General features: G+C 56.1%; 6 protein-coding genes, 1 long non-coding RNA gene and 1 pseudogene across 8 annotated transcripts; 4 read left to right on the top strand and 4 right to left on the bottom strand.

Annotated features, from left to right (window-relative positions):
- Window positions 1-17703: 17703 nt before the first annotated feature.
- On the bottom strand, window positions 17704-38860 carry Ypel (Yippee-like). Its single transcript, XM_037236399.1, has 5 exons — window positions 38702-38860; window positions 21267-21465; window positions 20756-20799; window positions 19163-19271; window positions 17704-18714 (listed from the first exon to the last, which is right to left on the bottom strand). The coding sequence occupies exons 2-5, from the start codon at window positions 21372-21374 to the stop codon at window positions 18625-18627; spliced, it is 351 nt and encodes a 116-aa protein (XP_037092294.1). The 5' UTR covers window positions 21375-21465; window positions 38702-38860; the 3' UTR covers window positions 17704-18624.
- Window positions 38861-38990: 130 nt separating this feature from the next.
- LOC119112288 (uncharacterized) lies at window positions 38991-41913 on the top strand. The gene is made up of 4 exons (XR_005095704.1): window positions 38991-39184; window positions 40004-40132; window positions 40569-40725; window positions 41404-41913. It is a non-coding gene; the product is annotated as an uncharacterized LOC119112288 (long non-coding RNA).
- A 335-nt stretch (window positions 41914-42248) lies between these two features.
- LOC119112286 (ubiquitin carboxyl-terminal hydrolase 11) lies at window positions 42249-45026 on the top strand. The gene has a single exon (XM_037236398.1). It carries the CDS (start codon window positions 42501-42503, stop codon window positions 43752-43754), a length of 1254 nt encoding a protein of 417 aa, XP_037092293.1. The 5' UTR covers window positions 42249-42500; the 3' UTR covers window positions 43755-45026.
- A 4902-nt stretch (window positions 45027-49928) lies between these two features.
- On the bottom strand, window positions 49929-57910 carry LOC119111622 (transcription initiation factor TFIID subunit 3). Its single transcript, XM_037235430.1, has 11 exons — window positions 57779-57910; window positions 57250-57439; window positions 56495-56737; window positions 55980-56073; window positions 54701-55580; window positions 54158-54319; window positions 53578-53730; window positions 52951-53033; window positions 52412-52637; window positions 51218-51318; window positions 49929-50304 (listed from the first exon to the last, which is right to left on the bottom strand). Exons 2-11 carry the CDS (start codon window positions 57428-57430, stop codon window positions 50184-50186), a joined length of 2244 nt encoding a protein of 747 aa, XP_037091325.1. The 5' UTR covers window positions 57431-57439; window positions 57779-57910; the 3' UTR covers window positions 49929-50183.
- On the bottom strand, window positions 57890-59608 carry LOC119112285 (uncharacterized; annotated as a pseudogene).
- Window positions 59609-69697: 10089 nt separating this feature from the next.
- Bap111 (Brahma associated protein 111kD) lies at window positions 69698-79680 on the top strand. Its single transcript, XM_037235429.1, has 13 exons — window positions 69698-69844; window positions 70794-70867; window positions 71922-71966; window positions 72338-72369; window positions 73029-73109; window positions 74853-74991; window positions 75790-75933; window positions 76264-76371; window positions 76713-76885; window positions 77301-77402; window positions 78122-78232; window positions 78443-78705; window positions 79656-79680. Exons 2-13 carry the CDS (start codon window positions 70804-70806, stop codon window positions 79678-79680), a joined length of 1287 nt encoding a protein of 428 aa, XP_037091324.1. The 5' UTR covers window positions 69698-69844; window positions 70794-70803.
- Window positions 79681-79827: 147 nt separating this feature from the next.
- On the bottom strand, window positions 79828-83687 carry LOC119112227 (proteasome subunit alpha type-1). Its single transcript, XM_037236320.1, has 6 exons — window positions 83651-83687; window positions 82257-82507; window positions 81769-81928; window positions 80868-81077; window positions 80213-80407; window positions 79828-79922 (listed from the first exon to the last, which is right to left on the bottom strand). Exons 1-6 carry the CDS (start codon window positions 83651-83653, stop codon window positions 79908-79910), a joined length of 834 nt encoding a protein of 277 aa, XP_037092215.1. The 5' UTR covers window positions 83654-83687; the 3' UTR covers window positions 79828-79907.
- Window positions 83688-84858: 1171 nt separating this feature from the next.
- fbl (pantothenate kinase 3 fbl) lies at window positions 84859-115667 on the top strand. 2 transcript variants are annotated; one of them, XM_037235794.1, is made up of 10 exons: window positions 84859-85127; window positions 86564-86877; window positions 99719-99897; window positions 101179-101352; window positions 101718-101885; window positions 103876-103952; window positions 108087-108263; window positions 108702-108837; window positions 114105-114218; window positions 114956-115667. In XM_037235794.1, the coding sequence occupies exons 1-10, from the start codon at window positions 85084-85086 to the stop codon at window positions 115010-115012; spliced, it is 1440 nt and encodes a 479-aa protein (XP_037091689.1). In that variant the 5' UTR covers window positions 84859-85083; the 3' UTR covers window positions 115013-115667. The 2 variants fall into 2 exon arrangements, with proteins under 2 accessions (XP_037091689.1, XP_037091690.1); XM_037235795.1 differs by lacking the exons at window positions 84859-85127; window positions 86564-86877 and adding an exon at window positions 89333-89469.
- The last annotated feature ends 8538 nt before the right edge of the window (window positions 115668-124205 follow it).

Here is a 124205-nt window from a genome sequence, read left to right as displayed (position 1 = left end):
CAGTTACTGGGACTGCCTTGGGCAACATACAGTATGGCAATTCCATTGTTTGATTGCCTAGTGCATGTCAAATCTTATCCACAGGTGTTCACATTTGGCACATAACATCTCAAGAATTTAATGTTCACTGCCTTCCATAATTCACCATTTAGGTTAAATCATGAGGGTAAAATATCATTCACACAATACTTAAATACAAGATGATGACACCTATGACATGTTTTAATTTGTTTACAATTCACCCACCTTATCAAATACAGCAGACAAAACCATGGCAGTAGTGAATATTTTTTGGCAAAGTATGCATATATAATGGCCACATTAAGAAGATTCAATGCAACTAAGACAAGGACAGGCCACAGCTTCATGTGTACAGAGCAAATTGCTCAAAATTATGCATACAACCTTTATCATCAATAAATATATTCAACTATGACAATTTTATGCTCCTGTCTTGTACTTCCACATACTTCAACATCACCAGCAATTAATCAGTGGAATTAACCTCGCATCTATGTTGCCTATTAATCAGGCATGCTGAAATACAACCAGTGCTTAATCTGTTAACATAAATTTTAGGTAATGCCAACATGATACTGCTGTTCAACATGGTTCCCAAACTACCTTCCCCATGTTGTTCATAATCTGCTAGGCATGAAGTGAAGGTACAGGTCAGTGAAGAAGTGACCTTGAAAATAAGTGCAACTAGATCAATAATATAATTTTCATGCTGCATAACAATGATGCTTGCAGACCACAGAACTGCAAGTTTGTTTGGTTAACCTCTACCAACCCATGCCTGTGCAGTCCAGTAATTCAAAATAATCAATCAAACCCATGAAACAAATCAACTTGCATTACAGGAGTACTTAACTGATATGATACAGTAGCACCTAGGCCAAGAAGTTAAGCAACAATGCATATAAGTGCGCATCTACGATCGAATCACCCAGCAGGCAATGACGGCTGACACATCAGTGTACCTTCTGCGCCTTGGCCAGGTATGTCGTGACCTGCAACCCCTGACGAACTATCATTAAGGGAAAGCAAACAAGTCTGACTAATCCATTTTTCAACCAATAGCAGTAAACTACTCCATGGCAATGGCTTAACTTATAAATGGCAGATCTAGGGGGCTAGAGGAAACCCTCCTCATCCACCATACCCCACCCGCAAACGCGTCGTGGGCGTTGCTATGCGTTTGCTATGTAAATAACCACGAGCTACCGCACTTACTTCGCCTCCCGGCCACGTAAGAAATGGGTTTGGGCCGTGACGTCATAGGTAGGTCGGTTATCTACGTATCCATCGACTGGGTTTACTCGAAGTAAGGAATGGGCTTCGTTTAGTCATGAAGAACGGGGCCCTGCTGGCCGTTTCGGCTTGCTGCTTCAATAAGTGATTAAGAAAGGTATTTTGGTGATGGAAGGACCTGTTCTGGTTGTCCAATTAAATTTGTCTCAAAGCGCGGCTTTACGGGTCAGAAGCGCTGGGTTTGCCCGCGAGTTGTTTTGAGGCGGCATGTGATATTCGAATATCAGCGGGATTTGTCCTTCCCGTCTTGACTTATCTTGAAGAGGTGGTATGAGTTTTTTTGTGCACAGGAGTAGCACCAAACAGGCAAGTTTGTTCGCAGGAGGAGACTTAAGTTGTCTAGAGCAGTAGTGATGTGAATGTGCCGGACCAAGGCTACTGGAGGGTGCCGCACGAGTGTAAGCATGATCGCTGTCAGCGCGCTTGAAAACGCCAGTGAATAGGGTTCGTAGCGTTTTATTTTGCACACGGGCATAACATCAAGTGTGGAACACACTTTGTTACATGTCTGTCCTGATAGGTAATGGCTAGATCATGCGTTGACTATGTAATACACTGATCAGCATAGGTGGTAATTACGGGAATTAATTCAATCAAAAAAGCTATGCATTAAATCTTAAAAAGACCCTGTACAATGAGTACCTCTAGAAATGCCATCGCATGTAAGTAGGCACTATTAAAAGTAATTGTACATATGTATTTATAGGAACATAATGTTCTGAATCAGGATGTTGCCCACATCTGACCAAGAGTATGTTGGTGCATGTGGTGGCATGTGACAGCAAATGTTGTATTGTAGCAAGCTGGTGCTGTTCAATGTTTTGAATACTGCATTTGCATTCTAAAGCACTTCATTCAGTGACTGATGCTTTGTTTGATATCTTGGAAAGCATATCTAAGCTGGAGACAATTTTATTTTACTCTGCAAAGAAAGGTGTATGCAGTGTCTTCAAGGAAACATGGCATCTACCAAGTGTTGCTGTCAAACATAAGGATCACTATTTAAACTTTGCTCTTAACATTTTAGGCTTTTCATGATATATGCTATATGAAGATATGTTGTACAGTGTGACTCTTGATTTTTATGCACTCTGCTTGTTATCATGCAAAAAATCTGTTGCATGCTGATATCAAGTGTGACCTTTTCAAGCATGACAAAGTGAACAGATATTTATCTGTAATGCCAGCTCCCTTGTATCTCATTCAGCCAGATTCCAATGCATACAGGGCAGCTGTAGGCCTCAGTTGGATTTCCTGCTTCACAAGGGTGGAAATGCTTATGATCCATGCGTATTGTTACCTATACGGTGCTATACCACAGCCAGCGAACATTTCTCCACATTGTATTTTAAATAATGATGCACTTGTTAGGTGTCAAATTTTGAGATTATCAGCACATTTTGCCAACACAACCTGTGACGGTTTGAATGAAGTTGTGATACCAAGCCATTCCTTCCAGTTCACTCTTCTAAGCCATGTTGCAATCAAGCACCATCATGCTTGTTAGCTAGAAGAATATACTTGTCATTTATCCACTGAGGTAGTGATGTTTTCTAAGATACAAAAATGTTTTTTTTGGTCTGGCATAGTCTTAGTTTGGTTTGAATTTAATAACATATTCACTGCAAGGGGATATTTGCAAAGCAAACTACAAGATCCAAAGACTTCTCTAGCCTATGAGCGTGAATGAATATATGTTAGTCTCTTGCCCATTTACATGATGCATGAGGAAACATGTTGTTGCTACACTGCTCAGCATCTGTGCTTTTCAGGCAACAGTGACAGACTACATGATGCATGAGCTACAGGGCTAGGGCAGTGGCTTGGCCAGGGGGCTTGGAGCTACCTATTGGTTGATGTTCACCTGTCTTGCTGAAAATGTGAGGATGCTTCCATATGGTTCAAAAGGCAGGGAATAGTTGAGCACTTAGCTGTGTTTCTGGGCTTTGGCCAGTATGCCCCCTGGGATGAATTTAAAGAATACTTGGTTCAGGTGTTTTGAAGTGGGCTAACCCGGAAAATACATGTACTGGTAATAATTTTGGCTTCTCTATCCCTCTTTTTTACATTGAGGCTTATTCTCTGTCATGCAGAGCAGACATGCCACATTACTCAGGAAAGTATTTATGAGGGAATTTTTTGTAAAAAACTTGGCATTGCTTTTCATTTTTTACTCACATTGGCATGACCTTAAGTTATAAGCCCCAGTCATCATCATCACTCACATCACCAGGCATGGAGATGTAGCCAGGTTTTGCTTCACAAAGTTACATTTTCATCTTTTCATTGGTTTTGGCTCAAGCCTTGAGCCATTTTCCTTAACTGGCTTCAGCTTTTGCTTTGTTTCAAGGAAAGGACTGAGCTCAGCTTCACCTTCTTCTCAGTACTTTTAAATCAGCTGGCTTTGATGGGCTTGTAAACTTTGGCACTGGCTCCAACTCCATATGATCTCAAACAGCTGATGTTGGTTTGTTGTCATATCAGTCAGTCATGCATCCCCTCTCTTTTAAACACCTTGGAATGAAGCAGAGGAGCTGGACCAAGTTACGTGAATGTTCAGAGGTGTTTTGCTGAAGTGCATCACCTGTGGACCTTTTGCTGAATAGCTGCACTATAAATCAAATAGGTGGAGTTTGGTTCTCCATTAATTGTTTTGAAATGGCATGGGTTACACAGACAGCAGCATGCTGAGAATACTCAGGTCAGCATGGGTCAGGACTTTGGTGAAAATGAATGATTAGGGCTTGGTCTGCAGGGTGTGTTGCAGACACCAACCGTGTCAAATTTTGTGCAATATAGCAAGTTCCAGCCATTCTGGCTCAACAGCCCACATGTGTTTTGTTTATGCTTTAAGCTGTAGTCACGCAGCAGAGATATAAGGAATGATACGTTTGAGCGAGCCATGGTCCACCTAACTACTACCATGTCAAACAAACATCATTATCTGGAGATGTGAGATGTGGCATTAAATGGCTTTGCATGCCCCCCCCCCCCCCCCCCCAGACTTAATGGCTAAAACCGCGCGAACATTTTCCAACAGGGTGTGAGCTTCAAACCGCGATAGCACGGCATTCTTCTTTCGAGACGCCGATAAGGGCCTGACCGGCGGGCACGGCATGTCGCCTTTGTGCCCGCCCAGTCGGCCGGTGCCCTGCGGTCGTGTGTGGGCGCGCGCTGTTGGGCTGGCCCAGTCGCGCCGGCAGCGCCACTCCTGTCACTCGGAGTGCAGGGCGGACAGCGACACCGTCTTCCTCAGGGCTGGCGCGGCACGGCGACGCTGGTGGTTGCGAATCGCTGGTGTGGACGCCTCTTCGTTGACGGCTGCTTCGGTGCGAGTTGGCGGCTGGTCGCTGCATGCATTGACCGAGTGTAGCGGAGTGCGTGGTTGCATGTGTGTCGGCTGTGAATGTCAGCGGTGGCTATTTGTGCCGTGTGCTTCCTGGCATAACTGTCCCTGCCGCGGGGATGAGTTGTTGGATGGCGGTTTGAATCATGTTCGTTATTTTGCAGATTCCCTGCCGTTCTGCAACATGGCACAGATTCCCGGTCTCACCTATGCACAGCCGAAGACAAAAACAAAGGTATGGGATCCATGGATACGACACAGATTTGTGTTTCAATGCGTACATAGCACACACGCGCGCGCGCGCGGGCGAGCGCTTATCGCTGTCGTGTGTTTTTGCATGGAAACGTCCAGATGAGAACATGTGCCAGAATTTGCGGGATGGGTGTGTGCCATGTTTGGGGGCAGTTTCCCAGATGCTGGCTGGTGCTGTTGCAGTGCTCCAGTCGGTTGCTATGTTGGTCGTTGGGTTGTGTTGCTGTTGAAACGTGCGCTCGCATGACTTCGTTTGTGCAGCACGGATGTTTGTTATTTGACGTAGGGCAAGAATACTGATAATTTTTGGATGGGTGTTGCTAGGGGCGTCAGTTTTCAAAAGTCTTTGGGGCTGGTCTGCAGCAGTAATTTTAACCCTTTTACTGAGGTGGCTCTATTTATTGCCCATGTGCGTCATGTTAAAAATCTGAGCGTGTTGGGAGGCCCAACCTGCCGCCCCGAACGTCGTACGCGCCGGTATCATGGACAGCTCTACTGTTCTGACAAAGCGGGTAGACCACAATCGTGGAAGCATCGCAGGCGGTCGTGTGAACCCACCCCCGAGTGAGCTGAGCATGGTGTGAGTGAGAGAGTAAGTGGTCTCTACCGATTCTTGTGTGATGAGGCAAAAAAGTACGTATATGTGCGAAATGGGTGATCAGAATGTTAATGAAAACGACAATTAGTCCCGGCGTTCGTCGTTGTCACAACTCATGGCATAGAGCTCATCACGTCCTGCTGTCGTTCCGCTGCCTCGTCCCGCATCACAGAGAACCCTTCCTGGGATCGCTGTTGCCCGGCGTGACGCGGTTTACGCGACGGCCAACGCTTGCGGCGTCTGCCTGTGGTCGGCCGTGTTGCCACGTCACGGGCTGCCCCGCTGGGCGGCGGGGGTGGGAGGGGGGGGGAGGGGGAGTGGCCCTGGGCGCCGTGCAACCGCGCACCAGTGCAGGCTCGCTGCCGCTGCGATGGCGCCGCGAGCCCGGCGCCGCGTCAGGCTCGTGCCGGCAGCCGTCTGCCGCCGTCTGGACACCGCCCCGCCCATCTTCGCCATGCACGACACCAGCTTGGTGGAACGCACACCAGCTGGGTAGACTGAGGCGCGCCTGGATGCCTCGGGCACCAGGATCGGCCACAGCTGTGTTTGCGCCGGGTGTTGTGTTGATATGTCAGTGGTAATTCGGGCAGAACGAGTAATGCTGCGAACACACGAGACCGGACCTTGGCCTTTGTCGAGTAGACGATAGGTTGGTCAACAGCCACGAGCGGTGACTCACTACGGGTCCAAACAAAGAGCGCTAGTTTTGTTAATTGAATGAGCAATATCGCCGGGATGTTCCGTTGGGATGTTGCAACCAGATGGTCAACGCGGTGGCTTTGTCTTCGCTGTCTTTCTCGCTATCTGGATAGGCCGCGTCCAAAGCTATCAGTGTGTGACCCTTCATGGCATCACAGTTGGACCCTCTTAGTACGCGCCCGGTACACTTGTACCAGGAAACTCACACCGTGTACTGCGGACCCGGCCGGCCGCCTCACACAGCGCGAAAAACACCTGGTCCCCGTGGACGTTTGCAAGGGCGCGTGCGTGACCCGGGCGGCGTGTCCGACACGCGCCACTCGCACCGGCGGCCCGGGCTGTGCCGTCCCGCCGCTGACGGTGCGTGTGTGGCCGGCAGGGCTCGCCCGCCGGCGGCCGCCAATGCCGGGTGGCTGAGCTCGACCGCGGCCGGTGCGTGGTAACGTTCTCGCTGAAGGGCGCGCCGCAGAGAGCCGTGCTGCCGTTCGACCGCCTGTACTCGGAGCACGGCGCCTGCGGCCATCTGCAGCCGCCCGCTGTCGATGAAAAGGTACGCACCCTGCCCACAGCCCAACGCCTTCCGACTACTGGCCACCGCCCACAGCTCCCAGCTCACAGCTCACAGCTCACAGCTCACAGCCCACAGCCCACAGGCCGCAGCCCACCGACCACAGCCCACAGCTCACAGCTCACAGCCCACAGCTCACAGGCCACAGCCCACCGACCACAGCCCAAAGCTCGCCTTTCACCGTCCACAGCTCACCACTCACCGTCCACAGCTCACCGCTCACCGACCACCGACCATCGACCACCGCCTAAAGCCTGCCGCTGTACTTCATTGCCCCCGGCAAGGGCAGGCCTGGAACGTCGCCGAGGGGTGGGGGAGAACGCTGCTTTGGTGGAGTTAGAGTAGAAGGAAAAAGGTGTCCTGCTTTTCAGAACCTCATCGGGTTTCGCTTCCTTTATCGCACGGGACGTTCTGAAGCAAGCTTTTATAAGAAAATATCATGCTTGTATTTCCTTATAAGTCCAGGAACATGTCCTGTTTTGCACAACTTTGGCTCTGTTGGGAGGGGAGGGGGAGACTGACCGCTTGCCCCCCCCCCCCCCTCGCCCTTGATCAACCTGGGCCAATGAGTACAGGGCAGGCATTATTTACGTATGGACTCCTGCTTTGATCGAAGTAAGACGTTTTTCTCTGCTTGCCTTTTTATGTCAAGACTAACGCCTCCTGTGGCATGTTCATACTGTGTCGTTCGTGGTGTTCACCTATATCACTGTACTTTATATCGTAATGCACGAAACACGCAACGACTTATTCATGTACGTCTCATTTGAGCGGACTTGATTGCGCGTGCTGGAACTCCTTGGCATAGCATGTGGCTCTCCGGTCACCGTTCGTCACGCTCTCCTTTCAGATTAACTGTGATATGACACCTGTAGACGACAGGAGCTTAAACGCGCAGTGGCTTGTCACCTTCGCGTGGCGAGGGAGGTTGGAGGCAACTTCGAGGTATGTGTGATTAGCTGTGCAAGCCGCCGCTGTGACATGACACGGTCAGCTGGTTGGTGGTGCGGACCGCCGCCGTGACCTGACACGGTCAGCTGTACAGTGGTGCGGACTGCCACTGTGACCTGACACGGTCAGCTGGTTGGCAGTGCGGACCGCCGCTGTGTCCGGACACGGTCAGCTGATCAGTGGTGCGGACCGCCGCTGTGACCTGACACGGTCAGCTGGTTAGTGGTGCGGACCGCCGCTGTGAGCTGACACGGTCAGCTGTACAGTGGTGCGGACCGCCACTGTGACCTGACACGGTCAGCTGGTTGGCAGTGCGGACCGCCGCCGTGACCTGACACGGTCAGCTGTACAGTGGTGCGGACCGCCGCTGTGACCTGACACGGTCAGCTGTACAGTGGTGCGGACCGCCACTGTGACCTGACACGGTCAGCTGGTTGGCAGTGCGGACCGCCGCTGTGTCTGGACACGGTCAGCTGTACAGTGATGCGAACCGCCGCTGTGACATGACACGGTCAGCTGGTCGGCGGTGCGGACCACCGCTATGTCCGGACACGGTCAGCTGGTCAGTGGTGCGGACCGCTACTGTGACCTGACACGGTCAGCTGTACAGTGGTGCGAACCGCCGCTGTGACATGACACGGTCAGCTGGTCAATGGTGCGGACCGCCGTTGGAACCTGACACTGTCAGCTGGTCGGCGGTGCGGACCGCCGCTATGTCCGGACACGGTCAGCTGGTCAGTGGTGCGGACCGCCACTGTGACCTGACACGGTCAGCTGTACAGTGGTGCGGACCACCGCTGTGACATGGCACGGTCAGCTGGTCAGTGGTGCGGACCGCCGCTGTGACCTGACACAGTCAGCTGATTAGTGGCGCGGACCGCCGCTGTGACCTGACACGGTCAGCTGTACAGCGGTGCGGCCTGCCACTGTGTCCGGACACGGTCAGGTGATATGCGGACACGGTCAGCTGGTCACTGGTACGGACTGCCAGTGTGACCTGACACAGTCAGCTGGTCAGTGACGCGGACCGCCACTGTGACCTGACACAGTCAGCTGATCAGTGACGCGGACCGCCACTGTGACCTGACACAGTCAGCTGATCAGTGACGCGGACCGCCACTGTGATCTGACACAGTCAGCTGGTCAGTGACGCGGACCGCCACTGTGATCTGACACAGTCAGCTGATCAGTGACGCGGACCGCCACTGTGATCTGACAGTCAGCTGGTCAGTGACGCGGACCGCCACTGTGATCTGACACGGTCAGCTGGTCAGCGACGCGGACCGCCACTGTGATCTGACACGGTCAGCTGGTCAGTGGTGCGGACCGCCACTGTGATCTGACACGGTCAGCTGGTCAGTGACGCGGACCGCCACTGTGACCTGACACAGTCAGCTGATCAGTGACGCGGACCGCCACTGTGATCTGACACGGTCAGCTGGTCAGTGGTGCGGACCGCCACTGTGATCTGACACAGTCAGCTGATCAGTGATGCGGACCGCCACTGTGATCTGACACAGTCAGCTGATCAGTGATGCGGACCGCCACTGTGATCTGACACAGTCAGCTGATCAGTGATGCGGACCGCCACTGTGATCTGACACAGTCAGCTGGTCAGTGGTGCGGACCGCCACTGTGATCTGACACAGTCAGCTGATCAGTGACGCGGACCGCCACTGTGATCTGACACAGTCAGCTGATCAGTGACGCGGACCGCCACTGTGATGTGACACAGTCAGTTGGTCAGTGGTGCGGACCGCCACTGTGATCTGACACAGTCAGCTGGTCAGTGGTGCGGACCGCCACTGGGATCTGACACAGTCAGCTGATCAGCGGGCGGCTCGGCCAGCCGCAGGGCGGCCGCCGGCCGACTGGGCGCGTAGACTCTGGACAGTGTCCGTGGTGAATTTGTCGTGCGGGTGCCATCCGGTTAAACTGGGGCAAATGTCACGCTGTCGGGTCACCTGCCCGCCGAGCGATGGCGTACAGGCGTTGGTCGGTTCGCAAGCTGTCATGTGTACCATGCGAGGTTGTGGGGTACACGAGACAGTGCAGATTTCCTGGTGCTCTACAATGCACGCTCACAGATGAAAGCTTGCAGCGCACTCTGCTACCGAGAGAATGGGCGTCATGTGGCCATTGTAGTCGGCGTGCCCTAAAACCCAAATCATTGTCATCATGTTGCGGAGAGAAGATCACAGCCAGTTACAGTGCATAACACACTCGGTTGTATTGGACAACGCGGTCGGTGATGGCGGAGAACACAGCCGATTGTAGCGGAGAACGCAGTTGTGGCGGAGAACTAGTCGGTCATAGCGGAGAGTGCAGAGGACGTGTGTTCTCGTTCTTGTTTGTGTTTGTGTTTGTGTTTGTGTTTGTGTGCGCGTGTGTATGTGATGGGTCCGTCTGCGCCAGGTCAGCGCCCATGTCGGCCGTGCAGGGCATGGTGGCCGAGGTGGCCGACCACTCCGGTGTGCTGCTGTTCGTGGCGGCCGGCGGCGGCGGCCGCGAACGGTGCGCCTTCGGCCGGGCGGCCGTGCAGCCGGCCGGCGCGCCGCTGCTGCCGGGCGAGCCGCTCTCGCGCCACCTGCAGCCCGGCGAGAGCGTCACCTTCGATTGCAGGACCACCACGACCGCCACCAACTGCCGCTGGCTCGCCGACAGGGTACGCCGGCCGCGCCGCCCCAACCCCTCCCCCTCCCCCTCCCCCTCCCCCCCGCCAGGCTGCTGTCTGCTGATGGGTGGTTGGGTGGTAGTGGTACCTTGGTGGTGTGCTGGAGGGAGGGAGACTTAAAAAGAGTGGGGCGAAGCAAGCGAACGGTATGGATCTAGCCAGAAAGTTTATTGTAAAAGGAACGGCAAGTGCTGTGACTGGCGCTACAGCACTTCAAATGCGACCGCCGCTGAAAGTGAGGTGGTCAGAAGCCGGTCACAAAATACGTTTGGACGACATGAACTGAATCGCCGCATGGCAGTGCGGTCTGGTTCTGATTCTAGTGATTGAGATTGCGGATTGTGGATTAGGACTTCGCCGTGCGTGGAATCCCAGCGTTTGTCTCCACTGGGTTAAAAATCCATCTGAAATTTAGGGTTTAAATGAAGATCCTGAGCCCTCGAGGAGACGTTCAAGAAGAATGAACTTCTCTGATTAGAACTCGTGTGCACCCGTATGTAGTGAGATTTCGACCTGAAAGATGGCACTCCCATGAGACTGTCAACATATGCATGTGAAGGATGGCGTTTCAACATCAATGAGGTCAACGCGGCAGTTCTGTCATTTTGATATCCGGTCAGTTTAGGGGTCCCCTGGACAATGCTGGGTCGTCAGAAGGTTGCTGCATAATTCTACGTGATTCCTAAACTGGTGCAGAATCCTTTGATCGGCTCTGGCTTTTCATCGCCAGCTGTTTTGATTGCTACTTTGGTAGCGTTTCTCTGCTTTCGCACCGACCGTTCTTATTAACGTATACAGTACGGTTTGCTAGTTCCATTAACGTACTCAACACACTTCGCACAACTTCGTAATCTGAGGGCCACGCCCGAATTCTGCGTTATTCACTTTGTCAGCGAAGGGCACCTCGCCGACCGCGCTGTCGGCTGAGGGCCTTCACAGGCCGCCTCTCCGTGAGTCGGATGTGCAGGCGCGGGGCCGCCGGCGCACTGACAGCGGGCCCGTACCGCCAGGTGTGGCTGCCAGCCGACTCGGAGGACTCGCTCGAGGACGAGGACGCGCCCGTCAGCGAGCGCGGCGGCTTCATCCAGCGGCCTGTGCTCAAGTCGTGCCTGGGGCGCGTCGACCATGTGCTTAACTACAAGGCCGTGCTGGCGTTCGAGCACGGCGGCCTGGCGCGCCGCGCGCTCCTGCTCACCGCCAAGTACTCATTCCCGGAGAGGTCGACGGCTGCCGAGCGGGCCGACCTGACGCGCGTCCTCAGCCGCGGCGACCGCGTGCGCTTCACCTGCCACGAGTACGACAAGCCCGACGGGCCGGACCGCTGCGGCTGGTTCGTCATGGAGGCGGTGCGCGACGACACGGAGCGGGCTGTCGGCCGTGAGGCAGGCTACTCACAGCGCGGCCGGCTGTACGAGAAGATCGGGTCTGTGTCCGACGTGTTCGCCACCGAGGGCCTGCTGGACTTCCTGCACGATAAACGCCGCCAGGTGGCCTGCTTCTCCAAGAGGGAGGTGTACATCGACGGGAAGCCGTGCATCGACAAGCTCACGTCGGTGCTGTCCATCGGCATGCGCGTGAACTTCAACGCGGAGCCGAGCGGCGTGGCCCCGCTGGGGGGCGCCGGCTGGCGCTGCACGTGCGTGTGGCGCGGCGAGGTGCCCACCGCCCAGGAGAGCCAGCAACCTACGTACACGGCCGTCGTCAAGAAGCGGAAGCCAACTAACGGCCGCTCGCGCATCGACGACCTGGACGACTTCGAGGTGCCGCAGCTGGCGGCGGCTGGCCAGCCCGGCGACGGCTGGCAGGTAGCTCCCGCGCCGTTCTGCGACGAGCATAGCGTGCAGGGCAGCGGCGACGCGGCGGCGCGCACTAAACCGGCCCGACCGCGCGCCCACGGCATCGGCCAGCTCGATGACTTCGACGTGGATAGCGGCGGCGGCGGTGGCGGTGAGCTGGGTTGGGCGACCGACGACGACTGGGACGGCCGGGCTGAGCCGGAGCCGCCAGTCGCCAACGAGAGCGGTGGCGCGACCGAGGCCGGCAGTGGCCGGTCGTCAGCGCAGTGGAGCGGCGTCGGCTCGCTGGACGCGGTGCTGACGGCGGCGCCGGCTCCGCTAGAGGCCGAGCCGGCTGCGGCGCCGGACCGGCGGACGCCGCCGCCGCCGCTCCTGACGCCACCCAACCGCAGCAGGGTCGGATCACCTCTGCTGCCTGCGCCGAATCGAAGCCAGTCGCCGCTCTTGCCCCTGCCAAAGCAGAGCCGGTCACCGCTGCTACCGACGCCGGCACCTAGTCAGAGTCCGGTGCTGACGCCCGGCCCGCGCCAGGGCCGTCCGGCGCTGCTACCGACGCCGGCACCTAGTCAGAGTCCGGTGCTGACGCCCGACCCGCGCCAGGGCCGTCCGGCGCTGCTACCGACGCCGGCACCGAGTCAGAGTCCGGTGCTGACGCCCGACCCGCGCCAGGGCCGTCCGGCGCTGCTACCGCTGTCGCTCGACAGGCCACTGTCGATGCAGAGCGAGACGGGCTGGCACGGTTTGCTCGGCGGGCTCGGCGAGCCCCGGGCCCCGGCGGCGCCGCCTCCGGCGCGGCCGCCGCCGGGGCTGGCCGCCCCATCGCGACCCGAGGCGGCGGCGGCTGGCGCGCCGCCGGGGTTGCGGCCGTCACCGCTGACACCGGCGGCGCTGGCCGCCGCCGCCGCCGCCAGCTACCGCAGCCAGGCACAGACGCCACTGGAGTCAGCGCCGGCGCCGCCCGGCCCGACGCCTAGCGTCCGGCCGGCAGTGCAGCACCAACAGCCGCTGCTGCTCATGGGCCAGCAGCTGTGGCCGGCTGTGACCTCGTCGGGCCAGACGGCGTGGATGCCTGGCCGGTACCCGCTGCAGCACCCGATGTACATGCCCGGGCCGCAGCTGGCGTCCCAGGGCCAGGCCGACGGGAATCGACCGATGGTGGCGCCGTTCATGTTCCACGGCCAGAACGTGGCTCCGCTGGTGACGATAGGTCAAACGCCGGTGATACCTTCAGGGTTGTTCAGCGGGCCGCCGCAGATGTCGACAGCGGCGCCCGCTGCGCCGCAGCAGACGAGGACGGAGCCAGCCGACTGGGGGGTGGCGACCGCCACGAGTCAGCCGGCGGTGTCCGCCGACGCTGGCTGGGGTCCCGGCTTCGGCACTGGCTTCAGCTCCGCCTTCAGCTCCGGCTCCGGCTCCGGCCCCGGCCCCGGCCCAGGCTCCGGCTCCGGCTCCGGCTCCGGCTCCGGCTCCGGCTCCGGCTCCGGCCCCGGCTCCGGCTCCGGCTCCGGCTCCCGTCCCAGGTCGTCGTCGAGCTCAGACAGCGTCGAGTGGCGCCCGACGCCCAGCTCCACGCCGGGCGTCGGCTGGCCGGCCGCCGAGGCGGCGCCGGGGCTGGCGGGGCAGAACAGCGGCGCCGAGACCGCCGAGAATGTCGAGCACCGAAGCCCGTCGCCGCCGCCACAGCCCGTCTCAGGTGAGGAGCGGTCACCACGGTTGTCCGCGCGCCCGCCCGGTCTGGTGTGGGTTTGGTGCCAAGTGCGAGCTGGGCTCTTCATGTTCAGAGTGGTGGACAGTGTGGTGTCAGCTTACGTGACTCATTTGAGTTTGGTATTGTGATTTAAGTGTGCTCTACATGTGACGGCGGTTTGGTCCGAACGCCTTCGGGTGGGAATTAGTTTGCTTGTGTGTGTGACCTGTGTGGCCATTCGGGTGCCTTTGTCTTCGGCGGGGCCGTTGGCGTGGATCACTTTTGGGAACCACGTAGATCAACGGCATTGGGAGCGCCACATCCGAGACTGGCTGGGCAACTTCCGCTGTGTGTGTGCGGTTGAGACCTGACCACAGCTGGTGACAATGGCTGTCACTGTGTTCGGACCTGCTACTGGTTCGGGGGCCGACCGACGCGCGAGATTGGCGCGCGCCGCGTGACCTGTGACCCACTCCCCGACGCCGTCACGGCGCCAGCTCGATCGGCGGCTGGTGACCGGCGGCGGCCGCCGCGTACGACCCGCACCGCCGTCTGACCCGCGCTCACCTGCGGCAGGGCGGGGCACGATCCTGGCGTTCGTGGACGACACGTGCGGCCTGGCCGAGTGGGAGCGGGCCGGCCGGCGCGAGCAGGTGATGTTCGAGCGCGGCGTGTGCCGCTGGCTCGGCGCCGACATGGACGCGCTCGACGTCAGCGCCTGCTACACGGCCGGTGAGTCTCCGAGGCCGTCACGGCAGAGGTCCGTCACCCAAACCACCCGCTGTCCGCGGGGCTGTACGCGTACCTACCCGCTACGTATCCGCTGTCAGTTGTACCCATGCGCTACTTACTCGTCTGCATTTTTTTTTTAAGCGCGCGTTCAAAATTGTTGAAGAGTTCAAGAACTTTCACTTGAGTTTTCAGGGAGTTGCATTTGAGAGCCCATGGGTTGACCCTGCCCGTGATATCCTCCAGCGGTGAGTGCGGCGCCGGCTCGACTGAGGCGGCCGACAGCCAGCCCGGAGCCGGCACCCCGGTGTGCCTGGCTGCAGTGAGGCTGCGTTCGGCACTGGTGGCGGGCGTCGCCGGCTTTCTCCGGCTTGGCGCCCGGTGCGCCAGCCCTGTGCTGACGCCTCCCCCCCGCCGCCCGCAGGCGCCGAGGTGACGTTCGAATGTGTGCCGGCGCCGCGGGAGCAACCCTACCAGTGGGTGGCCACCCGGTTCCAGCAGGTGGAGGACTGATGGGTGGTTGCGCCCTCTGACGGCACAGAGGCGGGTGGAACCGGCTGTGAAGGGACACACTGTGATGGACGGCTCCAACGTTGCGTATTGCAGCATCGTGCGCGCGGGCCACGCGCCCGCCGCTCCGGTGGCCAATACACGCCAAAACTGGCGCCAGTTTGTTTGTCCGTTTATTTCTCCGAGTGCCCGGTGAAAACACGCGTATACATTCATATACATAGGCATGTACAGTGCACGGACGTACACGTATGTGTATGCATGCGTACAGTGCGCCGAACCGCGAACAGACGGGCGCGGCGCCGACACAGAACATGCGCTCCCTGCGGCTACCACCGCCCCACGTATAAAACGCCTATGTACAGATGAGGATGAGGTGCACGGCGCGGCAGAAGACAGGCGGACGCGGTTGGAGAGGAGGGCAAGGGGCGACGCGGGGCCCCCAGCGCAGCCCGAATGCGGCGCTGGCGGTAGTGGCCCGGCCCGAGATTAGTGAAGAATGCTTTCATCGCGGTTGGGAACCGGGGAGCTGGCCGAGTACGGCGTGTGGTGCGTGCTTGTCAAGAGGGGCATACGTTAAGTTGTGATGAGCGCTGTGAAGATAACACATTCGCGGGTCCACTTTGAGGCACCTCAGTGCTGTGTGGTTTGACATTCGTCACGGCGCGCTATGGACCACTGCAATAAATGAGGCCTGAAGAGATGTTCCGTTGTCCATTCAACCAGATGGTAATCCAAACCCTCGATCGCTTAAATTTGGTGCACTGGTCGCGACGGTTGATGGCACCTAACCGCGCGCATATCGGGCGTCCGCTGGAAATCCTTAGCGACTCCTCGTTGACTCCTGTTACGCCCCAGGCTGGATTAACAACCCGCTTTCACTGGTAGACCAATCAGACCACTGTACATGGCTGGTTGTGAAATTATGGCTTGAATACCGTAACTAACCCGCACAGGACATCTCAACGCGAAGCGTCGGTACCCTCACCATTTGTAACCAGCTGCGCGAGCGCGAACCAAGGGAGACCACTTCTGATCAAAGCGCTCAGGGTATTTTGCTCGCGCCCCTCGAAAATGCTACCAAGAACAGCGCCCCTGTGGTGCCGAGGCCCTGGAGAGCGTTTTCAATTTGGCCGACGCGATCGCCGCGCGCCACGCACGTTCGGACCCCTGGACCTGTGTGTTACTCCCCTGCGCTTTTCAGCCGAAATTGACCTTCCACGAACTGTTTAGTGGCTGTTTTGAGCTGCTGGCTGATGCGTGAGCAATCTGTCTAAAGCATGGGCCTTCGCAAGGCCCCACCAGAAGCCTGCGGGGATGAGATGGGGGGGGGGGGGGGGGCCCGCACATGTCCCGCCTTCAGGGACACAATCCTCTGCCCGTAGTCGCTGGGTTGGATCCAACAGGCAGTCTCTGACGCGTTACACTCAGTCATGTTGCGGCGAAGCGAAACGCTCTCAGATATATCTTTAAAAACGATCGTCATGTTTCAAAGCTAATGGTCTACCCGTATGGGGTGTATCCTGGTGGAAACGGTCTGTTGGATCCAACCCGACGACCGAAAAGAGAGCTGTCTCGCTCAAGACTTAGCATGTGTGAACTGCACATTCCCCGTCGCCAGCTTCTCTTCTTCCCCACTTAAACTTCCACTAGTGGGGCCAAGGGAAAGAAACATTGCAGAAGACAAGGCATGGGCCGTGCAGAACCCAGCGCCTCAAGATAGCCACTAACGTGTTTGGAAGTCGGTCAGCTGGAGTGCCTTCGACACCGCGCAACATTTTGACGAACGGGTGAACCCGAGCTTCGTACGTCGCTGAGGTCATGAGGTCATTGCCACCGCCTTTTCGGGGCCTCGAGTTAACGGCACTGCAGCGAGGCTGTCCTTAGTCGTATCAATCCACGAGCAGCAAAAGCTGAATCGGCCAAGCGGTCCAATCATAACGTGGTCATAATTGGTTCAAGCCCGCAGCATCTGACAAAAATAGGCATTCTTTACAGCTTGCCAGTTCTCGTTCGATGAGGTTCATTGGTTCAACGCATTAAATAATAGGTTTGCATAGCGTCGATCAACACAACGCCCAGCATCGAGACTTGTTTTTTAATTTCCCGGTCGTTGCTTAGTTATTCGGAACTAGCCAAATACATCTGGCACCAATTCACGTGCGAACAGTTGCCTCAAAACTGTGTACCTGCATCGCATGTATCACTACAACACCCCCACGACAGGCGAAACCCTAATACACATATCCTCAACGAGCGCACGGAGTGTGCTCAAAATACAGAAATAAGCGTCCAAGTGCAAGCGTCCGAACAGGTGCTGCGCGCGCAAATCCAAACTGAAGCAAACCCATTAGAAATACGTGTTTCAGTTTTCACGATTCAATGGCAGTCAAGGGCGCCAGGGGGCTTTCGCTAAAGACGCGCCGTTTGCAAATGAATGACGGGTTTCCAACAATTGGCATACGAGTCGAGCGGCGGCCGCGTGCAGCGGGCCTACCGCGCGGCCGCCGCGGCCCGGACCAGCCCGGCCCGAGCAGCCGACGGCCGCGCCAGTCCTGTGGCCGGGGTGTCCAGCTGGCTATGGGGACTAAGCCCGGCCGGCGGGGGGAGGGGGAGGGGCTCGCGGGCCCGCGCGCCGGCACATCACCGTCACGATACCGCGCGCACACCCATGCACAGATATAGCCACAGCGGAATGTCAACGCTCCAATCTACAAAAATACTGCCACATTCTACAATCCGATGCGGTGGTGGCAAGCTAGAGCAGTGGGCTGCATGTGGGGTGGCAATCGTTGGACCACGAGCGCGGCCCGAAGCTGGCGTCGGTTAACACCGCACAAGGCGCGTGAAAGATAATGCGGATAGGACCCATTCCCAACCGACATGCTCGCTCGCAAACAGAGGCCTACGGAAGCGACTGAGCGCCGTGGCTGTCCTGGTGGGACAACGGCGACACGGCCGACACACTGACGCCAGGCTCGTATGCAGGGCCGTGCTTAAACCGTATGAAAGACTAGATCATGCACGAAAACATAACAGACCCCAGGTTAAACAAAACACTTATTGCCTGCCGGTACACAAGCAGTCGGATTGTCTTTGGTATACAGTTAAAGTGAAAGGATCGGGCGCAGGTTGTTGGTGGCGGACATCGCGCGAAAAAAAACAAACTTTGAAAGTGTCTACGACGTGCAGCACGCATGCGCTGCAAAAACCGGCCCGCGTCTATGCCTAGAAGCCAACACAAAACACCACCTCTCACGCCAAGTCCACGCGCCGGCAGAACGACCCTGGGATCACACTCCCATCTGTCCGTAAGTACGAGACGTGAAGCTTCGAGAGATCGCCGCAGACTGGCGCTTCTGTCGCTCGTCCGCGCGCCGGGCAGGGATTGTCGGGGCGATAAATTTGGATTAAAGCTGTGATACCGGCGCGGTCGTGCGAGCCGGCCGCGCCGGTTCAGCGCAGGCGGCTGAGATCGGTCCGGTGTCGCCTGTCCGTCGTCAATCCCAACCATTGTCCTTGATCATGTGCGCCAGCTCGATGATGAACTTGCCCTCCTTGTACTTCTGGCTCGTCTCGAAGGCTTGCTCCTGCAATAGAACGCGCCGACTCTCAGCTGGAACGCCGCCTGCGAGAGGCACGCTTTCGCCTGCTGCGTACGGCCCGCCGCTCGTGCACGTCTGCCGCTGGCCAGGCGCGCGTGCGCCGGCCCACACCCGGTGACACGCACTGTCCCGAAATAGCGAGGCCATTGCGAGGTTGCGGCCATGCGCCGCCGGGCCGGCGGTGGCACACCCGGGTCACACAGGCTAGGGGGAGGGATCACCGCGGGTCTGACCTGGTCCCCCCCCCCCGATCTAAGGGGCCGCTTGGCCACGCCGGCCACGTCAGAGACCGTGCCGGTATGTCGCAGGCACGACCCCGTCGTGAATCCCGAGCGGAAATCCCTGCCACACAGCCCGCCCCCACCGCACCCCGCGGCGCGTCGTCGCGGCCTGCCATACAGTCCCACCCGGCACGCGTCGCACACCCACTCACGTATTTCCAGCCGAGGTTGGTTTTGCAGCACTCGCAGAAGATGTCGGCCACGGCGTGCAGACCCGTGAGCAGAACACGCCGCTCCGCCTGGCCGCAGCTGACGTTCACCCTGCCGACGGCGCCACGCGGTCAGCCCGGGGTCGGGTCGGGTCGGGTCGGGTCGGGCAGGAAGGCAAGGCAAGGCAAGGCAAGGCAAGGCAAGGCAAGGCAAGGCAAGGCAGGGCAAGGCAAGGCAAGGCAAGGCAAGGCAAGGCAAGGCAAGGCAAGACAAGGCAGGGCAAGACAAGGCAAGACAAGGCAAGGCAGGGCACGGCAGGGCACGGCAGGGCATGGCAGGGCAGGGCAGGGCAGGGTAGGATACGGAATGGCAGGGCACGGCAGGGCAAGAAAGGGCAAGGCAGGGCAAGGCCCTCGCCACCCCGCAGCCGACCCAGACGGCCGGTCGACAGCGGCCCAAGTCGGCCAAGCGCCGGTCGGCCGGTCGCCCGATCAATACCGCCGCTGGTGGAGAGGCGAGTGGCGTCATTACCGCTCGCCGCATGTCGGCAGCGGTGGCGCGGCCCGTTCTCAGCCAGCGGCAGGTCACCCACCGCCGGTCACGCACGGCGTCCGCCGCCAGCTTGTCAACTCGCTCCGAGTTTGCGAGATCAATACGCGATGAGGACGCCAGGAGAGCGCCGCAGCGGCAGACCCGTCGGCAGTCCGACCCAGCTGACGGCCACATGACGGCAGCCGGGCTCAGCTGACGGCCTCCTGATGGTAGCCGGGCTCAGCTGACGGCCACATGACGGTGGCCGGCCCGTCAGCGACGCTACGCCGCGGATAGAGGGAACGACACTCCACATGGCGCCGCAGACAAAGGACTGAAGGCGTCGGCAAACAAAGCTGGAGAGAGCCTGGTGACGATTGAGAGCTGAATAAGCGTGGCGGCGTGGTTCCTAGTTCAGACGGGGTCTCGTGATGACAAAGATCCGATACAGCTGTTACGTAAACGCCTCGCCGAGGCACTCTTCTGCAAAAGGCTCAAGTCCGGAGATCGCAACGGTTCGGTCTGCCCGATCTGCTCCGTCGCCATTCCGGATGTGAACTCAGCATCCCCATCCAGCCTGGCATCCGTAGCCGCAGTGTTCCCATGCCCCAGCCCCCTCCCCCCCCCCCCCCACCACAAACGTGGCAGTGTCTCGCCCCGTTCCTTATCTCAGGTCAGCGCCATCTCGAACGCAGCTGCGGCTGACCGTTGCCCCCGGCTTTGTCACAAACGCGGGGCCTCGGCCACTCAGCCCCGCCCTGCCGTAAACACAGGGCCGCGTCCCTCCGCGAGCCGCCAGCAGGGGCGCACGTGCTCCAAGCGATGGGCCGGGCCGGCGGGCCTCCAAAAGCAACACGGCCCGCCGCGGAATTCCAAACAGCGGCCGGGCCAGCGACCCGGCCGCCGACCGCGGGCCGCGCCGCCCGGTCAGCTGGGGCTTTGGGTCGGTCCGGACCGCGGCGGCAGCTGTGTGACGGCCGGCCGACCAGCTGCGCGCTCTGAGTCACGACCAGCGGCCGGCGCGTGCCGGGGGCCGGCGCCGCCCGATCGGACGCGGTACTTACACGGAATTGAACAGGTACGCTCGGCCCTGGCTTCCCTGGAACGACTGCAACGGGAACAGACGCCGTCGGTGAGCAGGGGCAGTGACGGCGGTGACGACTGAGCGGCGGGGGGCGGGTGGGGGGGGGGGCAATGTCTCGGGACACCACACCGAGCGCGCCTCACAAAGGTTGGACACGACCTCCGAGCCACACGGCACGGAGGAATGACGACCGTTGCCAGGACGCGTGCGCCGGAGGCCGAGCAGTTTAAGACGCTGGCATGATGACCGAGGGTTCAACTCCCGCGGCAGGCAGTTATTCCCGGACCGCGGCTCCCACCCTGGGCGGGACAACGCTACCTCACCAGGCACACAAAATAGCCCAACGCAAACGTAAGCACACGCCCAACAATCCAGCGATGTCAACATTACTGGCGGTCGGGCCGGTCCGATCGAAATCGCCTCAACGTTGAGTCGCCCCGTGCCGGAATCGGCGCCGGTCCCCTCCGTGCCGGCCGCGCCCGGCTGCTCACCTTGGATATGAGCTCGTCGTGGTTGGCCAGGTGGGCGCGGCAGTGGATGCACGAATACGTGCGGTGGCAATTGGGCAGGTACGCCTGGAACGTCTTCATCCTCACCATGGTCCGGCGGGCGGCCGGCTCGCTGTGGTCAAGCGCGCACGACGACGGGCTGCCGCAGGCGCCGCTCACCCATTCACACGGATTGCACGTGCTGCAACGCAGTGGGAGGAACGTCAGCGGTGTCGCCGCTGCCGCCCGGCGGCCGGTGCGTGCGCGCGGTCGATGGGAGATGAACGCGCCGATGACGCCACCGATGCAGCCCCACTGTCAGCCCACCGGCGCACGCCTGTGCGCCGGCTTTCGGCGGTGCCCCGCGCGGGGCTCGCGCCGCGTGAGCGGCTGCCGCGGAGCGCCCGGTCGCGGCCGGAACTTCGGACCGGCTGACCTTGAGCCGTTGCAGCGCCGCGTCGCAAAAGACGGCGCCAGCTGACGCAACTGTCGCTGGCGACGCAGTAGGCCGGCCGACGGGCCAGTCGATGCGGCGGGCCGAGCGCCGCGCGTGGCGCCGCCCTGGCCGGGCCGGTCACGCCCGAGGGCCGGGCCGACACCGGACGGACGCGCGTTTCAGCCCGGTCACCGCTCGTGACCGGCTCACCGCCGCCGCCCCGCGCTCGCCCCCGCGCCGCCCGCTTACGGGCGACCTGCGCCCGCTTCCGCCGTCCGACGTCGCGCTGGTTCACCGCGGCCCATGACCGAAAAATCGGGTCGTCGACTTAGCAGCAGTCGATACGCGCTGAAGACATGGTTTCAAAATCCCGGCTAGGTCCGTCAGTTGGTTGTGCGCATGCTCGCGGCCCAGAATAAATACGAGCGGCAAACATACAACGCCATCCTCTTTCGGGTAGCACGCCTGACACGCCTGACAAAACACACCACGGCACATAAAGCTGCCGTTCCTTCCGTATCTGCCCTGCGATCGTGTCAACTAATGAGATGTAATGACCTCGTCGTCGACACGCGAGAGGGCGTGAGAACTGCCATCAGGAGCTTAATCTTGGTAGCTGGTCTCCCATACGAGCGTGCTTACAAGCCACGCCAGGAAAGCCGTTGGTGACGCGTGACCCCGCCGTCAATGGTGACGTCAACTGAATTGCGTCAGCAATCTCTTCCCACCAATGATATGCTTTAAACCAATATAAGTCACGCCGCAATTATTACAGCGTGACTTATGCTTCAGTGCGGGGTTCGGGCTCATCCTCCGTCGGCAATCACAAAAATTGCATCAGCTGGATCACTCACACAGATGCGTCAACATGACAGCGGCGTTCGTAATCCCCTGGCCTCCGCCCAGCTGTCGGCCGCAACAGCTGTGCGCGTGTTCACGTCACCATGCGTCACGCACGCTGACCTACTGCCGGCGCGGTCACAATAAACAAACGCTGGCGCCTAGGCGGCGTGGCGCCAGCGCCCGCTACCGTCGCGCCGCCGCGCCGCCGCCGCCGCCGCCGCCCACATGGCGCGTGCCCCCACTGCCATCGACCGCGCTGCAGCTCGCCGCCCCGACGGGCCGGGCCCTACCGCCGCCCACCTCTATATATATCCCGGCTGCGGCCACCGCCAGATAGTGCGTAGAAGCGGCACTGCGACCGGCCAAAGCGGCGCGGGCGGCGGCAGAGTAGGGCGGAGGGTGGGTAGCGGGCCTGATGCCCGGGTCACTGACACGCGACACGTGCCGGCGCGCCGACACGTGGTTGCGGGCGGGCACGTGGTGGCGGGCGGACCCTGTGCAGCTGGACAGAGTGTGGAGGGACATTGAGCTCAATGCAGGGCGGGCCTGCAGCAGGACCGGCGGGGCAGAATGGCCCCGTAACGGCACGGTGCGGAACAGTGGCGGGACGAAGCGGTCCTGCGCAGGGACAGAGCGGCTTCATTCCGGGAAAGGGCTGCCCGGTAGTGGGTCAGAGGCCTTACACTCGCACAGAGGCCCTACATAGCGCGAGCCGGACAGAGCGCCGCCAGGGAGAGGACCGGGCGCTCACCCGGCGCCGCCAGCGGTCGGGCGAGCGAGGCAGCCAACGACCGGCCCGGCCCGGCCGGCGCCCGGCCGCCCGTGGGAGCCGCTGACCTCAGGTGTGACGCCGCGATACCGTATCGGCCGCCGCCGCCGCCGCCGCCAGCGCGGACCGCAACAGGTCGCCCGCACCCGCCCCCAAGTCCCAGCACGGGCCAGTCGCCGGCAGCTCAGGCCCGCCCCTCGCCCGTGGCGGCGGATTCTGGAGGGGAGTGGAGCGTTTCCAGCCCGCCAGTTAGCAGCTGAAAGGTCGACGGACGGTTTGTCTTGCTGCCGCCAACAGTCGAAGTCAGGTGATCGATGGGACGGGCGGTCAAGTCAAGTGATCAAGTCAAGTCAAGTGATCAAGTGAACTATGACGGGCGACAGACTTCCGCCCCTCACTTTTCGTGCAGGTTCAGCATTAGCCCTCCAACGATTACATAAATAATTTATCCCCAACAGGGCGTCGGCTGCATGTCCGTTCGGAACTGCTGCCCATCCCAGTCACGTGTCTGTTGATCGTTACTGCCAAACACAATCTGGGTCTGGTGGGCATGCAAACTCGACCACGGGTGTGGTGCAGCACCGCTGCCGAACTCAGCCCCGATCGGTGCCGCAGCGGACGCCTCTGCCGGTCCAACCGCGGCGCGTCACCCACAGGCGGGGAAGGAAGCCCGCCGCCGAGCTTCGGGGAGCCTTTGACTCAGAGCTTCTCAGCACGCGCCGATTGGAATGCTGACGTCACCTGCTGCTCTCCAGGTGACGTCTGAGGGTGAACCGCAGGCGGCGAGAATGGAGCCAAAGCCAGAGCGAGACCCGGCGAATTCGTCCGGCTGAACGATGGTGTTCGGTAGCCGGTCTCCTGTATCCTCCTTGAAGAAAGCAACTCGCGATATTTCGAGGCCAATATTTTTCCACGCTTGTACCGCAATGCCTTGTTTGCGCCTAAACTGTCAAGCCCCACCTCAGACTCGCTGTGGACGGGCGAACGCCAATGCACTGCAGTGACAGTTGGGTGGGCAGACCCCCCCCCCCCCCCCCCCCCGGAGAGAGAATGAGCTGCCCGCGAAGAGGCCTTCACGAAGTTGGACGCTTCATCACACTCTTCACAACCATCTAAATCCGTCTGCACTCGACGGCCCTGCCAGCGTCCCGGCTGCCAGGAGCACCGGAGGGGCGTGACGTCACCGCCGAGGCGTCGACCGCGCCGCGGCGGCCGGGCCGGCCGCTCGGGCCAACCACCCCATCACTCGCGGCGCGCTGATGGCTCACGTCCGCGGCAGGACGGCACCAGCGGCCCGTCGCGCCGACCGCCGCCGCAGCCGGCAGACGCCGATCCGCGGAGGGGGACGAGACGGGGGCCGGGAAGGACACAGGTCGGGCTCTGACGTCCGCGGCAGGACGGCATCAGCGGCCCGTCGCGCCGACCGCCGCCGCAGCCGGCAGACGCCGGTCCGCGGCGAGGGACGAGACGGGGGCCGGGAAGGACACAGGTCGGGCTCTGACGTCCGCGCCAGGACGGCCCGGCGTCAGGGGGACGGGCCGCCGAGCCGGGGGCTCGCCGCTGGCCGGCCAACTTGGCAGGTCGGGACAGCGCGACCTTCACCTTCTGCCGGCCCGCCCGGCCGCCGAGCCGACTGGCGCCGACTGGCGACGGCCTCCCTGGCCGGGCCGTGACGACGGTGGCAGCCGCCAGCCGGGCGCTGCTGGTCACCCCAGACTGCCGACGGCTCGCTCCACCAACGGCACGCCCAGCGGCTGGTCGTGCCCCTTCGCACTACCAGCAAGCACAATGGAGAGCCCGGCTCAATACGCGAATGAAGACAACTCCCGTCCGACAAACAGGACAACTCAGTCACTCCCATTTCAGCCGCAAACAGCGTGCATCGTTGCGTCGATCTACGCACTGGCGTGGTGTCGCCAGCCGCCCCGGCCCGCAGCCAGCCCGTCCGGCGAGCACGTGGCGGCGCCCCCCCCCCCCCCCCCTCCCCCGCCTCTTCCCGGCTCCATCCCTAACCGGGCGCGAACAAAGCGGCGGGGCTGGGCGTCGGGGTTGGACGCCGGCGCCAGCGGCCGGCGGCCACGGAAGCGGCGCGTTTGCCGCGGCCGGACGCCGGCCGCACCAGCCGGTCAGCTGGCCGTCCCAGCGCCAGTGGCCCGGCCCTGAGTAGGCCCTGCTGCGCAGCGGCCCGCTCGAGCCGCGGACGGCGAGCGGCCGCCGCGCGACATCGATCGGAAACCCTGCCGCCGCGCCGCCGGCCCCTGAGGAATCCCCACGCTGACTGGCCATCTGACGCCCGCTTCCGGGCACGGGTGCCGCACTTTCCGCAGTGATGGGCCGCGCGCGGGCGGTGCATTTCGCGAAAGCTGCGGCAGGTGGCGGATTACGCTCTCCCGTTGCACGCGACTCTGGCGGTGGCAGGAAGCGTCGGAAATATCAGTCTGAAGGTGAAAACGACCGTTTTCCTCACTCGAAGGAGCACCCGACGGCTGCGGCACATTTGGTCATGCAGCTTTCACGTGAAATCGCGAACTACGCGGTGGCCTGGACCCCGCCTAGGCGACGACAACGGATCACCTGATTACCCAGCGCTGGCGCCCGCATCGCCGACAGCCGGCGACCAAACGGGGCACATCCGGGACGGACCGACCGGTGCCGACTGCGACGCAGTGCCGGCCAGCCAGCCAGCGCCCGCCCCGACCTGACCTCGGGTCGAGGCCGCGCGCCGGCGTAACTGAGCTCGGCCCGCAGCCGATCGGAGGTGCGTCGAGAACCGGCTGACCCGGCCGGCTCGGCCCGTGTTTACGCCCGCTGAGGCGGCCGGCCCCAGCGCGCCCGTCGACGCCTGCAGCTCAGGGTCAACCACCCCGGTGGCCGGCGGTTAACTGTCGCACACACTTCACGGCGCACCGCGACACCAAGAAGGCCCACATCAGGGGCGACAGGCGGGAAACTGCGCCGCTCGAAGGTGCTGCGCCGCTCGAAGGTGCTGCGCCGCCGGCGCCCGTCGTATCGGACGCGCAGTGTGCGGCCACGCAGTAGCTCCCGTGACATCGCAGGTCGTGCTACTGTGGCCGCAATCCTTGACTGATACAGCGTGGTTTGAGCACACAAAAAATCGTTTTGACGAATCCGTGTTTGTGGAGGCCACTTTCAGCACATTGTTCATCATTCATACCGGTCTGGACTCTAAAACCCATATCTGCGGGGTTACCCCACCCCCACCCCTTCAGACATAGCCGGCGCAATTTACCTGCCGGCGTGTGAATTGTCGCATGATGTGTCTCTGGTTGCTGATCAATGTCACTGTACGATTCCTTGATAAAAAGCGCGCCGTGACGCCGCACGCATGCGTTACGGCGCGTGATCACATCCCAGGAGTCGCGCGCATTCAGATGTGTGAAAATGTCAATCGGGCTTCGACGAGCCCAAAAATATTGTTTCAACGAGGCGGGTTCAGTAATCAATTTACAACAGAACTGAAAACAAGCGAATTTGATACCGCACTACGTGCTCCTGATGCAATGCTGAATAATACGCATTGGCTACGGGTATAAGTATCATCATTCACGCCGTCTGTGCCCAATATGACCACGAATATGGGTTAATATTTCAAGCGCGGGCCCAAAGATATCGGGAAACGCAACACCCGCCAGCTGCACCGCGTGTGTGCAGATATGTAATATACGAATACCAACGGTCTTCTACTAATACTGTTTTAATTCTGCACTGCAACGACTGACAATGTAAACGCGAAATGACTTAAACAAAACGAAACGTCTCGCTTTTGTTTCGTTGAAATGAACAGCCAACAATCAATGCTGACGCGGCCCCAGTGGGTCGAGCGCAGATGTTCCACAAACGACAAGGAATGTTGGCACTGGCAGTGCCTATGTACACAGCCTGTTCACAATGGTACAGTGCGGTTCGCCATCCGACCGGCCTGGGTGGGCCGCCGGCGTGGGCCGACAGCGACCCCTCATACTATCCCTCCGCCCCCTCCCCCTCCCCCCTACCCGGGGACAGACAGGCGGCGCTCTAAGACTGGCCGGTGGCGCCCGGCGGCTCCTCACACCGCTGCAGCCCCCCCCCCCCCCCCCCCCCCACATAAGGGGACTGACGGCGCTCAATGGCCGACCGGTGGCGCCCGGCGGCCGCTGCTGGGGAGGGCTGGAGCGTCCCCCGGGCTCGGCTCGGTTCCAGCAGGGACGGGGTGCTGGACTGGCGGCCCGACCCGCTCCCGCCAGCCGGCCCCATGGTCGCGGAGAGAGACGGTACAGCTGGACTCCGGCTGGCACGTCGGGCTGGGCCAAGCGGGGGTCACGGGGGCCGCACGGCGCCCACTCGGCTTCCAGAGCAAACGGGCTCACCAGGATGCACCACCAACGCAAAACCATGCCCCAAAAGGCTCGACAACAGCGTGAGCTCAGAGCTAAGGACGTCCCGCGTCCGAGATTCTGCACGCTGCTGAGTATTTTGCAGCCTCCACTAGAGCTGCACACGACGAATGTAATTAAAACCAGAACCCGCCCGACAGCAAACTGAAAGATTTTCCATAGAAGGATGAACTCGAGCAGTCAAGTTGAATTGCGTTGCAATTACGCGTATCAATACAAAGCTATGCTTTTAATGCCAACCGTCCAGCATAAAGTCGGTCAACGCACCCCACATCGACAACAGTCGAGGCAATCACACGGTTGGACCGGCGATGGGCCCCGGTCCATGTCTGGCCCCACCGACGCCAAACCGCCGTCAGCGTCGACCAGCCCGTGCTCTGCCTCACGCCGCGTTACTCCCCGCCGACCGGTGCGGCCTGACGCTCCGCACGGTCCCACTACGGCCTGGCGCTCGCTCCACAGAGGACTGCAACAGCTCACCGTCACGGGAATGTGACAGCTGACCGCCACAGGAATGTGACAGCTCACTGTCACGGGAATATGACAGCTCACCGTCACGGAAATGCGACAGCTCACCGTCACGGGAATGCGACAGCTCACTGTCACGGGAATGCAACAGCTCACCGTCACGGGAATGTGACAGCTCACCGTCACGGGAATGTGACAGCTGACCGCCACAGGAATGCGACAGCTCACTGTCACGGGAATGCGACAGCTCACCGTCACGGGAATGTGGCAGCTCACTGTCACGGGAATAGGACAGCTCACCGTCAAGGGAGTGTGACAGTTCACCGTCGCAGGAATGTGACAGCCCGCCGTCATGGTGGCCGCGGAGGAGGCCCGGATGCCCCAGCGCCACTGGAGGCGTCACGGGAGTCAAAATTCAAGATTTGGGAGTAGAAAATGATATATTCCTTGACGCTTTCAGGATCTCAAGTTTCCATTATTTGAATAAATTTCCTCTGGACAGTAATGGATAGAATGAACTTTCAGTCCCCTCAAGGGCTTTGACGAAGGCATTGTGGGTTCCCTGGCCCCCTTCACTTGGAGTGAATATGACGCACGGTGTCGGTCTGAGCTCCAAGCCAGCTGTCACTGTGTCGGTCAGAGCTCCAGGCCTGCTGTCACTGTGTCAGTCAGAGCTCCAGGCCTGCTGTCACTGTGTCGGTCAGAGCTCCAGGCCAGCTGTCACTGTGTCGGTCAGAGCTCCAGGCCTGCTGTCACTGGATCAGCCAGCGCCCCAGACCTGCTGTCACTGTGTCGGTCAGAGCTCCAGGCCAGCTGTCACTGGGTCAGTCAGAGCTCCACGCCTGCTGCCACTGTGTCGGTCAGCGCTCCAGGCCTGCTGTCACTGTGTCGGTCAGCGCTCCAGGCCTGCTGTCACTGTGTCGGTCAGCGCTCCAGGCCTGCTGTCACTGTGTCGGTCAGCGCTCCAGGCCTGCTGTCACTGTGTCGGTCAGCGCTCCAGGCCTGCTGTCACTGGATCGGTCACAGCTCCAGGCCTGCTGTCACTGGGTCAGTCAGAGCTCCAGGCCTGCTGCCACTGGGTCGGTCGGCGCTCCAGGCCTGCTACCACGGGATCGGTCACAGCTCCAGGCCTGCTGTCGGGGCCCAGCAGAGTGTTCAGTCTCCTGGCCCAGTCCGGCAGCCAGGCATCGTGCCGGTTCCAGTCCGGCTTGGAGTTGGAGTTGGAGTTTGAGCTGAAGTTGAAGTTGGAGTTGGAGTTGGAGTTGGAGTTGGAGCTGGAGCTGAATTTGAAGCTGAAGCTGAAGCTGGAGCTGGAGCTGGAGCTGGAGCTGGGGCTTGGCTGGAGCTAGAGCTGGAGCTGGGGCTTGAACTGGAGGTGAAACTGAAGCTGGAGCTGGAGCTGGAGCTGGAGCTGGAGCTGGGGCTTAAGCTGGAGCTAGGAGCTGCGACTGCACCTGGAGCTGGAGATGGAGCTGGAGCTGAGGTTGGAGCTGGAGCTGGAGAGCTGGAGCTGGAGCCTGCCTCTGGCCCACTCGTGTCGTGGCCGTGCCGGTGGCAGTTACTCGCCACGGCCGACTGGCCGGAGAACAGGAGCGAGCGCCAGTCACGAACGCTCCGACGATTAAGGTTCCACTCTGTTCCCACGGCCACGTGCTGTGTGACCAGGTTCAAGGTCAGTGGTCTGAATGATCACTGATGGCTCGCGGCGTGGTCCAAATGGCCGTCAGCCGGTCGGATGGTGATCATGAGGACCGACGACGAAAACTGCGTCAGAGGCGTGAAAGACCGCATTTAAGTTCAGAGTGGGTTGCTCATATATATTTGGGAAAAGTGCATTCTCCATCATTTGCAATATTATTTAAATGTCTCCCTAACTTTTTTAACCGATTTCTCGAAATCTAGATAAATTTCTAAGGCTGGCCAGGCCTTCAGAAATGTCTATGGCCTTGGGAAATTTCCTGAGCCCAGATGGTACAGCACGCTTAGAGTACTATTCTGGCCCTATCTCTCGCTTCTCAGCAAATCTCTCGAAATAATGACAAACGTAAATCATGACAAAATACTTTTTGCCCAAGACAACAACGGGTTCCCTTTCTTCTACTTTTCACTGTTTTGTTTTCACCAATCCCGGGATTTCCCCCTCCCCCTTCACGTCTAGCAACTTTCCGATAGGATCGATATGATTAATACTTTTGTTACGCGTTTTGATCACACAAATAATTCAGTGTGATTTAACATTATTGCACATACTACACAACTTATGTGCAACAAAGCGGTTGTAGGGAATCTGTGATTGTGGGCGAATGGTTGACGAATTGGGATAATCAGCCAAGGTGGCATCCAAAACCCACGGTTCAAATCCCTGCGCGTGCACCTTTCAGCATTTCTCCGTCCTCCCCACGGCCGGCTAGCTGGATTGGCTATCTGCCTTCCGTGGCCTACCGATCAACCGGCGGCTAGCTGGCAGGCCATTCAGCCGGAAGCCAACCTTGCACCTAGCCACTTCTGGCATGTTCAACCCCCTCCCCCCCCCTCGCACTGGGTACGCTGGGCGAAAGCCCCTGCCCTGGTCACGTTGTGTTAAGTGTAACGTCCTGAATCGCGGCCGTTCGGCCCCTACAATGAGCTATTGAACCCAGCTGAGAACCGAAACAAATAACAGGCGTCTCCTTTACCATGACAAAGAGCCAACGGCATCCACCCCAAAGGTACATTAAGTCATAGGTGGATACTATACGTACGTTTGTTAAGGTTTTAGTACGATTTACAACCGCACCCGAGTAACGTTACCGCGCCCGAAACCTTCACCACCTTGAAACCTTCCCTCGATAGGCTTTTTTTCACTAAAACATCTTTTCGTAGTCGGCCCACTCCAGGTCGGCGTTCCGGACCCGCTCTTAAGTGCAGGCCTCGGAAAATATTACCAGTTCTCAGAGCGCGTCAAATTACATGCTCGTGCCATCCCTCTTCGCGCGAAAAACAATGCAATCGCTTGGCTGTCAGCGCTAACAGGATTGTCCGTCCTGCGAAGACCACGTCGTGGCACTAGGGGCGAGATCCTTCCTGAGATACCCAAGGGCGGACACAGAACGCTGCCTGGGGCGAGGGGCATCGCCAGCTTCGGTAAGCGGGGGGGGGGGGGGAGGCTACGTCTTTTTTCAACACCTTTTTGGTGTCCTAATGAGAACATAAAATGTCGCTTTCCTCGCCTTAAGAAAAGTTATAAAACAAACACAAATCTTAAAAGAAGTTACGCATATCCCTTCTTCAACACACAAAAATGCGCATTTTTTTACTGACACTGACCATCTTGAGGGGGAATAGCCCGGCTGCCACCCACCCCTGGATCCGCCCCTGGAGAACCGCAACCACGTCAGCACTGAAGAACTCGGCCTCGATCTGCCTCAGCTTCTGCGAGCCTTCGCAAAAACGGACGATGACTGATGCTCTTTCCGACCGCGCCAGCACATCTCACATCCTTCTCAACAGCCATCTGTCAAGTGCGCAGTGACGCAGCGCCGACTGCAACGGCGCGCTGACAGTCGCAACAATGACTATACATGGTGACGTAATCAGGACCATGACCCGCAGCGGGGCCGCTGCCGAAAACGGTCCGTCACCTGGAGGCGGCGTCACAGTGGCAAAATGACATCGCCGTCACCCGAGTTGCTGTAATGTTGGTGTATCTTGCAGCGTTCGTAGTAACCACATAACGGGTTATCACCACGCAGCACGCTACACCACTCACCATTTTCATATCAAAAGCGATAGCCCTCGTTGCTTCCGCGATATCTCCCCACACACATTCAACGATCAGAACTAATCAGCGCCACGCGACAGCCAGCAGGCGTGCCGGTTGATTGTACGTCTAGCCACTGTATCTAAAGCCGGCGTCTGCCCGTCACCAGGCGTCGCGGGGGCCAGCTGGACGCTCAGCTGGGCCCGAGACACAGCAGGTCACGACCAGCACCTCCGCAGACGGGCCCAGCTGGCCGTCCAGCCGGCCCCTCGGTACAGCGGGGCACGACCAGCACCCCCACAAACGGGCCCAGCCGGCCACCCAACTGGCCTCTAGACACAGCGGGTCACGACATCCACATACGGGGCAGCCGAGGCTGTCTTAGCAGCGGCCGATCCCCAAGCCCACACCCGCCGCCGCCGTGCCGCACAGCTCCCGGGTCCGGTCGGCCGGGCGGGGCCGAGCCGCACGGGCGGTGCGTGACATGCGGCGTGAGACCGCGCTGTTGCGCGGACGGCCCGAAAGCGGCGCTCCCGGACACGCGCCGCGCGCGCCAACGAGGTCACACCGCCACGGGTCCGGCCGCGCGCACGCACAAGGACCGGCCTAGACCGAGAGGCCCGCGTAAGTGGCGCCAGCGCGCGGGGCCGGCCGGGTCGCAGCGGCTGACTCCCGTGTGGGGGGTTACACAGAACCACGCCGCCACCCGCGACAACACCTGATTCACAAGCGCCCCGTCACGCGACCGGGGCGCGCCGTAGGGACGCCCAGACCGCGGCGTCGTCTCAACCGGACCGACCGAGCGGACGGGCGGCCAGCACCGACGGCGGCCGTGTCAGCCGTCGCCCCGCCGACGCCGCCCGCCGCCCGCCGCCCGCCGCCCGCCGCGCCGCCGGTGAGGTCAGGAACACCGGCGGGCGGCAGGACCGCACGGCTGCAGCGCCGCCCCAGCCCGTAACGGAGCAGACGCGTCACGTGACTGGCCGGCGCGTCACGTGACCGGGCGGCGGCTGCAGCGGCGCGCCGTTGCCAGGCCGGCGCGCCGCCCGCCAGTGCCTTCAAGGCTGGCCGGTCCGCGCCGCCGCCGGCCGCCCTTTGTTCGCAGCTGCGGCGCTGAAGACGGCCCGGCCGGCACGCACGCGGTCGGCCGACGCGTGCGCCTCGGCCGTGCGGGTCCGGTGACCGGGCGCGGCGGCCAGCTGCCGGCGCCAGCTGACAGCCGCCGCCGGTGCGAGGTCAACGGCCGCCATCCGCCGGCTGACCTCGAGCGGGCCGGGCCAGCCACCCTCCCGCGGTGGCGGCGGCCGCGGCCGCAGCGCCGTGCGGGTGGAGACGGTCATCCGACGCTGGTCCAGCGAGGGACTCGAGCGGCGCGGTACAACCCAGCTGCCGGCGAACAACAGGGCGCCCGCTGGATGCCGTCTAGCTGGACCCGGAGTCACAGTACGGGCACATGTTTGGATGATGGCTGGATGTTTGGATAGCGTTTGGACCCGTCCAATCTTTTCAAGATAAGATAACTTTCAGCACGTCGCACCGTTCGCGAAGCGACGGTTTCGCAATATCCTCGTCCGACGCAGCGGCCAAAGTACAGCGCCTCGCCGGCCCGAGCCGACAAAGCCCATCGACCGATACTCCGTCGGAGCACGCAGACGCTGCTGGAGCGTTTATCGGTCCGATCGGGGAGCGTTGGTGCCGCATCTCTCCGCATCAGCTGACAGGCCGGGTGGGACGGGCGCCGGCCCCGCTGGCCCGGCAGCTGTTCCGTCTATTCTCACGCCGGAAATGAGGGCGCCCATGCCAAAGTGACGGCGAGGACCGCCGTCCGCAGCGCGGAAGCGAACCGGAAACCAGGCCACGCAGCAGCGTGCCAGCTTTGGTGCGCACGCTGCGGTGGAGATGGCTCCACGGCTCGGCCGATGCGCCGCGCCCTCACCTCCGCCCGGGAAATGCGCGGGCGCCTTGAAGGGATGTGTGCGTGCGCCCTGAAGGGATGTGTGCGTGCGCCTTGAAGGGATATGTGCGTGTATCTTGAAGGGATATGCGCGTGCACCTTCAAAGGATAAGTGCATGCGCTTTGAAGGGATATGCGCGTGCGCCTTGAATGGATATGTGCGTACGCCTTGAAGGGATATGCGCGTGCGCCTTGAATGAATAGCCGCGTGAGCCTTGAGGGGATAACCGCTTGAGCCTTGAAGGGATTACTGCGTGCGCCTTGAAGGGATATGTGCGTGCGCCTTGAAGGGGTGTGTGCGTGCACCTTGAAGGGATAAGTGCGTGTGCCTTGAAGGGATATGTGCGTGCGCTTTGAAGGGATATGTGTGTGCGCCTTGAAGGGATGTGTGCGCCCTGAAGGGATATGCGCGTGCGTCTTGAAGGGATAAGCGCGTGCACCTTGAAGGGATAAGCGCGTGCGCCTTAAGGGAAATGCGCGTGTGCCTTGAAGGGATATGTGTTTGCGCCTTGAAGGGATATGTGTATGCGCCTTGAAGGGATAAGTGCGTGCGCCTTGGAAGGATGTGTGTGCGCCTTGAAGGGATAAGCGCGTGCGCCTTGAAGGGATAAGCGCGTGCGCCTTGAAGGGAAATGCGCGTGCGCCTTGAAGGGATATGTGCGTGTGCCTTGAAGGGATAAGTGCGTGCGCCTTGGAAGGATGTGTGTGCGCCTTGAAGGGACAAGCGCGTGCGCCTTGAAAGGATAAGCGCGTGCGCCTTGAAGGGTTATGTGCGTGCGCCCTCATCTGTAGGGGCTGTGCCGAGCCAAACTGAGATGGAAGACGCGGCGCTACAGCTTTCACGTCTTGGCTGATACAGAAAATACAGGAAGCGCCTATGACAGCAAGTAAGGCAACCATGTCAGAGAGCGTTTGTTTTTAGAGATCGAGTGCACGCTACGATGGTCCACAGCAACCCGATGACTCGCAAAAGCGTCTGCATATAGCGCACGACAGCAAGACAAGCAGCGACTTTTCGGTTCCGGGTGGCACCACGCCGTTTTTGCCACCGTTCCTTTGGTCATAGACCTGCCTTAGCGTATACGCGCATGCGTGCGGTTGCATGCTGTACATAAAACGTCAATGATTTAGGAGACGCCTGGGTGTCTATGCGCACAGACTGACTTTGAAACACCACTGGTTGAAGGCAGAGGGTCCTTGTACTTTAGGTTGGAGAAAATGGTGACTTCAAGACGCTGCACCAACACTAGACATCCGTTTTTGAAATCGAGGGCCCTAAACATACGACCGGTAATTCTGCACTTAAATTTACCCCTGATTATACGAGTTTCAGCAATCTTCTCAAGAGTCTTACGGACCTGTCCATTCTGTCATCTCCGCGGATTTCTAAGTGCTGTAACGTGCGTTTACGAGTCAACTCGGGTACCTGAAGAGCACGCTGGCATTCGCCAAATGGTCTTCAAAACCCAGAACGTTGCGCCACATGGTGTCCAAGCACACGCAGCAAGACAATGCCTGCCAACAACGTTTAAGAAATTATTATTATATACTGTCGCTGTCACGGTGCTTTAGCCCAGGTGGCCACTGCACGAATGCAACGGAAGTCTTAACGTCCACAACGACCTTGCAATAAAGCAGCTGTTGCGGGCATGCTGAATGGCGAAAGCGCGAGAACACACTAAGCCTCAGCGGCAATGCCTAAACAGGGTCCTAAGAGCCTCCATTGACCTGGCACGGCCCAGTTCTACACAGCAGGGCGACAGCCGCAGTTGCCAGAGGCTGCCTTTGTCGCCGCGGGGATGTCAAATTCGATGTCGTTTCAGTGGAAGGCCGGTTGCGCCCTGCTGGCGAGCTCTTTGTGGTCGGCGGCGCGCAGCCGGCTGGCAAACAAGGCCTGGTAGCCATGACAACGCCACTGGCCAGGCGGCTTTGGTAGCCGAGCCAAGCTGGCAGCATTAGCGGGCCGGATGTCGGCCACGATCAGCTGGTGGCGTGCTGCTCGGGAGCGCGGCACCGCTGAGCCGGAGGAGGTGGAGCGAGCCGCCCGGCCGACAGATCGATGCGGCCACGCGCCAGGGGACAGCCGCGGGGCAGCCGGCTCTCGTCGGAGCCCCCCGCGGGACATGCCAGCAGCTCCGACACGATCGACGACGGCCGCTCCGCGCTCTCTGACGCCCGACAGGCAGCAGGCAGGTCCGCTTTGTCGCGGCTCATACGAGGCCAGGCTCCGAATCGCCCAGTGGGGAGAGCCGAACCGCGCGGCAAAACACCCCCACCGGCAGCACACATCCCCCCCCCCACCCCCACCCACACAGCACCGGCCCGAAGAGGCCCCTCGACCGCCCCTGTTCCTCCCCGCCCGGTGGTCAGAAAGCTGTCCTGACGAGCGCCGGCGCTTTGTGAGCGTTGAGTGGCGCAGGCGGCGCCCGCCGCCCAGGCGTCGACAGAGAGCCATCTGTTGCGGCCGGTGCGGCCTTCAACGGACAGCGGGCCTGACTGCAGGGCCGTCCGCACAAAAACGCCGTCGCAGTGCGTGCCCGCTCAAATCGATACGGGCGCCTTTGTCGACGGCCGGTACCTGGCCGGCCGTGGGCGGCCGTCCAGCGGATCGATCGGCGCGGCCGGCGGCGTCTCCCCACTGGAGCTCCTATCGATTCCCTATCGACTGGCTGGATCCCCACCAGAAAAAATCGAGGCCGCTCAATCGGCTGGCGGCCAGCTGGCCGGCCGGGCCGGCCGCGGCGCCAGCGGAGGGGCTAGCGCCGCCCCGGCCCTCTCGCAACGACGCAGATGCCCGGGCCCACCCGCCCAAACCGCCGGTGTCCGTCTCACGTGCATCCGACCCCGTCAGCTCCGACCTGGCGGCTGCAGCGGCTCGAGGACTCTTTGTTGCTGATCGCAGCGCAGACTGCGCAGGGTTCAAATGACGCACGTGGCGGGGCCGCCCCGAGCCGCTCCACGACACGGACGGCCACGCCGCGCACGCGCGCCCAGCACCCAAGCCTGGCCTGCCTCCAGCCTGGATAATTTGGATGATGAACAATGATGTGGTCGGCTTGAGTGGCCCGCTGCGTCGTCACAATGAAGGGACTACCATGATGAGACGTCAGTGTATCACTAACGTACGTCCGACCAAAACGCAGGGGCCAGGGGCGTACTTTCGTAAAGTGAATTGATGGGGGGGGGGGGGGCTTAAACCATGATAATTGATAAAACGTATTTCCCAACGTCCAACGAGTTTTCCTGAAATCGAACCTACTTTTGCCTCAAAGTTTGGGGACTGGAGCCCCCCCCCCCCCCTCATTCCCAACTGAAAATAAAACAACATCCCTGCATCAAGAATGCATGCACTCCACAACACGTTCCACCATTGATAGACAATCCAAATACAAATTCTGCCCTTTTTCTGCCCATTCTTTTCATGCATTATCTAAGACCCACAGCTAAAAGATGAAATCCCTGGGGTCCGGACATTCACGATTGTGCAAGGTGACACGTCTTCACGCATTGGTGGTAACCGTCATCTTGCCAAGCCGAATCACTGACCGGGCCATGACCCCGGGCCATCACGTACCGCCTTGGGGCAATCCTCAACTAAGACGCAGAATAAGGTCATGGCCCCTTCCTCACAAAACTATTCGTGCTCAACTGCATTTGAACGCTCTATCCCACACAAAAAAATGACCCAACTACCTGGCGTGTCATTGTCTTGACTGCCTTTATGACGCAAAAGCAATCATATTTCGTCGGTCCTTTCACCTGCCAGCCCACTTCCGACCGCCGTGAGCATAGCCTGTCGAGTCTGACGCTGTGCCCGGGCGGGATAGCAGGATTGTTCCAGACAGGGGTGGCCAGATGTGAAGCGGAGGAGGCGGTGAGGAGGCTGCACACGTAACTGTGACATGAGGATGCTTGAGGGTTTCACGAGCACATCCACAACTGAGGCATTTCGCACCAGTTACGCTACTTATTCCGCGGTTTCCTTCTCGTGAGGCATCTCACTTCGTGGCCGGTTGTTATCATAAATTTCGGTATCTGCCGAGTTCCCTTTTCCCGACATTTTCCCAGTTAATGGCGACAGTAGCAAGGAGCGACAAAAATGCTGCCTCTTTTCAGTTTGTATTGCTGGTGCTCCTCGCTCCACCTCACTTGCCTTTCATAACCATATGGTTATTCGCTTCGACACACATGTCACTCGCTGGGATTCGCAATACGTCGGCGGCGGGGAACGTGGTTGCTTTTGCGGCCTGATCTGCCGCCTCAATGCCAGCAATGTCAACATGGTTCGTGATTCACTTTCTCGCGGCACGGCAAGCTTCCTCGCGATCACCAGTAACGGATGGGTTTCAAAGAACACAGTAACCCAGGTCGGTGTATGCACTGAAGCGAGGTGAACAGGACGTTTTGCTTCCTTGCCCTCCGAGGTTCCATCACTTGTATCTACAAGCACTGGTCCTCTCATCTATTGTCAAAGCGCACAGATGAACACGAAAATAAAACAAACAAACAAAAACGGCACACAGGTAACTTACAACACTTCCTGTTTCTCCCAAAACTTTATTTCTAAAACAGCTGACGGTGTTCTTTATCTTGATTTACTCTACCGCCGCCCAAACCCCGCCGCGCAAGAACCTTCGACCAAAACAACAGCTCGTTCCAGGAGCGCGCCACAAACCATCATGGCCGCAGCCGACGCCAACGTCTGGTGGTCCAATCTCACTTCGGTCATCAGTGGCACATGTTGTTTAACCAGCCATGCTCAGTTAACAACTTCTGTTGACGAAAGCACAAGATCAGTGACAAAGAAACTGGGACAATCAATTGTCAGTACTCACCGAATGATTGAATTCCACACCTCCACGGTTCAAGCGTGGTCCGTTGTCAGCCCGAACTTATTTCTTCGCGTCGGGCAGTGACTGCCGATAGCCTAACTGCCCCCAGACGTACCTGAAGCGCAGCAGCCGCAGCTACACCCTCCAGCGGCCGCCCCCCACCATGCTCTGAAGCGAAATGCGCAGGCTGCGCGAGGTGGTTACTGCGCAATGTTTTCCTCGCAGGTCTTTGTTTTGATCAGCTGTTCAGGATAGTTGGAGCTACCAGAGACAGATCAACGTTGTGTGTTTGGAAACAGATCAACGGCACTGGTCTGACGGCGTTTCAAACGGGACCGAACTTTTAAGTGCCGGGATTCAGTGCATCCAGCGTTTAAGGGGCTCTGCATCTCATGTCATCAGATATGGTGTTTCCGAGGTGCACAGCTGAGATATTAACGTGGAACTTATCGTACCTATACTTACTGGACAAAGAAGATACGCAAGGTGAGGGAGCACGCACGTTGACGGTACTTCTTATCAGCAGGTTTTGTTCATGAAATGGAAAAAACAGTGTACTATTTGAAACAATAAAAACGAAACCAGAATATGTTTTTGACCCGTTTGGGACTTATTTCAAGTGATCCAGATCGATAGCGCTCGACGTATCAACCATTTAACAAGCGTGGTTATTCGTATTCGCATTCGAGTCTAACTACTAGTTCAAGCTATACAGACGACAGCTGCTTAAATACGATTTGTTATATCGCATACAACGTTTATCACCGCACTGCCACCCACCTGACGGAATTCCCAAGCACGACTGCTAAGAATGCAATGTCGCAGTGCGTTGTTGATGTGCCCACGACGCAATTGAACAGATGGCAGCACTAGTTGGCGCGTCTGTGCCACAGACCGACGAAATCGGGGAAAGATGGCGCTGCCAACCGGTATTTCTGAGTCAATGTATGCCCAGGAACGGCTTTTATGGGTAGGGTCTAGTGGGACGGCTAAAAGTGGTTTGATGGCGAGAATATTATGGAGATTGACTCCCAGACAAGCCGGGATTACCGGGCTTCATTCTCCCAAACTATGCCTGGGTTAGCCCGTGTTCAGCTTATGGCTGTGTTTCGAAGGAATTATTCGTCTCTCACACAAGTTTTCTCCATTACGACATCGTATTTCCTACTCCGATGTTGAGACTTGAAAGACTTGTGATGTACGAAACATCAGCCCCGCATCTCACAATCATATGAGATGAGATAAAGTGTTCGCTGCGCCATGCCGACAGCGCGCTGCTGAAGGTGCCATGTTCCTGTGCGACAGTCTGCTGACTGACAAGCGAGACTCTTGGAATCGCATGGAGCGGTTCAGCCTACGGCCGGCGAAGGGAGGAGACGGACCCCTGATGACCTCGGTGGCAGCGCGGACGCCTTCAACGCCCACTTCGCCGCCGTGAGACCCGCACAGCAGCGGAGGCCGCAGCGGCGCGACGATGCCGCCTAGCCCCCGGTTGGCCCACGACCGAACCGCGTCTGTACCTTCGACCTCGAGCTGCGCCCGGCAACCTTGCTCGAGCTGTCCGTAGCCATCGGCCGGCTGAGCGCGTCCAGGGCTGTCGGCGTCGATGGAATCCCTCAGCTGGCTGTCAGAAAGTGTCTTCCGGTCACTATTTCGCACCTACTCCACTACTTCACTGTTCCATCGTCTAATGTACTTTTCCCGGTGCCTGGAGAATTGCTCGTATCACTCCTGTGTTCAGGTCAGGTGACCATGGAGATTTGACCATTTTCGGTCAATCTACATACTCTTTGTGCCATCAAAAATTACCGAAAAAGTCGTCCGTGCTTAACTCACCTCATATCTGCTCAATTACCACTTACCTTCGCAGTCATAGTACGCGTACCAACCGTGTCACTCTGCGGAGAACGCCGTGCTCGACGCCGTCATACGGCTCTCAAGGGTCGTCGACAACGATCATGTCGCGTCGGCCACGACGATCGACCTCAGCAAAACCTTCGACAGAGTCGACTATGGCGTCCTCCTGAGTAAGCTGGAGTGGTGTGGTGTGGCCTCCGGATGGATTTGGAGCTATTTGCATGGTCGGAGGCAGCTGGTGGGCGACACCGAGCCGTTACCACTGTGACACGATGTGCCTCAGGGATCCCTAGCCGGGCCAATCCTGACCTCATCTGTATCAACGACTTCTCCAGCTTCCTCCCCCATGGCCGCTCTTTTCCTATGCCGATGACACCCAGATCCCTGATAGTTCCACACCCGACGTCATCGGCCCGTCCCACCCCAAATCCTGCATTGAGGAGTCCATGCAGGGCCTCCAAATTCGATTTCAATGAAACGATCTAAAAATGAACCCCGAGAACACCAACTTCACTCTGATCGGCGCAACATCTTGCATTCCAAAGACCGGCAACTTTCACAGCAACATTTCCGGCTCAACTACCGACCCCTCAACAACAGTGAAAGTACTGGGTGTAGTCCTCGACCAACACCTGATCTGAGAGACCCACATTGTCGCTGTCGTTCGACGTTGCAATGCCATACTCGTGTCGTTATTCAAGGTTCGACACCACCTCATCCGCGGTGTTTTTGGCTCTTCTTGTTTGTGCGCACGTTTTCCCAACGTGCAAATACTGTCTGTCCGTGTGGGGAGGTGCTGCCGACTGCCACCTGAGGTAGGTCCAAATGGTTATCCATTTTGCCGCCAGCCTGGTGACCGGTATCGCCACTGCGACCACATCACGTCTGCCTGAGAAACACTGGGATGGTTCAGCGTGGCGGAGATAACGCGCCGAAGCAACCGTGTAAACATGTACCGAACACATTGCATGTTAACAGGGCGCCCGCCGCTCTGCGCTCGCTGTTCTATACGTGCGCGGAGGACTCCCAGCGTACTACCCGGGCCGCGGACCGTGGGAGCGGTTCCTTGTACCTGGATCGCGTCAGAGTGACTGCCGCCACTCAGCGGCATTTTCCGTACCGGGCGGCTGCCGTAAGAAACTGTTTACCCCAGCGACTGCCTACGCTCTATCACGGCGCGCCTTCCTGTCTGTTTAAAGGCTCTGACCTCGTGACTGAGAAGTACGATCGTGTGTGCGTGTGTGCTTATGCCGAACTTAGAAATGCGTTTCTGGCATACTTTTGTGTTTTGGCGTTCTTGTATAAACCCGACTGGGTGCAGAATGGTCACCGCGTGGAAGCCCCCAATATAAACAAACTTTGAGCGATAAGCTATATTGTGTCCGCGTGTCAAGATGACCTCAGCAAAAATTATTAGGAGACTGCTATGTCTTAATGAAATGTTTTAGTAGACCAAATTCCTGAGAACCCGCTCTCCTCCGGACAATACACAAATCAAGCTCAGAACGGGTTTCCACGAGTCCGTTCTTTTCTGAATTCGCATAACCATGCTCACCAACGTACCTTGCTATATCTAGACCCTTAACGAGCATACCAACATTTTATACGGCGGTGTCAAAAGAGCTAAGCCCAGGAATGTCACGTGTAACAAATTCAGTAAAGCAATCATACTAAGTCGAACCCGCATATCATACCAATATCATAACAAGTCGCGCGTTCGTTCATCTCATTCATTCTCGTTATCTCCATTTAGTTCTGTTCCCTGAATCAAATTAATTGCTCGCATATGACGTGTGCATTTTATGTTAGTTCAATGGTCCAAGCTGTAACTTGACTCAAAGATATCCTGTCCTCGTTCTTCGGCCATGTGATCCGATTCTTAAAATCACACGTCCGTCGGTTGTGTGCCACGGATTCAGAGCGTGCCAACAATGCCCCTCCGGAAATGGCGCAGAGACGAGGCGACAGACCGCTGAGCCGCCACGCCCTGACCGGGCAGGACGGCGTGCAGTACTCCAGCTCCGAGAGTGAGACTTCCGCCCAGCGGTCCGCCTCCTCGGCGTCCTCCGTCGGCTCCGACTGCTCTGCCAGCGACGAGGACATCCAGCGCTGGGTGCGCTCGGCGGCGCGCTCGCACCAGTACCTGGCCTGCAAGTGCTCTGCGTCCCGGCCGCTGCCCGGCGTCACCGGTTTGGAGAACCTCGGCAACACCTGCTACATGAACGCTGTGCTGCAGGTGCTGGCGCACACGCAGAATCTCGTCAACTACGTCGTCAGCGGCCTCTTCCGTGAGGACCTGAACCGGCAGTCGGCCACGCGCGGAGAGGTCGCCGAGGAGGTGGCACAGCTGCTGACCATCATCTGGTCGGGCAAGTTCCGCTTCGTTTCGCCGCACCGGCTGCGCGCCGTCATCGGGGCGCAGCGCGGTGACTTCGGCGGCACACGTCCGCACGATGCCCACGAGTACATCCTGCTGCTGCTGGAATGGCTTCACGACGACCTGAACGTAGCGCCGGAGCCGTCGGGAGCGGCGCCGCTGCCGACGCCGGAGGGGCTGTCCAACTTTGAGGCGGCCGAGCGGACCTGGCGCCAATTCCGACGCGCCAACGACTCAATCGTAGTCAACCTGTTCCACGGCCAGCAGAAGTCGACGCTGCTCTGCACGGCCTGCGGCTTCGAGTCAGCCACGTTCGAGACGTTCTCCCTGCTCTCCCTTCCCCTGGCGGCGGGCGCTTCCACGTCGCGCAGCAGCCTCTACCACTGCTTGGAGCAGTACGTCCACGGCGACCTCATCAACGGCTGGACATGTCCCAAATGCCGGCGACGCCACGACGTTTACAAGAAGTTCGACATCTGGCGCATGCCGCCCGTCCTCATCCTGCATCTCAAGCGCTTCAGCTTCGGTGGCAGCACGATGCGCAAGGCGCACGGCCACGTGTCCTTTCCTCTGCGTGACCTGGACTTCAGCCAGCTGTCGATCGGACCCCATCCAGAGACGCACAGTCTCGTGTACGACCTGTACGCGGTGGTGGAACACCACGGCAGTCCGCACTCGGGACACTACACCGCGTTCTGTTTTAACCAGCCGGCGGCGCGATGGTTCTTCGTCGATGACGTCATGCTCAAGGAGACGGCCGCGGCCAAGGTCAAAGACGCGTCCGCCTACATGCTCTGTTATGCTGCTAGGGATGTGGCGTGATGCCCCCAGTCGCGTTCGTGTTGTGGGCGGTGTTGTTAAACAGGCATCTGTACGTCGATTTATATTTTCCGTTGGGCTCGTCAGTTTCCATTACGTTAATACTCTTGCTATCGCCATGCGCTGAATCGATACCTTCCCATCTTTTCTGAAATCGAAGAGCATCCACTCGTGGAACTATATCTGCCACCCGCTATCTGAGCCCCTCTCCTCCATGGCTTCGGTCAGAACTGGCAAACGAAGCATAATAACATACACGAAACTATGAAAATGCAGTTTTTGATCGCGCCGCTTGACTGCAGGTTTCACAAATGACAAAATTTCGCTTAGCGTTCTATGGAAAAAAGCTTTAAGATAACTTAAAAGTAAACTAAACCTTTTCTGGTCCCACCACACAAAAATCACCGATGAAAAGCATACGCATGCGAGAGTCAAGTCCTATTCTAAATGCCCATTGTTCATGTCTCCAGTTCAGCCGGGTCCGGCCTAGCCCTGCCCTGTCACTTCCCAGCTATATATCTGACCTGTCCTGTCCTGGCTTCTTGGTCTCCCGTCTGGCGCATCTCGGTTAGTTTGTCCTTATCTGGTCTGGTCTGGTCTGGCCTGGTTTGATCTGGTCTGGTCTAGTTTGGTCTGGTTTGGCTTGGTTTGGTTTGATTGGGTTATATTTGGTTTGGTTTATTCTGGTTTGTTTTAGCCCGATCTGGTCTGGTGGGGCCCTGGCTGTTTTCGCTTTGACTTGTCCAGACCAGACTTATCCAGTGCTGGAGATGTCCTTTTTGCTCCGCGCAGTACATCCAGTCTAGAGTGATAATGCCTTGGATATATCAGCTCTCCCCTGTCCTTTCATGTCCGATTTAGCTATTTTCGCTCCCGGGCCAGTTAGTTTGGAAATGCTCCTCCTCCTCTGCTCCGTGCTGTCCGGTCCAGTGGGATTAATTCCGTTCCGGCCATCTTTGCATCTAAGCCTTTTCCGTCCGGTCAGGCCCAATCAGATCTGGTCCAGTACAGTCCGTTTCCGGTTCAGGGACGTAGTCAAGGAGACGGCCACGGTGGCGGTAACCTCCTCCCCCCGAGCCAAGGTTTTTACGCGAGACACGGCGTAATTTCGCTGCAATTTGGTATAAATTTGCAGGACTTTGGAGAAAACTGACTTTGCCCCCCTCCCTGAAGAAAGTGTCCCCTACTTGCGTGCTTGTCCCGGTTCGGTTCGGTTGGTTCGGTTTACTTCAGTTCGATTCGGTTCGGTTCGGTTCGGTTCAGTTCGGTTCGGTTCGGCTCGGTTCAGTTCGGTTCGGTTCGGTTCGGTTCGGTGCTGTGCTTTGTGCTGCGGTGCGGTGCGGTGCGGTGCGGTGCGGTGCAGTGCTTGTCTGTTTCCGCCCCATTCTATTGTTTCTCTTCCTGTTACGGCGTCTGTACGCGGAGTGAGATGATTTGGTAAGGATAAAGCTTATAAAGACTTTGCAATATGGCTACATCAGTGATTCAGTCACTGGCATCGCATAGGAAAACCAAGGCCCTGTGGAACGCCGACGGAATACTATGCTGCAAACCAGCGTGCTTTTTATCACCAAAACCGATGGGAAACTAGGCGGAATGGGTGGACATGTCCCAGAGGTGATCGCACTTGTGCTCTGTTGAGTTCCGGGTGCAATCAAAACCCAAGTACGCCCCTACGTAACTTCGTAGATCTTTTAGTCTACCTTTGGCGACTTGTTGACGGCCAAGTCATGCGTGACCGCGGTTTGGGCACGTCCAAATCTTGATTCAAATATGAATATGTTCGCTACTGAATATTCATATATTATATCATTAAAAATATATTTCACATCTAAGTATAATATAAGATATATTGAATGGTGGAACGCCATGGAGTTTTAACACAAAAACGAATGCTTTGTTCCAGCCGCAAATTCCCAACCGGTGCCGACCTCCGACCAGGCATTCGTTCAGCTCGGTGCACCTGGTGGTGGGGGTGTCGAGGAGACGTATCGTTTGTCGGTCCGGCACTGGTCACGAGCTGTGCCTTCCTTAGCACGCCACCCAAGAAGCAAAGTTGACCGTGCGTTCTGTACTTTACGCAGTCTGTGTCTTATGAGAGCTTTCGCCATTTCGACGTTTATCCCGTACGATTTTCATCACGTGCGGTTTGTACTCCAAACGGCTTTTTCAGTTGTAACCGTTATCCTGCATGATATTTTCCCACATAATCTTCTGCCGTCGCGGTAATTATCTCACAGGAGAATTTTCCAGAAGTGTATGTCGCACGAACTTCGACCTTTTACCCGATTGTCAATGAATTATGTCAATTTGTGATTAGAAGCGCCCATGTCGTTTTCGTTTTTGTCTTTGCTGGTTATTGGTATTACAAACCTTGGGTTTTGCACCGTACACTACATCTGCGTAACCAACATAACTATGTCATGTTCTTGCGCAGGTCCCGCACAGGGGGATGCCGTGCTTGCCCATAAACCGAATGTTTACCCGGTCTGAACACGACAGTAACGTCACTAGTGCCGAGACCTAAACGAGGCCCGGACGCTAGCCTTGGGGCATAGCCCTGCGTGGCAACCAAAAATCGGAAATTTTTGTACAAATAGTCATAGTGTACAAAATGCTAATGGAGGCTGCATGTGACCAGCGAGCTGAATGCGTACAATTTGATGATGAGTATGATGATGTGCTTTGTAAGCCCATAAGGCAAGCCATTAAAATTCGATGACGTGATAAGTGAAAACGTGCACGCAATGATTATACGGGTGGGACGGCAAAAAGTTGGGCTCTCTTCGCATCCGTGGCGAGCAAGCTGTTAGCGACAGGTGCACGTGACGAGCGAGCCAACTGCGGAATGTTTAACGTCGAATGCAATAATATGCTTTGCAGGCTTATGTGGACAATCATTACAATGACGTTGGCGTGGAAATTAAAAACGCCAACGCAAGAATGGCTGCAGAGATGAGCGGCCGTGATAACGGACTGCTTTCGCACCGATAATCAACAGACTTTGGGACAGATGCACCTTAATAGGGAAATGAATGCGTAGAATTTTGTGGGGAGTGTAATGAAGTGTTGTTTGCAATTTCGTATGCTTAGCGGTTAAAAGCAAAGACGTTTACGCGCGGTCTTTTGCGCGTAAAACGCGCGCGCGCGGAGGTGTGTTGGAGGCTTACTGCTTATGGGGCAGCCTGAACATCGAGCTATCTTCTTACCGGCAACCAGCAGATGCTTACTGATAGTTGCATATATCCGCGAGCTTAGCAAGTAAAACTAAATGGCAACAATTATAATGTGTTTTGTAAGCCTATTACCAGCCAAACCGTTCAAACCTAATCGGCCTAGGAAGTGAATAGTGCTACGTAGAAGTACGGGTACGAGAGCGTGGGTGGATTGCGCCCGTACAATGTTCGATGCCACCCTAACGCGAATAAGCCTTGGGTGTACGTCTTCACTTTTCATGCCTTGGCATTGTAAAGCTTTCCGCATGAGCTTATAAAGCGCATTGCACATTTGCACATTGATCACGAGGTCGATGACCGGCTCGGTGGCCACACGCATCAGTCGCTGACGGCATTTTCATTAATTGTGTATTTGTATCTATTTTCACGTTCCGGGTGTGCCCCAGCATTACGTCTGTCGGTAGCGGACCGCCGCGCACAAGGGACAGCGCAGTGAAATTTTGGAACCAGTGACGTAATGCTGGCGTTAAGCGAAGATGAAGCCAAAATCACCGGACAGTTTTACCTTTCTAGTGCGACCTTGGGCTCATTGATGCGCTAATTGCGACGCAGTTTCAGGGTGTTGGTGTTATGAACGCTTAACGTGCGACTTGCGTATTGCATTTGCCTTCACCTAATACTGCGGGCATTCGTTACTTCGCGCAAAAATCTTAGCTGTGCGTGAGTCGCGCCGCCGTTGAAGGGGCGTGACATTCTCAGGCAGCTTAAACGGCATTGATAAGTATAAATCGCCATGTCTGAATACCAGTTTGTAGGCAAATCAGGCTTAAAGCTGAAAGGTGTCTCAGATCCTTCACTTAAAAAGTGAGTAATTGGGTGGGCCATGTATCTGCGTTTTGTCTGTCAGTTCAAATTGTTTGGACTTGTCATATCACATTTGCTGGTACTGCTTGCATGTCTAATTGTATAGGATGTAATGGCTAGGCTCTGTCATCTGATGAAAAATGAAGTAACTGCAAATATTTGCTCTGTCCCCCAGGTGCTCATGACATTCAAATAGTTTGGCAGTGGTCACTATGCCATCTCCTGTGTACTCATGTAGTGTCTGGGAGCATACAGCACTGTAATGGAGCTAGTTCTATCTGTATTGCCAGATCCAGGCATATGTTTTGTGTTGCAGGCAGAAGTCATTTTTGCAACCTTTGGTATGTGCACATGGCTCAATCAGCTTCTCATAGCCTTTGATAATCCTGATGTGTCACTGTGTTTGATGGAGGTTGCCGCATCCAGATAAATGTGGGAGTTGAGAAGCTGCTAAGCAAACCGTGGCTGTCATGCCATCATCAAGTAAACTGTGATAGTGGTATGTTTGTTATGGGGTCATCACTGGTATGGTTAGCACAGGATAGTGGGTGCCATGTTTGACTAAGGTGAATCATGTGCCAGGGCACAAATTGTAAAGTTGTGTTTTTGCTCCATTGTTTCAGGAAGAAAAAGAAGAAAGATAAGCAGAAGATTCTGGATTCCATTGTGAAATCAGGTGCAGATACCAGTGAACAGAGTGAATTTAAAAAGCCACAGAGAATAAAGACAAAGGCAGAACTGGCATTTGAGAAGCAGAGAGAGAAAAATGTAAGACCATCACAGGCTAAGTGTAACTTCCTCAAAATTTGTGATTGGGTTTTCCAGTAGGGGAAATGTGCTCTTGAAACAGATGTAGCCAATTAGGTATCACTGGTGCGAGTCTCACACACCGGGTGCTGCGCCATAGATTAAGCAAACTGACAGGTGTGAGATGAAATTTGTCATTGCCATTATATTGTGTTTGGAGCTAAATAAAGGGTAAGAGTTATTCAAACATGTATTGTGCATTGAATGATATCAATATTGCACCAGTTTCACACTAGATTCCATTATCTGAGACTATTCGAAAGTGTGATGCCTCTACTGGTGATGCAGGCAGTTATGCAGGTACAGGGACTATAAGGAGTTTTTGGAGGGGTATGGTGAGATCTTGTGTGCAAAGTTGACAAGTTTAGGGGGAGGTTAGTGTATGTGCAAGGGAAACATTGTTAAATATTTGTTTCAAGATCTGTTTGGTTATAGCCAGTGGTAAAGTTTCACATAGGTTGTTGTGGGGTGAAGTATGATAAATGGCATAACATGCCCCAAAGTACATAAAAATCTGGCATCTCCCAATTGTGGCCCCCATTCTTCTCAGTATGGTGGCAGAAGATCAGTGGTATGTGAGCACATGTACAGCATGTCCAGAAAATTTGATTTTAGGATCTAAAGTTGAACCAATGATTAAAAGATTTAACCCCCAGAATTCAAGTTACCACAATGGGATCATGGAATGCTCTCTCAGTGCACTCAGTGCACCCTCATCATTTTATCATTTTATCCAGATCAATGTCATCTTATCAGTGATCAAATAGGCTATGTCAGAGACCATAACCAGATTGGCTGAACCTTTCAGTAGAGTTTTCAGCTTTTCCCAAAGACTTGTTCTTACCAGTCCTTGACAATTTCAGGAGCTGAAGAGGATCATGGAAAAGGCTTCCAAGACCCATAAACAGAGAGTGGAGGACTTCAACAGGCATCTGGACAGTCTGACCGAGCACTTCGACATTCCCAAAGTCAGCTGGACCAAGTGAAAACAGCCGTGCTCCGCCGAGGGTGCCGGGCCACGTTGCTGTGGACACCTGCCTCAGCATGTCCTGGTGTGGTGAATGACAATGAACTGGTGTAAAATGCTCGTTTTGATCGCGTTTTCGTCGTAGGTTAGGTATAAGTAAGCCGGACGTCGATCATGACGGCGAGCGCGCCCGTACCGCCCTGATGAAGTGTCGCGAGTGGCTACATTTACTATCTGCGCGGTTATCGGCGAATGACATGCTTCGTTCTGTGCGCTGTGCTCTCCATTTTGAGTGGTCGATGCATCACAATAAACCGTGCTCACACGTTGGCCGTAATGGTACGCCAGACTTAAACGAGCTTCGCGGATCGAGAACATTTTAATGTTTCGAGTACACATTCGTCAACATAGCAGACCTTATTAAGGTCGAAGTACGGAACCAACGGGACATTTTCCACAATCAGTCGTACAACGGCTCGCCCACGCCTCCGCAGGCAAGTTGATGACTGTGCAGCCCGCCATATGTTGCGGTAATTCATCACCGAAACGACGTTCCATTACGAGAATGGTTGGAGTAATGCACGCTGCATGATGAAGGCCCCGCTGTTGCCATCCCGCTCACTTCTTTTTGCCCCTTCCCTTGCCCTTTTGTTTGACGCTATCCTGCTTCTTGGCTATGCAGCGTGGACAGAACCAGTCTTCGTTCTTATCTGGAGGCACTTGGATGCCAACGCACACCCTGCAAAGTCATTCGTAGTTAACAAAACTGTGATGAGATGGGTTAGGTCCTCTTCCCGTTTCATGTAATCCAAAAAGTTGTGGTCGGCCATGGTGGCGTTTTCAAACATCTCAGAATGATTTCGCGGATAAATTCAAGGTGGTACCATATGCAACGAGTTTCGTTGTCACAAGAACTTGACATTTAAACATTACCTCACGCTTAAAGATGCCGACTGCCACAATACGATGCGACTTTGGCAGCAAAAGTCGCCGATACACTCTGGATGCACAATGTATATGTACGAAAGGACAAGCACCCCATAGCGCATCCTTTTTTTGTTGAACTTATACGAGAACCCCGTGGTGTTTAGTGGAAACATGGCCAAATGGGCTGGCAGAAAAGCAAAAGAGGCTCCAGGGTCCAGTGACTGAGATGCTCCTGGATCTGAACGCGCCAACTTAAACCCAGCATGACCATTTCATGGATACTTCTTTGGAAATCTATACACAGCCTAACACCTGGGCGAAGTAAGACTGGTTTAAAAGTTCGAGATACAGAGTAAACGAGGCAAACCAAACCGAGCTGGAGACGCAGAAGGCGGCATGCCACATTTGTCTTGCATCGTTACAGTGAACTTCATCTTTTTGGGACTGGGGCGTCAACTATTAGCATGTTCGCACGTGTCTTGGGCTTCAACAATTTAATTACGTGGATTAATGGTTTGTGAGGCAAGATCATATGAAAGAAGTCAAAGCAAAAGTGCACATCCTGTCCAGAAACGATATCTCTCGGCGACAACATGCCAGGCAGCCATCATACAACCAGCTCAGTTCCTGGAACGCGCGGCGTACGACTGGGCCATATCGCCACACGCAGCAATGAGTAAAAGCAACGGTTCTTATTGGCCAGCACACGATGGACAAATACTGACCAATGATACCAGTCGTCGCAGCGGTCGCAGCCAATCATCGGCGAGCCGTCGTCCTGGCGACCGCACTCGGGGCATATCCAGATCCGATTGCCTTCGTTGTCCTGCGCGGCGACATCACACAATGCTGGTTATTTGTCAAACCATCACGTGCACGGCGGTCCTGGCGACGAGTGTGATAACGGCCAGATGATCGGAGCACTAGCACAGCGTATACTGAGGTCAAGCTAAACACAATGCGCACAGCTCACTCCGGTTCGTCCATAAAAACACTATTCTCACGAAGTAGCGTCGTTCTGTCACAAATATAGAGGTGTAAAAATCAGCCACATAACACAGTAATTATACTCTGCCTGAGGCAATCACTAATTTCAACATTTTCACACCGCATCCGAGAGTACTGAAAACTAACTCCACACGCATATCGATTGGCAATAGTCAGGCCCCTGCTATCCCTTCAAGGACCACAGGGTCACTTATTTCACTGACGTCATCAATTCTTGTCCAGCCAGACAATTCCTGCGCACCTCGTGGCGCACGTCGCGAACCAACATTACGAGCAACCGATGTCACGGCACCACGCGATTTAACTGTCGAATCGCAGGATGGTTGTACCTGGTATGTAGAACCCCGGAGCATGTTTGTCTGTTGTTGTGAACAGGACCTTAAGTTTTGCACTTGGCCAGCCTGTGCTTATGTACGCCTCCTCGACAGAGAGGTAACCACACTACCGGTTCTCTTTTAGAACGGATCCTAAATTTTGGAAATTGTGTGTACAACACTTTTACGCCAGTCTCGGGAGTTTCCAGTTTCTATTCCTATCATTTGAGGTCGCCGACTTATGCATTCTTTCTCACACCTAAGAGTGACTAAATCGTGAAACATATGCGCTTCACGAGACGTTGTTAGATGTGTGCTAGACCTTGCCCTGCGGCTCTGAAGCTGCAAAGAAACCTCGGATTATTCCTTAGAAGTAACTGGTAGCACGCTTTAGATCACAACAGTTTTACTCCGCGGACATAGCGCGAAGGCACGTAATTCCGCAAAGTCGCAGTCTGATCAAGCTTGGCGAGACATCAAGGACTAGTTCAGCCAGCGTGAAGCTGGACGCCAACAGTTCCCACACACGACCTCCGCACCAGAGGAGCCAGGAAGGCGCCCATCACGTCATAGGCCGCATCAGAGCGCCATCCTCACCAAGAACGAGCCGACGGTCTCAGCGATGACAGCCGCTGGCTGCGCCTTGGGAGGCGTCTTCTTGGGCTTCACGCTCGGCGACTTTTTCTTCTCTTTCTTGGGTGGCTTGAGCAGCGCAGGAGGCGGCTCATCCACCTTCTTCTTCTCCGGCTTGTCCTTCTTGCTCGGTTTCCCGACGGGCGCGGAGGCGGACGGCTCCGCCTGTTCCCGCATTGGCTTTATCACCCTGTAATATGGACGGAGCCAAATCACCGACTCCATTAGCTCGGAAGGCGGGTAGTGTATGGTCGACGTCTCATACACCTAGGGTCAGCAAAGCTGGAGGCATTTCCACTTTCCTGTCTTGATGCATTTTCGTTCCGAGTCGGGTTGTCCGGCTCGGAGACTGAGTCGCTCATAACTGACCGCCCGGGAAAGACCCGACTGGCAGTGTAAACACTCCGGCCCCGCACCTCGGGCAGCCCCGACTCAGGGCGTCAGCGGGGTGGTCAACAGTTCAGGTTGCACCTGGTGCCGGGTCCGAGTCGTTCGGTACTCACAGTTTGGGCGCGGCCGCCTCGGGCGTCGGCGAGCGGCTGTTGGAGGAGTCGTGGCTGCCCAGGCGCAGCGTCAGCTTCGGCACCTGTCACAGCCGACGACGCTCTGGTCAAGCCAGCTATCGCACGACGACCCCACGCTCTGCATACAGTATCTGTATGGCACATGATTCGGCCAGCGTGCCAGTGATGCTGTGCACGGGGTTCGGCCATAAATTACGTTGCGGGCGAAACCTCGCCCTGATTACCCTGTGTTTAAGCGTGATACCACAAAAAGTATCGTCCGTTCGACCCCTGAGCTAGAGATAACCGAGATACGTAAATAACGGCCGTGCTCCGTGTCATGAGAGGAAGCAGAGAAGACGAGACGAAGAGGAAGAGGGGTAACATCTGGCTTGAATGCTTTTTTATTTTAAATATTTAAGCATGATTTGCAACCCTACTTGAGCGTAATGTTATAGTGTCCAAAACATGTTCCTATTTTGTGAAGCTCTTGCCACACTCAATCAAAACTTGCGATCCCCTCCTTGCATAACGTAATTTATGGACGGGCTCACGTCGAAGGCATAAGGTGCAATCCCGATTTGAAATATGCGAGACAAAACCAAACGTGGTGAATAAATAGCACACCTCAGGTGCTTTGGGTGGAATCTTGTCCTTTTCTTCCTTCTTTTTCTTCTCCTTTTTATCAGTTTTGAGATCCTTCTTTTCTTTATCTTTTTTATCCTTCTTCTTCTTGTCCTTTTTATCTTTCTTGTTCTTCTTATGTTCTTTCTCCTTTTTCTAGAACATAGGCATGCAAAAATGTTGGAAAACTATCCGAAGAACACCGGAACGTGGGAGGCAGGCTGAAATGGCTCCTACCGTCGCTACATCATAGTATTCCTCTCTTACTTTAGTATACTTACTTAGTATACTTACTTAGTATACTACTTACTCTACTATACCATCTCTACATCATAGTACTGTGTTAACATCCTCACTTATTCAAGAACACGGACGAAACGGCCAATCCCGACGGCTGACGGTGACCATCGGAAAGATCTGCTTAACTCAGTGATAGCGAAGCCATCGCCACGAATACCAGCGGGACACACTGACACCACGCTCGTTTCACGCAGCCCGCATCCTCCCGCGAGAGGGCGGCACGGGACCTCCCACAACCGTCAAAACGCCAACAACACGCGACTCCGGCGCGGGCGGTGCGTACCTTCTCGGCGCGCTCGGCCATCTCCAGCCGCTTGAGTGGCGTCATGCCGCTAAGGTCGGGAGTGGGCGAGCGCGAGCCGTCCGAGGCGTCTGAAGGGCTGCGGCGCGGATCCAGCGGGCGCGCCGCCAGCGGGCGCGGCTTGTCGCGCCGCTCGTCAGCCAGCGCCAGCGGCGGCGGCGGCGGCGGCGGCTGCGGGGCGCCGGGCGGCGCGCTCATGAACAGCGACGGCGGCGGCCGCAGCCCGGGCAATCCCGGGAACGGCGGCGCCAGCACGCCCGCCTCGCCGGCCGCCGCGCTGAACGGGAACGGGAAGCGCGGGATGAGCGGATTGTTGAGCAGCGCGGCTGGGTCGGGCGGCTCGCGCCGGCTGGCCGGCAGCTCAGGCGTGCGCGGCCGGTCGGGCGTGCCCGAGTCGTCCGAGCGCGGTGACAGGTCGCTCAGGCTCACCTCGGACGGCTTGCGGCGCGGCGCGTGCGGCTCGGGCACGCGCGGCGTACCCGGCGTGCCGGGCGGCGTCAGGCTGCTCGTGCTCACCACCGGCGGCGACGGCGAGCGGGGCCGCACCGGCGCCCGCTCCGCCGCCTTCGGTGGCGACCGGTCGACGTGCTTGGACGCGCCGCGGTCGGCCGCCTTGGCCGGCGCGCGCTCAGCGCCCTTGGTTGGCGCGCGCTCCACCGCCTTCGACGATGGATGCTCGGCCGACTTGGACGCTGCGTGGTCGGTCGATTTCAAAGGCGAGCGGTCTGGCGGCTTTGGGGGCCTGGTGTCGCTCGACTTTGTAGGAGTGCGGTTTGTCGGCGGCACTTTTTTCTTCGCTTTCTTTTTCAGAAAATCAATGCCCGACGTGGATGGCCGGTCTGATGATTTTCCCTGCTTGGACTTGGCAATCTTCTTAAAAATGGACAGCTTACTGCTCTTTCCTTCCACGGGCTTCAGCTTCTTCTTCTTTTTGAGCCTGGCCCGGTCATCAATAGCCTTGCCTCTCGGGGAGACGGTGGCCGGCGGCGCGTGGGCGGCCGAACCCTTCGATGGCGTCGATTCTGCCTTGACGTGTTTCTTGAAGGGCTTCAGCTTGGCCGTCTCCTTGACGGTGGGCAGCTTCTCGGGGCTGGCGCCGGCGCTCGTCTCCTCCTCCTCCACCTTGACGTCAATGATGTCGAACAGGTCGTCCTCGCGCAGCCAGCGCTCACGGTCTCGGTCACGGTTGCGCCGCTCGCTCTCGCGCTCCGAGAGGCGGCGGTAGGTGTCGGCGCGCTGCTTGCGCGTCTTAACGTTGCGGTAGTCGTCGCCGTAGTCGTCCAGCGGCTCCGGCAGGCGCGTCTCGGGCAGCTTGCCCTCGCGCGCCGGCGAGATGAAGCCGGAGGTGGTCATCATGACGCTGAGAATCTCCCGCATTGGTCTGCCCTCCTCCTCGGCGGCGAACCTGGCGACGGCCAGAGCGCGCCGCGTGTCACCGCCACGCCAGACAACGCACACCGGCAGCTCACAGTAGCCGGCACATGAAACGAGACGCCGACGACACACTCCGTAACCGAACATCAAACCGTGAACCACACGGCTCCATACAACATGCACTGCAGAGCACGCACTGCTCAACATTGCCTAAATGCATTGCCTAAAAGCACCTCTGTTGGCAACGACAGCTTCGCAATGTCACCTCTGCTTCGCGCAGCACAGAGAATGGGACCGGCTAAACACACCGCAAGCCTGGGCAGCCAACCAGCACGTTAACACCCTGGCGCTGTCGTCTGTCCCTCGACCGCGGCCGGCGCGTGCGGCCCGTCAGCTCACCGTCCACGCTTGACGTCACTGGTGAGCGGCTCACCAGGCCGCTTCAGGCCTGGACTGGCAGCCTGCGCCGGTCACCGACCGGCCGCTCGACGACTCCGCCGGCTGCGAGTCGTTCAGCTCCTCCTCTGAGCGCGCGCATGGGTACCAGTCACGCTTCAGCACCCCACACAGCGCGCGAGAACACCATCAAGATGACTACGCGTGACGCTGACTCGGTACAACGCGTTCCAAGACTTAACAATGCAAGTTTAGTCAACTCAAGCTCCAATTTCACCCAGCCGTATTTATAGCACTAAGGGCGCAATGTTTCAAATGATCGTGCGGTTTCTGAAAGCTACAATTCTGATCACCGTGGTTAAAACCTTCAGGACATATTTGTTTCCTTGAGAACGGCAAATACCATCCCGAGGACGCTGACCGATCAGCTGCCGGGCACCGCGTAACACATATCCAACCGTCAAGCGCGCCCCACCCTGTAGCCACCTGACACTGTTCAGTCAGCCAGCTCCCCCCCCCCCCCCCCCAGCCACGCGCAGCGCCACCCACCGGCCGTCTCCGGGTGCATGGGCGGCAGGTGCTCGTAGATGTGAATAGGCCGCGTCACGATCTCCTGGCTGCCGGGCTTGAGGAAGCTCAGGTTGGTGGAGCGCGGCACGGGCAGACGCGGCACCCGCTGCGGGAACGGCGCCGGCTCCACCGTGGCCACGTACTCCTCCAGCTCGGCCACCGGCACGCCCAGCTCGCGCAGCGCCAGGCCCAGGTCGTCCAGGTTCGCCAGCGTGCGGTCGACTGCGCACCAGTTCTGGGTCAGCAGGCGAAGGCGGCCCGCGCCGCCCAGCAGCGGAGCGGACAGCACCAGCACAGCGTGTGCTGAACCAGCGCGCGTGCAGTTGCACGACAGGGACAGGGACACGACACGGCAGGAAACAGGGAGCCGCAGTCAGACGACGTTGTGAAAGCGCAGTGCGTAAAGGAACCTTTGTCAATTACACTATTATTGGCAAGGGCACTTCGTCAAATATTTACCGTCGTCCAAAGGCGTATAGAACATGCCACGGTCTATCACATCCAGCGCTCTGACGGCTAAATCAGAACACGGACAGGTGCCACACCGAAAGACATGTCCAACAATCTTGGACGTTTCACGACGCCTTCAACATCCCAGGACATTTGGTATCGCAATTCCTCGGTAAGATCGTCGCGGGCGACAGCACACGCAAGCTGGGAGCGACTCCAGCCTGGGGTCCGCCCGACGGAGCCAGCGTCAACGCAGGCCCGCCCCGCCCTCCCCGGCCGCTCACACTGGTTGGCGTATCGCCCGGTCATCTTGGCCAGCTCCAGCAGGTAGTTCTGCATGACGTCCACCAGCACGTCCAGCGCCACGGACGAGGCGCTCTGCCAGCCGAGCGTCTGGCAGATCTGCGCCACCGTCACGCGCAGCGCTGCCCGGTTGTACTTGTTCAGTGACGTCAGCGACGGCATGGCGGCGACCTGCAGACGGGCGGCGTCGCTCAAACGCCAGCGGCGGGCATCAGCAGCGAGTCAAGGCCCGGCCCAGGACGTCCGGGGCCGTCCTGGACCATGGCCAGTCAACAGCCCAGTCCACTCGAGGGCGGGTCATGAATGAAGTCCAGTGGCAAATCAAAGCATTGCTATGGCTCCATGACTTGTTACAGTATCCCCGCGAGAAAAGCTGTATCAGGCGACAGAAAAACCATAAGTTATGTCACCACGGTTCCAAGGCCAGGGGGCGCTCATGCTAATGCACGTTCGTCATTCCCAGAACGGTGCATATATTTACAGAAACTTCACAATACAGTGACAACTTACCTTACGTCTCGCCGTGAAGACACCCACACTTTACTCTCTTGTACCGTTAAAAGCTTGCTTTCTAGTCACTGGTTGCTACGATATGCCACTTCACGGAGTCCACTACACCCAACATTCACGCGCGTCATACACCCGGGTGCATCTGCTACACAAAGTCCACATCGTCGGGGTCGTCGCTGTGGACGCCACCGGCGGGCGGCGACGGCGGCGGCGGGCGGTCCACCCAGAAGGCTGAGTTGAAGCGGCGGCGCGCGCGCAGCCCGGCCGGCACCGCCTCGTGCTCGTAGACGCAGTGGCGGCAGGCGTTGCCGCAACAGCTGCCGCGCAGGAAGTGGCCGCAGCCGCGTCAGCACGCGCAGGCCCGTCTGCGGGTCGTCGTAGGTGAAGTGGCCGCGCTGTACAGCGCGCTCGTGCGCCTCGTGGATGAGGCGCTCGGCGGGCGTCAGCCTCTCGAGGCGCAGCTGGCGCCGTAGCTCGGTCTCGCTGGCGGCGAACGCCAGGCGCAGCTGCTGACTGCGCCCTGGCTGCGAGGAGAGGAGCAGGTGAGACAGCCACTGGGGCCGGCCGGGCAGAAGTGCCGCGCTCAGAGGGAGCAGGCCGGCCAACATCGTCTGCCTGCAACAGCCAGAGGTGGGACTCAACACCACATCTGAGGAGCCTGGCTGCCACAGGCAGCAACACAATTTCACAGAAGCATAAGGACAATGCAATTTGTAAGGTGCATGTTTTACATGTTTTTCCATGCCTGGACTAACAGTGGAGGCCATTGCTCTCAAGATATTGTGCAAGGAGGCTGCATGGGAACATGATGATGAGAAACATAATTATAGTTTTCATTTCTAATGCTGGTGTCTCAAATCTCAAGTTGGGCAAGGCATCAAAAGTGGATAACACCCAGTAAAAATGGCAAAAGGCCTACAAATACTAAAATGAATACATTTATTCATATCTATGCAGCATTAATTGTTCAAAGATTACATAAAATACATTTAAAATATGCTTCTCCATCAAATATGGCAATGCAGCAGATTACCACAGCTACCACAATACCAAAGGGGCAGTCTACTATGGTACCATTTGGCTCATAACCACTTCTCAGCATTCATTATTTAGGGATGAGAACCTGAAGCATACAGGATGGGAATAAGGCAAAATAGGTAGTGTTTGGGTCCACTTTGTTACTAACCAATTACAACTTAGCAGCATGGAGAATAAATATAACCACTTGGTAGGCATCATCAAATGGGAATGAACAATTAGAATATAAAGGAATTAAATAACAAAAAAGTATTTAATTTATGGGTCCGCTTCTAAAACCAAATATACGGCTCAGCAGCATGGCCAATGGACATGATATTCCAGATGGTAACATTCAGTTGCATGCTCCTAGCTTGATGTAAGGACAAATCACAATATTCTATGTCTGTGGAAATGGCACTGCTTTGCCATGGTCCACAAGTTTGGATCTATAAACAAGATGATGACCTTGTTATCCTCACATTAAAACAAAAACATTCATGCCCAAAAATGCCATTATGTTTATCAGATCCAGTCTTTTAGTTTCAACCAATGAACAAAAAACTGGCTGGCAACCGTGGAACATGCAGGGAAGCAGTGAAAAAGCAGCTTTGAGGCAAACTATGCTTATTTGCTTTGGCACAAGTGGGCGCAACCCACTCGCCGATGTACATCCCATACGTTCCGTACTGTCCCACACCATACCATAGAACAGAAGTGTTGAGTTCAATGTAATTTATGTGCTGAGATCTAGACACAAATCTTTTCTGATACGCCGATCACAATATAACCAGTGCAGCGCCCTCCCCCTACCAGCTCTATTGGGCGACGAATGTCGGTGGTTGTGGCGCATGCCTATATTTGTTTCCCAGTCGCTAGAGACTTTTTGCCGAGAGAGTTCCGTGGGTATTTGGTGGTATTTTGCGGTTTAAGAAATTTTCAGAAATTTTGTGAGGTAACGGCCGCAAGGACCCGTGTTCCAAATGGCAAGAGATTTTTCCTGACAAAATATCTCAAGATAAATCTGGAAGTTCTAGTTGACTGGGATTAGCCAACAATGCTGCCAAATTGCTTCCAACTCATGTATGGTGCAACGGTTGCTGGACGTGCCGTGGTTCTACTCTAGAACCCTGGGGTGCTGTAAAATGTAAGGGTGTGGCGCATATGTAGGTTCTGATGTTCCAGTATTTAGCGCCCGGCTCACTAGTACACACGTTACGTATAAAGTCCTTTCTGAATTTGATGCTCGTCACAGCCCATCTTACCGGCGCGTCCGTCCTCGCGCAGGCGGCTCTCGGAATCTTCCCCTTGTCTCCGCCTACTCTCTTGGCCCCAGCGGCCGCGTCCCTCGCATGGGGTACCTGGGACATTAGTCTAGGAATGCGAGTACCTCTAAGCGGCGCTCGTCGAACTACGCACACATTGGCTAGCACATATCTGTTCTCCCACGAACCTAATATGACGTGCACAGTAAGAAAGACCCTTCACCGATATCCGTTGCGTCATTGCAGGCAACTTAGACGGCATGGTAACACAAACAGTACAAATTAATCATTGTTACGATTTGCAATCATCGCCATGAATCATTGTTATGTACCCAGCTATCGCAGTCACGGGCTAAACCGCTCTGGAGGCGCCTGACTCGGGCGCTCCGCTGTTCGCGATGACCGTTCGAAGACGGTAGCCCTACAAACACTGGGACCCGGACCTGCACGCATTCGAATGGGGACTCGGACTTGGCGGGGATTTGTTGGTTGGCGCCAGATTGTGGAGAGGGCCGTGGCGTGGGTCGCGGGATACGGGATCTGCGAGGCGGGATAGGACACGGGATCGGTATCGCTGCTGTCGCCGGCTCGTTAGGCGGTTCAGTCGCGGCCTGGGATGGCGTGTGATTCGCAGCCTCGTCCTCTGCCGACTGATTCGTAACCGCGGCTTGGGCTGGAGAGAGATTCGCGGCATGAGCCTCCTCAGGCGGACACTCAGCCACGTCAGTCCCCCGCGTCACTGACAGACACAAAGAAGGTTCAGCCGGTACAGCTGTCTGCCGTCCGTCTGTGGACATCGGTACGGCCGGCGGTGGTGGGAATGAGTAGCCACCTGGCGTTACGACTGGCTGTGCGGCTGTCTGGCTGTGCGGCGCCGCGGCTGGCGCAGTCCAGTGTGTTGGTATTGGCGACGGCGACTGCTGCTCTACAGTGTCACGATTACGCGGCTTCAACCGATCGTGGCGGACCAGCAGTTTCCTGCGCCTGCCGCCACACAGCTAAGTGTGGCAGTTAAGCTCAGCTGTTTGGGCAAACAGCATCGCCGGTTTCCAGGGCCGAACGAACTTCTGATACTCGCCTCGGGCAGGCGCCTTCCGGAACAGGCACACGCATCAACCGCTTGGTGGTGGAACGCGTTTAACTTTCGGCCGTACAGATCTCGGTTTGCGACGCTGGTCGCCTCTGTGCGTTGTCGCGCGAAGTTATATGTTTTCTACAGTCCCAGGCGGAGGTGATCCACGAATCTGTCGTAGGATGCTATCAGAGGTGGTCCCTCGTCCACTGTTGTTGTCCACTGTGGTTCATTGTCCACTTGACTGCGGCAAACGGCTGCGAAGGCAGAGCTTCAGCAGCCAGCAGGTGTCGCACCGTAATTACGCCGCGTCATAATCGGCGATTCCTGTTGCAATAAGCGTGTGGCAGAATTGAGCTGGAAGAGCCTGGAGGAGATAGATGAACAGCAGGTCTTTGCTGGACCCTGCTGTCCCGGGAAAGCCTTATAGTTATGCGATAGGCTGATCAGGAATAAATCGAAACTGGTGTCACCCGGGTCAAATTTCGTTTGGGATAGCTGGATATGCTGAGTGACCGGGGTGAGAGGCACACAGAAGTTCCCAAGGGCCGTTTCGACGAATCTGAGAGTTTCTCGCTGTTCCTTTGACAGTGAGCTGAATGGCAGCCTTGCGGCGCCGTCCAAACGCAGAGCCTTGAGGTTAGCGATGAACACGGACACCATTTGGCCGACGCCGATGAATCGGGGAACTGAGATTTGGATGCTGAAGGATGCCATGTTGGGTCAAAACACAACAATTCGGGGTTTGTTCTTGTCGAAGTTCAGGCAAGTACGTACGACCTAGCTAAATAAAGCCGTAACATTAGCAAACGATCACAAGATTTTGAGGCCAAATAAAAACACGACAATTGTAAAATTGATTGACGTGTGCAAGACGTCACACTCTCGACTGCTTGGGGCCGTTCCGTGCGCAGCAGGGGGTGTGGATCCTGGGAGCTGCCGCCGGACCTTGGACAGAGAATTGTCCCCTTGCTCTGCGGCGACTGGTCCGCTGACTGCCCCTCTCCTGATAGCAGATGAGTCGTCGTCGGGAGGGCGATGAACAGGTCCTGGGCGGAGGCTGCGGTGTCGGTCTACTGAGACGACTAAGAAGGGTCTGGTCTGGCGGAAGTGGTCGCAATACAGGACCGTTCCATGCGCAGTGGAGGTGACAGGTGGCGATGTGGCTACGGTAGGGCGGGCACTGGTAGGCGCCGTCTGCTCAGCCGCGGGTGAGGCGCGATTGCTGACAGCGTCACGATAAATGATGACAAACACTGCCAGAGAGCTCGGATGGAGTGGAACAGGTTGACGAAACTTCGGCGGCAGCAGTCATCAAAAGCCTCGCTGCGAGCGGCTGAGCTCCATCGTGGTAGAACGAAGCCGGGGCGAGTGAGATGGCCAGACCGACGACACGCGCGGGTTCGAATTGGTGTAATGGATGAGCTACACCGCTAACACCAGTGTCAGTTTTGCTTGCTGTTCCGGTGTCTTGCCTCCGACGCTCGTCACAGGCGCTCGACAGTCCGTCCCGCCGGCGCGTCCGTCCTCGCGTCGGCGACTCTTCAGGTCTTCCCGTTGTTCCCTGTCCTCCCCTGGACCCGCAGCCGCGTCCCTCGCATGGGACGCCTGGGGCAGAAGGAGAGGAACGCGAGCGCCTTTAGGCGGCGCTCGCCAAGCTACCAAACAAAACTACAACAAACCAAAATACTCACTGGCTAGCACAAAGGTGTTTTGATACTTAACACACTTCCTATTTCAGTCCATATATCTTCAAACCTCGTTTGTCCAAATTTTGAATATCGTAGTTGGGGAGCCAAATGCACTCCCCGGCGAAAACGCTTCTCCGACATCACCAAAGAGCTATTCTCCTTGCCCGGTGTAACAAATTGTATGTCTATACCAACAAAAACTCGATTTCGTGGTATCATTCATTACGACCCCTGTTTCCACCATAGGTAGTATAGTCTTTCTCAATATGACGCCACGTATTAGGTTGATAAAATTACCGGACATACATGCCGTCCTTCTGTTACAATTTCGGGAGCCAGAAACAATAAACTCGATAGTGCTACTATTTCCGGTAAATCGGTGCTACCGATTCCGGTATAACTGTAAATGTTTTGGGGACTTTCGACCAACTCATATCACTACCCAATTCAAATCCTTATCACTTCGTCTGCAGTCCCAATGATTCCCATATAAAATCCGCTTCCCCTCGTTCCCAGGTCATGCGGCGGATGTGTCTGGTGGTCCAGACCGACGCGGTTCACATTGCACGAGAGTCGACATCGGCACTGACAGCGCTAGCCAGTCCGACGTCCTAGGGTTCTTAACCACGCACAGCTGCCACCACCACCACCAGCCAGGAACCAGCCACTGTCCGTCACCTCCGACAGATGCCAACCGGTCTCCAACGAGCACCAGTAGCCGACGAAGGCAATAGAACACGTTGAACTGTTCCTCCTTCCGTCCGATGCCGCTGGATGGCGCTCCCTGTTTTGCCACCTTCACCGCGCGAAACCGCAAGAAATCCGCTGCAAGTGCATGGCAGACCACCACTCTCGTGGCACGTCTACCTGCCACTGCTGCGCCGCGCGCACCATCTGATCCTCAAACGGCTATTTCGTCATGCCGCCTCCATCTGACTTCAACGGTCTGAGTGTCGCAAGGCCACCAGCACGGCGTAGCCTGACGTTGTCACGGCTGACACGCGCGGATGTTCCGCCCTGTGGCGGGACGGGACGTGGGTTCCATCAATCGTGTCCGCTGCAACGCCTCGGGAGACTGGTGGACTGTTGCGTCTGGTGGACCTCCGCAACTCCATCGCAGTGTGTGCGCAATGCCAAGAAAGCTGCTCCGTGCAATGCGTCCGCTAAGGCTATGTGCCTTTGTTAATATCCTTCATGTTCATCATTTGTCATTATTCTTTGAACGTCGATTTTCATCCCCCCCCCCTCTCCATATCGGGCCATCGCCCTCCTCGTGAAGGTAATTGTGGTATGTAAATCCAGGTCGCTGAGACCACTCCTTTTTGGGCATCAGGCACGTGAACAGGGTGCGGTTTCGCATGACGGTACCTCGACCATGCACCACGCATGCACCGGTCCGGTGGCCTCGCCCCTTTTGCGTGGCTCACCTCTTTCTCGTGAGCGGGGGACTGCTGTAGAAATAAACGTCATTCAGACTCTCTCAACCGGCTTTTTGAACCACACCTCCGGCTCCGATTCTCCGTTACGACATTTGCCAGTAGCACGGGCTAGGGGGCATAGGGAGCGCATGGACCCCCTTAGGTTCCGAGGGCCTCTCGGGCCTTACAAAAGGGGTCCGATTTCAGCGCCTGAAGGGCCCGAAATGCGGACTGGGTGTCGTATTCAGGCGCCTGACCCGCGGAGTGGGGCACTCTAATGCCAGTCAGAGGGCCCTGTGCGCTGATCAGGGGCTCCTGAGTCGACTAGGGCCTATATGCCAGTGAAGCACCATCAGTCGGCTCCGTGTAGCGATGGAGTGTTGCGGTGCGTGGGCGCCGCCCATGTGACGTTCGACTACAGAGGCAAGCGAGTAATGCTCGCGGCGCTGGTGGTCCCGGATCGTCCATTGGGGTTGGACATCCTGATCGGCATGTCCGGCATCACCACGTTAGGAGGCATCAGTGCTCGGTCCCCGACTGACGTGCAGCTGGCTGCGACAACGCGGGAGGCGCCGGAGTCGGCAAGTGACGAGCCGGCATGCGGCGCAGCGACGCCAGGCAGTAGCAAGCGAAGCTCACTGGCGTTGGAAGCGGCGGATTTCACGGCTCGGTTCGACGGCGCTCACTGGAGTGTGGCATGGAAGTGGGCGCACGGATGTGGTCCCGAACGTCTGCGGAACACAGTGAGTGAGTATGCTGTGCCGGCCGAAGCACGAGAGGCCTACGAGCGCGAGTTGGCTGAGTGGGTGGCGAACGGGTGGGTCCGACCCTATGACGAGCAAGAGGACTGGCCCGCTCGGGGCCTGATTCCCTTGATGGTAGTTCAACAGCCGCACAAGGGGAAGGTCAGGCCGGCCTTGGACTACCGCGAACTCAACCGGCATGTGACTGCGCACACCGCGGATGCCGAGTGTGCGCCGGGCAGTTGCGCCGCTGGCGCCAGCATGGTGCCCGGTCGGCCGTAGTCGACCTGCGAAAAGCGTACTTGCAGCTGCGTCTGGACCGCCGGTTGTGGCCGTATCAGACGGTGCAGGCCAAGGGCCGCACCTACAGCCTCACGCGGCTCGGATTCGGCCTCAATGTGGCGCCGTTGATTATGAAGGCCGTTGTTCAGACTGTGCTACGTGAGAACAAGGCGATCAGCCGGGGGGTGCTCGCCTATGTGGACGACCTGCTCGTCGACGAAGACGTGGTCAGCGCCGACAAGGTGATGGAGCACTTTGCGAGGTACGGGCTGGCCTGCAAACCGCCGGAGCGTGTCGCAGACGGAGCGCGAATGCTCGGCCTTCGAGTCGAGACTCGGGATGATGAGCTGCGGTGGTGTCGAGACAGTGAGGTGCCTCCACGCCGACCGAGCTCACCCGGCGTGCAGTGTTTGCGTGGTACGGGCAGTTGGTGGCGCACCTCCCCGTGGCAGGATGGTTGCGGCCAGCAGCTGCCTGACTAAATATAAAGGCGAATGAACGGCCTGACGATCGGGTGGGACGACCCAGTGTCGGATGATGCGTTGCGCGCGCACATCCAGGAAGTCGCAACGCGGGTGAGGGTAGCTGACCCTGCTCGTGGGCCGTGGCAAATGGTCGGCCGGGAGCTCGTGGTGTGGACTGACGCGAGCGGCATCGCGAACGGGGTAGTCCTGAAGGATACGGAGGGTGGCGTTCTCGAGGATGCCGCGTGGCTCCAGTCAGAGTCCAAGGCGGCGGACCACATCAATATGGCCAAGTTGGACGCGGCGATGAGTGGCGTGAACATAGCCCTGGCATGGGGCGTTAAGCGCTTCAGCTTACACACGGACTCGGCCACAGTGTTCAAGTGGTTGAGTACGCCTTGAGCGAACGCTCGCTTTTCAGAACAAAGGCGCAAGGGGGATGCTGATCAGACGCAGGATTGGCCTCATGCGACAGCTGGTCGACGAGTTCCAGCTCTCTGTGACCGTCCAGCTGGTGCGGTCACAAGACAATCTTGCCGACGCGCTCACCAGAGTTCCCCAGACCTGGCTGTGAGCAGAGCCTCGAGATGCGACTTCAGCCGCAGCAGCCGCCGCGCCAGAATGTTTCACGGCACCCCGCAAGATGCGACTTCGGTCTCCGCGACTATCGGGCCGGAAGAAGTCGCGGCGCCCCCGGTGGACCAACGAGACGCTCACGAGCCCACGCCAATCGACGTTCGGGCCCGGATTAAAAGCATACACGAACGGACGGGGAACCAGGGGATCCACCGGTCCCTGTGGTACGCCAGACGGGACCTCGGCGGACGCGTGGCACGGGCCGACGCGCGAGCCGTCGTCAGCCAGCGTGATGTGTGTCGTTCGATTGACCCGGCGCCGATTCGCTGGCGATCCGGCTCACTCGGCGTCCCGACAACATGGACCCGACTCGCGATCGACGTGACTCATTGACAAGGCCGCCTATGCCTCACGGTCGTAGACTGCGGGCCGTCCCCGGAACAGCATTTGGAGCGCACTACGACGGTCTGGAGCGGCAAAAGTGACGGATCGTCTGCATCGAGTGTTCCAAGAACGCGGGGCGCCGGCTGAGCTTCTGCTGGACAATGCCACTGAATTCCGGAGCCGGCGAATGACTGTATTCGCCGCGAAATAGGGGGGGGGGGGGGGAGAGGGTGTCGGCTGCGGCTTCGCGCGGCGCACGAGGCCGGCGGCAATGGAATCGTGGAGCGCCACCACCGAACTATAAAGGTGATGGCCGCCCGCCAACGGTGCTCCGTCAGTCAAGCGGTGCATCGGTACAATGCGACTCCGCGGGACGGTGCTAACTCGCTGAGCGCGCCGATGGCGCAGGTATTCCGCGCAGCCGGTGCCGACCTGCCGACGGGCCAGCGCACTGCCGAGCCCGCACCGCCGCTGATGCAGGAACCCGTCTCATCGTCGTTTTGCGTATGTGATGCGTTATAGATGCGGCGCCGAGGGCCCACCACGCGGTGTACCGATGTGTCGCGTCAGGGCATAGTTACAAGGGTCATGTCGGAACGGGTGGTTGAGGTCGACGGCACGTCCTGGCACGTGTGGTGCCTGCGGCGCCGGAACCCGCAGAAGAGCTCAGACGGGAGCCGAATGCCCGGCGCGGATGAGGAGTTTGGGGACGACACAAACAAGCTGCCGATGATGAACACCGTGTCAAATCATGGGTCTACGGGAGGTGGTTCAGATCCACCTGCCGCGCCATCAAGTCCGTTGATCGCGGACCCTGCTGAGCGCCCATCGCTATCGTGGAGCGATCGCGGTGAAGTGTCGAGCGCCAGTACGAATTCTCAGTCATTGTGCTGTGGTGAGCATGAATTGGATGAGTGCGGTGTGCGCAAAGATGACTTGTTCGTGTCCAGCAACGATGCGGTGCCGCGCTACCACCGCCTCGGCCGGATCCTCTACAGGGAGAGAGAGAGAGAGAGAGAGAGAGAGAGAGAGAGAGAGAGAAGAGAGAGAGAGAGAGAGAGGAGAGAGGGAGAGAGAGAGAGAGAGAGAGAGAGAGAGAGAGAGAGAGAGAGAGAGGAGAGAGAGTAGAGAGGAGAGAAGAGAGAGAGGAGAGAGAGAGAGAGAGAGAGAGAGACAGACGAGAGAGGGACGAGATGAGGAGGAGAGAGAGAGGAGAGAGAGGAGCGGAGATAGAGAGAGAGAGAGACAGATGAGAGAGGAGAGAGAGAGAGAGAGAGAGGAGAGAGGAGAGATAGAGGATAGAGAGAGAGAGAGAGGAGAGAGAGAGAGAGAGAGAGAGAGAGAGAGAGAGAGAGAGAGAGAGAGAAGGAGAGAGAGAGAAGCGCGAGAGAGAGGAGGAGGGAGGGCGGGGGGGAGAGAGGAAGAGGGAGAGAGAGAGGATGAGAGAGAGAGAGATAGGAAGAGAGAGAAGAGAGAGAGAGAGAGAGAGAGAGAGAGAGAGAGAGAGAGAGAGATAGAAGATAGAGAGAGAAGAGAGAGAGAGAGAGAGAGAGAGAGAGAGAGAGAGAGAGAGAGAGAGAGAGAGTCGCAGGAACCGCGGAGGAGCGGTCGCGCTGGCCGGCAACCAGTCGAGTTGTACGGCTCCAGTGCCCCCACTGATCTCATTGACGATTACGAGTATGCGTAGATTGGTAAAGTGGCATGATTGTTTACAATCAGGCGGAGGTGTGGTGTGATTGTGCGGGTTGCGCGCGCTCGCCCTCGCTGTCTTCCGAGCTCTACATCTGACTGGGCGCCGGGGCGCGTCACGTGGCCGCGGGTCTCCCGATTCGCCGGGAGTCAAGGGTCGGCCGCTGAGGCGGCGGCAGGGACCCGACTCTCGCAGGTGCCAGTCGGATTTCGGACGGGTCCAGGTGAATACACGCTACGTTCTCTTACAGTCACCTTAACGATGCACTCCCATCCGTAAAGCCGTAACCTGAAATGTCGGTCAGCGAGCTTCTTGCATCGGTTTGGAGCCTCTGGGACAATGCGGGCCTCTGCTTCGGCCAGAGATCACCAACACCGAACATCCGGCTACGTATCGGTCTGAGCCCTGGGGGCCCATTTCTCAAGCGCAAGCAAGGCCGTGCCCGCGATTTGCATTAGTTGGGGTCACTAAAACCATAAGGGTATCGGTCAGGCGCATACAGTGCCTAACAGGGAGTCCTGTGTCGGCAAGTGAACCGATTCGCCACAAGCCGTGTTTGCGGTGGTCCGAAGAGGTGCCCAAGGGCCCCGCGTGACCAAAGATCAAGGGCCCAATTGAAGTCGCACCCGGCTTTGCACCCATAGTGCCGTGACCTGAACTATCAGTCCCAGGGCTTCTATCGGGGCTCTCTTAGTTGGGGTACCTATCACTATTATATCGAGCTTCAATACGGAGCCAGATGGCCGGCTCTACGTCCGTCTGAGCTCTTGGGGCCCAATTCCCAAGCGGGAAGGAGGCCAAGGCCCTGAGAACGTAGAAGGCTCTTTAACGATGCAATCGGATTGACAATGCAAGTGGACACAAAGAGCCCTGGAAGCAGTATAGGAATTCTGGAAAGCTTAATGAGCCTTTAAGCCCCTCAGTCACCATTCTCTCAATCAGCGAAGAATAATTGCTGCTTACTCGTGAGCCCTTTTTTCCTCGGTGACTGTTCTTGGCCGCCTGGAATCCCAAAGACGTCCAATTTCGTTGCGTTTTGTGCTAAAAAAACTCCGTCTGTTCGGCCGGCTATTGGCCTCTTCGCAGGACTATTGAACCGTTAGGGGCACAAGGGAAGGGTCATGACCTCATGCCCCCTCTTCTCTGGATCTACTCCCGCGCGTTGGAGCCTTCCACATAGAGGCGCTGGAGCTTTCCCACCGTTGAGCGGAAGGCTCCAGTGACGTCACGCTAACCTTGGGCGGATGGGGCTTAAAAATCGCCGGATGGTCCTTGGTTCTTACAGATCCTTGGGTTGGAGAGTACGCGGCGCTCTGACCCGGCGAGCGAGTTGGGCAGTTTGGGTGTCTGTTCTAGGGCCTGGTTTGGGGTAGGAGCAGCCGCGTATCTTGGTTGCATTTTGTGGCTGGTCTTACCGATTGTCGGCAAATTACCGGCAAAGGCAAGACGGACATAGCCCGAGAGGTAAAGAGATAGAGATTGTATGCGGTGTCACTTACTGTCCGGTGTTCTCCAAGTAGGTGTCACCGACTTGTCAGTCATAAAAACAATAGGCTCGAATAGAGAGAACCATATGATATTTCGAAGTATAATTGAGGGGAAATTGCTCCGAAGATGCTTGTCGTAAGAAATGATCTGTAATTTCACGTGTTTTCATATGTTCATGCTGTATTTTGCCAACACAAATTCAGGGCCCAAAAAGCTCATTGTTTTGTGCTGTTACATTGCCCAAATGGGAGTATTTTGTGTTCATTTTGTGCATATTTGATGCAGAATGGTGACAATGTACAATAATTTGACCTTATTTGGAATGATTTTCCATAACCCCAGTATTCTGAAGTGTCCATAACTTTCCAGTATTCTCCAAGTAGATGTCACCAACTTGTCAGGCATAAAAAACAATAGGTTCCAATAGGGAATCCATTTACAAAACCATAACCATAAACAACCATACCAACCATAACCATTTACAAAACATAATGTTTCAAAGTACATTTCAGGGAAAATTGCTCTAAAGATGATTGTCATGAAAAATAAATGTATAGGTTTATGTCTATAATGTGTTCATCTGTTCATGTGTATTTTGCTAACAGGAAGCAAATTATTGTCCCAAAAAGCTCATTGCATTGTACTATTATGTCATCTAAACAGGAATATGTTTTGCCCATTTTGTACAAATTTGGGGCAGACTGATGATAATGTACAATAATGTGACCTTGTTTGGAATGACTCACTCATATGTAAACAAACAAACACATTTTTTATCTGGTCCTCAAGCAAAGTAACTTTGCAGCCAGCTTTGGATAACCACAAAGTGCGTCATTGATTTGCTCCATCATTGGATGCACTGCTTGCTATTGAAATAACATTTTTAAGTGATAAATTATGCTCATTTATGTGCTCTTCTCCACAGGGACCAGAGGATGTCTTTACCAACAAGCTATCGGCACAATGCTATGTCAGCACCAGTTCAAACACCACCACCACGTTAGTATTTTAAGTGATTTCTCTTTTTTGTTCACATCATTTATGACGCAAAGGAAAATGGATGTGATGTTGGTTCTGAAGAACCTTTCCAGTCACTCAATGAAGATGGTAACTGATCTGGCACACTAAATGCTGTTCAAAGTTGTTTCATTGCTTTTAACTGTTCCTAGAGGGCATGTACCCCTACTGTCTCAAGCAAGAGAAAAGGGCCTACCATCAACATTAAACTTCAAAGTGGGTAGAATGGGGTGAGCAGTGACTGGCAGATGTTGCATAAGGTGCTAGAAATGTCAAGCCTGACACAAAAGTGCAGTGGTGGTGGTTTACAAGTTATGGTGAAGCACACAAAATGCTGTTCCTCTAGGCACACAATATGCCTGTCAAAATTGATCTGCCCATGATGGAAAAGTTCAACACAGTTGCACGCTGCTAGGTGCAGGTGCAATTAGAATGAAGTGTGTGCAGAATGACTCACTGGCAGTGTTGCTGCGGATGTTTATTACAGCATGCAATGTGTTATCCATAAATTGTCATTAGGCTGCTAGAGTGATTCATGAATGACAAGAATTACGTTGCCAAGTTGTAATTTTATCTTTCAGGTAGCTCAACAGCAATGTCATATAGCATGATAGCAAAATATCATTTATGTCATGTAGTATCTGGACAGGAATGCTTATTTGATATGTAAGAGAATGAGTGTGGCTATGGTGTGCCTTGTGCTGTCTACCAACTAAACCTCTGCATAACAGCTTTGGTCATTCATTCTCCAGCATTCCTAGGCCACCTGTGATTGATTTATGCTTGTTTTATCATTGAATTGTGTTTTGTTTGATTTTTCATCTGATATTTGTGCTTCATTTTGCTGGCAGCAAACACAACAGTTAATGTGGAAGATAACCATGCCTACTTAGTCATACTGTGTGCATGCTGATGTGGAAAGTGTATGTCATTGTCCCTCCGCGCCCTACCAACTGCTTACATGCAAACATGCCTTGCTTTGACAATGTGCTTATGCTTTTGGCGGATCCCAGTAACATGGCTTTATTTTGTTTAGATCATTACATGCAGTATGGTGGCATGCCAAACAATATTCTGAAAGGTGAGTGGCTTGTTTTTTATTGCAATGCTGGTCTACAAACCTTTTAAAGAACACTGCAATTAATAGCCTGCTTTGTGTCTGACTAGTTTTCAGATACATTCCATTTTTGAACCCTACATTTTCATCATTGAACCCTACATTTCATCAGGCCATCATTTTCAGCATGCTACTCTACTCTGTGCATGGCCATAATGTATTATGTTGGCTTTTATTTATTGTGCTATGTGTGAATCATTTCCATGGTGAAAGATAGGTTTTCATTATACTCTGTTCACCTGATAAATTCACCTTGCATTTTGTAAACAATTTCCCAAGGTATAGAGTTGTAAAACTTTACTTTTAGGCCTGACCTGACTTGGTTTGCATTTCAGAGCGTTTACGAGCATCAGGTGGATTGAACTCGGTGAGTAATAACAACATTGGTAACAATTTGAAATGACAAACATTGAGGTGTAATTGTTTTCATGGAGTTGTTATGGTGTGTAAGATTCAGACCTGTTCTTGATTTTTCTCTGGGATTCTAGCCCAAGGAAATCCAGGTTGACCTAATAATATATTTTGATCAGAGTGTGATATTTTAATGTATCAATTTCCCGGGCTTACAAAAAGCTTTTGTTGCACACCTGACCTTAAATAATTAATAACAATGCAGAGTGTTCTATTTTATGCACATACACCAACTGTTTGAATATGTTACACTTGCATGTCTTTATTTGAGTGAACTCGAATGAGTCTAGTGATAGGGTTGACATTTATATTCCAAGCCACCTGTTTGTCAGGAACATCGGCCCTATCTTGACAGACCAAAATATGACCACTGCCAATGTTATTTCAATCTCCACCATAAGTGCTGTTTGTTTGCAGGTGGAGTCAATTTTTTGTGTCAGATCAATTGTTCAGACAATTGCTTTGTTAGCAGCATGTGGTGACCTGTTATTGAGGCCATCATTGATCTTGGAAAGACTGTCAAGGTGCAGTAAACATCAGTTAAGATTCAAAAATGCACCCTGAAAGTAGGTATTGGACATGAGTTGCTCAATACTTTCTGTCCTCCCATTACAGAAAGAATCTAACATCAGTCCCTTTACGCCAGCAACCAACAACCCAAACTTCAACCCACAGAGAGTGGGCAGTAAGCCTGTGGTATGTATCATTCTGAGTTGTTACATTGTAGATGCTTTGGATGTGCTTGGTTGTGAGATAGTGAAATATTTAGCATGCTTTAGAAGCGTGGCCGTTATTAAGGCCGACAGAGATGTATTTTGTGGCACAGCCCCTCCTCATTTCAGAAGGTGGCAATGATGTGGAGTTGGAGATAGGCATGTTGTGGGAGTAGATGAGCAGGTCCAAATGGGAATGGGAGCACAGACGTGACCAAGTCATCTTCAAATTGGTGTGTTTGTCGGCGCCGCCGCCAGTTGCTGCCAGGGTTACAAATGGCTGGTGTGCTGGGTCATGGGTGGTGTTTGGGTGCATGGGTGGTTTGCCAGGTCATGGGTGGGTGGTGTGCTGTGACATGGGTGGGTGGTGTGCCAGGTCATGGGTGGTGTGCTATGTTATGGGTGGGTGATGTGCTGTGTCATGGGTTGGTGGTGTGCCAGGTCATGGGTGGTGTTCCATGTTATGGGTAGGTGAGCGGCCATGTCATGGGTGGTTGGTGTGCCAGGTCATTGGTTGGCGGTGTGCTGGGCCATGAGTGGTGTGCCAGGCCATGGGTCCGTGGTGTGCTGGGTCGTGGGTGGTGTGCTATGTTATGGGTGGGTGGTGTGCTGTGATGTGTGGGTGGTGTGCCAGGTCATGGGTGGTGTGCCATGTTTGGGTGGGTGATGTGCTGTGACATGGGTGGTTTGTGTGCCAAGTCATGGGTTGGCAGTGTGCTGGGCCATGGGTGGTGTGCCAGGTCATAGGTTGGTGGTATGCTGGGCCATGGGTGCTGTGCCAGGCCATGGGTTGGCAGTGTGCTGGACCATGGGTAATGTGCCATGTTGTGGGTGGGTGATGTGCTGTGTCATGGGTGGGTGGTGTGCCAGGCCATGGGTTGGCAGTGTGCTGGGCCATGGGTGGTGTGCCAGGTCATGGGTTGGTGGTGTGGTGGGCCATGGATGGTGGTAATGATGTGCTAATGATCAGTTGGGTGTCAGCTGAGGATGTCGTGATCCCTGTATAGGAATTAATTACCTCTGCTTTTGACATCAATGTCCCTTATCTCTCCTCTTAATCTTCTCCTGAGCTTGACACCCTAACTGACACCCAGCGACTTGTCATTGCCTCAGAGCTAGTGCCCATGGCCTGGTACGCTAATTACCGGTGACTGCGGCGCCCACACCGAGGTCTGAAGGCACCGAGCCGGCTCAGCACCGTCATCGGACCCAATCGCACGCACCGTTCCCGTCTCGACATAACCCGCTTGACCTGGGTGGCCTGGCCGAAAAGTCGCCTTCAACAATCTCTTGTTCATGTTTCCGACTTCAAGGGGATTTAACTATACAATTTAATTTTGTAACATTTTGGCTTCGTGGTTGCAAGCTTTTGTAATTTCTTGCGTTGTAGTTTTGGTGCCACATATGCTTCATAGCCATATCTCTGATTATTAGACGCAAGTAACCAGGGTTGCCTAAACAACAGGGCTACCCATGGCTGATGTTGACATTGCTCATCAGATGCAAAGCAACGAAGGTTGCCTAAACAACAGGGCTACATACGGCTGATGTTGACAAGGCCCACGGAATGCCCACCATGTGTGGCGGGTGGCTGGGCGAATGCCAGCGCGTTCTTGTGTTCAGCTTCTGACCTGGCCGTGATGCGGTGCTTGTGAAATTGCCCATACCGCCCTGCGCCGGAAGTGGTTGGGAATTGCAACTGAAGGTGAAAATGGTATGTTTGCAGATCCTTGCGCAGCCACCCAAACCGCCCAAGGGCCCCGAGAAGCCTTTGATGCCGTACATGAGGTACAGCAAGAGCGTCTGGGAAACCGTAAAGCAGCAACACCAGGACCTCAAGCTATGGGAGATCGGGAAAATAATCGGTGAGTGCTGTATATGGGTTATCGTTGTTAAATGGTCGGCGCCAAGTTGTGTTGTCGCGCAATTTTTTTCTACCAAATGAAGTAAACGTATGTGCCTTCCAAAGTGGCGGTTTTCATTCTTTTTACACGGATTCTGGTGAAAGCTAAATGTGTTTCTCCAACGGCTCTGACAACACTGGATTGGGACGCTGTAGTTTTGTGTAGCTGCCACCCACTGTAAACATGCACGTTGTATAACGTGGCAAATGCGAAGAAAATTCGCGCAGAGTTGTTAAGACATTTCACTGAGCCAAGTATATAATTGGGTATTCCCAATGAAAACAACTTCAGCTTGCTTAAGGCCGAGAGCAATGATGGCATGCTTGTATTGAAAGTTATCAAATGAGATCAAATGGGTCAAAGTACGGCATCATTCATGCACATAGCGGAAGGAAGTCAAAGTGGATTCGTATCCCTACTATGCATTTGTATTCCTTGGTGAGATCGGGCCGATTTCAGCAATTGCTATGTTGTAACAAATTGCACCATACTTACACTGAATTCATGAGGAAGCCATATAACAGCAGATATCGTTGTATGTAAATTTAACCCAATGTTTTGCAATGGTAGCTTCGTGACCAGAGTCCCTGGTATGTGTAGCTTGAAGCGGCATAACTATGTCCCATTGCGGAATTAACTAGTAATCGCCAGCTGGCGTGCTTTTGTGGAGGAGAGTCTTACCATGCCTGAGCCATGCACGGAAAATGCGCAATGCAGGGTGCAGGCCATTTTATACACATCGGTTCATCTGTTTCACAGGCTCCATGTGGCGCGATTTGCCTGAGAGCGAGAAGCAAGACTTCATAGACGATTACGAAAACGAGAAGGTGGAATATGAGCGCGCTGTCAAGGAATACCACGCCTCAGCAACATATCAGGCCTATCTGTCTGCAAAGAACAAAGGTAAGGTAACTTCTTACTCTATCTCAGGCCGCTTTTAACTCCATCTCGCAGTGGCGTGAGGCGTTAGCCCTTCCAGGCCAACACACCGGTCGGGGTCACGCTGTCGGATGTCTTGTTGACGCTCTCGGGCCGCAGCCGCCACCAGTCTCCACCGCCTCCATTCCAGTCCAGCGGGTGGAGCCGTTGTGCCTTGTGTCAGCGTTGGGCGCGCGTGTGACGGGGTCGGCTCCGTGGGCGCGCGCGGTCGGGTGACGGCGTCAGGATCCCAGGCCGGGTGCGTCGGGCCTGCCGCCCACGTCTTCGGCTGACGCCTGCCCTGTGTGCCGCCAGCGGCCGAGGAGCAGCCGCCGCACGTGCACGAGGTGAAGCCGCCCGTCAACACGGTGATGAAGGGCCTGGACCGGCGCATCGACATCCAGCCGGCGGAGGACGAGGAAGGTAACCGGCCGGGCCTGGGGCAGTAGCCGGAAGCGCTCGGCACGACCGCCGGCCGGAACAGACCCGGGTCGGAGGCCACCGGGCCGCTGCAGCTGGGGTGGTGTGTCATGTCACAGACCTTGATCAGCGCTAGACTAGGGAAGCCATTGTCACGGATGTGCGTGGAAGTGTTGCCTGTATTTGCGTATTGGGGACGCAGCATCGCAACCCACCGCGACGCGGCATGTGACCCACGTCTGAGCGTGCTGTCCGCCGGATACAGCCGCAGGCGGGCTCGTTCGCGTCTGTGCGTGGCGCCGCGCGGACCGCGCGTAACCCTGGCCGTCGCCCCCGCTCGCCAGACCAGGACGAGCAGTTCTCGGTGAAGCAGGTGGCGCACGCTCGCTACCTGCGCAACCACCGGCTCATCAACGAGATCTTCTCGGACACGGTGGTGCCTGACGTACGCACGGTGGTCACCACGCCGCGCATGCAGCTGCTGAAGCGCCAGGTGCACAGTCTCACCATGCACCAGGTGCGTCGGCGCGCGGCGCTGCTCCCGCGCAGCCGCGGCGCCACGCCCACCGCGGCGGAGGAGGCGGCGAGCGCCGCTCGGCAGCGACTGAGAGTGACGCGGGCCATGTGCCGGGCACTGCGAGGCGCTGTTCTCGTGGTGGGCTCTTGATGGTGCTATTTCCGATAGTGCGTATGTTGCCGTTACTACGGGCCTTGTGTTGATTGCTGCTCTGAGGCAGTGACATATAAGTTTGGAAGCACGGTACCAGATGTTGGTGTGAGGTCAAAAGTGGAGGTAATGGATTGGCGTGTGGGCCTTAACTGCGTCCCTGAGTTGAGACGACTTGCTTTATCACGTGGGCGGTGTGTGGCTACGTTGTCTCACCGACCTAAAAGACAAAATAACCAAGCATTTTTTTCTCGCATGGTTACAGAAAAAATTGGAGGGAGAGTTGCAGCAGATTGAGGAGAAATTCGAGGCAAAGAAACAGAAGTTTGAGGAGTCGACCGAAGTGTTCAACGATGAACTCAAGACCGTAAGTGGTTTGTTCGAGCTGCCAGCAATCGACGCTGACTGGCGCGGCTTCTCGAACGCACGGCGCTCGCTTCTGACTAAATGCCGCAGGCTGGTGGTGCATAGAACAGTACGCGCACGTGCGTGCACGTGCGTGGGCACGTTCGCGGGCACGTACACATGCCTGTGCGTATACGTGTGCGTGCGTGCGTTCTCGTGTGAATGGTGGCTCAAAGCATATAACAGGCTTTGGCATGCTGGTGAAGTTTTGGTTTGGTTAAGCAGGTTTGGCATACTTGCCGACGCACTTTGCACGGGAGGGTACTAAGTAACACTATTGTAAGGTTGATAATGAGTGACGGCTCACGGCCCCGAACCTTGACACGGGAAGGGCGCCCGGTGCCGCGCGGTCGCGTCGGTTGGCTGGTGACGGGCCGCCGCCGCAGGACACCAGGCCACGTGTTTGTACAGGTCGATGTCATGTGGGCCAAGCTTGATGCGTGTCTCGCCGCCGCTGGCCGCTCCGAGGGCCGGCAGCAGACTGCCGGCCGCCCTCAGATCTGGGGCTCGCCGGCGCCGGCTGGCCCTCGCGCGACCGTGCCTGTCTGGGCGCTGGAATATCTCCCCGCTACGATGTTGTTTGAAATAGGATAGAAAGCCGCTTTAGGCGGGAATGTTAACCAAAATTGAAACGTTCTGAAATGAGTTTTTGAAGCATTAAACTCGCATTCTATTGCACAGCTCTGCGAGAAGAAGGTAGATGAGGCGATGTTCAGCAATATGGTGAAGAAACAGATGGAGGTTCTACGGCGCGAGAGGGAGGAGCAGCTAAAGCCTGTAGAGCCAGTCCAGGTATGTCGTAGTGGCAGCGCCGCCCCATGCAAGCGGCAAAGCACTGCTTATGGCGAGATGTCGTGTCATTTGATTGATGCCAAGCTTGGCAATGCGCGATGTTTGTGGGCTGCAGATGTGGGCACGTTATCAAATGTTGCGGATGGGCGCACGTCTGTGTGCTGCGAACCTGTCCGTCCATGACCGGGGCTTCATTGTCTCCGACCGCAGTCGCCGGCGCCGATGACAGGCAGCAACGTGGCGACGCCAGCGGACCCCAGCGCCGACGAGCCGGCTGCCGAGGCCAGCCCCATGGAGACGGATCCGGAGTCGGCGCCGGAGCCCGGCGAGCGGCCGGCCGCCGAGGCGCCGCCGCCACCGCCGGCCGAGCACGCGCCACCGGCTGAGGAGGCGGTCCCGACCGCCCCGGAGTCGCCGGCCGCTGTCCCGCAGCAGCAGCCGCAGCCGCAGCCGCAGCCGCAACCGCAACAGCAACAGCAGCCACAACAGCAGCAGCAGCCACAACAGCAACAGCAGCAGCCGCAACCGCAGCAACAGCAGCAGCCTCACCCACCGCTGCCGCAGCAGTCGCAGCAGCCGCAGCAGCCACAGCAGCCACAGCAGCCACAGCAGCCAAAGCAGCCACAGCAGCCGCAGCAGTCGCAGCAGCCACAGGAGCAGCCGCAGCAGATGATGTGAGGGGTCGTCGGGCCACCTCCGGTGGGAGGGCGTACCGCGTGTGACGGAGCCCTGGCGGCGCGAGCGGCGGCCGCCCTCGCCCCGCCACCCGGCGGCCGTTGTGCGGCGAGCCTCGCGCTCCGCTCGCCCAGCGAGAAGGCCCGCCAGACCGGTCGACGGCGCGCGTGGCGCGGCCGTCCCCGCGGACCTCCGGGGAACGGAGCTCTGCCCAGCCGGTGGGTGTGATGGGGCTGTCTCAGAGGCAAGCGAACGGTCAGGAAACGTCGGGATCTAAACTTGGGTGCAGAGTATGGCAACCGTTTTTTTAAAGGCGCCTCACGTAATCGCGCTGCAGTTGCCTCCCTGTTTCTGTGGGTCACTTCGTGTCATCTCGAAAATCGCTCCATCATCGTGGTTTGGTGACTTGATTTTATGTTCGCATTGAGTCAAGAAAGATGAATGGTTTCTATTTTGGTCTATGAGTGTTTCCAAAGCGATTGACGATGAATTCACCAACACAGCGTAGTGCTACATTTCTTGGCATTGCCGGACTTTGCATATGTTTGGTAGCGTATGTGTGCAGATTGATGTGCGTGAAATTGAGATAATTTGTGGTATGTCTGTGGGCTGCTCGAGCTGGCTGTTGGCTGATCTGCCAGGATCCATTCTCATCGCTCTCTTCGCTTCATCAGCATACAGCTATGTCACTGTGTATCTGTATTGAATAAAGCCGCGTGAGAGACTACGGCTCCGTGACCGTCAGCAGCTGCCTCCAAGTGGAGGGTAGCTGAACACCAGCAGAAAGAGAGGGGCCGCGACTCCAGGCGACAGGCGCGGAGACGCGTCAGGCCGCCGCGGCCCGGCGGCCGGGCGGCGGCGCTCCGAGACGGTGTGCCGGGCGGGAGCGGGAGCGGGCGCCGCCCCCGCCCCCGCCCGGCGGAGGGGTGCGGCGGGCGTCGCGGCCGGACGCCGCGGGAGGAGGCAGGCGCCGCGCCGCGCCAGCGGCACCCGGCCAGTCTCAGTGCTCCATAGTCTGCGGTCAAACAAAACCCCATAAGACAGGTAACCTCGACCTTACAGGCACCGAGTTCGAGACAGCAGAGCACTGCCAGAGTTGGTAGGGTGTCGAGGCCCGCGCTCCATTATCAGCGGTTTTGTCATTGATATAAAGCCTTCAACTTTTGTGTGGTAACCTGGGGAAGGGAGGAAAGCGTGACATGAATTCAACAAGAAATCCAAATGCCAATGAGCACGTTCGAGCATAAAAATACGCCACAGAGCTGGCGCCGCTGGCCAGCGGCGCAGCCGGTCTGCGTGGCTGACCTGGGGCGAGTCGGGGCGCGGCTGCGCCTCGTCGGCGGCCGGCTCGTCCCGCAGCGGCGCCGGCTCGGCGGCCGGAGCCGCGCCGTGGCCGCCCCGACGCTGAATCCCCTCCAGCTTGGTCAGGAACGGCGTCACGGCGTCGTCCTCGAAGATGGTGAACTCGTGGTCCTTGCCCACGATGGCCACCGTGCAGTTCTGGCGGCGTCGGCGGTGCGTGACGGGACCGCGCGCACCGACAGACGGCCGGCACGTTGGGGAAGGGCCCACTCACGGACTTGCTCGCACGCAAACCCGCGCATTTCTACCGCAACGCGCCTCGGTCGTCTTTATACAGCTGATCGTCGCAGTTGATAATCGAAGGGGGAAAGACCCCGATCTCCACGAATTCACCAAAGGTAGTCACCAACGTAGATTGCGTTGCATTCATCCACAATTCAAGCGCTCACAGGGTCGGGGCCCCAGCTACAAACCAAACCGTCCCACTTATCCCGTCAGTACTTGGCTTCCCACATAACCACATTCTAAGTCGATGCGGTTTGCCTTAAATCTTGCGTCCTGATCTTGCGTCCTAAATCTTAAGTCATGATCGGCCCACCATGGCCCCAGACATCTGGCGGCGTCCTGTGGCTGGCGCCACTCGCTCGGCGCTCATCACCTTGGCGGTGAGGTCCATGTCGTTGGGCAGGGTGTCGCGCAGCGCCAGCAGCGCGTGCGTCACGATCTGCTCCCAAGAGCACTCGACGAACTCGGCCAGGTGCTTCTCCAGGTAGGTGCGCGCGGACTGCGAGCGCGCGCCGATCGCCATCGCCTTGCAGTCAAAGTAATTGGCCGACGGGCACGTCTGGTAGATGTGAGGCCCGGACTCCTGGCAGCGGGGTCAGCACGGGGGAGGGGGGGGGGGGGGGGCGGCGGTCAGCGGGCAGGGGGGACCAGACAGCTCGATGGGGTGGACGATATGGCGTGCACAAATGTGGCAAAACGCGAAGCGAAGTACAGATACACAGAGGGCTGTATTATTCAGTTGAAATTTTACCTCTGATGATTACGAGAATCGTGCGCCTAGAAGCGCTTTGTACATGAGCATTAGACAACAAGTTTAGATCTGCGACGATCCTTAGCCCAAAAGCCTCCCCCGAGTGGACGCTTTATTCTGATGCGAGCTTCAGCTGCATGGTGGTACACGGCAGCCGCAGGCTAACTTAGTAAGGACTGTACCAATCAGTCGTGAACAAGCCCCAAACACACATTTAGAATGCCCCATTTGTCAGCCACCATTTATAGGAGTGCCCCACCACACCCAATACTAGCTCCCCAATAATCCACGAACCTTACGCTGAAAACATCGATGAAAGCGCCCAAGAGAAATCCTGTGATCCTTCAGTCTTCCAAATGTGGGTTTTACCCCCCCCCCCCCCTCCCCATACTTTTCACGAAGTCCCCCCGTCACAAACGTCACAGCTCGCCAACACACCACCCACACAACGACATAACCTGTCCTCCACCTGACACCGGGCCCTGTGGGCCTGCCACGGACGGCGCCGAGCGCGGACACTCACGTCGAATCCGGCCACCAGGAAGCCGACGCCGTAGGGCCGGCTGCCGTCGCGCTGCGTGCACACCTGCATCTTGTTGCCGAGCTCGCTGATGAGGCGGCTGACCGGCAGCGGACGGTCGTGCGCGTAGCGCGAGTTCAGACACTCGGAGCGCATCCAGCGGCTGCCGGAGGTCAGCGGGTCAGAGGTCAGGTCACAGCGCGGCGCGGGATGTGCCGCGGACTCGCCGGCCGACACAGCTCCGAGCCAACACGACGGCTTTACAGATACCCGCATGACGGCTCCCATCGCAGTGTCTCATGACTGTGTGTCAGTGAGCGTTACATCATCCACCTCTATAGCAAGGCCTAGCAGTCGCTTAGCAGCCGCCTACCGCGAGCACATGACCACGCCGAGGGGCCACGCGCCACCCGGCGATAGGGGCGTTGAGTCTCGCCTCAGCCCGGAGCTGTCGCAGGCCGGCGCGGCGCGCGCCACCACCCGCCGCCCACCTGAGGATGCGAGCGTCGGCTGTCAGGCCGGCGATCGACACGCCCACGTGCGCGTCGATTGGCATGATCTTCTTCTGGTGAGCGGACAGCTCGGAGGAGGCGCGCTTCAGCGCCACCAGCACGGCATGCGTGCGGCACTTGAGGCCGACCGTGGCGGCGCCCTGCTTGACCGCCTCCATGGCGTACTCCACCTGGTGGAGCCGGCCTTGCGGGCTCCACACAGTCACGTCGTTGTCGTACTGGTTCCGGAACTGGAAACGTGAGCACTGGCGTGTGACTCAACTGGAAGTGATGCAGGAGCTTGACTGACTGTGTCAGACTGGGGAGATGACATAATGACAGGCTGCAAGCCACTGGCCATTGTCTGGATTGGAGCACAAACACTGCAACAAAAATTAAAAAGAACATATTGTGACATGGAGCATGAAAGTTTAAGCAGGCTCAAAGATGACAGACATTTCAGACATAAACCATTCTGAAGGTTTTTTATCTAGCTGTATGCAAATTATGCACCATTTCCTGATCTATTCAGTATCATCTTTAAGCATAACCTCGAAATGTGCTCTGAGTTTTAGCTTTGGCATGAGCCATATATGAGGCAAACATAGAATTGTGATGCTTTGACTATGGCAAGTCCAAAGCATTGAGACAACAGCAAGGCACAGGTCACAATATGAGTTTTCTTGCATTTGTGTTGATTGAAAAGCTGCTTTACAGGTACTTTTAATATTTCCCCCAAGCTTGTCCTGGAAAAATTGAAGTTAGCAAACTTTTGGGAAGCCACCATCATGTTGCCAGGGTTGAAACAAAAAAGTACCTGAATCAAATCTACAAAGCTGCCACAATGATTTGAATCCACATAACATCCTTTCTGTCACAAATTTTCTCTTTTCTCTCTAAAAATTCTGCAGCATCATATTAGCAAGATTTCATGGCGAGAGAAGTATCACATCTATCATAGCATTACAACACTACATTAATGAAAAATCTAAATCTAAGATATGAAAATTTAATAGGGAAAACAGCTTGTTGTAATATATATATATATATATATATATATATATATATATATACTCTGCTCATTCTCTAAGACTATACTCTATGGCATGCTCCCAATCAAGTAAATGTGAAAACATCACCACATCCAGCACCAGGGTTTGAAGCCATGGCAAATTTTGTCCACCTAACATGGTGTGATTTTAATTGTAAAAATAACATACAAATCAAAATAGTTATTATGCCCTGACAACTGTAACTGTTGTCATCATGTAAACCAAGTACACAGTTCTTACTTGCATTGTCATTTCCAGGAAGACATATACTCACAAAATTAGTGACACAAAGATTCCAGTTAACATACATACATAATTAGCATTACTGCCCCCAATGCTTACCATGATTGACAAGTAGGTGGCTTTCAAGCAGGCTGCAGGCTGTAATAGAAACATATGCATTAATTCATGGAGATGAGGTGGCAAATGGGGATGTAACCTGAATTGACAGAGTATCCAATTCTGCTATCTAAAGGCAAAAAGGATTAAGAGCTATTACTTGACATAGCACCAATGCCTCTGCTTTTAGATAGCAGAATTTATTTAAATACAAATTAATGTGATTTTGACCTTGCATGTGATTATGTGTGAATGCAAGTAATAAAATACATAGACCATGCAAATAAGGAAATCAAAACCACTTAAAAAATTGCTAACTGGCATATATATATATATATATATATATATAATACATATATACAAAAACAATTTATAAAACATTTTTGTTCAAAGTGATTTCACTTGCAGTCAGCTGTTTGGTCATATAACACCTCTAATTATTATATTAAACTGGGTTTAATGATCTGTTCCATTGTTACTGAATAAGCAAGTTTTATTTTCACCATACAGTTGCATACAAAAATAGTTTCAGACACTTTGCCAATGAATGCTGACTGCCACAACGGCTCATACAATGGCCCTCCTATACAAAATTACTTTGGCACAGCAACAAACAGCAAACACATGCACAGACACATCTCACACAATCTCGCTGTGATTGTGTGGGGTATCACGCATTTAAGTACCACAAAATGGTACCATCATTTTTATATTCAGAGCATGCATTTTAAAGAAAAGATTGGGAGGGTCCAAACCGATAGTGGATCTTTCAGTGCAACTGCCTCCCTGAATTACCACAGAATGAATTTTCAGACCTGAAAGCAATGAGCTCAAAGGCCTCAAAAATATAAAAACAAACACCCCTCTTTATGGCCTTAGTCAAGCGGTAAGCAACCCCAAGCAGCCGAACCAAGCTCAAAAACAGATATCTTTAAATACATGACAAGCAATCCATTGCACACAAATGCATAAAATTGAAAAGCAAAGCATCAAACATAAGACAAAGCAAAACCTTTGAATATAACTGCATTCGCACCTACCTGTCCTCTCTCCGTTTCAGCACGCCCCGAACAAATCTCAGCAAACGCCCTCGAGGAACTACGATGACCGGCGGAAATGTTACGCGTAACAAATGCGTTGTATTTGTAGAGAGATTTCGTTCTCTTTGAAGGCACAGCGCTGCTAAATAATATTTAAGCCGAGGAAAGAGTTTTCACCTGTATGGTCGTTCTATCCTTTTGCAAAAAAAGATTTCAAACCATAATAGCTGCCAGAAAATATCTGCAAAATTATGGCTTGGTTTTTTGACTGTTTTCTTAGTTGTTGGCAAATTCGACGTCTTTGAAGGTATCAACCCGTGATGTCATAGGCGGGAGGTGCTCAACAGCGAGCTTCGCCTTGCCGTAACGCCGTATTTCGCCAGTGGCCTTGCGTGGATGCTCTTACGCTGCCGGCAGTGCTTCAAGTTCTGTGTCAGTCGGTAGGTAACGTCTCTAGCTAGCAAGGGCATAATGTAGTTTTATCCATTTTGCACCCTGGCCTGCGTTGGTCTAGTGCGTGTATGGTTGTGTGTGTGTGTGTGTGTGCGTGCACATGTATTTGTGCTGTATTTTAAAATATTTCGTGCAAGTACACCCCACTTGCATGGCTGTTATGCAACAAAGGACGTGACATCTCCCAGTATATTGGGACAAAGCTGATATGAAGTAAGCATTGTGCTCTGTTGGGGTTGTACAGAACTGCCAGCAGCCTCACTGTGTGTGATGTCTTGATGTGATAGAAGCTGAAAGCTTTGTACATTCATTAATCCTGTGTGGTATTAGCATGGTTATCCTGCTTTTGACTTCTTGTTATGTATTTTTTTAGTATCAAATTACCAATTAAAGGTAATCATATCTATCTATCTATCTATCTATCTATCTATCTATCTATCTATCTATCTATCTATCTATCTATCTATCTATATATATATATATATATATATATATATATATATATATATATATATATATATATGCATACATATGGTTTGCTGCAAGTATGTTGTAGTGGCCAAAACCAGGCAAGGCTGTGAGCTATCCCAATAATAATGCTACCACCCCTCCAGCCATATTGCTAAGCTATACAACTAGAATCAAGTAGTATGCAGCCATTAGTAGGTATACAGCATGCCAGGTGTGGTAATGGCTACACATGATTTCATCTGATATTCCATAATTTTGCTATTTTGCCATTGAAATATGCTCTTTCCTGCAGCACCAAGTCCCAATGGTTGTACAACTAGCCAGTGTAAAGTCAGATATTTTTGATGTGGTCATCCTTGCTAAAGGTTATATCTCATAACTGGGCATCGTGACATCTCTTAGTTGGCTCACTCCAAAGATATGTGCTGATTTTCTTAAATGAATTTGATTGTGACCCTCTTTTATCACAGTATTTTGACACAAACTTGTCTTACAACATTTAAACACTTAAAATTATCTTCAAAGTCCAGAAATGTGCCTTTTTTGTCCAACTTGGGCCATGGCTGGTTTATCCCTGGATTCACCCTTTTACTGACGTGCCTGATAGCCTCAGGTGGTCAAATTTGATAATGTTTCAGTTTGAAGCACTCAAATTTTCACTATTGAATGTTCTGTACACCTGTCCAGTGTGCTTTCATCACTGTGACTCACTAAGCAAAGAGACTGATTTTCAGCAGCTTTAAAGCTGGAGCTAGTCATCTATAATCATGTGGATATTCCTACAGCAGCAGAGTACATCCACATTCCCACAACCATTTTATGCTGATCATAACACATCACATCACAAAACATAAAAAACATCAAACAAGTGATCAGGAGAGCTGGAGAGGGCCTCTCTGCCTTTGACCTGCCTGCACAGTAACCACCATGACAGGCTGTGTGGACATTGCAGGCTGGCCACCAGCATGAACCAGCGCCGGGCGGCGGCCGACGCGCCGGCCACCCCCAAGAAGCGCCTGCGCCACCGGTCCGCCGAGGCGGCGCTCTCGAACGGCTCTCACGCGCCGGAGCCGGGCGCCGGCGCCGGGGAGAGCGCGCCCCGGTCCGACCTCGGCCAGCAGCCGGCCGACAGCAGTGGTGGCGGCGAGCTGAGACCGGCCAACGGCGCGGGCGCCGGCGGCGACGCGCAGGCCGCCACAGCCCACACCAACGGCGTGCTCAATGGTGACGGAAAACATCCGCACTGGCCCACCGCGCACTTGCCTTGTAAGTGCCCCGGGCGCGTGGCTGCCCGGGTGGGGCTTTCGGGCCGCAGCTGTCGCTCCTCGCTGGTCCGTAGCTGCATGGTGTCCAGGCGTGTGCGGGAGCGGTCGGGGCCGTGCCGCGTCGCACTACGCGCCCTGTGATAAGTTTGATGCTATTTACGTTGGCAGTTTGCATGTTGCTTTATGTATTTGTTTGGGAGCTGTGCCATCAGTGCAACTAGTGAAGCTGTGTCGTCAATGCATCTGCGTGCATGCTGCAAGGTGATGAAAGATGCAATTAAACATGACATCCGATCATGAAGTTATAGCAAAGTTTGATACTACTGATGTGGCTTTGGATCCTTTCACCACACACTTAACCATCACATTCATTGTCATCATTAATGTTTGACTGCATTTGGTTGTGCTTAAATCCATAGATAGCAGCATGCACATGGTACGTGCAAACTGTTGGTCGTCTCCGAGCATGCGACCATCTAGCTATCGCTTTGCTGGGCCAAAGCAGCGATTCACATGTGGTGATAGCCATATTGACTTCCTAAAAGTTGTTTTATTACTTGAGTCTTCTTTCAGGAGAACGGTGTCGGCCTATTCTTATGCTATCAGGCGTGTAGCTGAATGTATGTGGAGAAATAGAAAAGTGTATGATAAGCGCGGCTTTTTTTACTGCTCTAATGCTCTGCCATTTACCATTGGAGACCACGCAGCATGCATTGTTAAGCACACAATATCCGTATATAATTAGGATTTAACAACTTGTGGATATAAATTTAATCACCATAGATATGGTCCGCCCAAACATGTTGCCAGGGGCTTCTACTACAAGTGAGTTGCTGCAAACTTGTAAACCTTTGAATAATTGAGAACCACTGGTATGTGAGCAGGGACAAAAGAATAGTCGGAGGGTAGAGCTCCCCCCTTCTAAAATGAAACGATCACTTTCATGCGCCACACACGAATTAATTTCAAACCTCCACAAACAATTTGAGTGTGACATGCCTTCCATTATCGTAGTCTGCGTCATGTGGTCAGTGGTTTGTTTCGTAAGCTCAACCTCGTATTGTGATACATTGACTGGTAGCGGGTTTCGAATAACATTGCGTCGATTCCATTAGCCGGAAGACGGTGGTTAGCGTTGTAATGCCCAAATGTTCGTGACAGTTCGTTGATTTTATTTTTCGTTAATAAAAGCGACCAAGTGCCAACAAATATTTTGAAAAATCAGTCCACCATTCCTCACGCTTCCTTTCCGTCGAGTGCATGTTTGAAGTGGGGTTCGTGAGGAGCACTGCTCACTCACCGCGTGCATCCAAGCAGCTGTGTGCTAGTTGTCTGTTGCGATCCCATTGGCTCCGAAGCAACTGCTTGCGGATGAGAAAGCTGGGTAAAGCTTGTACTAGCTTCGCCGCAGAAAGTGGGAGGATAGGTACTCCATGGAACACTGCCAGTGGAAGTGAAGGCGAGGCGTGGAGAGATGGTGCGTTATGATGGTAAAGCCAGTGACTGGAAGTTCATTACCAGCAGGGCGTTATGATGGCAAAGTCAATGGCTTTAAGTTCATTACCAGCTGTATGCGGGACAGTTGGCTCGCGCGATTTCCACGATAGCATAGCTGAGCATGAAGTGCTGGCTTATTCGAGCTGTATGTGCTGTGGCCGTCACGTGTGTGACGGCTGATTGCACAGGGCACCGGGTCTGGTGACGGGACGCGTGAGAGACGTCACCACATTTCACACCGAACACCTGTTTTTAGTGGGAAACGAGTCTCATGGGAGCAAGCGTGCTGGGCGTGTTAGTGTGGGGGAAGGTGTACGTAATGATAACAAAACACGGAGGTCATGACTTGCGGCCGCGTGGGAGAAGATATCTTATCGCTAGCACCGCGCCTCTCGAATGGGCCACGGTCGACGCGGCCCGTGCCGCTGAAACAGGGCATGGTCCCAGGTGCGCATTTCAGCCAAAATACACAGCTTTATCACACCGAGTGTTTTTCACGTAATGGTGAGGTATGCTCTCTGGTATGCGCGGTTCTTTTGCTATGACTGGTTTCCACGAATCTTTTGATACGAACGCCACATGTTGAGCTCGTACCACCAGTCACACGTACAACCGTTCAGCTTGCGGCCCCGGGCGGAACCCACGCAACCCCTGCCGACCTTCGAGCAGACGCCCGCGACTCCCAAACTCCCCTGGGCGCTCGGGCTGGGGACCTCTTCAACCCGTTCGGACGGGCGGCGCGGCGGTTCTCCGGCGCGCCGGCGCGTCACCTGGCGGCGCCGCCGGCTCGCGTGCGAGTGAGCCGTTCCGCGGCCAGCGCGTGGCGCGGCCGGGGAGAGCCGATCACGCCACGTCCGGGCGGCGCGTGCGGTCCGCCGGCCGCCGGACCGGGCGCGCCATCTGCGCCGGCCGGCGGCACCAGCGCCAGGTGCCGGCCGGCGCGCAGTCGGCTCCTCTCCCTCGGCCGCTCCAGTCCGCGGCGCGCGTGCAGACATGAAGTGGCGCGAGACGAGTGCGGCGCGGCGCGCGCACCGCGCCGTCCCGTTCTGCTGCGCCTGCCAGAGCGCCCAGGGCTGCCGCAAGTCGGACCGATTCTGTGAGTGACCGTGACCCGGATGGGCGCCGGTGGCGGCGGACGGCCGCCTGCCAGATGGCGCCGGGAGCCGCCGGGGTCGCGGCCCCCTCCCCGGGACAGGCACACGCGGCCGACAGGGGCACTGCCACGTGTCAGCGCCGTGGGCTGGTCTGGATCGGACGGGACCGGCCGCCGCCGCGCTGTCAGATGCGCTATGAGGGCTGGGCCAACGGCCAAAATAGTGCCCGTGGTCCTGGCTGGCGTACGATGAACGGCGACCTATTTACACCGCGCGAGTGGACGCTGCCCGCATGCGTTCTTCTACCGTTAACCAAACCATGCACGTTGTCGTATGCACGTCAGTCGGTTTGTTTGTGCTTGGTGATCATGGTCTCTCGCCTTTGTGCTTGTGCTCAGGAGCCAACATTTCTGGACTCTTGAATATCTGACCGCTTGCGTACCTAAACACTTATGGATGCGGAAGATACACGCGTTGTGTTTGATCAGATTCCCTGCGTTTGTGCAGGATATGCCAACATGTAGTGGGATGATGATTTGGAAAATGGCTCTTCCTCCTCTTGGAAATGGATGGAAAACTGTTCCTCCGGTTTTTCATGAAAATATCCAGGAGTGAATGCGAAGATGAGCATAATTTTTGGTCGTCCTTCAAATTAAACCCTAGCGCGTCTTTTAGAACAAAAAGCATGCGAGTGGATTTCTGCTATGTGTTTTGGTACGCGTTATAACTTCAGGGTCATTGGGGATCACCGATTTCGATCCATGTTAAGTTCATAATAGATGAATGTCAGTCCTGAATCGCCGTCACCTCCTTAAGCCATGTGAAAGCTTTGTTAATGCCATGTGAAAAGCTTGAGGTTTTCCCTTGGAAACGCATTCCGTGACATGCATCATAACTTATTAGCTATAAACAACGGTAGATTAAAAGCTATGTGTCGCATTTATATTGCGTCGTATACCATGCCATCACATACCGCAGCTTAGTCCCATTTCAGTACGTTTAAAGACAGTCGCAGCGGCCAGCAAGGATGACGAGCCAAACCGCGCCAGCTCCCGAACTTTTAATGTTTGGCCTCATTTGACATGGAGATATTGACCTAGGAGCATTTTTCTACATATACCGCAGTTCCACAAAGCACGCACGTACCCGGTGAGTTTCGCTGCTGCACCTTTTACTGTTCTTGAAATGTACTGGGGGAGGGGGCGAGAACCGTCTTCTCCCCACTGCGTGTGATTCTCAGAGGACCTAGGGGTCATTATCTTATTTGGAGTGGCAGGCAAGCATTGTGCATTCGTTTCTATGGCACACAATCCTCCAGGCATGCCGGGAAACGTCAGTCACCTTCCCGATGCAGCCCCTTCATTGTCTTTCGCCAAGGATCGCGAGGCCATGCGTTTTGGTGGGTCCCGCATTGTTGGTGTGGGTACATCGCTCATAATAGCCAACCGTATTGACATACTTAAAATAGAGGCCGTGCGCCTTGGCGGTAGGAGCAGTAGCGATAGTGATGCCTTAAATAGTGGTAGCGACCCTCACAGCCATCACTGGAGATGCTAATCATGCTAACAACGATGCAGGCGCCCGTGCCATTCAGCGGATGAGCGTGGCATGAGTCACCCAACTCAGTACCGTACCCTTTTAGGATTTTGGCGACCTCCAGTGTCGCCTCAGGACCGAACCCTTTTATAATTTTGGCGACCTCGAGTGTCGCTGTCCCAGTTGGGGAACCTTGCGATCGGATGGTTGCATGCGTGCCAGTAATGCACCTCCTGCCAGCCACTGTCGCGGATCATCTATGGGCCAATGCTTGCAAGATCCTCTATAATTTCGCACAATGCACGGCCCACACCATGCACGCGGCGTTCTCCATGCACCCGCACGGATGCATTGCCCCCCTGAGCATCGGTTGAGTGGACTCGACAGACGCGGCTGCGGCTCCGCGGTGCGGCACTGCATGCAGCCGGAGAAAACGGCGGGCCGCTCACGTTTCACGCTCGCGGCGGGCCGCTCACGGCGCGTTTCCTGTCCGCGGGCGTCCCGCCGCGGCTGAGCGGTTAGAGAGATGGGAAGGGGCGCGCGGACAGGTCGGGGTAGCGCCGGGCACCGAACTGGGTGTGTGGCGGGTGCTCGGGCGTCGTCCTGGGTGTGCGGCGGGTGCTCGGGCGTCGTCCTGGGTGTACGGCGGGTGCTCGGGCGTCGTCCGGGGTGTGCGGCGGGCGCCCGGACGCCGTCGTGGGAGTGCGGCGGGCGCCCGGGTGCCGTCCGGACGCGGACGGGTCGGGGTAGCGCCCAGACGCCGTCTTCGCACGCCGGCTGCGGCTGTGGCGGCGCCCCCGGCGCCAGCAGCCGGCGCGGGGCGCTGGCCGTTCCTAGAGGCGGACACGCGCTGCCTGTCGCGCCGCTGATTGGAGCACGGCCGCGGATCAGCCTGCGGCGTGGTGACACGCCACAGGCCGCTGTTGTCATACGGCGGGTTAACGTGAGTCTCAAGCCGTCGGCCACCAACACGGGAGATGTAGCCAAGCGAAAAAAAAGTTTACGTTAGGGACCCATAGCTGTGCTTGGGTTCGTAAACGGTTATTCACAAGTATATAAACGGAAGACAAGTGTCTTCGGACACACGCAAAAATGAGAGGCGTTCTCCTTCATGCACAGGCAAAACGTCCGGCGTGCACCGCACGTAGCGCCCGGAGCGTGTATGAAACGTTGCATCCGAAGGTGCCGTATGGTGGGAAGTTTCCCTGTATCGTAAGGAGAGCGAATTCCTCTATGGTTGCGATACCGGTGCCTATCGTCCCTTGATAATCCCGGCGAGCGACTACGCTGATACTGCCATGTTGTGTCTGGTCGCGCCGGAGAACTGCAAACAGAATAATCACGGAACAAACATAGACGCCGCGGTCGTGAGCAGGGACCATGCTGTCGTCCGCAGAGCGTACTGAGGGGATGACCTAACCGATTGAACGCACGTCACGGGAAAGGCCACTGCACCTGTGACGCACGAGCTCACCCCCGGGTGGGAGGAAGACTGGAGTACGACGTACCCTGTTATGCTGAGTCATCGCTTCATCATGTTACGTATGATGTTTGCTGCCACTGTGCATCGGCACAGGTGGAGTGTTTCAAGGAAGCAGAATGTAACACTTAACGGACGGTGCTTATCTGTTCTTGAGCGCGTGATTTGGACGTTATAGATGATGAAAATGCATCGCTGATCTCCCGCCCCCGCATACTTAACACCGCAGGCCGTTCCGCAGCGTGATCGGAGTTTGCTGCATTCCTTTAGGGTGCTCTCGGCCGGCTCCTTTCATGACTCCGTTTCTCGCATGCTCGCTGCGCTGCGGGACTGGAGCTCGTGCGTTGCGCAGCCGACGAGCTGGGCCAGTCGCCCGCGCCGTGGCTGGAGATGCCTGCAGGCTCCAGAGTCGCCTGATGTGTCCACTGGCGTCGGAGCCGATGGGCTGGGCCAGTCGCCCACGCCCTAGCTGGACATCGGATCCCTGCAGGCTCCAGAGCCGCCCGATGTGTCCGCTGGCACCGGCGTGATCGCTTTCTCTTGATGAGCACAACACCGCCGGTACGCACCTGCCTTCCTGTGGTCGGCTGCGCTCTGTGCAGCTGTTACAGGGAACATCGGCCGCTTTCTCCGCGCTCTCGTGGTGCAATAGCCTGCTGTAGGCCTTATGTAAATTCAAAATTACCTCATACCGTCCCTGAACGACTTGGGTGGAATTACCGCACGCCATGCTCCGGAGCATTCTCTGAGTGTGCTTTGCTTCACTACTTCTTACTCTGTGTCTCTTCAGTACACAGTGACCTCTTCGATGACCACAGTGACCTCCTCGGTTGGGACGATGGGACGAAATTTCAGACCCAATCGCGACAAAGCAATGGCGCCTCACCCGATCCGAGCACGCGATAGTCGGCTATGTTGTGGTCCAGACGTCCTTCGCCCCGCGCATCGTGGCGTTTGCCCGGACACAAGGCAGACCACCCTGTCCCATGGTCTGGCCAGTCCAGAGTTTCGTAACACGCAGTAGGTGTCGCGTCTGCTTCCGAGAATTGACTTGTTCAGTTGCGCCAAGACGTCCGCGGCTATCGTCGGAGGCGGAACGAGGAATAATGGCTAAACCTACCCCTAAGCACGCCTCAGACCGGATATTTTTGACCTCGCTGTCCTTTCAAAGTGCGTGTGTGGGGATGGGGTGGAGGAGACTCCAGCCATGAACTGAATGGGAAATTTCGCACCTGACCCAATGTAAATATCAACGTGTACCCAATGGCGGAGATCAGCGAGACCGTTTTGAGTGGTGGCATGGAAGCCACGTGGGTCGGATGGCAGGTACCCCACCCTGGAAAAAGCGGAGTAGGTACCAGTCATATGGCCTTGCCAAATAGAATAATGACTGTTCTTACCCATTCCCACTGCACAACGCACGCACACACCTAGTGTCGGAGCTCTTGCGAGGCTACAGTGACGGACTTCCACTAAATTCCACAAAATAAAAGGACTGTCCGGTACTAGATAATCTGTACCTTAGAAAGGCTGCGGACCGCATGCTCCAATGATCTCCAGTGATGCAGGCGACTTTTATACAGACAGCGGGTTTCCAGCTTCTACGCACCCAGTCTTGACCTGATGAACTGGTAGACAGTACAGGAATATGCGCAGTTCGCATTCGCCGTGTCAATAGCGCGTGATCTGGAGAGCTGCAAATGTTATCACAACGCGGAACCTATTTCTTCGTTTATTCTTCAAGCTCCAACAAAAAATTGTTATCTCAGAATGCGCACACGTCACTTTCCTTGCAGTTTTTTGTCCCCTGGTGTGACCCAGCTGGTCAGAGCCGCGCGGAAAATAATGTAGGGTTGCAGGAAGCATGCCTTTTTGGACTTACTTCCTGTTCGAGCCTTACAAGATGCATCATGCAAATGCTTCTAGCGCAAAATGTCCTTAAAGTTGGGGGAGTTTCTTCCGTCTTTGCGTTCTCGCATTCAGCCCAGAACTGTGATCAATGCCAGCAAATCGTCGGCCTAAAGTCTAGACCGACCGCCAGGACTAAACGCGGTCCATCGTGGCGTGTTTTGTCGCCTGGCCTGGCCACCAGCTTGTTCGGATGGCTTCCGAACCTGCCGCCAGCTCCTGGGACGACTGATGTGTAGCTGCGCCGTTGCGGCGGTGGCTGGGACTGAGCAGAGCAGCGCGGACTGATGGCGCCTGGGGCGACTGATGTGTAGCTGCGCCGTTGCGGCGGGGGCTGGGACTGAGCAGAGCAGCGTGGACTGATGGCACTGGTCAGGCCAGGCCCCGGCGCCGGCGGGGGAGCGGTGCGTTCTCTTCTCTCACGCGCCCACCTCGTGCCCAATACGTGCCACCGGCCGCTCCCATCAGCGCGCTGCTCTGCAGACCGCGCGGTCCGGCGCAGCTCAGCGCCCGCAGACCGGGACTGGGATGCCCGAGCTTGCCAGCTGAACTGGGCGGCGTTTGATGGACTTTGCGCCGGAATGCATGGTGGAATGGCTTTAATTTCTTTATTATGTGTATGACCTGGTGGAATCAGGCGCTCTGTTGCCGTAGCTTAGCTGCGTGCTCTGCGCTGAGAGGAGACAAACATGATGAAAACAATTGAGCTAGGATTAGCGTGACATTTATCATGACCGTAGAAACGATGTGAGCCTGCGTTCGAAGCCTGAATCCGAGTTTGATTTGTGGCGTTTCTGAGAAAACGACGCTGACTTTAAACGAGGCGGAGTCTGAGCTCTAGCATGTCGAAGCTGAGTACTTTCCTATGATAAGCCCATCACAGGTCGTGCAAATGCAACGGAGAACGGGAAAAGCGCAGCAACAGTGGCAAGACCAAGAGTGGAAGAGACGTCCTGAACACACGCTTTGTACGGACATGCCGCTTGGCGCCAGAGCGGCGGGTTCTTTGCCCGACCAGAGAGGGGCGGACACCTGGGGTCGACTGGACGCGGCAGTGCGTGGGCCGGGTCGAGCCACAGCAGCAAACCCTCCGGACCAGAGCGACGGGGACCCCGCCTCGTGGGGTTAAGTCGTGGCCCCGCGCTGAGGGCCGTCTCCGGAGGCCGTTCCATTGGCGGCGACAGGCATGCGGGCGGCTCCCGCGGCACGGTCGGCTTTGGACAGCCCGCACCGCCCGTCGGCGGGACGACCGCAGCAGGCCCGGCCGCGTTAGGGCCGCCGTGTCGCAGTGTGCGCCGTCGAGGCCGGCCGGGGAGGAGGGCAACCACGGGACAGCCTGACGACGTGCGCGACGACGGGAATTATAGAAAAGAACAGCGCTGAATGTCCTTCTATTCGTCTGGGGTGGTTCTCACCACATCGTCTCTACGCAGACTTAAGCGTGACTGGTGCCCGGCTGCCGGACGCGAGTGGTGCCTGTGCGTCAGCCTTCAGTGGTGCCCGGAGGTCGGGCGTGACTGGTGCCCGGCTGCCGGACGCGAGTGGTGCCTGTGCGTCAGCCTTCAGTGGTGCCCGGCTGCCAGACGCGAGTGGTGCTTGTGCGTCCGCCTTCAGTGGTGCCCGGAGGTCGGGCGTGATTAGCACCCGGACTGTTGCCTGTTTGTGTAACAGCTGCGGTCTGTTAGTCCTAATGTCCGGTAATGGCCATCAGCTGTGAAGTGCAGCCACAGCTGAGAAGTGACACTTGTCTCCCGCTGGCTGTGCGACCCGACCCTGGTCCCTTCGCTGAACTCGTCGGGGCTGTCGGCCTCCGCACTGAGTTTGAGGCACGCGTATCCTTGGCCCCGAACTGTCCCGACTCCCGTCCGCTGAGCTCTGGACCGTTCCGTCCCCTGAGCTCTGGACCGTCCCATTTACGAGCTCTGGACCGTGCCGTCCTTGCCGTGCCGTGCCGTCCCCTGAGCTCTGGACCGTGCCGTCCCCTGAGCTCTGGACCGTGCCGTCCCCTGAGCTCTGGACAGCCCCGTCCGCTGAGCTGTGGATCGTCCCGTCCGCTGAGCTCTGGACCGTCCCGTCCGCCGAACTCTGGACCGTCCCGTCCGCCAAGCTGTGGACCGTGCCGTCCGCTGAGCTCTGGACCGTGCCGTCCGCTGAGCTCTGGACCGTGCCGTCCGCTGAGCTGTGGACCGTTCCGTCCGCTGAGCTCTGGACCGTCCCGTCCGCTGAACTCTGGACCGTGCCGTCCGCTGAGCTCTGGACCGTGCCGTCCGCTGAGCTCTGGACCGTGCCGCCCGCTGAACTCTGGACCGTCCCGTCCGCTGAGCTCTGGACCGTCCCGACCGCTGAGCTCTGGACCGTGCCGTCCGCTGAGCTCTGGACCGTCCCGTCCGCTGAGCTCTGGACCGTCCCGTCCGCTGAGCTCTGGACCGTTCCGTCCGCTGAGCTCTAGGCCTTCAGGCCGTCGCGTCTCCTGCGCTTAAAGTCATGCTGCAAGGGTGAAGTTCCCTATTCAGTTGGGTAAGGGTGGGAGGTCCGGTCCCATCTGGGACTCCAGTCCACTCAACTTTTAAAGAAAAGTGGGCCAAATCCGGAGAGAAACCGTTTATTGGTGAACTCAAGGGATATGTTTCACAATTTTTCATCTTTCAGCCCTCCCCCAACCGCCTTTCCGAAACTGCGCCCCTGTCATGCCGTGTCCTGTCCCCAGCTGGGCCGCCGCAGCGAGGTGCCGGGTATTATGGCTTACGATGACGTAACCCGAAGGTCGTGGATATGACTGGCAAACACCAGAGCGCTCGGAAACGACCTCCAGGCGGCGGGCGACCGAGTCAAGTGGCATGGGCGCGTTGGAGTGGTGTGTTGACGGCGGTTGTTCGGTGTTCGGATGTTGACCCTCTGACGGGGCCAACGCCGACAATCACCTTCCCAAACTTTGCCAAATCACCACCAAGCACTCACCACATTGCCAAACAAGCGATGGTAGAAGCCTATATGTGGTGGCAAGAAGCCGTCGTGTCTGCTTATGTAATGTCCGGCAGTCGACAGCATGAATGTGCCGCATGGAGGGACCAAAAAGTCTGGTGTCACGAGAGGTTTTTAATTCAGTGTTGGCGTGACGCGTCCAGCGGCTAACGCGCATTTTTGTCCGCCGCGCGATAAGAGTGGATGATATTTTTGTAACCATTAGGGCTCTACGATGCATGTCGCCAGGGATTGGGCTGGAGCGGAACTCCCCCCCCCCCCCCCAACTTGTTCGCCAAATGAATGATTTCCATCGTCCTTGTTGGAACACACGACGTAGTAGATTCAGATCGTTCTTCCAGATTCTGGGCTACCTTATCAGCTCCCGAAACGTAACTAAACCAACGGCAGGCACCCGGCTGATCCTGTTCAGATGTCGCTAGTAATGGCAGTGCGACACCTCGTCCAACACAAACATTTGGAAACGCTGATCTGACGATAGTGCGTGCGCGACTTCATGGTGTCGGCACCAAGGACTGAGAGTCTTTGTCAAGTCCTTGGCGCCAGGTCCAATGGATCCGTCATGCCAGACAATGACCGTGATTTATTTGTTTCTCGGCGGCATAAGCTTTTCCCCTGATGCGCTATTTTACAAGCAGAAGCAAAGCCATTCTCCGATACGATGAGTTCACACCCTATAGCAATCCGCGGAGTTGATTTAGAGGGGTGTTTGAGCTCGTAAAAATAGCCCTCGTCAGTAATCTTGATATGGCAGTTGATATTACCAGGAGGACATCTGTACATCTTTCAGTTTTTCTTAAAGCTGTCCGTGAGCATAGGAACCAAAACTTCACATTCGATGCATTAGGGTGTTTGACCCAATAGCGAACTCTACCAGCTTTTAAATATCGAAATAGATTTTCGATTGCTCGAAAATATTGCATTGTCTACGTGCTACAAATCATGCGCATATTTAAGCATTTGAAAGTATTAGAAATGATCAAATAGGTATGACATACATGTATTGCAAATATAAGAGGTATTTACAAGCACTCAACATCTTAGCCCCGATGAATGAGTAGCTTCGACGTCGCTATGGTTTAGGGACAAGATCGACCGGAGGTGAATTTAAACAAACATTCGCAGTTCATAACGTCCAGTAGTCAAAAGGTCCAAAATGGCAGCAACCAGCATTCATAACCTTCGAAAATCGTCCATTGCCCCTGGACAGAGGAGAATTCCAACTTCCAAGGTCGCAGCATGAAACATCGCAACATCAGAAATTCATAGCATCCAGCGTTCACGATGTCCAAAAGTTGAAGAACAGTGCTGCCTCCTGCTAAATCTCAAACTGTTGGCAAGGATCTTACCACATAGAAGGAAGACCGTAGCCGAATTTGCCTTCCGACGAATGTCGAAATGTCGGCGAATGACGGATGCAGTGCAGTGCCGAGAGCGAGAGTGAGAGCGAACTATTTCTTACACATGCAGTGTTACACCGCTGATATGCCAGACACCAAACGTGAGGTTCATGCCTAAAAAAGTCGCGCACGGGAAAAGCGCTGAAATCGAAAGCTTTGCGATGCAGGATGCTTCGTGAGATTAAGGGAAGACGTCACAATCGCCACAAACCTATCCACTAACGATTGATTTGTGTTGAGAAGGGTCCTTTAAGTTGCGATATTTATACACGTTGCAAATAAATGAGTTATTTCCGGAAACGGCCTTCGACAATTGGCTTTCTCGTTGTTCCGATGCCTTGCAAATCCACAAAGCAGTTGAAAAGTCACGCAACGTTTTGTCTCAACTGGGGAATATTTATATCAGCACATGGTTGGCACGGTATGCGATTATTCCGAATAGGAACAACATATGATGTTCAAATATACCTACACAAATTTTCGAGTACCGAAACCAAACAGAACACTCATCAGGTACGTACTAGTGCAAACCACTGGGAGGCGACGCCCCAAACCACACCACACGCACTCTTCGTGAGCATGTAACGTTAACCACATGATGCCGCCTGCAAGGAACCGACTTGAGACAGAGGTTGGTCCTCCCATTTTCTGTAACGCTTCTGCTCCGCGGCCTCCGGTTCGCCATGTAACCGTCGTTGAGTTCTGCCGTGTCGGCCCGCAGCCATGCCCTAGTTCGGGATGGACATCGGTGTTGAGTTCTGCCGTGTCGGCCCGCAGCCATGCCCTGGTTCGGGATGGACATCGGTGTTGAGTTCTGCCGTGTCGGCCCGCAGCCATGCCCTGGTTCGGGATGGACATCGGTGTTGAGTTCTGCCGTGTCGGCCCGCAGCCATGCCCTGGTTCGGGATGGACATCGGTGTTGAGTTCTGCCGTGTCGGCCCGCAGCCATGCCCTGGTTCGGGATGGACATCGGCGGCACGCTCACCAAGATCGTGTACTTCGAGCCGACCGACACGTCGCCCGACGAGGAGGCCGAGGAAGTGGAGACGCTCAAGAACATCCGCCGCTACCTCACCAGCAACTCGGCCTACGGCTCGACCGGCCACCGCGACTCGCACCTCCAGGTAGGTGGGCGTGACCGCGGCGGCCAGCGCTGTTTCGCAGCATGCCGGCGCTGTGTCGTTCCGTGACGTCGCCTGGAACAATCGAGTCAGGCGCCCGGAACCCAGTGGCGTGTCGGTAGCAGCGCGGTCCACTCGCAGTACGCGCCACACCATGACCGGCCGCGTCGGAGTCACGCGAGACTTGCGCACGGCTGGGCGGGCCAGACTGCCGGCCGCTGTCGGGGGTGGGCTTCCGGCGCCGTCGGCCGCAGCCGGCGCAGCCGGTCTGGTCGGTCGGACCGCCGCAGCGACGCCCCCCCCCCCCCCCCCGCTCACACACACGCCGCGGCTGGTCGGCGCCTCCAGCAGCCGCCGCCGGACCCGTGACGTCGCGGTCGGAACTTTGGGGTCCGCGGCCTGTAGTGCACGCGTCTGGGGCCGCTCTTGGAACACCGCACGCTGGCTTCGTCCGGTAGCTGATGAGTCTGGCGGAGACTACACCGCGGTCAACACCACCGCGCCACATCTGGAGCTCAGAGGTCGGCTGTGACCAGCCCACCAAAGTCGGCTGTGGCTCGCAAGACGTCGCGACGGGCCCAGTCGGGCGCCCTTGCCTTTCCTCTGACGCGTGTCGGGTCCATGACCTATCGCAGAGGAGCGCGGGGTGTGATGGCGTCCGTCGCGCTGTGCTGGACTGCCTCCACCCGCTGGCTGCATTTCCGGCAAGGTGTGAAGCGAACTGCGCCGTTGTCAACCGGCGACTAACATTTGTGTCAAGATTATATCAACACTGATGGCTTGTGATTCCCGGTTAGCTGACGTTTACGTTAGACAACACCGAGTTTTAGTCCACCGATGAGAGGACTCGTGCTTCTACATGCACGTGGTAGAGGACAAGAGGGAGAGGGGAAGAACAAAACAGAAAGCTGCTTCCGCGTTACTATTTAATTTGGCACGTTTCCACGCGTGCAGTGCGTGTGCATAGAAACACCAAACACTCTGACCCTTGCATTATTTGTATATTTACTTTCCTTTAAACCATTTGCTCACGAACCGAAGACATCTGTATTGAGCAGTGTTGAAAAATAATTTGTTCTATATGAGCCTTAGTCAACTGCGATTTGTTGCCCTCGTATGGCTTATCGCATCCACCCTGTTAATCCAGCGAGTGGGGCGTGACGGCTTTGTCACAACATCTCACCGTTCTGTGTCCTATCCCCGTCTCCGCGCACCGCGTTCGCACGCGGTCCGGAGCGGCTCTGCAGCTGTCGCCCCTGTCTGACACCGACCTGCGGGCCGCAGATGAACAACGTGTACATCTGCGGGCGTCAGGGCACCCTGCACTTCATCCGCTTCCCGACCAGCGAGATGGGCAACTTTCTAGAGCTGGCCAAGTCCAAGGGCATGGCGACGCTGGCCTCCACCGTCTGCGCCACCGGCGGGGGCGCCTACAAGTTCGAGAAGGACTTCGACAAGGTGCCGACTCGCCAGGCATATGTCGGCCAGGCACCATGGCGGCACATCTAGAGCAAATCTGTCCTGCGCTGACGCTGTGAATGTATAGGCTGGAGAGTGGCGTATTAGTCATCGATGATACTTTCGAAACGTTCATAAGCAAATCCCAGATATATTTGCCTGTATCACCAGTATTCACACGATCTGTACGGACGCCGCCAGACTGTCGAGGGGGAGGGGGGGGGGGGCAGTGCCGAACACATTGAACTTTGGCTCCTGAGACCCGTGTTCATAGCATGCACATTGCGTAAATAAATCGCTGGCCGATCATCACTGAAACATGCTAAAAATATCACGGCACTTGTCAACCACGTGGCTGATTACAGGAGGTGAACATGCAGTTGCACAAATTCGACGAGCTCGACTCCCTCCTCAACGGCCTGCACTACATTGAGAACAACAACAGCCACGAGCTCTACTACTGGGAGAACTCGTGCGATGAGGCGCGCTGCCGCAAGGTCCCGTTCGACTTCAGCCAGCCGTACCCGTACCTGGTGCGTGTGGCGGGCCGACGCCGGGTCGCGGAGACCATGGGGTTGGTCCGTGTTTACACATCTGACGGACGTCTCGGCCGGCCGGGGCCGGCGCTGGCGCCCGTCCCCGGTCTGTGTCGCCGCCTGGTCGCGGCCCAACTAGCGGTGACTGTTCGGCTCTAGCTATGTTCAACGAGTACTGTCCTGGTGCTGTCTGCTGTCTGTCTGTCCTGGGGTTGCGGTATCGGCCCCTGCCTGTCCTGGGGTTGTGGTATAGGCCCCTGCCTGTCCTGGGGTTTCGGTATCGGCCCCTGTCTGTCCTGGGGTTGCGGTATCGGCCCCTGTCTGTCCTGGGGTTGCGGTATCGGCCCCTGTCTGTCCTGGGGTTGCGGTATCGGCCCCTGCCTGTCCTGGGGTTGCGGTATCGGCCCCTGTCTGTCCTGGGGTTGTGGTATAGGCCCCCTGTCTGTCCTGGGATGCGGTATCTGCTGCTGTCTGTCGTTGAGTTGCGGTGTCTTTCACTGTCTGTCCATGGCTTGTGTCTGCTGTTGTCTGTCTCAGGGTTGCGCTGTCTCCCACTATCTGTCTTAGGGTTAAGGTGTCTGCCGCTGTGTGTCCCAGGGTTGCAATGTCTGCCACCATCTGCGTCTCTTTCGCTGCCCTTTTGTGTACCGTCTTCGTCCTTGTGTTTTTGTTGTTGTTGTTGTTGTTGCTTCGTGGCGTTGGTCGCATGGTTTTGCGCGTAAGCCGTGACGCCATACCCAACACCATATCACCAGGTAGCGTGCATCGTTCCTGAAAGAGTGAAAAAACAGTAACCAAAACCATGCTGTGCCATCAGCTAGCTGTCAGCGAGGGTCGCGCGGAATCATTCTTGCATATCCCACTGTCGTTGCGCCGTATTTAGAATGCGGGGCCCTCCACTTAACGCCATGTGGCACGCAGGTGACCTCAGGCCAAACAGCAGGACCAGCAACAGTTGCACGGACAAACTAAGCACGTGATGACCTGATCACAAAGCCCGTGCTTTATGCTTACACATCTTAGTTTTACATTTGTATTCTTATCATATCTACGCCACTCGTCATACCCGGCCACCATCGGTCCACCTGCTCCCGAACACGCCGCGCGTTGGTCACCAGTGGTCACCACAGATGACGTCATTGATGTTGAACTGACGCGCTCCTCTCACCAGTGTGGGACAGCGGCAGCACAATCTCGTGCTGTGCAGTGTGCTTGGTCGGTGTACTTAATTTCGGTCTGCTGAGTAGCCCGATTATGTATTTGTTTTTTAACGCTTAACCTGTTGGATTCATTTAATTCATTTAATTATCTCATGAGGCTGCTGCATACACCGTTTCGCCTTTCCACGTGCCTTTCGGTCCCCTGTGCTTGCGTAGATGCCGCCAAATCTGTTGTTGGAAGCCTGCTCCTGTGCGGGTGCTCGGCTGTCGGCCCTGTCTGTGCCTTGGACATTGCGCCTATCACTGGCCCCGAGCAAACGCCTGCTCTGAGGCGGACGGGGTAGGCTGCCACGTCCGCGTGTCCACCAGCCAGTGCCGAATCGGCCTCAGTCCGGCGTCAGTGCGTCGCTCCCCGCTGACCTGCCGCGACGTCCGGTCACGTGCATCCCGTCCGGACTCGTCCCGGTCCGCGGCCGGCCGGCTGCGGACCGGCACTCCGGGCGCGGCCTCTGCTCCGCCCAGTTGGGATGCTGCCCCAGCCGACACAAAACCGGACCGTGTTTTTGTCGGACGTTTTTTTCCGGCATGGGGAACCGCTTCTGCCCGAGACATCGGACGTCGGATCGAGTTCGATTGGGCGATTATGTTGGGACCGGTCGCGCTGGTGTCGTTGGTGGAACCAGTTTGCTGTCTGTGTGGCGGGCCTGCGCGCCGAGCGGTGTCACGTGGTCGCCGGCCGGGTCACCCACGGCGGCGACACGGAATGTTTCGCTTAGGGCGAATTTCCGTACGTTGGCGTGGTGGTAACACGCTGTTTTTCGTTTCAGGTGGTGAACATTGGCTCTGGCGTCAGTATACTGGCTGTGTACGGACCAGATGAGTACAAACGTGTCTCAGGAACAAGGTAAATATGTGGTCACCTGCTTTGCAAGGTTAGGTTCTATAACGTTTTCAATTAAAGTATATCTATTCAATTTCTGTGTAGAGCTTGTGGAATATCATCTCTTCATGCGCGGCATAGCCATACTCATATACGTGTATGGGAGCATTCCACTGTAAAAAAACAAACACGAATATGACGTGCGTCGCCGTAGCGCCAAAACCAATATCAAAGGGCTGTGGATCGAAACGCGTATCAATGCACACACTTCCGCGTGCGGGCCCGCGGTGGAGATATAGCACACGCCCAGAGCAATGGAGATGGTCACCGTGGATCACTTAAAAGGTGGCGCCGAAGCGGTCGTCCAAACCCCGCTAGAGGGAGCGATTTTATGCTAAGGGGGAGTACTGAGCAGGGACGTGACATACGCACCTCCCCTATGTCACGGTGCCATCTTGAATCCACAGGTTCCTGTCCTATGGTGGTGGAATGACTCGGCTATCTCTCCGACCCAAGCTCACAGGTGACTGTTGAATCCGTGCCCACGTCACTGCTGAATCCTCTCCCACGTCACTGCTGAATCCTCTCCCACGTCACTGCTGAATCCTCTCCCACGTCACTGCTGAATCCGTGCCCACGCCACTGCTGAATCCGTGCCCACGTCACTGCTGAATCCGTGCCCACGTCACTGCTGAATCCTCTCCCACGCCACTGCTGAATCCGTGCCCACGTCACTGCTGAATCCTCTCCCACGCCACTGCTGAATCCGTGCCCACGCCACTGCTGAATCCTCTCCCACGTCACTGCTGAATCCGTGCCCACGCCACTGCTGAATCCTCTCCCACGTCACTGCTGAATCCGTGCCCACGTCACTGCTGAATCCTCTCCCACGTCACTGCTGAATCCGTGCCACGTCACTGCTGAATCCTCTCCCACGCCACTGCTGAATCCGTGCCCACGTCACTGCTGAATCCTCTCCCACGTCACTGCTGAATCCTCTCCCACGTCACTGCTGAATCCTCTCCCACGTCACTGCTGAATCCGTGCCCACGTCACTGCTGAATCCTCTCCCACGCCACTGCTGAATCCTCTCCCACGTCACTGCTGAATCCGTGCCCACGTCACTGCTGAATCCGTGCCCACGTCACTGCTGAATCCTCTCCCACGCCACTGCTGAATCCTCTCCCACGTCACTGCTGAATCCTCTCCCACGTCACTGCTGAATCCTCTCCCACGTCACTGCTGAATCCTCTCCCACGTCACTGCTGAATCCTCTCCCACGTCACTGCTGAATCCGTGCCCACGTCACTGCTGAATCCTCTCCCACGTCACTGCTGAATCCGTGCCCACGTCACTTGCTGAATCCTCTCCCCCCACTGCTGAATCCTCTCCCACGTCACTGCTGAATCCGTGCCCACGTCACTGCTGAATCCGTGCCCACGTCACGGCTGAAATCCTCTCCCACGCCACTGCTGAATCCGTGCCACGTCACTGCTGATCCTCTCCCACGCCACGGCTGAATCCTCTCCCACGTCACTGCTGAATCCGTGCCCCCGCCACTGCTGAATCCGTGCCCACGCCACTGCTGAATCCTGAATAAATATGATGCTGAATAAATCTGAGATGGGGACATGTCCCCACCTCAGACCCTGTCCCCGGCCTTGTTCCCGTTCCTGTCCCTGTCTGTGTGGCCAGGCTGTGGTCCGTGTGCCGCCTGACTCGGTGGGCGCGGCGAGTAGGACGCCGTGTAAACACCGCCTCCGCCGCCCGCGTGGACACGCTCTCTGCGTCCCACTGGCCACTGGCCTGGCCGGCCGGCCGCGGCTGTGACGCACGGCCGGCGGTGGCCCAGCTGTCCAGCTGAACCCGCCGACCTGGTGACCAGCCCCGAGTCTGGCGTCGGCCAGAGCCCCGCGTCCGCGCGTCCGGCCGTGACCGGCTCGGTCGCCAGAGCGGTGCCGGTGGCTCGGCGGCGCGTGTGGCGCTTACGATACGTACCGGGCCGCCGGTGGGGCGTCCCGCGAGTGGGCCGCCGCCGCACCCCTGTCCAGCCGCCCGGCGGCTGTCACGCGCACTGGCAGTGTGGACTGGCGCTGCCGGGGTGGGTGCGCCGAGCGCCATCTGGGCCGCAGCCACCTGGCGGGTGCGTCGGCCGCGCGGCCGGCGCCGAACCACCGCCTGGCCATTACAGACAATTCCGGACCATCGCGGACCAACCCGGGCCACCGTGGACCAACCCGGACCACCGCTGACTAACACGGACCACCGCAGACCAACCCGGACCGCCGCGGACCAACCCGGGCCACCGCGGACCAACCCGGACCACCGCTGACTAGCACGGACCACCGCGGACCAACCCGGACTGCCGTGGACCAACGCGGACCGCCGCGGACCAACCCGGACCACCGCTGACTAACACGGACCACCGCAGGCCAACCCGGACCGCCGCGGACCACCGCTGACTAACACAGACCACCGCGGTCCAACCCGGACCGCCGCGGACCAACCCGGACCACCGCTGACTAACACGGACCGCCGCAGACCAACCCGGACCGCCGCGGACCAACGCGGACCACCGCTGACCAACCCTGACTGCCGTGGACCACCACAGACCACTACAGATCACCCCGGACCACCAAAGACCACCCCGTACCACCGTGGATCAACCTGGACCAACCTGAGTCACCACAGATCACTGCAGACGTCCCCGTACCACCCCGTACCCCGGACCCCCACCCTGGACCACCACCATCACAGGTGGTACATGTAGTTCCCTTCACTCCCACCAGGGGATCACGGTTCGCGAAATATCCCGGGCGGCGGCCGGTTAATACCATTGATCCAAATGGCCTCAACGGGATGAATGGGCTCCGACCAAATCTCACCTAATTTGATTCAAGCAAAGCAGTTTTTGTTCCGTACATTTGTGCTGCCTTGCGTTTGATGAATGATGACGCATGCCTGGTGTTTTAGTGTCTGCACGTCACGTTCGTTAGCAACGGAAAACCGCGCTTCTTTTATACCGCAAAATCCTGGGAGGAAATGGACTGCTACACATGCATTTGTTTATCAATCAACTCCTGTGTGTGATGTTAACGAGTTCATAGTGTTCGTAGCATGTGGGATAGATATCGCCGGTAACCTAACCAACACACTTAAGGTTATTGACTATATATATATATATATATATATATATATATATATATATTCGTCTTATTGAAAATGAAAGATTATCTGACATTGACGTCCCCTTTAGATGAAGATTTAATTCTGGAATTAACCTCTTCCCATCATCGGAAAAACTGTGATGAAAGGTGCCTATATAATTTTGTAGCGTTTCATCGGTCTTGTCAACAACATCATACATCATACAGCATATGCGCAACTGCACATCTCAACAATGTACGAAACATGCGTGGTCATTGACATTGGGGTCTTTATCTAAAAAGAAGATCGATGTCAGATAACGCTGTCATCTTCAATGAAACATGCTTCGAGGAAAACCCGCTCCACGACTTCACACACACACACACACCCACACACATACATTTTTATGAAGGAGCTAACCATGAACATTATAAGTGACCGGTGTCCATCATCTACTCCTTTATCGCGAATGAAATCGGGCTAGAAGACCCCAGCCGTCATTCACAGAAGTGCTGCACAAAGTTTTCGGCCCTACTCTCTGGGGTCTTGACGTGCCCGGTTTATCGCGGCCTCGGAAGTGGATTACGCTGGCGCTTAGCACTTGACACCACTTTATGACGTTAAGAGCTCACCATTAAGGGGGACCACAGAGCCCGTCACACGCAGCCCATCACCACCGCTGGCATCCTGCGGCGCGCGGCTGTCCCTGAAAGAGCGCGACGGCTGAGCGGCCTGTCGCCGCCGGCGCGCGGATGTCCCTGAAGGAGCGCGACGGCTGAGCGGCCTGCCGCCGCCGGCGCGCGGCTGTCCCTGAAGGAGTGCGACGGCTGAGCGGCCTGCCGCCGCCTGCGCGCGGCTGTCCCTGAAGGAGCGCGACGGCTGAGCGGCCTGTCGGCGCCGGCGCGCGGCTGTCCCTGAAGGAGCGCGACGGCTGAGCGGCCTGCCGCCGCCGGCCGTTTGCGGGGCGGCGGGTCTGTCCGTGCACCAACCTGCGGCCCCGCGTGTCGCCAGCCTGGGCGGCGGGACCTTCCTCGGGCTGTGCTGCCTGCTGACCGGCTGCAGCACGTTCGAGGAGGCCATCGAGCTGGCCGCCCGCGGCGACAGCTTCCGGGTGGACAAGCTGGTCAAGGATATCTACGGCGGCGACTACGAACGCTTCGCCCTCAGTGGGGACACCGTGGCGTCCAGGTGACAGGCGGGCTCTCATCGACCGAGCCGCTTTGCATACGGCCACTGTACTTCTAGTTTGGAGGATGTGGCCGGTATATTGACACTGGGCTATTGATGATGCAGCACAACGTGTCAGCGGTCCTCGAACGCTTCCGTGGTGGAGCTAATAGATATAAACAGTCGCATACTGGCCGGTGCTGCGTAAGTCTTCATGCGCCATTGGGGCGCGTTGCGCACATGGAAACGTCCCGGATACATTTCTGCTTTTTTTAGCGTGCTCTAGAAAGGTGGTGTGAAGAGTTGGTCGTTTTCTGCTGTTGCGTTAAAAGCTTACGCAGTTCCGTTGGCTCTGTAGTCGATTTGTAACCACCGGTAACTTGTAATTTGTAACTTTCGCCTGCCCCCTCCCACCCCGCTGCGCCCCGGGCAGCCGCTGACCGGCTGCCACGCCGCCAGCTTCGGCCACATGCACGTGCTGCAGCGACGGAAGGCGGTGAACAAGTGTGACCTGGCGCGCGCCACCCTCGCCACCATCACCAACAACATCGGCTCGATCGCGCGCATGTGCGCTCTCAACGAGCGCATCGAACGGGTGAGCGGCGGCGGGCACTGAGGCGTGCCGGCCTGTTCACCGGGAGGGGTGCAGTGAGCTGACACGGGGGCTGCGCTGGTGAGCCGCGGGGAAGGGCGGAACCACCGCACCGGCATGGCACACTGGCCTGCCCACCGGGAGGAGGGCAACGAGCCGACGCGAGGGACGGTGCAGATGAACTGCGGGAAAGGGCGGAGCCACCGCACGGGCACGGCACACTGGCCCATCCACCGGGAGGGGAGGAGGAAGGGGGGGGGGGGGGCAGCGAGCCGACGCGAGGGACGGCTCTGGTGAGCCGCGGGGAAGGTTGGAGTCGCGGCATCGGCACGACACACCGGCCTGTAGCACATGACCCAAGTAGAGGGTCGCTTCAGTGATGACGTGAAATGGCCTCATCATGGATGTTTGCTTTATTAGAAATGTTGAGCGTGACCTCTCATCGCAGTGTCACTCAAACAAACGGCGGAAACCATTACAGTAAGGTCACATTCCGCATGGCGTGCTTCATGTCTCAAAATGCGTTGGGCGTAACGAGGTCCGGTGCCAACGCACTGAGATACAAAACCACCACTGTATTAACATTGGAATGTGGTGGGAATGCTTCTCTCAGGAGAAGCTAGTTTCCATTCCTTTTATTGTGATTGCTGCAGGAATATTGGAACGGGGCCAATGGTATTAGCGGCGGGCGGCGCTGTAGAGCGAGGAACGTTAACGGCAACTAACCTACAATTTAGTAGTTGCAGCTGCCCGATCCGTCCGGTCCCGTACAGTGACGCTTCTGGCGGGCTTTTTCGGCAACAAGCAGCAGAACTTTTCAGAAGTTCGGCAGTGATATTGTCAAAATACTTAAACACAAGATGTTTGAACAGACAGCGTATTTCTGCAACTTAACAATATCGCCACCATTTCGCCATCTCATCCAGTAAACACGGGAAACGTAACATTTCCGAAAGGCAAAATACGCTGAAAAACACGGAATGAGTCGGGTCCTGCGATTAACGTATCCCGACAGAGGAGAAAACGGACCATCTCTGAGGCGGCGGTGTGAGCCGATGTGTACAGACGGTCACGCGCGGACGGCCACGCGCTTTCACTCGCAAGCCACGGACCGGTTTGTTTTTAAGCGTTATTGAGGATTTATAGCAAATCTCGGCAGGCAGAACAGATGATGTGGGTTGCATTGCACGGCGCAGAGGTACATGCCAGCTATCACCAACTGTCATCCACAATATGCGGCTTTTCATGGCAAAAGTCGCGTATGCTTCAATGAAAGGTGAAAACCATTTACACTGTCAGTTACCATCCGCAGAGCTTACAAGTCTGAACTGAATCGCGAAGTGTTTTTGGCCGTTCTAGATACGCTTTCGCACGCGGCGCAATGCGCTGGCTGCGGCGCCTCTGACGTTTTCTGGAGCACTGGTCCATTCGGCGATCGCGCGGAAACAAAAGGAACGCCGGCCGTGATCAGCTCGCGCGCGGGATGCGCTGAGGAGTCGAGCGCTCGATGTCCGGTACCCCCGGACGGCACGTCAGCACTGCGTCCGATGCGGCGTCTGAAGCCGACATACGCGTGTACGCTGTGTAAAAGGTGGCGCTGCGTTTATATCTATACCGTTCAGCTGGAGGAGCTGCTCTACCTTTGGGCCCCTTCGTTGGCCACTCCAGGACAGACGTGATGTGGTCATGTCGTCGACGACATTTTACAACTGAGTCAGTCATCAGTCGGCTGATTATCTTCCCAACGCGCGTATGCTGGGTCGCATTTCAAACACCTAAAGCTGTTTCGCAGTGTACAATGTGAGATAGTACGGGAAATGTAAGATGGTACGAGAGCGTCTATCAAACATGTTTTCACCACCCCTGAGCGCCAGGAGTATAACCACGTCTCGGGGTGGCGAGACAAATCACGATTGGTGGAGTCAAACTGGAAGCTGCGGGACAACCTCATCTCAAAATGCTGTCTTATTGAAAGACGTGAAAAACGTACATTGTATGGACAAGATAGGAGGAGACAAAATCCCGTTTTGGGAAAATTGGAAGATAAGTTCTCCCCGTCCGTCAATAGTTACACACGTACCACGGCTAGCTGGGTGCTAATTTGGACGAGCCCACCAAAGTTGCTGAAATGTGCCACACCAGGGTTGAAATATGAGCTCTCAAACTTTGAATATTTGCCCACAACTACGCCGAGAATTTTAGCAATGGGCGAGGGATGAAATGTCGCGTCATCTGGACGAGCTGCGCCATGTGAGGCGAAGGTCCTCTATCGCGGTACGACTAAGATAATGTCATTTTTGTGATATTTATATTATAAGCATTTTGAATAAACCACGGCTGAGCCTCGGTCAGGCTGGACCCACTGGAGCCTCGGTCAGGCTGGACCCACTGGAGCCTCGGTCAGGCTGGACCCGCTGGAGCCTCGCTCAGGCTGGACCCGCTGGAGCCTCGCTCAGGCTGGACCCACTGGAGCCTCGCTCAGGCTGGACCCACTGGAGCCTCGGTCAGGCTGGACCCACTGGAACCTCGGTCAGGCTGGCCCACTGGAGCCTCGGTCAGGCTGGCCCACTGGAGCCTCGGTCAGGCTGGACCCACTGGAGCCTCGGTCAGGCTGGACCCACTGGGGCCTCGCTCAGGCTGGACCCGCTGGAGCCTCGGTCAGGCTGGACCCGCTGGAGCCTCGCTCAGGCTGGACCCGCTGGAGCCTCGCTCAGGCTGGACCCACTGGAGCCTCGGTCAGGCTGGCCCACTGGAGCCTCGGTCAGGCTGGACCCACTGGAGCCTCGCTCAGGCTGGACCCACTGGAGCCTCGGTCAGGCTGGACCCACTGGAGCCTCGTTCAGGCTTTACCCACTGGAGCCTCGGTCAGGCTGGACCCACTGGAACCTCGGTCAGGCTGGCCCACTGGAGCCTCGGTCAGGCTGGACCCACTGGAGCCTCGGTTAGGCTGGACCCACTGCTGTCCTGAAGGTGTCCCACGCTACTAGGATCGTCACAGTGAAGGCATTGCGCTTCGTTTGCATAAATGTCATCCTGGTTTTATTTTGAGAGACGATGTCAAGTTATTAGTAAAAATCAAAAGAGAAAAGCACCCGAAATGAACCCTCGGACAATGCCGTTAATGTTTTGGACAGTTTAAATGTGCCACCAACCATTTGTCAATGATCATCAAGCTACTTCGTAAACCAGTTGTCGTCCATCCCGTGCGAGCAGAGCTTCCCATAATCTGACCATGCTGGACGCTGTCAAACGCTTTCAAACGCTCTGGACGTATCGGCGGCTGTAAAACGCCTGTGTCGGTTGTGACGGTTGCTGCCGGGGCTGTTCGACAGCATCCACCATGGCCGACTGCGTGGATCGATTGGGCCGGAAAGGCTGCTGCCGGCTGCGCGTTATGCCATCGGACACGAGGGAATGGACAAACTGGCTACAACTCGCTAGCGAATACGAAAATTGTGCGACCCATAGGCCCACCCAGCGGCGGCGTCACGGATTTTGAGTTTGGGGAGGGCAGGAGAGGGCACTTTCTAGGGAGCTACCGGCCAAATGGGGCTTCCTCACAGGGGGATCTCCTGCGCAGTGTCGCATTCAAGGGGGGGGGGGGGTGAAGGGCACCGATGGCAAGCGCCCCCTTACCAAACTGCTAAGGTGTCATGTCCAAGTAAATAAATATGGGCATTTAAAAGATAAGGATGGGCCTTCGAATTATCCATGAAAGGGCACCGCCAACCTAAAACAGAGCCTCCTGTTCTATAAAGGGGCCTTCCGAGGCATAAAGGGGCCTACTCATTCAGAACAGAATGTTTGTGACTAAGGAAGGGGCCTCCTAATCTAGTCCAAGGGCCTCGTAGTCGCAAACCGTAACGACCTGATCCGGAACTGTGGTGATCTGATGCATGACAGGGGCCTCATGTTTCAGAAATTTGTAACGAGGCCTCCCTAGCCAGCAAGGGGGCCTCCTTAACGCAACATTGTGCCTCCTCATCCAGGGTATCGCCTACATCGTTCACTAAGGTGACCCCATGATCCAGAAAACGGGCTCTTGACGTGCAAAGGGCCTCCTGAGTGCGATGTATTACTATCTAGCTCAGTTATGGCGGCCTCCTGGATCTAAATTTTGGTACTCTACGGGTAGCTGCAATGTCTTTAGCTTGGGAAAAAAGGGCCTCCAAAAATTTGACTGCGGAAAGGAAGCACACTTATGGCTTCCTGCCAGGCGCCAGGGGGCAAGGGCCAGCTTTAGCGCTTTTCTACTATTACTATTCCCTCTGCTAGCCCCTACCCTCCCTGCTTCCCACCTGGCTGCGCCGCTCCTGGGTTTACCAGTAGTGGACCGAAGAACGACCTGTGTCGCCGTTTTCCGAAGCCGATTTCGAACACAAGACGCTGACCTAAACCGAAAGAGATTGGCCCATCAAAGCCGTAGAGATGCTTAGCCCGCTTTATTGCCGTCAACACCCGCCCGAGATAGTTGCGTTTTCTGCTTTACATTGGTGACCATCGCAAAAGTCACAGATTATTGCAAACACTCCGTTGTCCTCGATTAAAATTGCCGAGCTTTCTGCCCTCCGTTTCCTTTAATGTGAGCCGGCCGAGATAGCGCGTAATGGCCGGATGGTTAGCGTGATCGTCTCCCACGGGGTGGGGGGTGGGGTGGGGGGGGGGGGGGGGCGGCGGGGAGGATGGTACTCCGGTTGGACAATGGCCCTTGAGCGCTAATATGGCCTCAGCAGTCGCTGGCGCTCAGTACAAGGGTGCGCGTTGGCGTACGCCGCTTTCTTTTTAAGAAGTTTGCTGGAATGTTGACTCGCATGGCTGGTTCATAGCCAGCCACTTTCCAAGATAAATGTTTATAAATGGGTTCTCGCGTGCTGTATCGGGAGATCTCCGCCTGTAACATTCATAAAGGATGTTTCCAACGCATTGATTAAAGCTTCTGTTGTTGTTTTCCGAAGGTGTCTGAATTCATCAGCTTGGTTTTTGTCGTCACCTACATAACATACTTAAGCACAGCTGGCAACCGCCACATCTGCTACTGCCTTGCGGGTCCCGCGCCGCGCATGGACACCGCACTGTTCGTGGTAAAAAGGGACATGGCGATAAAATAATGTCATTATTAGAGATCATGGTAAGATAATATAAGGTGACATTAAGATAACAAACATCAGCATAATGTATGTGTACAGTGCTAGAAGTAGTTTTCTCCGCAAGGCAGCACCGGCATCTAGCACTGCTTAAACCTGATTTTGAAACGGGCTGATCTCTTTCAGGTCATCTTCATGGGAAACTTCCTCCGTGTCAATGAAATATCGATGAAACTCCTCTCGTTCGCTATGGACTTCTGGTCATCCGGCCAGATGAAAGCCCTCTTCCTGGAGCACGAGGTACGATGGTCTAATACTGCGCATCCCTAGTATGATTGCTAGCTTTCGGCGAGGCCATTGGCTAATTGGCTGCTCTTTGAAATGATATCTTATGGATTGGGGCCGCCACCAGACTGAGTCAGTCATTTGGAGAGCTCTGGTGCCGCCCATCACAACTGCTGTCCCAAGTTTGCGTCATATCACCGAGTTCGTTTGATGAAAGCGATTAGATGTCTCCTTGGAATGTTGTCATTTTGACGCGCCGTAAGGACGGCTCGATGGTTGACAAAATTCCAGCGTTGGGCGGTCTTTGAATAAACTTCCTGTCTTTCAAAGCATGTGGCGTCACAGGAACTTTCAGGAACCATTGTGCGCCGTCTGGAATGCTTGTGTTCATCGCCGAGCCGTGTGTGCATGATAACCATCCAGGACATGTTAAGATTATTTAAATTTGTCCCTTGACACTTGCAACTCATGTAACGCGTGCTGTTATGGCTACTTGTCTGTTCACACGTCGCCTTCCCAGTCATGAACAATAAGACCCTCGTCTAATTACCCAATCCGCCTTCAACTGCCACTTCGGCAACAAAGCCGTGCATTGGGCGCCTCGCAGATGTCTGCCGCACGCGGAGCTCCGCCGGACGCCTCCATCCGGGCGCGTTATATAGTGGCTCGTTAATTTGAGCCCGGGCGGCGCGTTCCGCCGTGGCCCGGCAGTCGGCCGGCGCCGGTCACCAGGGGCCGGCCGCACATTGCAGGGCTATTTCGGCGCCGTCGGCTGTCTGCTGGAGCTCATGAAAACCCGCCAGGAGTGATCCGGCCGGCTCGTTCAGGCGGGAGCGCGACCACCGCCGCCCGCCGCGCCGCCGCGCCGTCGCCGCCCGCCCGTTCGCCTCCTGTCAGTGGCAGTCGCCAATTTGTGCAGAGAATGATGGCCCCATTTCGGCCAGAGCCAAAGGTCGGCGGTAGTCGGACGCTACGGCACCCGTCGGCTTCGTCAGGGCCGCGGAGTCCGACGGACCCGGCTCGGCCTCAGCGTCTGGCGCCGGTCGGTCGGTGGGAGCCGCACCGATGCTGTGCCGCGGCCCGTGACGCGGCGTCGCGGCCGGCTCCCCCGGGCCCTGGCGACTCGCCGTCGACCTGAGCGGACATGGTGTCCCCGAGGAACGCTCCGAAGCTGGCGGCCGCCCTGCAGCGCGGTAACGGGGGCAGCAACGCCTCCGGGGATCCAGCGGCGCCGCGCAGGCTGCTGTCCAGGAGCAGGGACCACCGGGGCGGACGGCGAGGTCGCACTTCACCGCGGCCGTCGGCGTCAGGGCGTGCTTCGGCGGACGCGTGGACTGACTCAGCACCGACTCGCCAGTCGGAAACCGTGACCTACGCGTGTGAGCCGCTGTCGACGCACAGGGCGGCACCGGACCGCCAAACCCTTCCATCCAGTCGCCCCCGCTGCTGGTCACCGGGGGGGGGGGGGGCTCTCGTCAGTGCCGCTCACGTGCGGCGCCTGTGCGCCCGACGGAATGCGTGTGTGAACGTGTCGGCGCGTGTTCATAACCGTACTGCGGCTCGCTGTTGTTACCCAGCTAGTGCATGTGACCGTGTCGTCTTCCCAGCCCTCGACGTGTGCCGCGCGTTTGTCATGCCCCGACCGCCGCGGTCCTTTTGTAGATCCCCGTCCGTTGTGGATCGTGAGTGCGGTCCAAGGTTCGTCTCAGGGGCTCATCGATGTGTCGGCGTTCATCACGCAGGCGCATACTGGCGCTGCTCCCGGTGGTACCGCTCGGTTCTGGGGCCGTCCGGTATCCCGTGGGCTTGACAGCGGGCGGCCCCTGCAAGCCGCTGGCTGGAGACCTGCACAGGCGGGCGTGACTGTGTCAGGTTACCGGACGGGGCTGATACATGGGCTCAGGCTCACCCAAGGGCGCGATAACTGGGCGGGCGGAGTTGTCTCCTAAATTCGGAAAAGGCCGGGTCTCGTTGGCCGCGTGGAGCTGCGCGGTAAACAAATCGGTTCGAAAATACTCCTGCTTCCTGACATGTTGTAGGTCTTCGTGTCCCAGGAACCCTCTGTCGGTATGACATTCCAGTCGTGCGGAAGCGTCCGCCTGCTGACTGGAGGCTCGGCCACGGCGAGGGCCAGTGAATCAAAATAAGCTTGTAGGGAGCCACCGCTCTGCCTTGGAAGACGCCGGCCTGGTCTGGAGACAGAATGTCACGTCCGCTCCATTTACTGTACAAACAGTCGACGGCTGAAGCCACCGAGTGGTTTGGTGGAGTATTTCTCCAGCAGAACTTCAGGCTCCAGCGCGATAGCCGGGCTACTGACCTGCTGGTGCGTGTGGCCCACTGTTCGAGGCCGCAGGGCTCGCGAGACTGGCGCCGCGAGAGGCGTCGCCAGTCCGTCGCACCCGCTGAACGGGCGCGGCCGAGCCCGAGCTCGACTCGGCCCGGTTCGGCGGCGCTGGCAGATTCTGCCTAACGGGGTCTGCCCTCGACGGTCAGGTGGCCGTGTGGGAGACCCGGTCCTGTCGTGAACCGGGTCACGCCACACTCGCACGGTCTCACCGGTCCGCGCCGGTCCGACGCTGCCGGAACGTCATGTCGCACACACCCCTGGGCCGCCGCCGGGTGCTGCTGTTTTGCCTCGCGCTCCTGTCTGGGACTCTTGCCTGCTGCTGACGTAGTCTATTTGTCCCCGCCCTTCATTTGCCGGTCGACCTCCCAGTGTGCCTAGCCATGTCTTTCGCCGGGCCCGTTCCTGACTTTCCGTCTCGCTCTCCCGGCCTTGGGACTGGGGCCTGGTCGGCCCCGCCGCTGGCCAGCCGGTCGTGCGCGTGCCGGACGCCGTCCTCGCGTCTCGCCGGGCGGTGATCCCCGGGGCCGCGCCGCCCCGTCACTGGGGCGGCGGCCCGGGTGACGGCCCTCCGGGCGGTCGGGTCGCTCGCGCAGGACCGCACGGGGCCCGGCTTAAGGCGGGTCGTCGGCCGCGCCGCCACAGCTTGCTGGCGCCGGCGTCTTCAGTATTAGTGAGTAGACCAACGCAGTTGAACTGTTGTAAATGAGAATGAAGCCGGTGTCCAAGTCGACGTTTCGCAGCAATAGAGCGATAAGATCATGCATGTGATCACAGGGAACCGATAACGCCACAGGATGTGCAGGTGGTCATGGTGCAGGCGCTGTGATAGCATGGTCTTACTCCAGCCTGACACGAATGTTTCAGTTTACAGGGTGCACAGAGATCATGTTCGTTGATGGAGTGACCTGTTCCCATGTTGTAGTTCCCGGACCAAAATGCCTGCACAATATCCGATCGTTGGCATTACGCTATTTATTGAACGATAAGCACTAACATTCTAACAGGTGCATGAAAGACAGACCGTAGTGTGACCGGTTGGAGAAGCGGAACCACATGCACTCACTTCTGCGTGTAAAAAACGCTTTTTGTGGGTATGCCCTATACGAGCTGTTTTTATTATTCAAGTTATGTCTTAGAAAAATGTGTCTTAAGAGCAGGTTTTGACTCATTCTAATGCAGTTTAGAAAGGTCTGTTGAAGTTTCTTCCTCGCCAAAGACAGGCGGCGTAGATGCTCCGAGCCGTCATAGTATGGGCAGTTTGAGGAGCTCTGTATAGTCAATTATGCTCAATATCAAATCCTTTCGTCATATGTGTGCAAAGGCTGCAGCTCTAAGCGTGCAATACATGGCTAGACATTCCAACCAATAAAATTGTGATGCATGACCAACTTTATTCGTCAAACCACAGACCCTGTTACCGAATGGTTTTCGTGACTTTTCTCAAGATCGTATTAACCGTCCAGTACACGTCCCCGAATGACAGGTTTTATGGCTCTCCGAAACATTTAGGGATAACAGATTATGCAATTTATATTGGAGGGACCGGCTTAACTTGACAGAAGTTGACTGCAGTAGTTGATTTAATTCAGTTCATTAATTTGTTGCAAGAAGGATCGAATGAGTCAACCTGTCCTTTGTGTTCATCCGCACAAGCATTGTGCGCTGCTTGTCTTCAAGGATCCCGGCATCTCCAAATTTCCGTCCTGGTTGAACCCGCGGTTACTCTCGTTTGAGATAAGACCGCGGTCAAAGATTTTGTTAGGCATGAGTTCAGGCATGGGAAGCCTAATATTGTTATTCCTAAAGTGGATCCAGCGTTTCTCTGATTCCTTGTTAATGGATGAGAACCTCACGTGGTCGCGACCGGCGCTTGCTCAAGCTTTTTGTTGCCGACGTTAAGTCACTGAATGTAGTTAGGCCCCGCAGAGTAGCGAGCCTAGGGCGCGCTTTTAAAAGCTTGTCACATGATTTGCATGAAATGCGCGGCAGACATCCATTCTTGTAATGCTTCCCGCGCTATTTCGTGCGGATTCGCCGGTGGGACCGTGCCTCGAGCTTGAGAGATGGAGAGTGGTAGCGGCCCCGCTCCGCCGCGCCACCTTCGGTAATTCGGTTTTCCTGTAATCGCGCCCGAACCGTGCTCCAATGGCGAGATACGGATGACGTGGGCCCCCTGGGCGCTGCCGTTTGTTCGTCCAGGCGGGCGGAGGGTCTCCCTGGGCGATGACGTGTAGGTCCATCTGTCATAATAGTCACTGTTTGTTGCGCCGATGTCCGCTGCGGAGGTCGCCTTCAGGAGTAGCGGTGCGGTCTCTGGCGTGTGTCCGCGGTGACCTGGCTGGAGAGCCGCCTGCAGCCATGTGTCCGGGTGGGTCGAGAGCAAGCCCTCCTCTGCGACGACATGAGCGAGCGCCGCACGATTTGTTTTGATTTCGTCCCGCTATCGGATTTGTTCGTAGAAATGCACCTTTCTCGGTCGCTGCCGTTTCCCGGTCAGCCGAGGTGCGCGTCTATTCGCCGGATGACTTTTGTGGGGTCTGTACGGTGTAACGTATTGGGAGGGCAATCATGTAAGTGCCTGCGTTTTGTTTTCGGAAAGTCGTGGTGTTTCAAGCGTTTGTTATGTACTTGTGCCGTTTGAATGCCGTGTGGGTGCGATCGCGCCGGGCAAGAGATTTTCGTAGACCGATAATACATGTGGCGTTGTAGCAGAACTTGATGAGCATTGTTTGGGTGGTAGGAATCGTGCAGTACTTGCATCACCGAGAGAGATCACGTGGTGTGTGATAAGGCAGACATCGGTGCAGAAAACACATTCTTCATATGCAGCCGTCAACAACTTTCAAGAGAATCCGGAACACACTCAGATATGTGAAAGCCGTCAATGAATGCTCGAAATTTACCTTAGAGCTCGTCCACACATTACGTCATACTCTTTGGCCATTTCCCCCCTTACTCTCTGGTTAAACGCTGGTTACGCCCCTCCCTCCCGTCCTCTAATCACGCTGCGTTAAGCGTAACTTCCAAAAAAGTCACGCCCACCGGGCTCCTAAGTGAGCTAGGCGTGCAAAACGTAAAAACGGGCGTGGGACTTGTTATGAAATGAAACCAACAGCATCATGGTTTAAGGCTGTAAATTATTTCAAAATTATTTAACATGGCTGGCTACCACAACCGAGCGCAACTCTACACTGTCCAGCCTCCCTCTCCTTCCCTATGTCGCGCTTCGGTTACGCTCGAGCAACTCGGCCCCCCCCCCCCCCGTGCGTAACGTGATGCATGGATGGCCACTTATTGATCGCTGCCGCCATGGGAGAGACTTGTCAGGCGTTTGGAACATTTAAAGCAGCAGGTGTTTCTCGCAATGTTTTTCTTGTCGAATGCCAAAATGAGGCCCGTGCAAGGAGTTTTCCCCTTGCGGCCCCACTACTGCCCACATATAACGTACCCGAAATAAAACTCAGTCGAACAACGGAACGGAATGAAGTCGTTGGTCGGCTGTGCACCGCGCTCATGCAAGCATGTCGTGCAAGTGCGTCTTCTCAGAGCAGCAATTTTCGCTCAACGTTTAGCTGGAAATGCATGCCAAGTAACCGATGCCGTGGTATTTGAACAAGACACTATTCAATGTCCTAGTGCTTGGGCCAGAGCCTGGAGGTCATCAGGACGCGAAACACCGCGCATAGCTCGCCGGGGTTGAGTCTTCCCGCTCATGACCCCGCTGTAACCGAACTCAATCTTGAGCTGGCCGGACAAACGCAAGACCTCTTCTGCGCCGAGGCGAGTCCCAGCGGCCGCATCATCGCCAAGCCGGGTCTCCAATCTCCAATTTCCAGCCTGGTCTCGACCGACGGCGGTCCGTTGATCATAAATTAGCCACTCGACGAGAGTCATTGCCGTTCAATTACGGTGCGCCGGCGACCGGCTTGGCCGGCGCGGCGGCGGTCCTGTTGGGACCGGTGCCAATCGTACCGACCCCTCGCGACTAACGAGTGGCCGTGGCCGGCCGGCCGAGAGTGAGCCCCGATGAATGGCGGGATCACGTCCGGCCGGGTCAGCTGAGTGGGGACGGGAAGGGGAGGGAAGAGGGCGCCGAGGTGGGAGGCACCGCACCGCCGGGACGGTGAACAGGGACAGCGGGCTGTGGACACAAATGCATCGCTCACTATCCGCCTGTATGTCAGGTCTGCGCATGAACAGTGTGCAATTCACAGTGTGTCGGTCTAAAAGGACCCTCATTGTCTCATCGAAGATTTAGCAGAGCGAGAAACGTTTACCATGAGTGAATGCTCATGTGTATACGTAAGCATTTTTAGACGTTATTTGCGAAGTTGAGTATCTCATTTTTTCACAAATAATCGTTGGATAGCTGAAAACAATTGTATAAACATATTTTGACCTTTCCTAAGTGACTGCGGTCATGTTTTGACCCTACTTGACTATGGCCAAGCTAAGGCACGTCACGAGACCTTAGGCTGCGAGGTCAGCACATTTTTGTTGTTGAAAATCACAAACCAAAATGTGCATTCCCAAATCACGAGCGTTCCAATGGCATATCGCATTCGTGTATACACATCATATTTCTGTACATATATGTATTGTGTAAATGTCCCGGTTTTGTGACGCATGCAGGTCGCTAACAGCACCCTTACATCCGCATCCTTACGACTACAAATCCCAATACACACTATTCGAACCGAGCTTGGCATATCAAAACTGAACTCAGAGCGCCGAATAACTGCATACGGATGCGATCGTATCAAAATGTTAGACCTGATGGTGCTATTTTTGTCTTCCGATGGTCAATCTGCGCTGCAATGCCGCTGTTTATGCACAATGTCCTTACACAGTATCTGTATCTATATGTGCCATGTCCAATGGTAAGGTGCCGGACTGGTAGCCAGGGGTCCTGTAGGCTAAGAAGTCGTTATATCAAAACTAACCTATGCAGTTTCTGCGAGTGCAAATTGTGTTCCAACGCCAATATAGATGGTGATATGATATTACAAATTTGCTGCTCTAAATAGATTCTAAAACCAAAACCTACCGAAAACCATATCGGCTTGCATCGGTTTTCGGCTCGCCAAATCTTTAGGTGTCCGAAAGAAATCACTACAGCAGAATGGCCTATGAACCAAACTTGCATGTGAACTGGCATAAAGCCTGCATGTTGAAATAAGACACAGCATCGCCTCTTTCCAGCAAAAGTCGTGAACATACACCGCGAAGTGCATACAGGCACTGATTAATGTTAGTATCGCAGGGACGCGTGCAGGGGCGCAGCCAAAGCCTTGGTGAAGGGGATAGGGGTGCACGGGGACGACACATGATTGACAGAGGAACCCCGTTGGTGAAAGGCCCCTCCGCCTAAAATCACCGGATATGACCCACTTGATTTCGAGTGGCCACGATTGTCTATGTTTCTTTTTAAGCCTGTCTTTACCTGGAACAGAAGCTAGAAAATACCGAAAGGTGTGATTTTGTTTGCATTTTGAAGTCAGTAAACCGAAGGAAGCAGGCGTTGAATTACTGTACGGAATATCCGCCGGCACTATTAGTTTTACAATGGTTTGTTGGATGATTTTCATTTCAAACCGATAGAACTCTGAGGTGCTGCCAGAACTTTTTCCAAGTTCTACTGAGATAGAATGACTCCGGTGAACGTGGATTATAGACCGTAATGGGACCACCCATTTGCCTTTACATGGACAACCTATGTTCGCTTGAAAATTTCATCCTTCGGACGGAATCGATTAGCGATAAAAACTACGTAACATAGTTTTGAGCGAGCGCGATCGCGAGTCTCAAACCAAGCCCGTCGTCCTGGCGTTGCAGTCTCCGTGGGCCGCGTCGAGTCGGCGAGGTGAGCACCAGGCGGTGGGCATCGGGCGGGCGAAAATGATAACGCCTCCGAAATTAGTATCTTACATCGCTTTAGAACATAAATTCGTGCGTTTAAAGGCAAACCTCGTATTTCTTTCACCTGTGCGATTTTAGGTCGAGGATAGGGGCGGATACAATTTATGGCCCCACGAACTGATACTAGAATCTGGCGATTAAACTAGAAAAGTAAAGAAAGCATCTCCATTTGTGATGCTGCTGCAACCATGAATCTGTTCAGAGAACAATGCCAGAATAATAGGGATAAAATATTCGCCCCGATCTCATCTTTGAATGATGCCAAAGAATTTTGGAAAAGTTTCGGAAGCACTATTGTACGACGATCGTTCCCGCGCGCGCGACGCCCGCCGTCTGGTGTTATCTGCAGCGGCCAATGCCGTTCGGCTTTACGGAAACGGCAACCACCACCATCGCCCTTCTCGCTCCTAACATTGTGAGCGCGCAGGCTCAAAACTTTTTATGTCGTTTGTTTCCCAAGTCTTTCCTAAAAAATGATGGACCTTCACAGGCCAGCGTAGGCTGGTTTTTTATTTTTTATCTTACGTTGATCCGCTGCGTTGAACGCTCCGGGTGAAATGTCCTGCGGGTGAAAGACTATGGAGGGGGCGCAGAATCGCCCACGGCTAAGAGCCTACAGGCCATTCGGTGCCTGGCGGGGTGCCTACCGGCTGCCATTCTGGCGGCACGGGGTACGCTCTGCTCGTTCGAGGTCCTTAGAGAGATACGTCACACATTGGTGCCCCCCCTTGGTGTGGGACGCCCTCTGACCCGGGTAACTGACCCCAGATGGACGCAGGAGCCCCCATTGACGTAGCAGGATGCGTTGTCGCCGCAGGTGGTCCAAAAGACAACACAGAGACTCCAGCGCGGCTTTAGCCTCTTACTGGTATTTGATGGTCCGGTCCGCAGGTATGGGCACCCAAATACCAGCCAATCAGTGCAAGAGGACCCCAATTCAAAAAGGGCACCCAATCCGGCTGGATGCCCTGATGAGCCGACGACCTCCGCTTAGCCATTTGGGCCCTTCGGAACCTCAAATCCGGCCGTTAATCGTCGGTCCCGGCGCTCGGTACCTAAGTATGGAGAGGGGGACTCTTGCCCCCTGCGTCCACCCCCCCCCCCCCCTTCTTGCCTGCACCACACAACACAAGCGCACACTTCAGGCTGATCGAGTTTTTCAAAAAATTTTCAATCAGGGGGCTTGCACGAAGTTATTTCGGTCATGTCCAAGCCAGAACTCAACGCGCTTATTACATCAACAGAAAACTCTTAACAAAGAGCGACACAGATACATGCTTCACCATTGCGTACCGCAATGTCCTACGGATACAAGCCGAACACGATTTTTGGCAGACTCAGTGGCATAACAGATGATTGAGTCTACCGAAACATAATTTTTGGGTGCATGCATCCTGCTAGAAAGGGGCTTCTTACAGATTCTGGGAGCATCTTTCTTTTGCCATTTGTCCGCTCTTCTTTCCCTTCCAAGTCGTGTGCAACGTCTCATTACCTACATGCGCTCACCCCTTTTTGCCTATATTGAAGCCATATTTGATTTTGCGGACGGTTTCTAACGAAAATTGTGATTGGCTGAGACACAGAATGTTCGCCTAAAAATCAGGAGGGGAAAATTTTGTTCTTGCGTGTACACAGAGACTGCACAAACGAGCGTAAAGGTGACGGCACGACTCAGGCAGACTGAGGTGGAGCCTGTGGACGGCCTCTCAGCCACGTCTCGCGGCCACCTTGTC

The sequence above is a fragment of the Pollicipes pollicipes genome, unplaced genomic scaffold (assembly GCF_011947565.3).
Source record: "Pollicipes pollicipes isolate AB1234 unplaced genomic scaffold, Ppol_2.1 Scaffold_7261;HRSCAF=8764_pilon_pilon_pilon, whole genome shotgun sequence".
NCBI classification, from domain to species: domain Eukaryota; kingdom Metazoa; phylum Arthropoda; class Thecostraca; order Pollicipedomorpha; family Pollicipedidae; genus Pollicipes; species Pollicipes pollicipes.
This window is presented reverse-complemented; position numbering and strand designations above follow the sequence as displayed.

What these genes read in the sequence shown, in the direction of transcription:
- LOC119111622 (XM_037235430.1), bottom strand. Translation starts at nt 57,430, where the DNA reads ATGCCGTCGCTGACGTCACTGAACAAGTACAACCGGGCAGCGCTGCGC. An exon ending in TGCGGCCCCGCTCGCCGTCG is followed by an intron (nt 54,320 to 54,700) that starts CCGCCGGTGGTG and finishes CCGCCGCTGGCG; the next exon opens with CTGGCTGACGAGCGGCGCGA. An exon ending in GAGGCGGCCGCGCCCAAACT is followed by an intron (nt 52,638 to 52,950) that starts GTGAGTACCGAA and finishes TCCATATTACAG; the next exon opens with GGTGATAAAGCCAATGCGGG.
- fbl (XM_037235794.1), top strand. Translation starts at nt 85,084, where the DNA reads ATGCTCTTACGCTGCCGGCAGTGCTTCAAGTTCTGTGTCAGTCG. An exon ending in ACCGCGACTCGCACCTCCAG is followed by an intron (nt 99,898 to 101,178) that starts GTAGGTGGGCGT and finishes TGCGGGCCGCAG; the next exon opens with ATGAACAACGTGTACATCTG. An exon ending in GCCAGCCGTACCCGTACCTG is followed by an intron (nt 101,886 to 103,875) that starts GTGCGTGTGGCG and finishes TTTTCGTTTCAG; the next exon opens with GTGGTGAACATTGGCTCTGG.
- Bap111 (XM_037235429.1), top strand. Translation starts at nt 70,804, where the DNA reads ATGTCTTTACCAACAAGCTATCGGCACAATGCTATGTCAGCACCAGTT. An exon ending in GAGTGGGCAGTAAGCCTGTG is followed by an intron (nt 73,110 to 74,852) that starts GTATGTATCATT and finishes GTATGTTTGCAG; the next exon opens with ATCCTTGCGCAGCCACCCAA. An exon ending in CAGCCGCAACCGCAACAGCA is followed by an intron (nt 78,706 to 79,655) that starts ACAGCAGCCACA and finishes GACCGTCAGCAG; the next exon opens with CTGCCTCCAAGTGGAGGGTA.
- LOC119112286 (XM_037236398.1), top strand. Translation starts at nt 42,501, where the DNA reads ATGGCGCAGAGACGAGGCGACAGACCGCTGAGCCGCCACGCCCTGACC.
- LOC119112227 (XM_037236320.1), bottom strand. An exon ending in GCCGACGCTCGCATCCTCAG is followed by an intron (nt 81,929 to 82,256) that starts GTGGGCGGCGGG and finishes GACCTCCGGCAG; the next exon opens with CCGCTGGATGCGCTCCGAGT. An exon ending in TCCTGGTGGCCGGATTCGAC is followed by an intron (nt 81,078 to 81,768) that starts GTGAGTGTCCGC and finishes CCCCGCTGCCAG; the next exon opens with GAGTCCGGGCCTCACATCTA.
- Ypel (XM_037236399.1), bottom strand. Translation starts at nt 21,374, where the DNA reads ATGGTGAGGATGAAGACGTTCCAGGCGTACCTGCCCAATTGCCACCGC. An exon ending in ACGACGAGCTCATATCCAAG is followed by an intron (nt 20,800 to 21,266) that starts GTGAGCAGCCGG and finishes TTCCCGTTGCAG; the next exon opens with TCGTTCCAGGGAAGCCAGGG. An exon ending in CCAACCTCGGCTGGAAATAC is followed by an intron (nt 18,715 to 19,162) that starts GTGAGTGGGTGT and finishes GTTCTATTGCAG; the next exon opens with GAGCAAGCCTTCGAGACGAG.